The 134,150-nt window shown below is 39.2% G+C and overlaps 12 protein-coding genes and 1 pseudogene across 22 annotated transcripts; 11 read left to right on the top strand and 2 right to left on the bottom strand.

Moving 5' to 3' along the window:
• The first annotated feature begins 1,787 nt into the window (after window positions 1-1,787).
• On the top strand, window positions 1,788-3,458 carry LOC108070259 (uncharacterized). The gene has a single exon (XM_017160657.3). It carries the CDS (start codon window positions 1,961-1,963, stop codon window positions 3,362-3,364), a length of 1,404 nt encoding a protein of 467 aa, XP_017016146.2. The 5' UTR covers window positions 1,788-1,960; the 3' UTR covers window positions 3,365-3,458.
• Window positions 3,459-28,905: 25,447 nt separating this feature from the next.
• LOC108070266 (uncharacterized) lies at window positions 28,906-29,569 on the bottom strand. Its single transcript, XM_017160666.3, has one exon. The coding sequence runs from the start codon at window positions 29,463-29,465 to the stop codon at window positions 29,133-29,135; it is 333 nt and encodes a 110-aa protein (XP_017016155.2). The 5' UTR covers window positions 29,466-29,569; the 3' UTR covers window positions 28,906-29,132.
• Window positions 29,570-35,589: 6,020 nt separating this feature from the next.
• LOC108070286 (probable serine hydrolase) lies at window positions 35,590-39,252 on the top strand. The gene is made up of 2 exons (XM_017160707.3): window positions 35,590-35,832; window positions 37,917-39,252. Exons 1-2 carry the CDS (start codon window positions 35,779-35,781, stop codon window positions 38,946-38,948), a joined length of 1,086 nt encoding a protein of 361 aa, XP_017016196.1. The 5' UTR covers window positions 35,590-35,778; the 3' UTR covers window positions 38,949-39,252.
• A 2,735-nt stretch (window positions 39,253-41,987) lies between these two features.
• LOC108070256 (uncharacterized) lies at window positions 41,988-44,269 on the bottom strand. Its single transcript, XM_017160654.3, has 3 exons — window positions 44,031-44,269; window positions 43,707-43,952; window positions 41,988-43,198 (listed from the first exon to the last, which is right to left on the bottom strand). The coding sequence occupies exons 1-3, from the start codon at window positions 44,101-44,103 to the stop codon at window positions 42,042-42,044; spliced, it is 1,476 nt and encodes a 491-aa protein (XP_017016143.2). The 5' UTR covers window positions 44,104-44,269; the 3' UTR covers window positions 41,988-42,041.
• A 14,458-nt stretch (window positions 44,270-58,727) lies between these two features.
• Window positions 58,728-60,664, top strand: LOC108070264 (probable serine hydrolase). Of its 3 annotated transcripts, XM_070215236.1 has the most exons (3): window positions 58,728-58,908; window positions 58,966-58,994; window positions 59,647-60,664. In XM_070215236.1, the coding sequence occupies exons 2-3, from the start codon at window positions 58,971-58,973 to the stop codon at window positions 60,565-60,567; spliced, it is 945 nt and encodes a 314-aa protein (XP_070071337.1). In that variant the 5' UTR covers window positions 58,728-58,908; window positions 58,966-58,970; the 3' UTR covers window positions 60,568-60,664. The 3 variants fall into 3 exon arrangements, with proteins under 3 accessions (XP_070071337.1, XP_017016153.2, XP_017016152.2); XM_017160664.3 differs by having other exon boundaries at window positions 58,728-58,994; XM_017160663.3 differs by lacking the exons at window positions 58,728-58,908; window positions 58,966-58,994 and adding an exon at window positions 59,500-59,595.
• Window positions 60,665-60,914: 250 nt separating this feature from the next.
• Window positions 60,915-62,051, top strand: LOC108070265 (probable serine hydrolase). The gene is made up of 2 exons (XM_017160665.3): window positions 60,915-60,990; window positions 61,053-62,051. Exons 1-2 carry the CDS (start codon window positions 60,967-60,969, stop codon window positions 61,986-61,988), a joined length of 960 nt encoding a protein of 319 aa, XP_017016154.2. The 5' UTR covers window positions 60,915-60,966; the 3' UTR covers window positions 61,989-62,051.
• Window positions 62,052-62,278: 227 nt separating this feature from the next.
• On the top strand, window positions 62,279-68,195 carry LOC108070250 (uncharacterized). Its single transcript, XM_017160647.3, has 4 exons — window positions 62,279-62,350; window positions 62,406-63,331; window positions 63,420-63,423; window positions 67,006-68,195. The coding sequence occupies exons 1-4, from the start codon at window positions 62,327-62,329 to the stop codon at window positions 67,969-67,971; spliced, it is 1,920 nt and encodes a 639-aa protein (XP_017016136.3). The 5' UTR covers window positions 62,279-62,326; the 3' UTR covers window positions 67,972-68,195.
• Window positions 63,876-65,567, top strand: LOC108070257 (probable serine hydrolase). The gene is made up of 2 exons (XM_017160655.3): window positions 63,876-64,310; window positions 64,446-65,567. The coding sequence occupies exons 1-2, from the start codon at window positions 64,287-64,289 to the stop codon at window positions 65,433-65,435; spliced, it is 1,014 nt and encodes a 337-aa protein (XP_017016144.2). The 5' UTR covers window positions 63,876-64,286; the 3' UTR covers window positions 65,436-65,567.
• Window positions 68,196-68,208: 13 nt separating the features above from the next.
• Window positions 68,209-69,571, top strand: LOC108070249 (probable serine hydrolase). The gene is made up of 2 exons (XM_044394578.2): window positions 68,209-68,400; window positions 68,506-69,571. Exons 1-2 carry the CDS (start codon window positions 68,377-68,379, stop codon window positions 69,517-69,519), a joined length of 1,038 nt encoding a protein of 345 aa, XP_044250513.1. The 5' UTR covers window positions 68,209-68,376; the 3' UTR covers window positions 69,520-69,571.
• A 512-nt stretch (window positions 69,572-70,083) lies between these two features.
• LOC108070248 (probable serine hydrolase) lies at window positions 70,084-71,377 on the top strand. The gene is made up of 2 exons (XM_044394611.1): window positions 70,084-70,107; window positions 70,382-71,377. Exons 1-2 carry the CDS (start codon window positions 70,084-70,086, stop codon window positions 71,375-71,377), a joined length of 1,020 nt encoding a protein of 339 aa, XP_044250546.1.
• Window positions 71,378-71,713: 336 nt separating this feature from the next.
• On the top strand, window positions 71,714-73,180 carry LOC108070260 (probable serine hydrolase; annotated as a pseudogene).
• A 4,081-nt stretch (window positions 73,181-77,261) lies between these two features.
• LOC123002347 (SEC14 domain and spectrin repeat-containing protein 1-B) lies at window positions 77,262-90,678 on the top strand. 3 transcript variants are annotated; one of them, XM_044394484.2, is made up of 10 exons: window positions 77,262-77,376; window positions 79,926-80,191; window positions 81,272-81,467; window positions 82,834-82,947; window positions 83,004-83,178; window positions 84,459-85,223; window positions 85,867-86,231; window positions 86,832-87,340; window positions 89,227-89,527; window positions 89,807-90,678. In XM_044394484.2, the coding sequence occupies exons 2-10, from the start codon at window positions 80,025-80,027 to the stop codon at window positions 90,416-90,418; spliced, it is 3,204 nt and encodes a 1,067-aa protein (XP_044250419.1). In that variant the 5' UTR covers window positions 77,262-77,376; window positions 79,926-80,024; the 3' UTR covers window positions 90,419-90,678. The 3 variants fall into 3 exon arrangements, with proteins under 3 accessions (XP_044250419.1, XP_070072043.1, XP_017016174.2); XM_070215942.1 differs by lacking the exons at window positions 89,227-89,527; window positions 89,807-90,678 and adding an exon at window positions 87,390-87,696; XM_017160685.3 differs by lacking the exon at window positions 77,262-77,376 and having other exon boundaries at window positions 79,877-80,191; window positions 88,612-89,527.
• A 1,803-nt stretch (window positions 90,679-92,481) lies between these two features.
• On the top strand, window positions 92,482-126,637 carry zormin. 7 transcript variants are annotated; one of them, XM_017160679.2, is made up of 19 exons: window positions 92,482-92,587; window positions 93,845-94,357; window positions 104,084-104,206; window positions 104,270-105,577; window positions 106,095-106,436; window positions 107,786-107,962; window positions 108,434-109,198; window positions 112,130-112,324; window positions 112,724-114,149; window positions 114,324-114,484; window positions 116,015-117,806; window positions 118,943-119,149; window positions 119,541-119,716; window positions 120,008-121,660; window positions 122,042-123,506; window positions 124,104-124,535; window positions 125,268-125,350; window positions 125,447-125,627; window positions 126,314-126,637. In XM_017160679.2, the coding sequence occupies exons 2-19, from the start codon at window positions 94,013-94,015 to the stop codon at window positions 126,415-126,417; spliced, it is 10,935 nt and encodes a 3,644-aa protein (XP_017016168.2). In that variant the 5' UTR covers window positions 92,482-92,587; window positions 93,845-94,012; the 3' UTR covers window positions 126,418-126,637. The 7 variants fall into 7 exon arrangements, with proteins under 7 accessions (XP_017016168.2, XP_070072036.1, XP_070072040.1 ...); XM_070215935.1 differs by having other exon boundaries at window positions 120,005-121,660; XM_070215936.1 differs by having other exon boundaries at window positions 92,488-92,609; window positions 120,005-121,660.
• The last annotated feature ends 7,513 nt before the right edge of the window (window positions 126,638-134,150 follow it).

The raw sequence follows: 134,150 nt of genomic DNA, 5'->3' as shown, positions 1-134,150 counted from the left end.
CGACAAATGGGCGTGGCATGTCGACATCTCGGAGTCAAATCGATGCTATATTTGCCGGCACATTTGCATGGCAACGAAAGTGAAAGCGAAAACTGGGCGAGCTGAGCTGCAAAAAGTGAAAGCCCGAGGTGAAGCTTAAACTAATAAAGCAGGCACTGGCACAAAATCAACGTTGACTAAAGGTCACTTGACCTGAAAGCATAAAAAAATATTTATCTAATATTTTCTGGGTCAGGTATAAAGGATAATATTGTCTTTAATCCTTACAGCTTGGGGGAAAAGTTATTAAAGCCTTGATAAATATTTGCAACATTTTAATTAAAGTAGCTGAGGTATTTTAAATGAATATGAATGAATTTGATGTATTTAAAATAAATATGAAAATTAACTTTGGAATCAACAAGTCATAAACGTTAAAAATATATTTAGTATTTAATTTTGAAATCATACAAAAAATTATTGTTAAAATTTATACACATAGATTACAATTATAATCTTAAAACGCTGTATATAAAATAATACTTCAATAAAAGTATTAAATATATTTGCTATAGTTTCTAAAAAAAATTATCATATAAATTCCAAAATTTCAGCTAAATTCAAGCACATAAAAACCGAAAATTCTAGAACAATTACTGAACTTCTTAACACACTTAAAACCCCACCTTATTAGCCGAAGAAAATGGAGCCACTTGGTTATTAAAACATTGCGGCAAATTGCTACGCAACTTTTGCGTCAATAAACTAAACGGCCAAAACGGTCGAGGCCACTCAGGCGAATCCTGGCGGATAAGGATAATCAGCCCCGCATCCAGACATCCTTTGAAGCCAGCTGAAGCCAGGTGAAACTGAAACAGAGCAGGAGAAACAGAAACACCTGGGGAGCGAGTCAAAAAACAATTTCGCCTCATTATCATTTCAACATATTGTATGCCCAAGTGTTTCAAATTGTTCAAAGAGAGTAGGGAAGCTCGAAGGACGAGAGTTTGGCTCCTGATGAAGAAGTTTTCCCTTTACGTCCTTGTCGAGCTTGTTGGATGTCGGATGTGGCTGGGTGGGATCTCTGGGTGGGTTTGTAGGTGCTGGCTGAAATCACTATGCTCATAAATGCGCCATGAATAAATTAACTCGCTGAAAAGCAAAAGCCAAGCCAAACTAAAAGCCGAGCAAAAACAAAGGCGAAATGGGGTGGTGAGGTAAGGAGAGGAGAGAGCCTTAGATTTCAAACGAATGATAATAATAATTGAGGCAGCGACCCAAGTACTTGTACATTGGTTAGATAATAACACTGTACACGTACAAGCAAAAGTGTTTGTGTATGTGCTGGCACTGGGAGAAAAGTGGTGTTCTTAGAAATGGTTTTGAAGTTATCAGGGATCTACAAAATTAAATTATACATTAAATTATACATCTAGATTTTTACATTTAAAAACAATTTACTCTTGGTAGTATTGGAATTTATCAATTAAAAAGTATAAATAAATATTATTCTTGTTAACTAAAAATGTATGTTCCAAATGGTTTAAATTCCAATTTATTTAAAGTAAAACCTCTAAGTGTTTGTTTTTAAATATATTGTTAGCCATGTTTAATGAACATGGAACATATAAAATCCATGTTAACCAATTTAGGCATAAAGTAAAAACTCACATATAAAGAATTATTCAATAGCAAATAGCAATTCTAAATGCTTAAATTCCAATTAATTCAAAGTCAAATGCTTGAGCTTGTTTATTTTAAATAATTTTGTTAGACATGTTTATTGATTTCCCCATTGATTTCGGAGCAAGAGAAGCAACACAACAATCTAAGCAACCGCTTAGTTGCTAGACAACATCAAAATTCCCCGAAACAAAGGGGTCTCGCTAACAGCTTTATCGATACTCCAGGTAAACCCAGGTGACCCTGGGAGTTGGCTTTCGTTACCCGACAGGAGAAGACCATAAATTTCACCTTCAAGATGTCCGTCCACCGCATTAATCCCCGCCACCACTCCCTTGCCGCCCGGCAGAGGCAATCGCGGACCACCCGGATGACACGTCACACCATCTTCAGCTTGAAGAGACCCATCACCTTTCAGGTGCGCAAATCCTTGGTGGAATATGTGAACATGGAGCTGGCTGATATGGACACCTCGGTTTTCTATCAGCGGATTTTTATACTGGCCAAAAACTGTCATTTGACGCCCGTGGAATCCGAGGAAGAGCTGCCCGCCGAAGGGGTTCCTGTTCAAGCGGATCAGTTGGAACCGGAACCTCCAGCTGAAGGAGAGCACCTGCATTTCACAGAGGATGCCATCCTGGAGAACGATGAGAATGATTCACCCACCACCACGGTGACGGAATCTGCACGCCTTCCTCCGGCGCCCGATGAAGTTGCTCAGGAGGCGGCAGCGGGAACAGGACAGGAAGTGGTGACCCACACCTTTCGTTTCAGCGAGGAGGATCACGGCGGGGAAGAGGACTCCCTCGGCGAGGAGGAGGAACTGGAATTGGAGGCCCAGGCACCCGGTCAGCCCAAGGATTTCTTTGCCATCTTCAGCGAGCGACTGCAGGAGCTGCACAAGCAATGCAAAGAGGTGGCCATCACCACGGATCCCATTTGTGGTTTGTATCTCCACATGGGTGAGTACAGTATGCTGATGCTGGAGGCCTCTGAGGATATGATAGGCTGCTTCACCCGGGAACTGGCCAGCTGCGCCGAGAACTTTTGGCAAATGAACCGCGTCTTTCATATAGAGGATCATATACAAGAACTCTACACCAAGGATTTCATATTTCGCAGGATTCCCTCGGTATTTCTAAATGAAAAGTTCCCCACTTCCACGCCCACAGATGAGTATTTGATGGGCAAACAGCATTTGATCATCAAGGACAAACTATTGACTGTATGTCGCCTGATCTCCGAGGGCCATGGAGGTCAATTAGATCCAGATGCGGTTTCTATGAGGGAGAGCGATTTCGAGGAGGACTTGCTCAAGTCCAAGTCCAAAAGTTCCATTCAAAGCGATCATTTACCTGTGGATATTTACAGAAAACACCTACCCGAAATTCAACGCATCGAATTGGTTTTGGCCTCCACTCGGTTCTATTATGATCTAGATGAGTTTTCCAAGATTTACGGACGGGTGCCTTTTTCACCCGACGAGGACGGATTGTTTTGGCCCATTCAGAACAATTACACCCCACCGAACATCTTCCGGCGCACTCCTTATGATATTAATCTCACTTTCGGGGAATATGCCGCTGTGGCTGGGAAAAGGAGAACCCATGAGAGTCTGGTCGGGAGTTTCGAAGCCGAGGAGGAGTCTCCTGCAAAAACAGAGACTGCAGAGACTGGAGAGACTCCACCGAAAGCTGAATGAACTGTTCTGCTACTTTGTTTTAATGTGGTTTGAATGTTTTGTCTTTCAGCATTAAATAATATATATGAAAGAAAATATTATAAGATCTAAAGAATTCGCGTCTTCATTTTTCCTTCTGTTTAACCTTATGTTTAGTTTTTTACGAGGGAGAAAATAGGGATAAACAATAAACAATAAATAATAGTTGCTAAAGAATTCGCGGATTTAATTAAAGACAGCGAGAGAAAAGACAAAGAATTCGCGTTTTAATATTTTTTGTTAAGGTATTTGGCCAACTAAAGAGGATAAGTTTTATAGATTTATTTTTGTTCATCAAATTAGATCCTAAAGAATTCGCGTTTTCAAATGTAGGGGTTTCTTAAGGCATCTCTTTTTAGGTACATTACATTTTTAAAAGATACCTACATAAATGTTTTTTAAACGTTTTTTTTGAGTGTGCTGCCATCATCGTCATCAAGAAGGAGCGGCAGTTGTCGCTGTTATCTCTGAAACTCGCGCTCGGTTACAATGTTTTCGGCATTGTGCACATGACTGCATCTCATCCGGGGGCAGGTGGCTACTGGATACTGGATCTCTACATAGACATAGGTGTGGGGCTTTTGGTGTGGTTTTAGCCCATTCGAGGTTGTCTTGTTTTGGCTTGCCACTTGAATGGCTCGACTTTGTTAACATAAACATAAATTCGCGGTGTGAGTGCGCACATGTGTGTGGGTTGGCTGGCTGACTGCCTGAATGGTGAGCCTTTTAACATAAACCGCATCAGACGCCAGCTGTCAGTTGTAATACCGCTCGGGAGCTCTGAAGCTTGCAGCTGTCAAAAGCCGCTGCTGCCATTTAAAGTCACTTGACAGTGGGCCCGAAAAGAGGAAACACACAACAGCTTAGTGGGGATTGTTAAGGGTTGCCGAAATCGAATGGGGTTAAGCAGAGGTTGGCTCTAGAAAAGTTGCCTAATAAAGTTGAATATTTACTCACGATTAATCATTCCCCGAGGGGGCGAAGGCGAAAAGGCGTTAAATCGTGAATTTGTTCTGCAAATCGAATACAAGTTGTGTTGGTTTTTGTGTTTCGTTGAGATTTTATTTAACTTTTCTTTAAGGGGTGATAACAGGCTACAGGAAATGTCAACAAAATGTGTAAGATTTGATTTTTCCGTGTTTAATTAAAAAATGTTCCAAATAATTATTTTTTATTTTTAATCTAATAAATAAACTAAATCATTAGGATTTAATAAAAACACTTTTTAAATACAAAATGCTTAATTAATTTTGATGTTCATTTTTACCATTATCTTGATGAGATTCCCCTAAATTAAATTACCCCTTGTGGCTTAAAAAGGAGCGTTTGCCGCGACACCGTGTTTAGAAATTGAGCTGAAAAAGTTAATTAAACTTTGGACTTTGGACTTTGGGCTTTGGGCTTTTCACCTCGGCTCCACGATCCGCCTGCTGTTTTTGGGAGGAAGGTGGAGGACATGCCATGACAAGGACACAATTCAATCAAGCGCCACAGGAGCCGCTGCAGATACACAGACAGCGAGTGTCAGCGCATAAACAAGGACATTGCACTCCTGGGTGCCTCTGCACAGCCGGCAGGTGGGTTTCCTTTTTCTGCCCCGGGTTTTCCCAACGAGGGAGAAAGAGGAAAAGCCAAACATTTGCCGCTGCAGTTTTCATAAACTGCCAGACAGCAGAGGCAGCTGGAAAGGCGAGGAAAAAGAGGAAAAACAACCACATCAAGGTTGGCCGAGACAATGGCGATAAGCCGCTGCAGCAGTGTTTTCGATTCCGGAATTTTTACCCCTTTACCCAGGGAGACTACGTAGTACGTACTCCAAACTGCAGACTCCAAACTACGTAGTACTCCTCTGGCCGAGAATATTTCGCTTACGTGTGGCCCACAACTTGAGGCGCAAACTCATAAATTACACAGGCGAGCGAGAGGGCCAAAAAAAAGCAGCTAACATGACTTTTGGCTGCTGTTGCTGCCGCTGTGTTCTTGGCCCATCAAAAGTGAAACTGTTTGCTGCAGTCGCCAAAGGGGCGTTTGGGCGTGGCCTTAGCCTCCGCTTTACTCGGTCTGGGGCGCCAAAAGACCAGGCATAATTTAAGCCAAACTCAATTTTCGCATACCCTCGCCAAAGGAGTGCTATAAAAATAAAGGTATGGAGAAATCATTAAACTAGAAATATCTATTTAGAATTTAACTAAACATAGAGTAGGACTTAAAGTCTATAGTAGATTTCACATTATAACACTTTTAACTATAAGATAATAGCATTGAAAAAAGAAAATAATTTAATTATTAGGATATTCTATTATTGTATGATATTTCTTTTATTTATTTAATCAGAATTCAATTAAAGGAACAGTTAGAAAGTCTGTTAATTAATATTGAGTATTATAAATAAGAAACTCTGACCTAAAAATAACATTTAACTTATCAAAATACTAAAAATGTACTTATTTAAATTTATAGTTATTTAAATGGATTTAATTTTTGTTTCTTCTCTTGGTTTTTTTTCTAAAATAAAATAAATATACATTTTCTAGCACCTTATTATATTATTAAATTTATTTTAACTTGGTAAATTAATAAACGGCAGTAAATTTACAATAAATAAACTTCATACTTTTAGCATTTCTTGGTGGAAATTTTATTTTTCTTTTTTAGAGCAATCATAAAATCGGTTTTCTAAACTCTTGAACTTCTTCGTTTGCTTACAACACTTTAAAATAGCAGAAAAAAGAGGCTGGGAAATAGAGAGTGCAAACTAACTAAAATATATATTATGTGCTGTGTATACTATAAAAACGAAAACAATTTTGCGGCGCGATAAACGAATTTCCCGACTTTTGTTTTTGCTTGCTGCCTGCTAGCCAGCTTCTTCCGCCCTTTTGGCACGAATAGAAATTTTTGGCAGCAAAAGGCGAGTCAAGGATAAACATGGCAACGTTTCGCAGATTTGCAGGCAACAACAGAGGGGCTGGCCTAAAACGAGGAGGCAGTTTTCCCCGCCGACACGGGTCCAGATTGCATTTCCCGGACAAACGATTTTGGCAACTAAGTGCCGCCGAAAAAGAAGGGAAAGTTTCAAAAGGAGGAGAACTTTAGTCAGGATAAGATCTGAAATCCAATGGAGAAAACTGCAATTAGTCAAATGAGCAGGACGTGAACCATATTTCATTGGGATAAGACAACTTTTGACTTACGACTGGGAAGCAAGTCAACAAACAAACTTTTCCACAATTTATGCCTGCCGCAGTTATTGACTTTTGACTAAGAAGAAATTGCGTGGGCATCGTTCTGAACATTCACATTCATCATACGCCTAGTTGTGCACGCTTTAAATCAAATTAAATGCCTGGAGTTTAATTCCCAAAACAATCACAAACTTTCGCCATAAAAGGGACGCACGTCCTTAAACCAAAAAAAAAACGACTGCGGAAAATATGAAAGAAATTAAAAATAATAGCGCACATAAAACCACAAGCTGCCTGGGGATTCGGGGAAATTAAGCGTGAAAAAATCAGTGAAAATGCCTGGAAAATAGAGCGAAACCCATGCTGACTGACTGACTGGATGTCTGCCTGAATGGTTGACAGCCGCGTCTGGCCTTGGAAATCCAACCGTTCAGGCGCGTTTAATTTCGAGCATTATGGATATCTCAGTCCGAGGCTGTTTACATGCGTGTGTGTTAAAGCCTAATGTGCACTGGAAAAAAAGACCGCAAAGTAAGAGACAGACAGAGACGAATATTTATAAATTTAAAATCACCTGCAAATGTTTCTAAAATAAAGAACTATAATAAAATTAATAACTACTACGATTTTTGTAACGAATCTCTAGAAATTTGTTGTTTAAAATGGAGTTTCTCATACTTTTACACACCTTTTTAAATGATTTTTAAAATGGAGCTATATTTTTAGCTCTAATTACAGAATTAGTAGAAATAAAGTCCGGAAAAAGTATCCTAAACAAATTTTAGTCTTTAAAAATTTTAAATTTTAAATTAAGATTGTCTGTTTAATTATTTTCCCAGTGCAAATATGCATATTTGTCTGTTCGCGCTTTTGTTTATCTTGAATTTGCCTGTCGCCTTTTTACTTTTTACACACTTTTTCCCACATATTTATTATCATGTCGGTTTCGGTTTGCGTTTCCGTTTCCGCTGTTTTCCCGCTCTAATGAAAACCTCCAACTGTCCCTTTTTTTGGGGGCAGGCATGGCAAATGTTTATTATGTGATTATGCTCAAGTTTAGCGCCCGTAGCGCCGAGGTCTATCCCAGGAATTCCTGTCCTGTCCGGGGCTTTTCCTTTCCTCTACCCATTTTCCATTTTCCATTGACCGGCGGCAGGATTTGGCCTTTTGCCTGAATTTGTTTGTTGTTTTTGTTAAGGCTTCCTTTTTGCCTTCCTTTTTTTGATGCTTTAAAGCTTTTGTCATCCCTTATGGGCTGGATGCCTTTGGATTGTCGGGGTCCCTGCGTTGTCGTTTTAAATTACATTGTTACAAGTGTTTCGCTACTGTGTCTGTCAGTGTTTCTTCCCAGAATGACTAAAAACGATGATTTATAGGAGGCTGAGACTAAGCCAGCTCTAAAGGTTAAAGTTCAGGCATTAGATCAGGTTCTTTCTTATTTTTTTTCTTATAATTGGATGGCTTGGCCACCCCAGGGGTCACTCATTAAGCTGGAGTTCCTTAAGAAGTCCTTCTTAAAATTCTGTAAACAACACTCATTCCAATAAATACTCGACCGCCCCTTAAGTTAAGTAAAGTTTATTTTATTTATTTCATAAATATATTTTTAGCTTCCACTTCAAGTAGATGGATTTAATTATATATCTGTATAAGAAAGAGCTGGGCAAACACATCACACACTGCGAAACATTTGCCAAAGTAAACACACTGCGTTGCCATTAAAAAGCATTTCCAAGTTTTCGGGGGCTGCGGGCGCTCAGCGGGTGTCGGAAAATGGGAAATGTAAGCGGAAAATTAGGGGGAAATTCAGTGGCATTGTGCGAACAGTAGAAACACTGTTGTTCGTTACGCAGTAATTAACTGGTCTGTCACATAAGTCGCATTAACACAATGTTATAAATGTTCTTGCAGCTGCTTCTTCTGCTTCTTCTAGTGCCAAACATTGCATGTCAGGCACATTAAGTATACGCCACATGCGGCGCATTTACATAGATTTGCAATGTTCGTGGCATACGAAATGGCAGCCAGCTTATTAATTCCTCTTTCAGTGTGCGTGTGGGAAAAGTTTTTTCTTTTCCCTCTTTTTTCCCTCCCTAACTTTTGTCTTGAACTTGGCCCAATCTTTTCTGCTTCCATGCTAATTAATTAAAGCCTTATCCTGTTAAAGGATCATTCGGTTCTGCGTTCAGTTAATTAAATTGCCATGTGAGCGGCCATGAATTGAGTTAATTTGCGCAAATCCAATGCACAATCAAAAGCCGCAAATTATCTTCAATATTTTTCCTGCTGGCCGTTTCTGCAATTTTTCCCAGCGCAAATTGAGCGGGTAAAAATGCAAAAAAAAAAAGGCGGAAAAAATAATTCAGGTTGTCTTTTGATTTAATTTTGCGGCTGTTGGCCGTGACAAACCGGAATGCAACAGCCGGTGCAGAAAAACATTAATTTTAAATTAATGATTGCAGTTTATAAGTGTCATGTCACCTGATTCACTTGTTAAATTGATGCATCTCGTACAATATATTTAATTTCAGGAATTTTGCCGGCAAAAATCAACCTTTATCTTTGTCAGATTATCAATTTTTGCGATTGCCACAACATGTTCTCCCAGTTGGTTAAATAAAACCCAAAACACGCACACAATTATCGCCTCAAAATATTGATTATTAAGCGCATTTCGAATGCCATTTAAGTGAGTGCCACGCCCACACTCACAGACCGCCTCCTTTTTCCTAGTTTCCCTTTGTTGCTGTATTGTTTTTCCGTGTGACCCCGTGTGGGTGTTTGGCGAATTTTTTGCTCTGCTGCTTTGCATAAAAAGTGACAATCATTGTGTCTGTGTGGCTTTTCCCCCTTTTCCCTCGATTATTTTCCGCTTTCCCATTTTCCGCCCCGCTTTCCTGCACACTTGTTTAGAATGCAGAGCGCCATTTGCGGCTGCTAATGAAGTAATTTCCAGGCATATCACGCATAATCCAGGGCACGTGAGCTACTTACAATGTAATTCGTTGTCTATTTGTCTGATATTGAAAAACGTTCCTCACGACACTGCTCACGGCGAAAAAGGGGCGCTAAGCCACGCCCTCTTATCAAACCCCGCCCCCTTTTTTCTTGCCAACACACTTCTAATCAGTGGTGTTAGCTAGGGATTATTAAAAGTAGCTAGAATAGAAAGCAGTCCTAAGAAAGCTAGGTTTAAAGCTAAGCTTTTGAAAATTAGATAAATAATAATTAAATAATTACTTAAATTAAAGATATTTCAGAATACAAATACCAAAATTTTATTTATTTTTAAAAGAAATACTTATGACAGCATATAAATTTTAAAATCTCGACAGGAATTTGAATATTTATTAAATAAGATACTGTTAATTCTTAAACAATAAATTATAACCGATAATCCTAAAAACATTTTATAAATATTAGAAAATAAAAATAAAATTGTAATTGAAAAATTCTGTGTTGAGTATTTTCTCCTAAAATTTAAAGTATTGCCCGAAAATGTAGCCATTTTACCAACTCTATTTCTAGTGCCATGGAATGCTGCATACTTTCAGGCGCTCACCCAGGGTCGTCGGTTTGGTCTGTTCAAGTGCAATTCATTGTGATTATTACGTGCCATGGCATTGAAAACGCTTACTTGCACACATCGATAGAATAGCTCTGAATGGGCAAGTGAATGCCATCGTTTCGATCTCTGTGGCCCACAGAATGTTGGCCAAAATGGGCGGGAGTGGTGTTATTAATTGCTTACAGCATATTTCAATATGCCGATGTAAGCCTGTGCCAACCAACACAGAGAGCTTGACCATCATGAACAGCCGAACAGCTTAATAACTTAATGCCCGGAAAGGTTTCACACCCCAGGAATAATGGTGGCCAGGCAATACGGCCAATAAGTAACGATTACAATCTCAATTACTTCGACCTTCTGCGGCTGCCACGCCCCTCTTATCGAGGGGGCGGGCGGTGAAAATTAACTAGAATGGATATAGATTCCATGGCCCGGATCAATAAGCAAACACCAACTAATCTCTGGGGTCGAACTTACTCTAATTATACGCAACATAAAACTCACTTCCAAACAGAACTTGTTTCCTCTTTGGGTCCAATATTTATTGACTTGACTTGTCAGGGGGATTCGACGATTGCCTTAGTTTCCACTGGATTTTGTCATTAAAACTTGGTTTTAGTTTTTCCCGGACGCTGTAAAAACAAAATTAAATGGTGGAAAAATATTTGAGATTTTTATTTTAGGGCGTAACTTGTGAAATAAATATTTGTTCTACTCAATTAGCCATCTTTCTTTGGCACAATAAACTTTTGTAAAAATAAAATAAATTGTGACAGCATAATTGAAATATGTATATTTGAATAGAATTTACGTATGGCAAACATTTTAAGTGAGACAGTTAAAGGCAATTGAAAAGGTGTGGAGCTAACGCAAGAAACCAAAGAAATTTGAAACACTTTATGCCAATTTGAGCCGGTATAATTGATGTGGCAATTGAGACAGACATTTAAATAGCTATAGTCTGCTTCGAATGCAATTAGGAAATTTAGTTTAAAGTGACTGCAGATGTTTGACAAATTCGTTAAAAGAAGAATAGAAATCATTGCGTAAATATCTTGACAAAATGACTATAAATCATTGCCTCCTTAACAACCCCAATGATATTACGTATAAGCCGCGAGTGCCCTGCTAGCTTTTTATACTGCTTAAGCTCTCGCCTTTCTCCCCCAGTTATTTTCGGGGTGTTCTTTTTTTGTAAGCTGCACTACTTGCAGCGTAAAAAAGTGCAGAGGGTTAAGGCTATCTTTCCGCCGTCTGCTGAAGCATACCACATGGCGTATGCGCAATTTATGACACGAACAGACCCGGGAACTATGTGTTTATTGGGTACTGTCGGGAAAGGGAAGGGGTGTTGGGAGGGGGAGAGATTGTAAGGCCAGTGCGGAACATAAAAGTTGTGCGATAATAACGAGAGCTAATGCCGCACTCTAAACACTTTCCAAACTGCTTTACAGTTTTCCACTGCACTTGAAACTTTTGTCTAGTCAGCCAATGTTTTTTAAATTATATGTAGGTATGATGTTTGGGCGGTTAATGTATAGAAATGGTGTTGAATGATCAATTTTAAAAATTTAAAAAGTTTATTATAAGGCGTATAAAAACCTAATTTATTTTTTAAAAAATATTTATATTAAATTGTAGTCGAAATTTAATTAATTTAAATTTTTTCCCAGTGCCGCCTCATAAACTGACCCTGCATAATCTGTGCCTGCATTTTCCCGGTATTTTCCCAAGCAACTTAATTTCAGGGCTGTGAAGCTGACTAAAAATGTGTTCCACATAAAGCACTGCAGTCCTTAAATTTTCCCTGTCTTTTTCCTGGGCACCAGAAGCTGAGTCTCTGGCTCTGACAGCAGCAGCCAAGTTGTCAACAATGTTCTAGGGGGTATCTCAACTTTGTTGTGCGGGTTAATCATATGCAGAGGAGCCACCGAGATGGGGGCCACATGCATCACTCTGATTGTCCGAGCGTGTGCTGCTGGAAAACAAAAAAGTGCATTCAATCTTCGTCTATGTGGGTTTTGGCTTCCTCGAATGTGCCACAGATTGTTAAGGGGGTATGGGGATATTGTGCCCGGAAAATATTTGCAATGTGTGCCAGGCATTTGTCGTTCATTTTGTAACGAATTTCTCGGCTTAGATGAAGATGGAAGAGTTCAGGACGCACGCGCTAAGGTCCAGCTTGCTCCTTGTCGGTTGGTGGGGTGGTGATCTTGTCCTTAATTCTTCAGCCTCTATTCATTTTCAAAGAAATATATCAACTGCGTGCTACGACAAGAATTGGATAGCGGGAGAACAATCGTATACAGACAAACAGACAGACAAAAATAGGTAGAAGCTCCTCGAATATCCCTAGTAGTCCTCAGATGTTCTTAGAGGAATTGCGGATGCCCTCCCTGCCTTGGCCATTCTGCACCTGATCTCAACTTATTTATCGAATGGCCCCTTTTGGGATCGCTGAAAGGTTTTTACAAGGGAATCATCCTAATCTTAGGCAAACAAAGGGTTTTTCTAATACATTATAAAATATATTTTAAATCCTAATAAAACAACTTAATACTAACAGGCATAATGAAACAGATATAAATATAAATGCATGCAAATATCTTCGCTAGCGAGCGGGATTATATATAGGAATAACTGGCAATTATAAAAAGAATAAAATAAAAAATTTCTTTTCTAGATTAGAATATTTCTACCGAAAATAAAATAGACTCGAACATGAATAAAATTTAAATAGCTCGATTAACTAAAAATAAAATAACCAAAAAGAAACCTCGGAGAATTCAAAGGAAATGGGATATCGTTCAGCAGCCAAAATAATGCATTAACAATCAAAGAAAACAAGAGTCTGCGAATTCGCCGCAAAGACACTGACCCACATTTTAAATTGCCCTTGAATTTCAATTCCGCTGTTCCGGTAAGGGAGAGAGAGCTTGCCCTTGAAATTGCACGTATGCCATTCCCCGTTTATCCGTTATAGAGATGGCCGAGAAATTCTAATTCTTTTTACTTTCGCATTCGCTTAAAGGGACTTGGGACAGTGGGGCAAATATCGATCTTTTGGGCTTTGGTTTATAGAATGTATTTCTTTACTCGTGAAACTTCACTCACCAGAACTCGGGGGTTCCATCGACGAAAGCGCTTCCGTGAGGTTTTCCGATTGCTGTGAACATAAAAAAAACCAAAAAAATATACACTATTCTACCCACTGTACCCGATCAAGCACATCTCTGCAACTGCTTTTTTCACGGCACACTCTTCTCTTATCTCTCTTTCCTTTTTTTTCACTTCTTTTGGGCCTTTCGGGTTTTATCTATTGACTTTTGACTTTAACTTACATTTCCCGATTCTCCGCCTTTTCTTCGGGCCTTTTTTCCACTCTTGATGGGGTTTTCGTACACTAACACCACTAACACTAGTACAAAAAAAAACTTAATTTATTAATCCGACGACACGCATCCAGCCGGACATTTTCACTGCTTTTCTTAGATTTTTCCCGGCGTTTCCACTCCTTTTCCCGGTTCTTTTACGGCCACTCGGAGATCTTGCGACCGATGTCACGCACTGGCCAAGGAAAACTACTCTCTCATAATTCCACTCAAGCCCACCACACTGGAAGCTTTGCGAATTAGGGGAGAGAGACGAAGCGGGATTGACTGATATTTCGGCGAATTCAAACTCTGGTTGACTGAAGTTGAATCGACCAACTTTCTGGAGACTTGGCGGTTCGATTCGCAAAATACACCGGATTTGCCTACGCTCCTGAGATAGAAATTTGACAAATATGCCTTTCTCTTAGCGTTAAATAACGATAATTAAAATCAATAATGTTCCCTTTGGGGAGATGGGGGGTCGTCGTTTCGCTTGCAGCGGCTCGCTCCCGATCATGGGTGTATAATTTATTCAGCATTAAGCGCCAAACCTGAGTAATACAAAAATTCTAGATGGCTGCTACTTGTAAGTCCCTGACTGGTTGTAAGCTTACCCTAATTTTAGGATTCAGCGCAGATTTTTGGTTTCCAGATTGAATACCTTTCGAGATTTTCCGTTTAGTGTTTCTGGGCCGTTTAAACTGTTGCACACACTGAAATTTACTATCACGTTTAGCTACCGATTCGACTTAACATTTTTCTCGTGGGAACTTACTTAAACCCAACTGCACTCTGCGACTGCCAAAAACGGAAAGAATCACTGTGGCGCGCGGATCCAGGTTGGAGTCACCACCGCTCTCCCAGACTATGACTTCGCCATTTTGGCAACCTTGACAATTGGCTCTGTTGCCTCTTTGTCTCCGAATTCTATCCCCTCCAGAGTTTCCTCCTCTGCCCCACTGGTAATACCCCAGCCGAAAAGTAGATGGCGGCACCACCACCGTTTGACCCCTAGGTGGCTCTGCTAGCCCCTTTTATCTGCCACAAGCGTTACAAATCACCCCCTCCACAAGATCAGTGTTGGGGATGATACCCCCAAGACTGATACCAACACGCTGGAGGCAGTTGATTATTGCCTCATATCCTTTGCATGATACCTTCCAACAAAGTGGCCTTGTAGATCCTCCAAATCATAATACGAATTTCCCACCTTTTTGCGCACCCTAGCCTTGACATAACTTGGGCCCAGCTTGGCATTATATCCCGCTTGGAAATTGCTTTGTTTATAATTTTTACGAAACACTTCTTGGCCAACACTATAGGAAATTTCTCTAGAGCGGAGATTGTAAAGTCGCTCATTTTTGGCGTTCTGTTTTTTCATTATTTCAACGGCTTTCCCCCGTACCAATTCCAGAGAATCTTCCTTAGAGAAAGCCACAGAACGATCCTGCAACAATCCCAACGCCCTCAGCAACTTATAAGTTGACCCAGACCCAACAAACTGTTGCCCAAATACCATATAGTAGGGACTTGTACCCAAGCTAGAATGTACGGCCGATCTCAACGCACAACAAATGCTGCTCAGTTCTTCGTCCCAGTTCTTTTGGTCGGGCCTAACGTACGATCGAATAGCCGCTATGACCGATCTGTTTACCCGCTCAGACGCATTAGATTGCGGCGAGTACACTGCCGTAAAAGTGTGACCCACTTTATAGCTACGTAAAAACTTTTGAAATGCGTCAGATTTGAATTGGGACCCATTATCAGAAACTATCGTTTCGGGTACTCCAAAGGTGTGAAACAATTCCTGTTGCAGATCTTTAATAATCACATCAGCCGTTAATTTTTTTACGGCCTTTAAGAAGACGAATTTGGAATAGTGATCCAATACGATAAAAATGCCAATATTACCGCTTTTGGAACGTGGATACGGCCCCAAAAAGTCCATATATATTCTTTGAAAGAATCTCTCCGACTCTGGAGGTACACCCATGGGCGGTCTTTGCACGGAATTTGGTGCTTTGGTCATCTTGCACGTATCACAGGCTAACACATAAGATTTCACATCTTTAATCAATCCAGGCCAATAATAATACCTTCGCACTCGCTCTAGTGTTTTGTGAATTCCACCGTGTGAAGCCATGGGGTGATCATGTGCATTCTTTAGGACCTCCTGAATTAAGCCTTTTGGAATCCAAAGTTTCCAGATAAACTGATCGTGCAAAGCATCACCCGTAGAAAATTCCGTCTTCTTGTACACTAAGCCATCGACTACTTTAATATCTGGCAATTTATCGTTGTTAGATTTCACCCCGTCAGCAAAGTCTTTATATTCTGCCGAGTTAAACTCTGCTGAGTCCAAATCGACCAGTAATCCTTGATTTGCATCTAGCGATGCCATCTCTTCGTTCACTCGCGATAGTGCATCCGGCACAACGTTCAGTCTACCGCTACGATGCTCGATCTTGAACTTGAAGGCTTGTAACTTCAGCGACCAACGAGCCAATCGCGAGTGTAAGTCCGTCTGCGTCATAAGCCATTTTAACGAGGCATGATCCGTGATAACAGTAAATTCGTGGCCCTCCACGTAAGCCCTGAACCTATTGATACAAACTATTGCCGCCAGACATTCTTGTTCCGTGACGGAATAATTCCGTTGAGCCTTGTTTAACTTTTTCGAAACGAATGCTATTGGGTATTCATCGCCCTCGCTAGTTTTTTGTACCAATACTCCCCCGACACCGGATTTGCTGGCGTCACACTGCACGAAGAATGGCTTCCCAAAATCAGGACTTCGGAGAACAGGTGCTGAACATAATCTACCTTTTAGTTCTTCAAATGCTTGTTTTCCTTCGGGGGTCATCACGAACTTCCGTCTCGGCTTTAATAGATCTGTCAGGGGCGCTGCTACCGACGCAAAGTTCTTGATGAACTTGCGATACCATCCGACCATTCCTAAAAATCGTCGGAGGCTTTTCAATGATGTTGGCAGTGGAAACTCGGTCATCGCGGATATCTTATCCGGGTCAGTTTTTATAACGCCCTCTCCTACGATGTGGCCCAGGTATCTCACCGAACGCATGCAAAATTTACTTTTCTCAACATTAAGCGTGAGACCTGCTGCCTTGATGTGGCCAGCAACTATCCCCAATACCCTTAAATGTGACTCAAAACCATCAGAAACGATTAACAAGTCGTCGAGATAAACGAAAACTTCATTTCTTAATTCTGCCGGGATGACTTTATCCATCAGACGTGTCATGGTTTGCGAAGCATTTGTCAGACCAAAAGGCATGACTTTGTATTGGTAAAGCGGCTTTCCGGGTATGGTAAAGGCCGTCTTGTCACGAGAATCTGGGTCAAGGGGTACCTGCCAATATGCGTCTTTTAAGTCCAAACTAGATATATACATGGCCTTCGGTAAGCGCCCTAGAATACCGTCTATTTGTGGAAGAGGATAAGCATCTTTTCTGGTAACCGCATTAACCTTTCTACTGTCTAAACAAAGTCGAACCTTCCCCGGTTTTTGAACCAAAACCACTGGTGACGACCACGGGCTATCTGATTCTTCAATCACTCCCAGCTTAAGCATCCGATCCACTTCTGCATATAAAAGTTTTTCCACAGCTGGTGACACTGGGAAATGACGCTGCTTCACGGGCTTAGCATCCCCAACATCAATTGAATGAGACAGGACGGAAGTTTTCCCTAAACCAGATACGGAAAATGAAGGAAACTTGCTAATGACTTTTTTCAAATCCTCGTCTTGCTGAGCTGAAAGATCATGGGTTGAAGATACTATTTCGGAAATTTCCATTTCTGGTGGTAGCAACTGGAATTTGGACCAAAAATCAATACCCAAATATAAATCTTGGCTAAGGGATGGAATCAAATGCAGATCCAGTGTCTCTTCTTGATCTCTATATCGGACAGGGGTATTAATTCGTCCCACTACTTCTTGTTTTTTTCCATCTGCAGTATTTACTGAAGACAGCCCTCGTTTGAACGGTATTCGACTTCTTAATATTTGCTGAGCCAGATTTCCACCTATAACGCTTACCGCAGCTCCAGTATCTAATAGACCCAAAACTATCCGATCTAAGACACGCACTTCGGCATAGGGACGTTTATCTTTTTCCTTAAAACGAATTGCATTAATTGTTTTTATAGCTGCCCAATAATTTCTCATTCGTTGCGCATTTCTTGAATGTGATTTCTGCAATTTTATATGGTGTTGAATTTTTAAAGAGTTTGAGTTTGATTTAACTAAGCTTGGCCATACAGATGTAGGACTAAGATCTTCTACTTTTGCGACTGACTTTGGAAAAACTATTGATTCGCTTCGGGATTCGTCGACCGTTGACGCTGAACACACTGCGGCTGACGAGGCTGTGTGTTCGTTCTCTCGTTTTTTTGACATTTGGCACAAGATGTCCTATAAGTATTTGGCTTGCCACAGCCCCAGCAAAAGAGTTTGCGTTTCGCTGTGCAATCTTGGTAACGATGACCCTCTTGGCGGCAATTCCAGCAGAATATAGCCATCGCTCCAACTTCTACTTCTAATTCAGATTCGGAAAATTCAGAAGCGTCATCGGACATAAGCTCTTCTACAAGTTCAGAAACTTGTTTCCGAAACGGTGTAGCTTTTTGATAAGATCCATTTCGCCTTACCTCCTCCAAAAAACTCTCCCGTCGCCTACAAATTTCCCTTAACTGATCGACTGATTGTACCTGAATGTTTAAAAGTTCGTGTCGTATTTCTGGTCGTAGATTCCTACTCAGAGTTTCCACAATTGATTTTTCTGAGAGAGGCGTTTCCAAACTGTCCATTAGAGCGACGATCGCATCATAGAAACAGTCGAAGCTTTCCCTTTCTTTCTGCTTCCTATCGCGTATTGCTTCCCTAATGTCGACATCTGTTCTCGTGTCTCGAAATTGCTTCCTCATAGCCTGACAAAGAAGATCCCAACAAAGTTCTTTGGTGGCTTTGTGAAATCGCCAGTAAAACTCTCGAGCTTTGCCATCAAATAGCAGACTGGCATTCCCACACAAAACATCAAAATTTCCTTCTAAAGTCTGATGGGTTAAGGCTTCCACCCGATAAATAAAATTGTCCACACTTATGCCCTCAGAACTACCATTAAAACGAATTTTCCAACTGTTCATGATATGACCCACCTTGTCTGGCCTACTGAACAAATCGGAACCTACGCTACCAGGAGTAAATCTTGAATGAGAAGCGAAGTTAGCTGAGTTTTGGCTATTGGGCCTTCCAGACTCCTGCCAATTAACGCTCAAATTCTCGACATCCGGAATTTGGTTATTGCGATTAACGAGTACTGAGATGTTTCTCTCAATTAGTTGAGCCATTTGCTGCGTCAGCTGGGTCAGCAATTCGTTCTTCATGCTCTGCACTGCCTGATTGACTAGATTTCCTACATCTGGTTCAGTACGATTCTCACTAGGTTTTCCCGCTTGCGCTGGTAAATTTTCAGGTGGTTTGTTGTTGGTTTGACCTTGGAAACACGAGACCCCACAGATTGGACATTCTCGGTGAATTTTTGAATGAGCTGTTATACACGACTTGTGGAACTCATGACCACATTTCGTTTTGTATGTTGTGGCCGTTGACAAATCTTTATCGCACAGTGTACACTTTGGTTTGCTTACCCCCGGCACCTCCTCTTCGTCCGCCATTTTTCTTTTGGATTTTTTTTTTTTTCTTTCGACCTGAGGTTAAGCTAATCAACAACCGATCTGAAACAAATCTGTCTTTTGTGCTTAATCCCAATAAGAATCAATGTAAATAATTAAATATATTAAAATGAAATAATTTGAAGAGAATTTGATCTCTTGCTTTGATATGATAATAAACAATGAAAAAGTAATAAATCAATAAATTCATAAAAATAGTTTGCCTTTTGACGTAGGTTCTTTCCCTGCCAAAATACTAAACAGCGATTTTCTTTGGAGTTTCTGGAGTAAAAAGAAGATGAAAAATAAATTTTTAATTGTTGCTTATGCAGAGCTAATTTCCAAGTCAGCAGAAAATGCTTTGACAAAATACCAAGTCAAAACAGCAATTAAACAAATGTTGTTTGCTTTGCCAGCTCAGAATCAAAAATCAACAATATGCCCTATTTTCCCGAATGGTCTATCAATTTCATTGTGAGGCGTGGTCAGAAGATTTCTTATTGAAGAAAATTCATCTGTAGATCCAATGCGCTTCAACAGCGTGATGCCAACCGGTTTATTAAAAAGATGGGGTCTTTAGCGCCGTCTAACTATCCGTGGCCAGTGCAGAATTAATGATAATTCTTCCCATCTGTTAATCCAAGCGTCTAGCTCTACTTTGCTATTGATCCCTAAACTAAAGTAAATAGAAAAGATTTTTCTCACCCTTTTTTCCTATCTCAGCCGTGGCTAGCTGTTCACTTGCGGACAAGTGGTTCAACTATAGATCCTATGCACCTGATTTAGAAATTAAAATGAGAATGAAAGATGGATGCTTTGCTGAGTATCGCGGCAACCGTGGCTAAAATGTAAACACATTTTCTTTTAGCCCGCCTTGAAACTGCCAAAGCCGACAAAAGATATAGAGAAAGTGTTTGTCTGATTGCGTCTGTGTTTTCTTGCATAATTTTTCAATTTTTTTAAAACGATTTTCGCCACCACTTTGGGCGCCAGATTATTTATGAAAAGAATAATTATTATTGTAACGAATTTCTCGGCTTAGATGAAGATGGAAGAGTTCAGGACGCACGCGCTAAGGTCCAGCTTGCTCCTTGTCGGTTGGTGGGGTGGTGATCTTGTCCTTAATTCTTCAGCCTCTATTCATTTTCAAAGAAATATATCAACTGCGTGCTACGACAAGAATTGGATAGCGGGAGAACAATCGTATACAGACAAACAGACAGACAAAAATAGGTAGAAGCTCCTCGAATATCCCTAGTAGTCCTCAGATGTTCTTAGAGGAATTGCGGATGCCCTCCCTGCCTTGGCCATTCTGCACCTGATCTCAACTTATTTATCGAATGGCCCCTTTTGGGATCGCTGAAAGGTTTTTACAGGGGAATCATCCTAATCTTAGGCAAACAAAGGGTTTTTCTAATACATTATAAAATATATTTTAAATCCTAATAAAACAACTTAATACTAACAGGCATAATGAAACAGATATAAATATAAATGCATGCAAATATCTTCGCTAGCGAGCGGGATTATATATAGGAATAACTGGCAATTATAAAAAGAATAAAATAAAAAATTTCTTTTCTAGATTAGAATATTTCTACCGAAAATAAAATAGACTCGAACATGAATAAAATTTAAATAGCTCGATTAACTAAAAATAAAATAACCAAAAAGAAACCTCGGAGAATTCAAAGGAAATGGGATATCGTTCAGCAGCCAAAATAATGCATTAACAATCAAAGAAAACAAGAGTCTGCGAATTCGCCGCAAAGACACTGACCCACATTTTAAATTGCCCTTGAATTTCAATTCCGCTGTTCCGGTAAGGGAGAGAGAGCTTGCCCTTGAAATTGCACGTATGCCATTCCCCGTTTATCCGTTATAGAGATGGCCGAGAAATTCTAATTCTTTTTACTTTCGCATTCGCTTAAAGGGACTTGGGACAGTGGGGCAAATATCGATCTTTTGGGCTTTGGTTTATAGAATGTATTTCTTTACTCGTGAAACTTCACTCACCAGAACTCGGGGGTTCCATCGACGAAAGCGCTTCCGTGAGGTTTTCCGATTGCTGTGAACATAAAAAAAACCAAAAAAATATACACTATTCTACCCACTGTACCCGATCAAGCACATCTCTGCAACTGCTTTTTTCACGGCACACTCTTCTCTTATCTCTCTTTCCTTTTTTTTCACTTCTTTTGGGCCTTTCGGGTTTTATCTATTGACTTTTGACTTTAACTTACATTTCCCGATTCTCCGCCTTTTCTTCGGGCCTTTTTTCCACTCTTGATGGGGTTTTCGTACACTAACACCACTAACACTAGTACAAAAAAAAACTTAATTTATTAATCCGACGACACGCATCCAGCCGGACATTTTCACTGCTTTTCTTAGATTTTTCCCGGCGTTTCCACTCCTTTTCCCGGTTCTTTTACGGCCACTCGGAGATCTTGCGACCGATGTCACGCGCTGGCCAAGGAAAACTACTCTCTCATAATTCCACTCAAGCCCACCACACTGGAAGCTTTGCGAATTAGGGGAGAGAGACGAAGCGGGATTGACTGATATTTCGGCGAATTCAAACTCTGGTTGACTGAAGTTGAATCGACCAACTTTCTGGAGACTTGGCGGTTCGATTCGCAAAATACACCGGATTTGCCTACGCTCCTGAGATAGAAATTTGACAAATATGCCTTTCTCTTAGCGTTAAATAACGATAATTAAAATCAATAATGTTCCCTTTGGGGAGATGGGGGGTCGTCGTTTCGCTTGCAGCGGCTCGCTCCCGATCATGGGTGTATAATTTATTCAGCATTAAGCGCCAAACCTGAGTAATACAAAAATTCTAGATGGCTGCTACTTGTAAGTCCCTGACTGGTTGTAAGCTTACCCTAATTTTAGGATTCAGCGCAGATTTTTGGTTTCCAGATTGAATACCTTTCGAGATTTTCCGTTTAGTGTTTCTGGGCCGTTTAAACTGTTGCACACACTGAAATTTACTATCACGTTTAGCTACCGATTCGACTTAACATTTTTCTCGTGGGAACTTACTTAAACCCAACTGCACTCTGCGACTGCCAAAAACGGAAAGAATCACTGTGGCGCGCGGATCCAGGTTGGAGTCACCACCGCTCTCCCAGACTATGACTTCGCCATTTTGGCAACCTTGACAATTGGCTCTGTTGCCTCTTTGTCTCCGAATTCTATCCCCTCCAGAGTTTCCTCCTCTGCCCCACTGGTAATACCCCAGCCGAAAAGTAGATGGCGGCACCACCACCGTTTGACCCCTAGGTGGCTCTGCTAGCCCCTTTTATCTGCCACAAGCGTTACAATTTTGATTGCGCATTGTGTGTGCAGCCGGAGCAGCAGCTTTGTTTTGAATTTTTATTCGACATTTAATGCCATTTCTGGCATTTTTTGAGAGCTCTGCTTTATGCGATTTATTGCATTTCATTGCTGACGTCTGAAAAGCAACAGTTGCTTGCCTTGATTTTCCCGCTGATTTCCCACTGATATTTAAATATAACCACGGCGCCGCCTTGAACTTGTGAAGCGAGGAAAACGGCGTGAAAGGAAAAGCGCATTAAAATGCATTTTTAATTAAAATGAAAGCAAAGTTGAAGGCTTAAGGGAAATGCGTCTGCGGTTTACGTTCCTTCAGCGCAACGATGAAGATTTAAGCTGGCCGCAGAAAATTAATTAAAATTATATAAACATTTCCAGGGAATGTTAAGTATAAAGAGTGGAATAAACATCGCCAGCCAGCCAGCCGTTTGGTAATGATGATGCGGATGAGGAAGAGGATAGGGATGCGAATGCGAATGCAGATGGATGCTGGCAACGACTGCGGGCAATATCAGCAAATAATTCGCATGCATTTCGTCCGAAATTCACGCTGTTTGAATTGTGCAAATCGGATTTGTACGTGCCTACAAGCCAGAGGGATTGGGTTTGGGTTCGGAGTAAACTGGACAAATGTTTGGCCAAGCGGTTCGCCTCGGTGTGTGCTCATATGTGTGGTTCTCTGAGCCAACATTTGAGCCCCTGTCCCTCTGCCCACCGCCCCCCGTGACCCCTGACCCTGCGTCTTCCCATTTGCCTTTGGCTCCACGCAGTCGCTCCGCTTTATTTACTTGCATTTTTTGTGTTTGATTTCGAATTTAGCGCGCACAATTTCGCTCTCCACCAGCTTTTTGTGTTGCATACTTTGCCGCTGTGCACTGGGAATAAAACATTTGTATTATTAAATTTAAAAATAGTTTTAAATCACTTGTAAAAGTGTCTAGAATTATGATACAAAATAGTCCCAATTTAAAAATCTTATTCAGAAAAAATGTAGTTTATTATTCAAAAGTCTTTTGAGTTTTGAAATCATTTATTAAGGTGTCTAAAAGTATACTACATTAAATTCTTTGTCCAAAAGTCAATTTTTGGATAGCATACTTTTACACACCCTTACAGTTTTATAATCATTTATAAGAACGTCTGAAAGTATGCTGTACAAATTTTAAAAATATATATTTACACCACAAATTTAAGGTTAACTTGCTTTAATTATTTAAAAATATGTTTCGAGTGCAGCTTGAGTATGTGTGCGAAAATGTGTGATGGCATTGGGTTTGGCAAACGGTTTGGCCGCCTGGCTGACTGCCACTTTGACCCATTTGGCAGCAGGAGCCAGCCAAGTCAGCGCGGCAGTCACAACGAATACGAGAATCCGTATCCTCACGGTTTCTATATTCCCATATTCCGATTTCTAGACCTTCCTTTCCTACCATTTGCATGCAGCGAAACGAGTCGAGTCGAAACGAATTGAAAGTTGCCCAGCCAAGCGAACATGACAGTGCCAGCCGAAAGTTGGCAGTCAAAGTATCAACCCATGTGTGCTGTGTGCATACTTTCGTTACCCACTGTCCAGCGGCTATATGTGATCATATTATCGGTAGGGAAATTTATAGGCCTTTGATACTTTATTGAGTGGCTTGTAATAAACATTTCTGGTTTGGCCTCCGACTACCGGAATATACTACCGACCACACGGCGTATGCGCAATGTCCATATCCATACATGTGTTTATGGCGGCGCCACTAAGACGACAATTGAGTTGACTAAGCCAAAGACCACAAAACATTTGCTGGAAAGTCAAGAAACATTATTTTTTTTAAACTTAAACTTAATTGAGATTTAATATTTAATTCGGCTGCCATATCATATGTGTCTTTTGGCTTTTATTGACACACGATGCCGACGATTGACTGATGTTTTTGTGGTTTATTTAATTTAATTACTTTATTTATGAGCCCCAACCATTGGGGCTTGGTTTTTGTGTGTGTCTTTTTGTGGCCACACATTTATCGACTTGGAAAGCCGCTTAAAATATAAACAGTTGTGGGCAAAATAATAGGGAAAATCTTTGTTAATTTAATTACTGGAAAAATATTAAGAAAATCCCAAACAGCTCTTACAATTTTTTGTTAATATAATACAAATATTTTTTGTAATAAATGGTTTACCAATATTATTTTTTGAAACACCGCTGTACATATGCATATTCCATAGCATTTTAAATATACATATTTTTATTGTATTTACTGGCTCTGGTAATTTCATCGAATTTCATTTTAATTTACTTTCCGTTGTTGCATATTGTTTTGCTCCATTTTGGTTGATTTAAAATCGAATATTTATTTATTATGCCATGGCTACCGGTTCTTTTTTGCCTTCGCCCCGCTTGGTTTGGCAATTTGATTAAAGTTTATTCCGGTTTTATTTTTTTGTTCTGTTTGCATTTGTCCATTTGCAGTTGGCAGTTGCAGTTTCATATTTTTTTTTTGGATTTCTGTGCATTTAAAATGCTATGTGAATTTTGTGGCAGTCGCTTCATTAGCGCCGCTTAATTGCCTCATTCGTAGCTGAACGGTTTTCAAATGGTTTCCTTTGTTTTTCCGCCGCCGCCTCAAGCAATTTTCCGAAGGGAAATGGAAAATGGAAGGAAGGAAGGAAGGATGGAAGGCAATTTGCTGTCATTTTGTAAATCATTTACATGACTTCCCCCTTCCGCTGTTTTGTTTGCTAATTATCCTTGCAATGTGTGTGCAGGAATTCGGTGGAATTTCCACACAGAGCCGTTGTTACTATTGTTTGGCCATGTGCAAATGTGCAATCCCAGCACTCGGCATTCAATGCATGGCATCAATTAAAGACCCAATAAAATTCAATCGAAAGCGCTGTTTTTCCCTCCATTGGGCCACTAATTGAGCGTCCATAAAAGTCGATGCGGTTTAACTAGCATTGAGCCAGTGACTGTCAAACTGTTTGGCAGTCTGCTAAATTGGCAATTTGTTTCGGGAAAAGTCGAAAGAGCGGAAAAAATGCCAGTACTGTATGAGATTTTTAAAGGATGGTGCGGCGAAAGCAAATGGAGAGTTTCCTGACAAATTAAATTTTAATATAAGCTGAAGTAGAACTAACTAGTCAACATTAGAAATCGTTTTGTTGCCAAAATTTAATTTAATATAATGAATGTTTGTAGATGAAATAAAAAAAACGTAAAATAAATAAATAATTAATAAATAATATTTATTTGTAATGTTTTCATTTTTCATATTTATTATTATTTTTTAAAATGTCAACAAAAGGACATTTTAATTTAAATAAACAAATATTTTCCAATCCTTTATAACCCATTTAAAGCAAAAGCTACCGTTTTCAATTTATCAACTATCTAGAGAGCTCTTATTTCTGAAACAACACAAATAAAATAAAAAAGCATGTGAAAACATTAAGGAAAGCGCCAAATGAAAACGAAGGAAAACTGCGGCAAGCGCAACGACAATAGAGTCCCCCATTTTCGGTATCATTGCGCAGAGCAAAATGCTTGGGCAATTAATACAAATGACGCTGATGAGCGGGATGATGCTGATGCCGAAGGAACTCTGCGAGGATGTGGATGAATCCCCAATGGGCGAGATGCCGAGGAGCAGCTAAAAGCCAGGCCAAAATGAAATGAGCAAGTCGCGATGAGGAGAAAGTAGGAGAAAGCAGCTGCAATCTCAACTTCACATGCATGAAAAATGCAGCTCATCTTCTTAATGCGCGCGACGTGCCAGTGGAGCAGTTAGGCGGCAGAAGGGGATGGTGATGGGAATCGGGGTTGGGGAACAGGAAAAGAGGGGATTCCGGCAATGAAAGCTGCTTACTCACACTCATCCCCTTTTACCCCACGCCCCTGACTTGTTTGTTTGGCTGGATTTTGCTATAGCTGTTGCTGAACATGCTCTTTTGGCTGCCTTGGCAAATTACCGTCAATGGATATTGTACACTGGGAAAAATAAAAGGAACACTTAGGTTAGGAAAATTGGATTTAAAACTTTTTTTTCATAAATATTATACATTTTGAAAAATACTAATTAATAAAAATACTATTTTATTTATTAATTAAACTCAAATGGCTATCCGAAAAAATTCCTAAAAATATTTCCCTGACGGATTGTTAGAGGATTTCTTAAAATCATTCCAAATTATTAAAAAACTAAAATAACTTATTTCTTTAAAAAATTAATTTCATTTGAATTTATTGATTGTTGACTGGACGCGATTTTATATACTACAGAAATAGGTTGCAAGAATTGTTTAAAGTGTAAAACAGCCAAGTTTGTGTTGGTGAACCAAACAGAGTTTTTGGTGTAAGTGTATGTGGATTAACGCTTTATAAATTGTTAATTATAATGAGTCCAGCAGCGAACAAAACTACGAGAGTAACAATAGCGACATGATTTACATGAGAGCTTAACGTTTTATGCGGGCAAAGGCAGAAAAGTGTGGAGAAAAAAACTAGCGCATGCCGAGGGTTATGGGGGGGGGGAAAGAGTCCGGCTATATGGGTTATCCTCTTCTGGATCCTGGCCACCACCTCCTCATTATGACCAGGATGCCTGTGGGCGCTTATCCGACTGACATTTCATTTTTACACATCAACAGCTGCCGACGACGAGCAGCGCACACGATCCACAGGGCGTATGGGCAATGCCGCCGCATGGCCACATGGCGTATGGATAATGCCCAGAGCCACATAGTTATGGAATTAGAATTACAGCAATAACAATCACGATTATAATGAAGGGCTGGATTGTGGGTGGGATGAATGCTTTATTTGGCGGTATAATTTATATGCAGCTCGAGGGCTGATGATGCAGCTTACAACTAAAAATTTCCCTTCATTTATAATGCAATGCAGAGAATGTTGCACGCTCACACATTGTCTCTGCTTCTTCCATCAGCTTAGCTGGAAGACAGAGACGGGGATAAACGGCAGGAAAGAGACGGAGATAAGAGGCAGAGAGAGACAGGCAGAGACACACACACGCATTACAGACACGTGCTTAACCAGATGATGATGATAGATTTGCTAACAATTGCTGTGCTCAAGCCGAGTCCTTCTGCTCTTCCTCGTGCCATCTCCGTCTTTCTTATCTTGGCCAATGCCGAACAATGGAAGTGGGTGGCCCACTAAACGACGACCTGGAAATGCCCTGACAAAGGGGAAAGGATTAGAAACCCTTCAAAAGTTTGTAGGGATTGAGGTAATACCGAAGAAATATTGGTAACAGCAACAGTAAATAAAATCCTCAAAAAAAAAAATGTTTATAAATATTATAGGAATTTAAACAATGTTCTATATTTATATTTAATCTTAAATTCATAAGCTAAACTTTATAATTAATAGCCTTTCTTGTTTCCTATTGTAATTAAAATCGTTTAAATAACGAGAATGCAAATTGTAGGTGTATATGAACATCAATTAAAAATCAAATTTAAAGTAAATTATTTAATAATAATTAGCATTCTATTAGTCACGCACATTAATAAATTCAGTGAGAAATATAGAAAGTGAAAAAGAAATCTATAATAACCAATTAATGACATTTGACTTGTTTGTTTGTTGTTGATAAATCGTTTAGCATTATTTAATGCATTTTTAAATGAATACTTTTCATGAGATGGAAATCATTTAATTACTACAAGTTATTTCATTAATTAATCTTTAGAATTTATGAATGCATGAATAAATAAAAATCAATGTACCCAAAATTCCTCCTTTTTGGGCTAGAGTATTTGCAAATTACTTCAGCATATTGCCAGACATTGTTGTTGCCGCCGCCTGGCACTCAGGCCCATCTTCCTGCTCTTGTCTACCCCAATCATTCCAGTCCTTCCCTGATTTCCTCAGCTTCCCATGTGCCTGCTGCTGCTACTTTGTGATAAATTTGGCGCCATTTAATGTTGCTGCAACACCCACGCGATCAGAGAAACCGCCCCCTCCGCAGGATATATAATTTTTCAAGTGGCATGAAATCCGTTTCAGCCTCCCGAGAAATTCACGTCCAAGTGGAAATCCAAGTAAGCAGAAAAGTTGCAGATCACCCAAAATGCTCATGGCCACAAAAATATGGAACAATCAATCAAAACCGCCTTCGTTATTTGTGTAAATGGCAAATACTGTGCTTTTGTTGAAAAAGAGAGAATTTGTTGTCATGAATACAATAACTGATTGAATAATATTTTTTTTAACTCCAGAAATATTTTGAATACTCAATACTATTTTTGAATATTTTAAACCTTTTTATAAGAGCTTTAGAAAGGAACATTAATTCCCGTTTTTCACCGACTACCATTTTAATACCAAAATATCGACACCTATTTTTTATATTTTTTATTAATGGCCAAGAATGCGCTATGATGTTTATAAAAAATAAATGTTCGCTACATGCATTTAATTGGTAATATTTTTTAAAGACTATTGAAGAAGACATGGATGTATGGGGATTTTTTTTATCGGGGATTGGGTATTTTTTTGCTGGCTCATTTGGCACATTGTCTTTGACACGCGGAGATGTCAGTGTTTTCTTAGGGTCTCGAAAGACCAACTAATTGGGATTCAGCTTGACTTCGGCTGAGGCCGCATTGAGGCGCGATTTGGTGGGAAGATTTCGCTCCTTCTTCTCCACGAAGATCTGGTAGTGACCCTCGCCGTAGCCAAAACCGTGCATGCTCTGGTGCATTGCATCCGGGATGATCTTGAAGCCACCGCGACGCTTCTGGAGGATCTCCCTTTCCGGTAGCTCGACCTTATCCTCATCTTGGACTCCGCGGTTCTCGATGATGCAGAAGAGCTGCAGGCACTTTCGCATCACATAGATCATCAGCAGGATGATCAGGTTGGTGGCAAACAGATGTTTGCGCGGCGCTAGGAATAACATCCTGAGCCCTTTTCACTGGGTCTAACTATCACAGACTCAACAACAACTCACACTCTCAACGGACGACGATTCGGGGCTGACTATCGCTGTGGAAGGACATCGACGGAATGAAGGATCCGGTATTCAGATATCACTATATATACCCATAAGTTTACTCCTACCTAAGTACCTTTTGATGGATAGGTAGGTAGGTCTCAACCTTTACGTACCTCTGGTTTTTCTTGGGTTATAGTTAGAAGACTGTACCTTTGGGAACTACCAGGTAATTTGGTTACTGGGTACCAAATAACATGCCTAGTCCTTCAGATTAGGTAATCAGCCAGCAGAGCAAATGTGTTTATGATTTTGCGGAAAATGTACCCAGTGCGGAATCGACCTTATCGACAGGCAGCAAAAGTAACAGACGGACCAGCAGCCATAGTAAATGCATCAGTGACCGTAAATACAGCATTAAGTTTCCTTCCACCGAACGGCAAGTCTGAGCAAGTTGGTAACAAAGGTTCCCTTGGGTACTGAAATAAATGTGTAGTTACAAATGGAGTCCCAAAATCCAGGAGACCATATACAGAATTTTATATGTTAAAAGGATGTACTGAAAATTTCAGGTAATGTATGCATAATTTTTTTTTAAAATAATTTTCGTGTTTCTTTCTAATATTTATAAATGGGTATATGATTTTACTGTATGGCAAAAATGTTCCTATTCTGAATTTTTTGTGGTACCACTATTCTTATTGTATTTCAATCAGTTATACCCTAAATCATAGAAACTCATTATAATTATAAAAGGTTTTTTTGTGAATAAAAATAATATTTTTAACAATTTTAGGGAGCTCTAAAATCGTTTAAACATAACAAATAAAATATACCAAAAAATCGAATTGCGTTCCAATAAAGTTTAGTCAAGCAATAACCAAAATAATTTAAGACATGTATATTTATATGTTCAATAGAGCAATCCTCTTCTTTCTTTCGTTCAATATTTTATTGGCATTATACTAAGTAAATCATCCTTATTTTATTTTTCAACAATCTCTTTCTCAAGATCTCTTAGCAATCCTCTTATGGAAAATATCCAGTCGCTTAGCTTGCCGTAAGCCCATCAATATTTCCCCCTAAAGTCGAATGCCTAATACCACATCCCCTTCACATTTTCGCCTAGTGCATGTCCTCCATCCTTTTGCACCATCGATGCATCTGCAGCAAACTGAATTTCCCCCGGCATTGTCGCCGCTATTTCTGGGCCCCAAAAAAAACTGGCATAAATTCACAAATTGAATATAAATAAATTTCCTGCCAGGCAATCGCACCCCGAAAAAAGGGGAATAAATATGCTCGAAGGAGGAAGCCACACACTCAACCGTAGATATAGATAGAGATATATGTAGCACGTGCCACGCCCAGTCAATTGAATTTGAATGTGGACCAGAAAGGGCACAAAAATGGTAAAAATATGTTGGCTAGAAGGAAAAGTCTAACCGCAACCTCGATTTAATCAATAGCCAAAAGTACCACACTCATTAGGAAAACTGCAAGTTTTTTGTGCTTTTTCACCTGCTTAAAATGCGCTATACTGTCACAAAAAATACAAAAAAACGAGGAATCCCCGGAGAAAAAGTTAACCAAAGTTTTGAGGAAGACCTCGGCTGAAACAACCTTATTGGCCGCCACGGCGACTTTTTACTTCTTTGGCTTTGCCTTTAGCTTCGATTTTCCGCACACAGTGCATCCCAAAAGTCCAGCACCAACCGACGGCAGCTGCGGCCCCAGCAATTTGCCTTCATTTGTTGACTTAATCATTTGATTGCGTTTTTCTGCACGCGCTGATTGAATTTTCCATCGCAACCGCAAACCCCCAAAAAAAAAACCAAAAAAGGAAGAAAGTCAAGGCGAAAGTTTTGGGCGTGTCCCTTTTGGTTGCGCAACTCTGCTGGGAAATCAAGCTAATTAGTTTAATTGATAGTTGTGACTCGGATCGGGCGATTTGGTTTTGCAATTTCACTCTACGCCAGCGAAACACGCAAACAAATCTAAAAAGTTTTGCCAGCAAAAGGGAGAGCCAAATGGTTGGACAGTTGCAGACAGATGGCACAGATATGATTTGGTTAATGAAACTATATATCTTTCTACTTCTTTTACATAAAATGACTTGATTGTTAAAGTTTTGACAGGGAACATTATAGAAAATTATTCTAGAATTTCGCAAAAAATCTAAATATAAATTAAAATCCTTAAATTATTTCTTGTAAAAATATAACATCCTCTTATCAAATATTATACGACTAAAACATAGGAGCTTGTATTTTTAATACGGAACATAAATATCCGATTTATTTTATCCGCCCTTAGCCTTATATTTTATTTTCCTTATGCCCCGAAATAAACCAGCAATCAATTGAAAATAAATATTCCGGCTCAATATTTATATGTGCCGCATGTGCTGGCATTAAAGATGAGTTTTTCGCCAAGGAGCCCAATAAATTGCTCGGCCATTCGCCGGTGTTTTCTACTACATGAGGTGCTTTCGTTGGCGGTACGTGACCCACCAGACATTTCATAAATATTTATGATGCGCCACAGATCTGCATCCCAGCCAACCATCCAACCAAACTCATTGTTCTAACTGATTTTTCGCGCTGCGCATAAAACATAAAAAATACAAAATAAAATCAACAAAAAGTGTGGCTGGCTTTAACCTGCGCCCTTTTGGCTTTTTGTTTCTCAGTTCTCAGTTAACCGGGGCCAAGTCAGTCGACAATAAATTATGCATTAAAAAGTTCAGCATGCTTTTGATTGTGTTGGGGCATCAACAGCGAGGTCCACGCTCCCTCAACCTAATGATGCTATTCGCGGAGTTTTTACACTGAAAAAATAAATATTAAAATTACTTAATGTTTATATAAAGGATATATTTGATTTCCTAAAAGTGTTAAAGAAATAGAACAAAAAGATGGGAAAATAGTTAAATCTACAAAGTTAATTTGTCTATGGAATTTTTTTTAACGTCTTTGTGTAGATACATAATTCACACCCTTACCTACTGATAAATCCAGAATCGGATTTTTCCTTGCCATTTTTCCCAAAGTGTTTATATATATTTCTTATGCACTATCTGTGCTACCTGTCGCCAAAGTTTGCTGCCCGAGGAGCCTCGTCTGGTTGGCCATTTTAAGGACATTATTCTGCAGTTGCAGTCACGCTGCCAGAAAGCAAAAGAAAAGCAGCCAGCCAAAATTTATTCTAATGCGATTTGCATTTATTTCGCTTGGCGTAATTCTGGGCGCTTCCTTCTCCTCCAAAGCGACGGCAAGAATCAGGCTTAAATTCTATTGAAATTGCCATTTTCATTCGGTTAGACAACACTCTGCTGCTGAACAGGCCCAGTTTATGGCCTTTCAACTGACCATAATGCTAAAAACTGTCTGCTTACTTAGCTGAAGGATTGACACAGCCCAGAAAAGAGGAGGAGGAGCAGCTGGGAGGTGGAATGAGGCCATTAGCCAAAGGTACACAGCAACAAAACTAGCAGAAGGATCGGATTGAGGTGCATCTGCATCCATCAGACCAAACAATTTCCGTCAAATTTCCATGCGCCGACAAAAGCTTTTCACTTGAGTGCCAGACAAAAGGCCAGACTAAACCAGAAAACAGAAAACAGAAGCTCGGAAAACTGGTTGGCAGGATGGCAGGATGAACGACGTTTATATTCTCTATTTACAGCCAATTAGTAGGATTTCAAAACTGTAGATTTATAGCACACCTAATTGGTAACTTAAGGTAGGTTTTTCTTACCTAGTTAATTTAGTTAGATTTTTAGTAAATTTATAAGCCAATCAAAGAGTATCTTCATTTTCAACAGGCTTCTTATTTTGGCCTCCTTGGCATCAGGCATATTCAAAGCCCATTACTTTGCATTTTTCACCTAGCTGGAAGTATTAGGGCGTAGCACGTCGCTAATGGGCGTGGCAGGCGGCACGTCAACGCCTCTTACTTTGGCATAAATCCAAAGAAAATATCAAGTGTAAATCTGTGGCCAAGCGAGGCGTGCAAATGATTTTGTAACGAACGCTGTCACCGCACCTTTCATTCCGCTCGGCCAATTTCGACCTGATTTAGGATTTTAAGTAGTCATTATAGAGATATTTTTTATTTGAACAAAGTAAAAAAGTACCTAATTATTTTAGGAAAATTTATTTAGAATTAGGAATTTAAAAAAATCCCTAAAATTATGCAATAAAATATTTTTAAAGCTTAAGTTCTTCTTTTCACTGCATACTTTTAGACACCTTTATAAAAGGCTTTCAAAGTGCACTTCATGATATTTGTAAGTCATAAATGTTTCTCGATGTTCTTTTTAACCCTGTTCAAGCTTTAGCGCACGTTTTAATTTCTAAAACCACATGTACATGTGGCCACATTGAAGGCAATACCGGCTGAGAGGGGAACTGGAGTCATTAGCCAGGTTCGGTTGACTGGGCGGCTGCATCCGGCAATGTCATTCGAATGTCATTAGTGGCACAAGGGGGCGGCGGAATGGCAGGTGAACTTTGAACCGGCCTGCATGCAGCGTAATTTGATTTCGCTGCGAGCAACGAAATTCCGAATGGTTCGAGGTCGGTAAGGTGCTAACAGGATTCGGGATTCCGCCACTTGGTCAGCAGCAGATGCATTTGATTAAATGCCACCCCATCACCAGCGGGGTTTCCTTTCTTGGCCTCTCTGATCCGGGACCCTGAATTCTGAATCCTGGCCTTTGCCGTTTTAATTGCATTGGAAATTAAAAAAGCTGTGCATACTTTTCAGCGCCAGATTTATGATTCCAATTCGTTATTTATGGCACTCGGCGAAACCAAAACCGTCGCTGGCCACTCGCAGAAACACATTCAATTTGCACTCCATGAAGATTTATGATTTGAACCACAGCCCCGGGCGACTGCAATAGGATTTTTCAAATGGTTTCCCATTTAGCAAAAACTAAACACATTTATTGTGTAAACTCTTGTCGAAAGCGGCGGCGAATGGTTTTTTAAATATGTTTCGTCTGTTATCCTTACCAAAAAATAGAGGCCGAGTGACCTCCCACTTTTTATCTTTTTTCCCCTGAGAGCTAAATAAATATTTATTGATTTGCTCGTTTATTAATTTTTTGAACCGATTGCTGGCTGCATAAAAAAGATGCCATAAAGAACGCACACAAAACGCATTCATTTCCATTTTATTGCAAAATCGGAGTGCTCTTTTTGTTGCGAATTTCATAAAAATTAATAATAAAATATGGGAAGTTTAACATTTTTTCTCTGGTTCTTTGGGAGTTTGATCAAAAAGCAATATTCTGAAGTGTATTTTATTTTCTGGTTTGGCATTATGAGGTTTGCCATGTTTGCATCAATTATTTGATGGTCACTTTTGGAAAATGAAATCTATAAATATTTATGTTTATCTGCGTAAATATGCGATTTTGTATGGGTGAATACATAATAATTTTGTGTTGTCGCCGTGATATTTTTGTGAGCATTGTAATTTCAATGTTTTCCATGGGTCTTGTTTGTTTGCGAACGCAATAATGTGATTTAATTGGGGGGTCATTGGGAGAATTTTGTTTATATTTATACTGAGTATGGGGATTTTCCCAAGTTATTGGGTGCTTTAGCGAAGTAATTATCAGTATCTATTATTTTTATATATTCCTACTATTAAAATACATTTTTTTAGTTTATCTGTACTAATATTTATATTAATATTATTTTCTTATGTATTTTGGTGTCTCTTATATTTTATATTTATTTCTTTTTATTTTATTCTTTTTTAAATAGAACATTTTAACCTTTGATCCCCAAATGTTTTGTTTGTTGGTTTCTTTCGAACCCATTATTCTATCGGAACATCGGAAAGCTTAATTCTCTCTCCCCCTTTGTCGTTCCATATGACTAAGCATTTAGATAACCCTAAAAAGCTCTCGCCCGATCGGTTTTATGTTAGCTCTCTGTATATAGTCTCTTTATCAGCTGCGCGTCAATTCTCTTACCTCAGTTTTTTCTCCCGATTTTCGCTTTGGAAACCCCGCCGATTAAAGTTCAGACTCAGTTCAGTTAGGATTTAATCGACTTCTCTGGCGAAACACAATTTAGTTTTGTTTACGCCCTGCTGGCGGGCACTTCTCTTCGCCGTGTTCTCTCTAGTATTCAACTAATTTAGTTAATATAATACATATAAAAATAGAAAAGTTTCCCCAAACATATATATTATTTTTTCCGACACGGCGGCGTGTGTCGGGATTTAGTTGGGACTGAGATTGTGTCATTAGCGACGGAAAATGACATCGAAATCTGAAGGTGGAGGTGGCGTTCACATTGAACAACATGAACAGGTAATTATATATGTGAAGTCTATGGGGCGTCTGTCATAAACAGTTATTAGACGTTATACCGTTATATGACCCCCGTTATCGCGCCGCTAAATAGATTCCCATGAAAATCCAACGATCAAACACGTTTTAGCTGCCCCTTTGCCTTTTATATAGAACTTATTTTACCTTTGAACGGAATTGCATTCTTATCGCCTTGGACTCTTTCTGAACTGATAAGATTCGCAGCGTTAATGCGGAATCAAAGTCAATGTCTACTCGGAGCCATCAGCTACCGGTGGAATGTTGTTTTCAGTCAAGTTAAGTGCTTATGGTAGCAAAAACTTTGGCATAAACCACTTAAAATGACCCAGAAAAAAAGTGTTGATAATTGCTTATTATCACAAAGATATTGATCTTGGCTTGTAAACATTAAGTGCTGATACAGGGGAAAAATAAAAAACCTTTGTTCTCTTTAAAGCTATAGGATAATTGTTGTATGATATAAAATTTAAAAAATTAACTAAGATTAACTAAGGGACTAAATGTAAATTTTTAAATATATTTTTATTAAATTAAAATTTTTGAAATATGGAAAAATTAATTTTTGTAATATGAATTGAAATGTATCGACTTTAAAAATTTAGAAAATTAAATTTTTTAATTGAAATTTAAATATATCGACACTAACTTTTCTCTGTGCACACTAATGGGATGAAATTTGGTATTCTTCGATTATCTAGCTCATTAGGAGTTCATCAAACTGTCGGCTGGGTGTTGTAAAAGTTATCCGTTCACTCTTATCCCCCCTCTTTACCCACCCAATCCAAAAAAGAGAGAATTTCGTCACACTTCAAAAGTCCTCAGTGCTAATTTTCAAGTTGGGCGACCGTACTAAAGCGGAAAAACTTTTTCCTGCGGTGGCAAACTACGAAAATCCATTTGTTTCGAACTTTGTGGAGTTTGCATGTGCAGCAGCATCAGTCAATTGCAGTGGATACAGTGGATACACAATCGTTTATCGATTGGAACCTGAAAACAAAGGAAAAACTAGATGATAAATTGTCGACCAGGCAGCTCGTGGCACTGCGGGGCCTCCTGTCCATCAATTGACACCTCCACCTGGTCCGGGTCCAAAAAACTCGCCCAGTTGTCAACCACTTCAACTTTTTCGACCAAACCAATTGATCAAATCGCTGGAGGTTCTGTGAAAGTACGCACCAGTACGCATCGGAGGAGATAAATGATATGGCCATATGACAGGGGTATCCAAAAGGGGAATATAATATGCACTCAGTGGAGAATAATGAGCAATACGTTGTGTGAGAAGTATTACCTATGAATTTAATATTTACAACTTTTTTTTAAAGAGATTGGTAAATATTTAGGGAAATAAACGTGACCGAAATGGACTTTGGGAAATGCCGTTCGCCATGGGCCAATCCTCATCCCCTGCTAACCCGAAAACCCAACTAAGCCAACTGGTTGACAGCAGGCCGAAAGCAGCTACCAACTTGCCCACTGGCAATTAACAGCTAACAAGCAGGACAAACCCTCGCCCTTTTCATTCCCTCGCCATTTTGCTACCAACTTTGTCGTACTCCTGCAACTCTTTTCGACTTTTTGCACAGAGAAAAAATATATGTTTTGGAACCTTTTCAAGGGTTAGAAATGTATTACTATTGTTTATACATTTTTTAATTTGTAGGTAACCAATTGTTCTATTTCTGATAAATGGAAATATATAAAATATTTAACTTAAGAACAGTTCGAAAAATATTACACAAATTTTCCTGCTATTTTTAAAGTTATAGAATATTTTAATTAGTTTAAAAAATTAATTAGTTTAAAGAATATACATATGACAATTAACCAATTCATAATATTTTTAATAACAAGAATTTTATCTTATTGGTCACTATACAATGTGAACTCAAATTAGGGGATTATAATTTTTTTAGCTTGGTAATTTATCTAAATATTATTTTAGTGCAGTTTATAAATTTTAATTTAAAAATTTGTGTGAGAAATGTGTTTAGTTTAGTAAGTATTCTAAAAATATTTTGAACTTATTAATTAATCTATAAATTGTTTTCCGTGCATTCCAGGAGCCCATGGACGTCCGCATCGACATGCCGTGGGGCTACGTGGTGGGCAGGTGGTACGGCAACCGGCAGGTGCGACCCATCCTCGCTCTCCACGGCTGGCTGGACAACCTGGGCACGTGGGACAAATTGCTGCCCCTGCTGCCGAAGCACCTGGGCGTCCTCTGCATCGACCTGCCCGGCCATGGATACTCCTCGAAGTTGCCGGAGGGCATAGCCTACCATTTCGTGGACTACCTGTGCGTCATTCTTCGCATCATGGAGGAATATGGCTGGCAGAAGGTCTCCCTGATGGCCCACTCGATGAGCGCCATGCTGTGCTTTATATTCGCCTCGCTATATCCACATCGCACCGACCTGCTGGTCAGCATAGATATAGTGAAGACCCGCTATAGGAAACCCGCCTCGCAGATCGACTACCTGCGCACCAATATCGAGGGTTATATGGTGGAGGATGAGCGATTCGCAAATGCCAAAAGACAGGAGCCGCCAGCGTATACTTACTCAGAGTTGGAACAGGTCCTTCATAAAGGATCTGAGTACTCGGTGGAACTGGAGAACTGCCATCACATCCTGGAGCGCAATATCAGTCGATCCACCAAGTTTCCAGCCAAGTTCTTCTTCTCTCGCGATGGTCGCTGTAAATACTATACAGAATTCCATACGAGTCCTCCATTTGCGGCTGAACTAGCAAGGACTATAAAGAATGTGCCCTATTGCGTGATCAAGGGTTCCGAATCGAACTTCATAGACGAGCAGAGCGACGAGGTCATCGGGATACTCAGGGAGAATAATCCGCACTTTGAGCTCCACGAAGTTCAGGGCACCCATCACGTTCATCTCAACAATGCCGATGGAGTGGCGGCCATCATCAATCCTTTCATTATGAGACATAGACCTCCACATCTGGAGAACTGGACGGTGGACGAAACGGATGGGGATGGTTCAGATCTACCAGAGGCTGTCAAGGAATTCAAGCTGGCCGTGGAGGATTCAGAGAATGTGAAGCGGAGAAAGAGAAAAAGTAACCTCTAGCTGCTGCCAGCATCTCTGAGGTTCAGTCATTCAGACTTTTAGACATTCAGACAGCAGCGCGATGAGAAAACACATTTCCCTTGCGAAAATTAGATATTGATTTCATTATGCCCATGTGATGCTTATTTAAAGCCGTCGAGTTTTTAGAAAATAAATTTAATAGATAATTTTTTACGATTTTATAGGTATTTTTAAAGATGGAGAAAGATAGAAAAAATTTGAGTAAAAAAGAAATTTAATAGGAAATAATTTTCTTTGATTTAAAACTAATACAATTATGTTGTATATCTAAAACGTATTTTAATAAAAATGTTGAACACAGTTAAGGAGCCTTTTATGTTACTTTTATTTTAAAACGAAAAATAATACATAAATTAATTTAATAGTAATATTATTTAGAGAAAATAGAAATGAATTAATTTTTTTATAGATGGAATTTAACAGTTTAACAACTATGCAACTACAATCACAAAAAGTGTTGTATTAAAAAAAGTTTCTGTCATCTGTATTAAATTTATTCCATATTATAAACCAATTTAAAATTTAATTTCTTTCGAGAGGTTGGTAAAATACACCTTTTTATCTCTCTTAACCCCTGACCGCACAACATATTCGAGTGCTTCGAAAACCGCAACCACCTAAATCGGTTTAAATAATTTTTCTCATTTATTTTCTCTCTCTTGTCGGTTTTTGTGTGTGTTCGTGTGTTCCTATTTGGGTTGTGCGCACCTTTTTCGATCAATCAATTTTCGGTTAGCCATTTAATTTCGCTTTAATCTTTTGGGGCTACAGTTCATTGGCCACTTCATTAGTGATAAGGGGATCGGAACTGGGCTTCCATGCCCCCATTCAACCCCCCAGTCGATGCACTATGGGGCATTTGACTACATTGGTTGGCCAAAACCCATTTTTTAAAAGTCGTTAAAACAAAAAATGTTGTTTGAGGATGTGTTAACAGAAGACCATTTAACAATGTTGCGTTTACAGAAATCCGATAGAGGTCGCCTCTGTTAAGTTAGAAGCTGTTAAATCAGCTGTTCGAAATTCAATTATCGGGCTGTTGTATTTCGACTTTTGGCTTGCAGTTTTAAAGTGCTTTAAATTTGAGTTTCTAAGCAATCTAAGTAAACTTTTTGGTACTAAGTAGTTGTGTGGTTAGACGACAAAAATCGGACGGATTTTTCTTATAAATGAGTGTTAAAGGGAGTGGTCTAACAAGTACATTTTCGTAAGAAAACTAAATTTCAAATGGAGCAACAAAGTGAGTCCAGCGGAGTCCACTTCTGGAACCTATTGGGATTTGTAGATTATTTAATTGTTGCTAAAATGTATATAGTCAGAATCGCCACTTATTGCCACTTTTTCTGTAATTTAATTTTTTAGACCATAACCTCAAATTTCACACACTCCTGTCGTTTGCACTGGCGTCTAAGAAAGTAAGGACTTTTCTGGCTTTAAATTATTATCAAAATAGAGTAGAAATTCTTAGCTTTGTAATTGACTAACTTAAGTGGACTTTAGGGGCTTTAAAACGAAAGTTCCTCTACAACTTGAACAAAAAGTCGTACAAATGTAGAGTAAATTCTTTCCTTTGCCCTTCTTTTTGAGAAATTTAGGATATAGTCGTCCGACTTGAACGAAACTTTTAATATTGTTTTATAAACTGACATAATTGCTATTTCTAAAGTTATGTGCATTTATCTCCAAAAGCAGCAAAGTTAATTTGATCGTTTCTATGGCAGCTATATGATATAGTTGTCCGATCCGGATGATTCTCATGTATAACATGCGTAGGGATAAAATATGGCGACTGGTAAAGTTTCAAGTCAATATCTTTTGAATTGACCGAGTTATTAATTTCGGCCAAGAAAAGTGGTTAAATGCCCCATAGTGCGATGCAGCAAAAACAAAGGAGGTGCCGGCATCCACTTAAAAACAATGGTAAGGCAAAAACAAAGGAATGGTTTGGACGGATGGTGGAAAGCCCGGAGCGGAGGCTATATATGTGGGGTATATTGTGGGGCCGGAAGGTATGTGGCACTCTAAACAGGAGAGCGGATGGAAAAACACTGAAATCGAACTGAAAATCGAATGGAACCCCAAAGGGGAAGTCCTGCGGGGAAGGCGGTTTCGGGATCCCCTGCGGACCGGCGAGGCTTGAAAAAATAAACAAATTTAACGCTTTTATTGCCATTGCACGTTGCTCCATCGGCATCGGCGGATGCTCCGGCTTTTGGGTTCCTCGCTTCTCTACGTAAATTAAATTAGGTAGAACCGGGGAACATTTTCAACCCAGCCAACGCAACACGATTACGCTCTTTCCGTCGTTACGAAATTGATAGCGGATATAAATGTTTAATGCTTTGGCAATAAAAATTCAGACTAAAGGAGAAGAAGAAGCCGACTGATAAAGCGACTTTATGATAAATTCAGTTTGCGGTTTACGCACAATTTAATTTGCTTAAAAATCAATAAAAATCATTAACGTTGCCTGGCGGCTCAACTTTGTGCTGTGTTGCGAAGCCTTTTTTCTTCCCGGGGAGATTTTATTTCTTTTGAGCCGTGGAAATCATAATGCCGGGCTCATAAATAATTAATAATCTCCGAGAAAGGCTTATTACACGAGCAACGGATTTATCAGCACCTGCAGCTTATGGAAAAAAGCTAAAAAAGCCTTTGTGGCGAAATTAGTAGAGGCATTTTTATTTGTTGGGAATTTTATTAAAGGCATTTCTTAAATGGAAAAGGAATTGAGTGCACTGGTGTTTTTCATTTAAAATCTTCTAGAAATTCTTAAATTGTTAATTTATAAAATTTAGTTTGATTTAATTTTAAACTTGTAAATATTGACTTATTGTCATTTTATCGTTTTCATATCCTTGAATTAAAAATACAGCTGTCTGATTAATTATACAAATTTTAAAAAGTGTACAAAATGTTAGGCATAAAACCTCAACCATATTTTCTCTGCATTTTTTCCCAAAATAAAAATAAATAGCACAGAAAACCCTTTGACGCCTTAGATTGAGTAATGATTGGGATATACGAAACACAAAACAAGTGGTTGGCAGTATAAAGTGCAGCACTTTATTATCAGAACTTGTCGCCTTTGTGGTTGTCGGTGGTGATGTCACTCCCGCTGATGGGATATTGCTGGAAGATGCGACTTCTGCCCAGTTGGACGGACTCCAGCTGATTGGCGGGCTTGTTGTGGGCCAAAAAGTGGTTGGTGTGCCAAAATTGGGTTTGTTCCGGGGGCAGAGACTTTCTCCTGATGCCCAGCAGGCGGTTCCTCACATCAACAAGACTGGCGGAACTCGGTTGGAGCCACTGGACCACAGGAATGGCCAGTGAAGTTAGAACCAGTATGATGATACTAACTATGAGTAGGGCAATCCAAGTATTGCTGGCAAAGGTTTCGTATTTGGAACCCTCGAGAACGGCAAGTTGAAGAATAAAACCCAAAGCCAGGGACATTTCTGTGTACAGAAAGGGTGAGCACTCCAGTAACCAATGGATTCCTTGACTCGAGAGCACTCCCAAAGTCAAATATATCAGACAGAGGAACAGAAAACAATGTTCCGACTGCTCATCGGTGTAAATGCACAGCAGAGCCACAATCAAAGTCATTTGAATAAGACCAAAGAGTAAGTAAACCAGTTTAGGGGTATATCTCATGAGGAGGAGAGCACCAAAACTTGTACCCCCGGAATACAGAACAAAGGGTATATAAAGCTGGGTCCTCTGCAGATAGCCCACTGTACTGCTCCACATGAGTTGCATATAAGTGGGTGAGAATAGCAGACAACTCTTCTGTAAGTAAACCAGAGATCCTCCCAGGATCAGGACCAACCACTGCCTGCTGTCCTTCAGCTGGTAATCCCTTCGGTCCACAAACTGAGCCAGAATCGCCTGACGCGGCAGGAAGACCATCTTCTCTTCGTTCAGCAGATTAAACACCAAATCCCTGGATTCCTTGTAGTTAATGCAGCCCGTGTGATGCAGCAGCTCGTTTAGACACACAAGGCAAAGTAAGAGTAGGTTGATGCCCAAAGCAATTAATCCACAACGTTGTGGTTCCATCTCGTTGAACACCACAAATCCCGTGGTCATTCCTCCGGCATATAATGAGTTGGCCAGGGCAATTCGCGATGGCCTCGATCCCGAGGCATCGCATCGCAGGCTCACGTAACTGAATCCGGCTAGATATTGTACACTCAGTCCCACGAAGATGAAGTAATAGCTAACAGCTGGTAAATGAAATAGAAATGTGTTTTATAAAATTATTAATTAAAATGTATTTATTTCATGTCTACTTTTATTTTATTTGGATGGAAATATAACACACTGGTAATCAAAATGTTTAAAATTATTATAAATGTCTTAATAAATTATAAAAAAAACGTATATTGAAATATAATGGTCTGTGGTTTTCAACTGTTAATCAAAGGCTTAAATTGATCTGGGAATTTCCACTATTAATCAAAACTTTAAATTAATAATAAATGTCACAATGATTTAAAGGGGAACAAAAAGAAAAATAATGAGCTGCTGCTTTTACAGTTAACCAGAAATTTTAAAATAATAATAAATTATTATAATTGTCTCTATAAATTAATATAAAAGAAATTTTAGTATTTTAGGCTGTGCTAATGTGTCTCTTTTTTTCATAAGCGATCTTTTACACATTCATGTTATTCTTAAACAACGCACCTTTTTTTTATCAGTCACTGAATTCCATTGATATTGATTACTCACCCAACTGTTTAGTCAGCATGAAGCAGCTTCCCATCAGTGAACAGAGCAGTCCGTAGAAAATGATATAGTAATGATCGTAGCTGTACTGCTGCTTCTTGTGCTTCCTGAGGGTCCATCCGAGGGTCAAGGCCAAGGCCACGACCCCGCCCACTAAAGCATACCAATGGGGCCAAAGGTTATCGTACACATAAGCCGATTTGGCATAGTAACCCAGGGAAAATCCACTGGCCCACAAGCAACCGAGAACTGGAAAATGGAAAATCAAAAGGGAAAATAAGAGCTGAAATAAATTGAAGCTTAGAACTTAGAACTTAAAGAACTCACCCAACAAATCCGGCAGCGACAACATGGCCAAGAAACGCTTCCACACGTTAGCCACCTTCGATGGCAGCTTCATTCGGTTGGAAATTTACGCCACATCTACTCTTAATGGGAATCGAAGACGAAATGGAGATGCATTCGAGGCTCTTGACTCTTTGCCACAGGTGGTTATCATCACTCGATACCCGATAGCACATCTTGTTGCGAATGTCTTCAATAGAGTGGATAAGATAAGAGGCTCTGGGAACAAGCGACAGCCTAATTAAACTCGGAAGATGATGATGATGCCGAAAAAATCATAGAAAAAACTGGGACAGAGCATCTCTGTGATAATAAAGTTTCAGAAGATAGTTAGAACTGGGGAAATCAACTTATTTATAGTTTTTAGCTTGAAAAGAAGAGCTATATTTGGATTTCTGAGATAAATTAACTGCTGTGAGGGGACCAAAATGTAATTCACTAGCAACAGTGATAACTACTTTGATAATATTATAATAAATCATGATAGCTACAAATAATATCATATGTTCTCTGATTAATTCAAGCACTGCACACATGTTTGTTTAATAATTTCCCTATCACTTTGACACTATTTCTCATTTCTATTTATTGACGTAATTTATAACATCCAATGTTTCAAGAGGGGAAATCGTATATTCTATATACTATATATTTCTGCGTCATAATGATTTGGGGGAGTTGTAGATGGTGTTATAAAAATACTTATTTGATTTATGATAATGTTGATAGCTTCATAATTAATTGCTTTTCATCACTTTTTTTTAAATCTATCTATTATGGATAAATAATATCATTTTGTAAGTGCAAGAACGATACAATTATGCTTTTATTTGGTTTATCTCTTCGTCTACTCACCCAATTACATAGTATTCCCTGTTGGCCACAACTAACCCAAATTAACCTCACCCATCCTGACATACTTTCTACCTTTCCACCTTGTAAAAGTCAGGTATTCCCTCCCCTAGAGAAAACCCCATTCCATCCTATCCACACCCCTCTATTTGCCACACTCTCTCTCTATGCATCCTCATCCAAAACCCGACGTTAAGTGCATTCTTATTTACCGCAAGCCCAAAAGCATGCTACACATTTTTGTGTGTTTTGCTGGATCCCCGGGGGGTTTTATATATAGAGAGTGAGTATCCTCTCAACCTCTTCACCTGGGGCAGCATCACGCTAATTAGTTGAAGTTGTGTTGCAAGTGTTGCAGTTAATTGACTTTTGACGACCTGCTGCCGCTGTCCTCTTCGGAGGTTGGGAAAAAATCCTCGACAAGGAAAATCCTCGGTTTACCCGCATAGCTTTTTATGTGGGGAGGAGGATTTTTTCCAGCTGCAGTTTTTCCACTATCCTTCTAGCCCAGCAAAGGATTTTCACTAAAGTTCACTGGGATTTAGTTTTCGAGACGCTTATGAATTCAATGAAGCAAACACTAAGCTGCCTCTCAGCACTGCTGCTCCTTTGGCCCTCGGAAAAGTGTTGCCTTTTGCTGAGAATGCTCAGGACTCGGGGCCAACAGCTATCTTGCTTTTCCGCTTTTCCATCTTTCAGTTTCAGCTTTCAGCTTCTTCGACTGCTTAACAAGATTTGCGCTGTAATTACGCATTAAATAAGTCCGGGGAATGGAATGCAGTCTGCTACGCTGCTACTCCTTATAAACACTTCACGTCTTGGGCCATAAAACTAAACACATTGTGCGGCCATAATAATAAATTCTGTTCTGTTCAGCGGCAGCTGCAAGCTGCAGCCAGCGTAAATAATAGCAAATGAAATTATTTTCTAATGGCCGAGAATCGACCGTTTGATGGCTAGTAATATAATTTAAGCACCGCCATGGGAGATAGTGATGGGGCAGGGATTGATTTCAGCCGTTTAGTACTGTGGAATTGGTGGGAATCAGCGATTAAATAGTGAAAGTTCGTTGAAGCATTGAAACTAATGAAGACCAATTTTCCTGTTCATTAATTTCATTAAGTTAAGCTCATGAAAATGTTCGAAGTTGCAGTCAGAAAGTCTGGTTCAAAATAACAATCATCAGTTTTAGTTATATCATTCTAAAAGCTAGAGATATTACAAGAGTTTTAAACTACTTGAAACAAGAAAGGAAGCTAGCTTCGGCCAGCCGAAGCTTATATACCCTTGCAGATCATTCCTATTAATTAACAAATCGCAAAAATGTTCAATTTTCTAATATTTCTCATTAATTTTCCGATCGTTCCTATGGCAGCTATATGATATAGTCGTCCGATTTTGATCAAATTAAAATTGAAATTTGGAAATATTTAAAAAGAGTCATATCCTAGAGTAGAAGATAATACAATAAAAACCAAAGAAGTTAGAATTTATTTCCTATTACTTTTCCATTAATTTTCCGATCGTTCCTATGGCAGCTATATGATATAGTCGTCCGATTTTGATTAAATTAAAATTGAAATTCGGAAATATTTAAAAAGAGTCATATCCTAGAGTAGAAGATAGTACAATAAAAACCAAAGAAGCTAGAATTTATTTCCTATTACTTTTCCATTAATTTTCCGATCGTTCCTATGGCAGCTATATGATATAGTAGACCGATTTTTTAAATAATTAATTCGAAATTCAGAAATAATTAAAAAATAACATCCCCAAAAGTAGAAGGTAATATTTCAAAAAACACCGAAGCTAGAATTTTTTAAAGTTTTTTTTTCCGATTGTTCCTATGGGAGCTATAAGATATAGTTGTCCGATCCGGTCGGCTCCGACATATATACTACCTGCAATAGAAAGAAGACTTTTGGGAAAGTTTTATCCCGATAGCTCAAAAACTGAGAGACTAGTTTGCGTAGAAACAGACAGACGGACAGACGGACAGACGGACAGACGGACAGACGGTCAGACGGACAGACGGACAGACGGACATGGCTAGATCGACTCGTCTTGTGATGCTGATCAAAAATATATATACTTTATGGGGTCGGAAACGTCTCCTTCACTGCGTTGCAAACTTCTGACTGAAATCATAATACCCTCTGCAAGGGTATAAAAAGTGTTGCATACTTTTAGACACCTTTAAAAGAGATTGAAGAATCCTTGATTTTTAAAAATATTTATTTTTCCTTTATTTAAATCTATATAAAGCGCATAGCTGCCTCTAACCTACCTTTCGTAATATTTTAAATAAATATTTACTCGATCTGACATACCCTGCGCTACCCCGTGGCCATCGCTTGCAACAACTGCGATGACGACGACAACAACCGGGGAAAGTGCATTTAATTTCGCTGAAGCGGCCACTTAGTGGCCCTCGACAAGGCGAAGGAGGCGAAGTTGCCTCCTTCCGTTGCATAAATTAAATTAAAGCTGCGCCAGTGAGCCACGGAACCGCCGCACAACAATTACTCAGCGGGCAAACGCCTAAATCATGTTGCACAGCCCGCTGGTTGGCCCCTGCTTTCTCCGCCCGTGCTTTCTCTCCACCCCTGACCTTCAGACATTTGCAAATGTGTAAACATTTTTCAGAGGCACCCCCACCCCGTATAAAATACAACGCCACCCACTTTCACCCACTGACCAGGCCAAAAGGCGGCCACCTACGAGGCGTGCTCTCCATGTGTCACAGATACTTTGCACTGATTTATGCAAATTGCCTGCGGGCGGAGCGGTTGTTTCGGGGGATTGGGTGGGAAATCATGAAAAATCGTTAATTGTGCAAAGTGCTGGACGTTTTTCATTAAAGTTTTCCCCACCCTCCAACCAGCTTTCCACCCATTGCACACATGCGGAAAAAGGAAGGAGGAAATAGGGGGTCGGAAAAGGCGCCTCTCGCCTGACTTTCAGCAATTATGTAAATTTTTCAGAGCGCAGCAAAAGTTAATGCTGCTTGCTGCATATTTGCATTAAAATTGATGCACTTTAAAGCATTCGGCTGCAAGTCAAGGAAAATGCATTATCCCAATACCCTTTTTTCCAGAGGGAGTATGAGGTTTTCTTTTTAAAGTTAAGGTGAAAAATAAATAATATAAACTAAACACTGGAATGCATACATTTTTTATTGATTTTGATTCTAAATTAATTTTAACATATTCTAAAATATGGTTTCGTATAAAGTAAACATAAACTAAACAGACAAATAAATGAAAATTAAAATTTAAAATTTTCTGGTGTGGAAATACATTTTAAGAAATATATAGCTCTCATTATCCTTTAAAGTAAAGTATCCCTAGTCGTTTATTTTTCAAAATTTTTAATTTCATTTCCCAGTTGCAGTTGGTTTTGCTGGTCTTATCGCTGGCCATTTTTGTTTCTGCAATAATTTTATGCAATGCAGCTGCAACAAAGTGCATTTTAAATGTATGCCTCATGCGATTTGTGTGTTAATTTTTCATGAGTCAGCAGCTGAAGTTGATGGCTAACTAGGGGGTCCAAATTAAAGGGAACATGAAGCTGAATAAGCCAACCCTTTGATCCAGCTGACGATTGAGAAAACTGAGCCAAAATTCCCTTTTTGGTATTAGCTTTCAATTAAAATTTAGCTTCAGCAAGTCAGTAAAGAAAAGAACAAACAAGAAAGTTCAGTTCCGCGACATGACCTCATCTATTATTAACCGGGAAAATATATTTTTATCGCTCCTCCTTTGTTATCCCCGCTTTTATTTTCTTCATTTTTCCGCTGCTGCTGGTTAGCCTTTAATCAAACAACAGGCTATGAATAATTTCATGACTGAAAATTATTTTTATCTAAACAATGTCAGTCTAAGAAGCGAGTGGCAAGTCAGCGCAATTACTCAAGTTCAACGAGTTCCATGAAAGTTATTAGCCAATTCGAGGCAATCATAAAGCAGCAGGCAGCCAGAGGGAGACAGACAGATAAGAGGGAGAGAGAGGGAGGCATATACAAAAGGAGAGAGAGATAGACTTAGGGAAGGAGACAGAGACAGCGATAACGACTGGCTGCAGCTTTTATTTGCTAACAGATAAGATTTATGCATCCATCACAAGCGATAGGTAGTTTTTTTACTCCCGTGTTTCCTTCTTTGTACACAGAAAAAAATTTTAAGAATTATGTACCACAAAAAATATATAAAAAATTGAGCAATATCCTAACAATTAAAACAAATATATATTATAATATTGGTGTTTTAAGACAGGAAAAATACAAACATTAAGCCACTATTCTGTTGTGATTATGAGAGTATTTAATTTTTGTAAATTTGATTATACAATTTTTTAAAATATTTTTAAAATGTATTAATTAATATTTAAATATTATTTTGAATATAGGTACCAATATACCTACAATATTGCTTTTCCTGCGTATAAATTGGTAGTGGTTTATACCTTTTTTTTCTCTCAGTGCATTATCGTGTGTGACAGTTGAAGTTTAATAAACAAGAGCGGCTGTAAAAAAAGTGACATAAGGTATACATATGATGGCACAAAAAACCGAACTACAGGCCATCCACGTGGGCATACAAAAGGCTATGAAGCAAGGGGGCCAAGGAAAACCTATGTTAGATATACGGGTATCCGCCGAATACTATCTTCAAATTTTCCTATTTTTTTCTGGACTTTTTATGCAGCTCTATAAATAAAGCAATAACATCATTTTGAAGTATCTCATTAGGGGTTACGGCACTGCCGCTTTTTTACGACTCGAAACCATTCTCACTTGCGTACTTTTCTGGTCGAAAGGAAGGAGATGAAAGCCAAGACGACCTGCCATTTATGCAAAACTTTCTCCTTCAGTCACTTTCCGGCAATTAGTTTTTTTCTCCTCTTCTTCTCCTCTCAGAGACCGCACGCATTAGAGATATCCGCAGGGCCCAAATTCCCATTTTCCCTCGCCTTTTTGGGCCATCAAAATGATGGTCAACTATCAAATGGCCAGGCACACATTTGCACAGCTGCCGCAATTAGCACGTTTCACACATTGATTTCTGGCCAAGAGAAGCCCAGGGAAACCACTGCCATGTGCCAGTTGTGGAAACCAAGTGGAAACTTGAGTGGGCCAAGTGATGTGATGGGTTATTAAAATACTTTGCCCCCTTCTCCTCCTCCTGAATCTCCCTTATAATTATTAATTATGTAATAAGTCGAATGGATGGACATTTGCTGAGCCCGGATTCTATTTGGCTTTGGGATTCCGATTCCACTCGGCCACTCCAGTTACGGCCAAGAAAATCTTGGTAAGGAGATGGGACTTGCCTCTGGCCCCAACGGAAGCTCATTTTGCATTTAAAGTAACGTTGATGGGAAGGCAAAGGAAATTCGAGCGCCAAAGAAACGATGATTTTCTTGGACCGGAAATGAACATTTAAAGTTGTGTATTATTCAGGATTAAATTAAAAGCAAATTGAGGGGAAACTGGGAATATTTGTGGTTTGACTTTGGGGTTTGAGGAAGAGTTGTATTTAATATATTAAAGTTTATGATTTTTCTTGGTTATAACGCATCCAAACTTATTAAATCTTTAATCATACAATACCATTTATTTAAAAGTGCGGATAATGTAAAAATCTGTTTTATGAAAATCTGCTCGATAAGAACGTTTTATTTCATCCTTTTTGTATTTATGATTTAATTGAGAATTACAGGTAGGTTTACTTTCAAGTCCAAATCGCATTCACTAAAAAAATCCGATTTATTTAAAAATCTCTTCAAAATTGATACCATTTTTATGAAAATCTGTTCAACAAAATTGTCTCACTTCCTATGTCCTATCTCTCTTGTATTTTTTGTTCATTTACCAGACCGCCCCAAGGACTTTTTACCACTCCCCAAATGAACTTCTTGTCTCAACTCAAACATATTCCTTTCGCTTCCGCTTCCCATCCTCGTGTCGCCTTCCTGACATTATTATTGTCATTCGGCTTTGCTGCCATCCACATAGTCGTCTAACATCTCTGGGTAATTTGCATAAAATTTCAATTTTATTTATTTTATAGCCCCCGGAACAATAATGTCCAAAGTGATGTGCCGATAGGAACAATGCTTATTTAAGTTTTTGTCAGCAGAAAATTTTTTCATTTCGCATTATTTGCTAAATTTAAAATTTAATCATGGGCGGCGACAATTTGGAAGTGCATTTATTGAGGGAAATTTCCTAAGAAATGGTTGATTTTCAGTAGCAATATAGCGCGGGGCTTCTCACTTACACTGTGGGGTGCTGTCTAGACTGGGCAAGGAAACCCTTGGACAGGACCTCAGTTCTGCTCAGTTACACACATGAAGTATGGATACACGTGCCTGACAGCAGCCAGATTCCAGATCCCGATGATGACGACGACCTCCTGCCTGTCATCGTCACTTTTGCAACTGTCGCCAAGGAGAAGTCGTCCAACTGGCACAATGGCACTGAGAAAAATTTAGGAGTGCAATTAGAAAACATTCTCCAATGATACAATTACATATATCACATCAGATATTCACATAAAAATGTGAAATATTAAGAAACGTTTTAAAGTCGTCTTTCTTTATTAAAATAAATGTATTTAAAATTTGGTTAAAATTTTATAACCTACGGGTAATTTTTTTAATGCAGTTAAATTTGATATGTTGAGTTCAGAAAATGAATAGCCTTATTTTATTTATTTCCTTTTCCCTCAGTGACCGGAGCCCCTCGGTTAAAATTAAGAAAAAATGTTTAAAAGAGCCTCGCTGTCAGGACCTTCCGAGGCGAAAACGCTTGAGGAGTGACAGGACATCAGCGATGAGAGGGGTTCTAAGGACTGGTTGTGGCATGCGTGCAAATGCCTTGCCACTTACTTAGTTGCGATCAAGTTTGGGGCCAAAAACTTTACATTCTGCACTTAAATGTGCGCCGACAATCAAAAGTGAAACAAGTTTTTTTCTTGGGGAAGAGTGTAAGTTCATGAATTTGTTGCATGTTCACATGTTCTTTTATATAAGTACATATATGTATGTGTTGAGGAAGGAAGTCCTGCCGTTACGCCTTTTGGTTTAGTTCAGTTTAAAAACTTTTCCCACAAGGAATAAAAAAGCTGACTTGAAAGTTGAACCTTGATCGAAAGTTAAATATCCTGAAAAAATAGGGTTGGCTTAGGTGAAGCTTAGATTGTATTTGAAACTTAAAGCATACCAAGAAAAATCTTCTATGGATTTTTTAAACTAAAAAAATATTTTTAAATATTTAATATTATTAAACATACTCCAATATTACTATTTCCATGACTCTTTCTTCTTTCTAGGGTATTCTTTACACTTCAGTTGGCAAATTCAGTTTGGCTTTCTCTTATTTTTCCCCAGAATTTCCCCCGCAGCAATTTGCCACATGCTTTGCAGGCAAATTAGCGAGAAGCATCTTTTTTTTGAGAGTCCTGGGCACATTCAGTGTTTCACTTGCTACACACGCCGCTTGAGTAACAAAATATTTGCGAAACAAATTAAAATTTACATTGATACGGAAAATAAACAAACGGGCGAGTAGAACAGTCGAAATAAAAAGCTGAGAAAAAATGGGTAAAGAAAAAACAAAGTTCTCGTTGCCGCGCTGCACTTGATGTTGATGTTTTTGAGTGAAATTACACGGCCATCGCCATTGGCAAACAGAGCGCAACGAGCCAAGAATCGGGGAAGGAAGACGGAGCTATATAGCCAAGGAGCCAGAAAGTGGAATAAAAGTAAATGCAAATGCAAACACAAATAAACAATCCGAAGGATGCAGCGAACGTGCAGTAACTTTTGCCCGCCACTGTGGCACGTTTTTCGATTCGCTGGCAAAATACTTGCGGCGTCGTTCATTTCGCTCATTTATTCACTACAGTTTACTCTTCTTTTCCTTATACTTTTCTTTGTCCAAAAATGTATCCAAAAACTCTTCTTAGATATAATCTTGATTGATAATCTTGAATCACATGCGATGGAACAACAGTGCGTATGCTTAATTTCTAGACCCTACTGTTAAGATCCAAGTCCAGAGATAAAAAGTTTAATTGAATTTCATGCAAATTGCATTCATGAATTTGTTTTTAATTAGAAAACTTGCCAGATCTTCAGGCTGCTTTGCCAGGAGACCATGAATATGGAAGGGGTACAGACAAAATATTTGCATGGCTAAGTGACTTGATGCAATTTTACAGATGAAATGCTAGAGATTTATGGTTTCCTTTCCCTCAGTTTGTCGACACACACACAACTTCGACCCCAATTAAAACCGAAATAGAGCCCCCTGAAAAATGTTTGGGGAGTATTCAGCAAAGACAATGAACCAATGACAGATTGTAATTAGAAGGAAAGTTGAGCTGTGTCTGTGACATTTTGTCGAGTTCAATTACTGGTCAAAATGTTAAAAGTTGTCCAGCCCAAAACAAACATGGTCTACACACCCAGAAAATTTCTTTACATATATAAACGCAGACGGATAAATTTGCAAATGCCAGGCTCTGCAAAACTGCATCAAAAAGTAAACTTTGAATGGCCAACTTTTTCCCAACTGCAATCTCCAATTACAAACGGGGGATCAACGAAATGTGCAGAGGCCAGTATAATTTCTCGAAAGCCCAACGGGCAATCGAATTCTCCAGGGAACGAGCCCCTTCTCCCCAGGAATTCTTCTCCGGAATTTCTCACTGGATTCAGATTCCGATTCAGGGTAGCAGCAAAGCCACCTACGGAAGTTGGAAGTTGGTAGTGGTAGCACTGCCAGCAGTTGCAGGAGTTAACCAAAAACGGAAATTTATGACCAGACAAGATCCGATATACGGTAACAACACAGTCGACGGGGGCAGTAGTCGCATTGGGAGCTGGGAATTATGGGTGCCTACTGCATTTTGGATAGCGAAAGCACTTGGGGAAAATTCCGTAAATACTCGTAGTTTATAATCCCTAACAAATATTTATAAATACTTTTATTCTTCAATGTTAATTTTTTTAAGCCAAAATTGTTCTAAAATAATTCTAAAAATAAAATACAATACAAACCCAAAAATCAATTAATCATATCATATTTAGCTAAGTGCTAAAAAGTATGCAGTGAAAAAAGGAAACTTTGTTTTTCAGAATGAATTCATCCGAATTCCGTACTAAAAATAAATTTTGGCATTATTTTAGACACCTTAAAAATTAATCTCATTTATTTAGAATTTCCTTTCACTTACTATTTCCGTAAACGTTTTTTCTTTCACTTTCCTTTCGTTTATTTTTCATGAATATTTTCTGAATTTAGTTTCTTTTGTTCTCAGTGCCCCTGCAGTTTGTGCACACAATTGTCTTGGCATTACGCACAAGTGAAGTGCGTTTTTGGGTTGCTCCCGTCGTAAATTACGATTGCCAGGGAGTTGGCTCAAGTGCGAAATGTTTGCCGGGCTTCGACTCGGAGCCTTCGAGGATTCGATAAAACCCGGAGGACACTATACACACCAGCTGGCCATAAATTTGAAGAATTTGAATTATGAAATCTTCCTTTCTGCCGCCCTTGCAAATTGAGTGCCAGGCAATTGAGTTTTCGAAGCGAATGGCAAGTAAACAATCGGTTTATTCCGGCTGTCAAGTGCCACGCCCCCTCCGCTTTCCACTCGCTGCCCATTAGTCAGTGTATGACAATGCATAAATTGTGGGAATTATTTATGAAACGCCAATCGCAAAATTTGGCCACAATAAATAAATAAACAAAGCCGAAAGTAAAACAAAGCTAAAACCAAAAGCCATAAGAAAAGGCGCCAGAAAAATAGCGAACTCATTGCGGCAATAATCATAAATTTTGTGTGGTTAATTAATTTATTGGGATTGAGTAGGGAAACGTGCCATTTGACTCTGGTGATTGTGGCTCTTGCGGACACTTGATTAACTAAATATCAACATAAGCAATTGCATACTTAGGTGAGCACACGGGAAAATCTGAATGATAATGGGGTGGGGGATAGGAAAAGTGGGTGAAATTCATAAATCATAGCAGCCTTTGGGGGGTGACCTTGGCAATCAAGTGGATTAATGAGCTCTTGAACTAATAACATCAGGAAGTGTAACATTTTCTGGTTGACTGGTTATGAATTAGTGTTACTTTTGGGTTTATTATGTGCTTCATGTGTTGATTAAGTTAATTAAATGTGATAAATGGCATTGAAAGCTTATACAATATTTATATATTATTTGCTTAAATATGAAGAATTATTTTCATTTTGTTTAGAATGAATCATATTTTTGATTTTACAAAAGAAATATGCATCCCTAAAACTGAAGTATAAAAAATGGTTAAAATAAATTATTCTATGTTTTTTTTGTTTCAATCAATTTTACAAATAAAATGTATGGAGCTTTAAAAACTAAATCTCGTATATAAATCTCATATTACTTTCTGCCAAATTATGCCATACAATTTAATCAAATTTAGAGAACTTGCCAACTGCAAACTCTGCGTACCTTTCAATTAATAGACCCAAGCCTTGGGATTCCAAAATGCAGCATCAAATTTCATGCCACAAAGCTCTGGTTTACATTCGTAATTCTTTGGAATTTTTAATTGTAACGTGCAACGTGAGTTTGTGTGTACTCTTAGGTTGGTTTTCCCTGGAAAACTGCATGTATAAATGTATTCAAATGCAAATTTTCAGCTCTGCTGTATAATTAGAGGAAATACAATTATTTATACACACATGCAAATGCAAACACATTCGCTCGTACCTGCTGATATAATAGTCAAATTCATTAGCCAAAGAAATGCTGTTAAAACCGCACACCCAGAAAAATGCAACGGGTGAAACTTTCGGGCTCCAAAAAATAATTCATTTGAATTAGACTTGCAGAGCCGTGAAAAAGCTGTGTGAGTAAAATCCCGGGAAAAACCTCCATGGAAACAGCCACAAAACGAAAATGATTTCTTAATGCAATTTCTTACACACTCTAGTATTTTTCTATTTTTATTCCATCCATTGTTCGGGCTTAAATCTCACTCGCACTTTGGGTCTAAAGAATTCCGGCTAAAAAAAGCAAAATAGCAACACATAAAGCATAATAGCATAGGGAGGCCGACTTTCCCCCACCGCTTTTCCTGCCATTTTCCCTGGGTTTTCCTCTATATTTTTTGGGAGTTGCATGCGTATCAGCTCGAGACTTCCGGCGGTGTCTTTGTGAAGCTGATCCCCGGCTCAAGGATTTTCTGCAGGAGCTGTGCTGACAGGTTGAAAGCATCATATATAGTGCTTTACAAAACACTAAGAAAAACAGCTGTTTGTAACGAATTTTTGTTGAAAAACTATTTATTTATTTACATTGAAATATTTTTAGAATGTTTTTAGTACTTTAGTACCTTTTAAAAAAAAACAAATATTTTTTTAATACTCTTCCTTGTTTATAGACATTATTTTTAATTTAATTTATTTAATTTTAACATATTTTAAAATTTTTAACTTAAATTTATTCTTAAAGAACCTTTTATCTTTTATATTGATTTGTAAATATTTTTTAATTTTCCATTATTTTCGTAAATTAATTTTAAAGTTTGGAAAATATTTTTCCTTCGTTTCTCCTTCTTTTCCCAGTGCATGTTTTATTTATTTACCTTTTTTGGGAACAAGAAAAATAAAGGAGAAATGGGAAACCCTTTCACCTTATTCAGGCACAACTATCATTGGGTATCATAAATATTTATCAAACCGAAGGTGAGCTGCTTGCCCACTTAAGGTGACCCGAAAAAACCGACAGAGATCCGGTTGAGAGAAAAAGAATTAAATTTAATTTGCATACGTTAAGTGGCAGAGGCAATTAAAGCCACCAAGGAGAGAAAGTTGAAAGGACAAAGGACTTGGTGCGCGGCCCTTTTGATTGAGATGTGAAAGGAGCCAAAGGAGCCGCGGCGAGGGACAAAAGAAAATTGGGTGAAAAGTGGGAAATCATAATTTGCTTCCAAATGCTTGAACTCAATTATGTGCGCACAACATTTTTCGGGGCCACGACAACGACGACATTGCTTTGCTGCCGTTGACAGGCAAATTATGGATTCAAGGCCAATACACACGCACAAATTTCGCCAGTGAAATGGCACTTTCACTTTGGGGAAAGCTCAAGACAATTTGCATAGCGCCCTGCCTGGGGAAAATTACACAGCAAAAAGGAGGAGGAGGCGGAGGAGGTGACGTCATGACCCCAGCAGACATGATAAATTACTCGAACATAAATTTAAGATAAATCATGGGCCACTGCAGCTTCTTGCATACACACGATTGAAATGCACAAGGAAATTTAGCTAAAATGCAAATTGGGGTTTTGGTTTTAGGCAGGGCTATCAGATGTAACTATAGCTATATAGAATCCATATCCAGTCGAGGGGAAAGACAGCGGAAGGTAATCACACTTGGCAGACAGACAGTTGAGCAGGAAGCTGCCTGAAGTAAGCCTGAAAAGGAAAGTCGAACTAATAGTATTTAACTTAAATTCATGAAAGATTGTGCTCTTTTAAAATTAAAAAGAATTTGTAATGTTGGGCAATAAGAATTAAAAAAAAGTTTGACATGTTTGTGTTCCTAAAAAATGTAAACAATTGTGTAATTAATAAGAATACTTCACTTTCATTTTGTAGGCTTTCAATAATAAAATAGTAACTTAAATTTAATTAATTTTAATGCATTAAAAAATCCAAAGTTAGGTCCTAACAATTTTTAATAAAATGAAAAATATTTAATTAAACTTTCATGAGACAGTAATAAACCAATGGTGGGAATTTCATACACCCATGCGTTTCTATTCACCTGCCATGAATTTTTCCAGGTAAACGTCGCCAAACGCTTTACAGAAAAATGGAAAAACGTGTCTCGATGCAGTGTACAAAAAAAGTGATGGCAGAAAAACCAGGACTACGAACGGAAACATGACCACTCCCGGTCAGCACAGCGTAACCGAGTGCATCGATGTGGACACGGCAAGTGGAAAACTCAATTCGACGAGAGAGTCACGTAGTAATCGACACATTCCCAAAATCCCACGGCAGTTTATTGAGACCCGGACATCGATGAGTTGACTGAACCATCAAGATGTCTGAACTCGATTTGGTCCTAGCTGAAAAACCAACTTGCAACTGATAAGAAAGTGAGGTGATCATCGCCAACCGTCCAAATAAAACGTGAACCTTGAAGCTGTTTGTTTACCTAAATCGTCCCAAAATTGTTCACTACTCTTAAAAGCTTATAATGAGATTATCAAGTGCGTTGAGTGCGTCGTTCACCTAAATTTGCCAGATTTCACATCCGCTCTTTGGGCTTAACCCATTTGTTTTCAGGGACAAATGTACCTAAAAAGGTGCCGTTTTATAATTTGTAAGACAACCTACAAATTGTGATATAATTTAAAAACTCAAACATTTTTTAAAGCAATATTAAACAATATTATTATTATTTTAAAATATTATTTGGTGTTTATCTTTTGCCATTAAGAGCCTTGAAATATTATAAGTAACTTTAAAAAAAATTAGGAATGAAACTACCTTAAAACTTAGTAAATTCTCAATTCCAATTTTAATTTTATTGTAATATTTAATTTATTTTATTATTTTTTTTACCTTTTTAAATATTTAGAATATTTTTTGAATTTTAGTTGCTGGGTTTCAAAATGGGTTAATCACACTTTTTCTTTTTTGCTTTAATGTCATCCGCCTGACTGCTGCCTACTATCTCATTTTTGGGCATTAACCTTATACGAATCCCAGCTTTCATATTATTGTCGTGATGATCGCCGGGAACACAAATTAGTTGATGCAAAGCAGCCTTAGTTGCAAGTCGTTGCTTCCCTTAAAAACTTTTGGCAACTTTTATGATATTTTGGTCTGGCGACTGAGTGCAAAAGATATAGAGATAATAAACGGCGAAAAAAAGTGGAACAAATCTTCAGGTTCAAGGCTGTCTGAGACGTCAGAAGACTTTGTTTGGATAAGAAAGTAATTAAGTATCGAAAATCTCTTTTTTACCTGATCTCAATTGTGGAAATTCAACAGACACAATGGAAAGCTTATCACCAAACGATGTGAGTAATACAAACAAAAAGTGAAAAATCCGAAGATTTTATGCTCTTGCACTTACTACCAAACTATGTGCTACATCCGACTTTTAATCTTTATAATAAAATGTTTATATACTTAAGTGATGTGTAAATAAATAAAACCAAGTGATCTTAAGCTGCTCGAAGATCTTATACTCTTCCATTCATAATAAAATGTTTATCTTTATATTTTACACTCTGGCACTCATAGAAGAAACTATTATCTTGATGATTAGGTGAAAAAAGATTGTAAAAGTTTTAACATATTAAAATATATTAGCTAAGCAACCAAATATAAAATGATAGAACAAGCCTCAATCAACTCTTATCAAAATATATACTCTATTAAGTAAGACAACGGATTTTTTTTGGAGGTACAGAGCATGACATTGAAATTTGGCTTTTATTGGGTCACTTTTGCGAATTCCTAATCACGAGATGTTATTTTAAAAGCTTGAAGTCCAAAAATAATATACCGTTTGTTATCAGCTTTCGGCACTCGTCAAATTAAAAATAGTATTTTTCCATGACAAATCTTTAGGTGCCGTTGTTATTTATGAACTGTACTTATCATGCACCTAATTATGTAAGAAAAAAGCGGAAAATAAATTTAAAATAAAATATTTTATATTTTTAGATCCGTCTGCAGTACGAAGATGTGACAATTCCGGCTCCTTGGGGTTTCATATCGGGTCGTTGGTATGGCAATCGTACAGAGCGACCGATTTTGGCAATCCACGGCTGGCTGGACAATCTGGGAACCTACGATCGACTGATTCCGATGTTACCCGATTATATAGGAGTGCTCTGCATCGATCTTCCCGGACATGGTAGATCCTCTCGACTTCCATCTGGAATTCATTACAATGTCTACGACTATGTGTTCATCATTCCGCGGGTAATGAAGGAGTTTGGTTGGTCAAAGGTCTCTCTGATGGGTCATTCCCTCGGCGGAGTGATGAGCTTTATGTACGCGGCAATGGCTCCTGGTTCAGTGGATATGATCATATCACTGGATGTACTGCTCCCCAGAAGGGTTGAGGATCCCAGCAAACTTACTAAAGATATAGAGGGATATTTAATCGAAGAGAAACGGCAGGCGGATGGCACGGAACATGAGCCACCCTCCTTTACCCTGAGTTCAATGCGAAAAGTTCTGGCCAGAAATAGTAATAATTCGGTGCCGGAAGACATGGCCAATCACATGCTCCATCGCCAGGTGGCCAAGTCCCAGATGTATCCGGAAAAGGTCTTCTTTTCGAGGGATAATCGGGTGAAGTTCTATCATATATTCGATATTGAAGAAGGCCTGGCTGCCGAGATGGCCAGGCGTATCAAGAAAAAACCCTATCTGGTAATCAAGGGGGGACTATCGCCATTTGTGGGTCCCCGTTGCGATGAAACAATGTCCATTCTATCGGAAGATAATCCCCACTTTGAGTTCTACGAGGTAAAGGGCGCCAAGCACCATGTTCATCTTCAAGCCGCCGAGGAATGTGCCCGCTATATAGTGCCCTTTATCCGGAATCACAGACCTTCGAAAATTAGCAAGCTCTAAAAAAGGTTTAGAAATTAGGACTTACATTATTTTTAGAATATATTAAAAGTTATTTGTAAATAGTTGTATTTTAAGCATAATAAATAATTTAAAATTATACACTGCACTTTACAAAATACTAACTCAAAAAAATATCCTCTCCGATTTCAAATATCTCCTTGATGGGTCATTCTCTCGGTGAAGTAAAAGTTTTAAAAGTTGTAGTTAATATTAGTACCAAAAGCTACATACTTCTATAAATGTGAACATAGCTGTATATTAATTATCAGGGAAGATTTCTTACATAGTTAAAAGCTAATATGGTGGAGATAAACAAACCAAAAAAGCTCTTTCCACAAATCAGTAGCCAAAAAGTGTTTCAGACGAAAATACCAAAAAAAGTAAAACTAAGCGCAGGCCATGGGCACCTTATTATTAGAAGAAGTACGGTTTTTCTAAAATCGAATTAAAATATGAATATAGAAACCAATTCTGATTGATTGCAGTACAAAGATGTAAGAATAGAAGTTCCCTGGGGCCATATCTCCGGTCGTTGGTATGGAAATCGAAGGGAAAGACCAATCCTAGCCATTCATGGCTGGGTAGACAACTTGGGAACCTTCGATCCACTGATTCCGATGTTACCCGATGACCTAGGAGTGCTCTGCATTGATTTACCTGGCCATGGAAGATCAACGCACTATCCGGCGGGAATTCGTTATAGTGCCGAGGAATATGTGCAGATAATTCCGTGGATTATGAAGAAATACGACTGGAAGAAAGTCTCCCTAATGGGTTACTCACTTGGCGGATTTCTCAGTTTTTATTACGCCTCTATCGCTACGGAAAAAGTGGATTTGATCATCTCCCTAGACTTGTTGCTACCTAAATTTATGAAACCCGATGAAACCATCAAGTGGATAAGGTTAAGTCAGGAAAAACACCTCGAGGAGGATGAGATAATCGGACAGAAGAATCCTGAACGTTCCATGGAAGATCTAATCAAATTGGTGGTAAAGGAATCTTCTAGATCCGTTTCCCCATCTTTGGCACATCATCTGCTGCATCGCGTTGTTAAAAAATCGGTATCTTTAAGTGATAGATTTGTATCCACCAGAGATGAAAGGGTCAAGTACATGACCAAAATGTATCTCTCAAACCCAGAATTGGCTGCAGAAATGGCGAAAAGGATTAAACCCATGCCGTACCTTATTTTAAAAGGTAGCAGATCCAATTTTCTTGGTCCACAGATGTCCGAGGTAATTGACCTTCTGAGTCGCAATAATCCCGATTTTGAATTTCACGAAATTGAGGGCACTCATCACTTTCATTTGCAAGCTGCCAAGGAGTGTGCTAGATATATTGTGCCCTTTATAAGGCGATACCATCCTCCTGGCAAAGAACATGCAAAAGAGATATCGATTGAATGGAGCAAACTGTAAGCAGCTAAATATTATCAGAAAATTATTTTAATTTTTTAGTAAAATATGTAATAAATAAAGAAAAAACTATTGCTTAATTGTACATAATTATTCCTAATAGGCCTACATTTTAAAGCTAATGAGTTCTGATTTGTAATCAAAAAAGCTTTTATGTGGAAACCAAGCTTTTAAATCTTTATCTTAATGGCTGATATTTTGAATATTAACAGAGGACCGACATAAAAATGGAAATAAGACGTTGACTGATTGTTAAGACAGACAGACGTAAATTGGCTTTAAAACTGCTTTAAAAACTTAGCAAAAAATTTAAAAATTAAATAATAAATTAAAAGTCAATAATGAACCATCTTTCAGTAAGTGATGTAGGTAAATGTAATAATATTACCTACCGTATAATAACTTACTTTGTTTTTTTAGTACGAAGAGTTGAAAATTCCTGTCCCCTGGGGATTTATTTCGGGTCGATGGTATGGCAATCGAATGGAACGACCCATTCTGGCACTTCATGGATTTTTGGACAACCTGGGGACCTTCGATCGACTGATTCCCCTGCTTCCCGATCACGTGGGAGTGCTCTGTATCGATTTTCCAGGACACGGAAGATCCTCGCATCTGCCACTAGGAATTCGCTATGATGTGTACAACGATGTCTTCCTTATTCCCCGGGTCATGAAGCATTTTGGCTGGAAGAAGGTTTCCCTTTTGGGTCACTCACTTGGTGCCTTCTATGGATTTATTTACTCCACCATGGCTCCCGATACCGTGGACATGATTATTTGTTTGGATTGTGTGCTAATGCCCAGATTTGATAGTGATACTGCCTTAAAAGGCTTTCGCATGTGTTTTGATCAGCACATGATTCAGGATGAGATGCTGGCCAAGGGTAATTTGCAGGAGCCACCTTGTTACACACTTCCAGAATTGGGGGATCTCTTCGCCAATGGACTAATGAGTTCGGTGACCCCTGAATTGGCCCAGCACTTACTCCACCGTCAGGTGAAGGAATCGGGACTCAATCCGGAATCCTTTTACTTCACCAGAGATCGAAGGGCCAAGTTCTACAATTACTGGGACATCGATGAGGAACTTGCTAGCGAAATGGCCAGGAGAGTGGGAAAGAAACCCTTCCTCATACTCAAAGGATCCATGTCGCCCTTTTTGAGTCCCCGAAGTGATGGGGCCATTTCCATTTTGGCCCAGGATAATCCACACTTTGAGTTCTACGAAGTGGATAATGGTACCCATCACATTCATCTCCAATTTCCCGAGGAGTGCGCCCAGTACATAGTTCCCTTCATCCAATACCATCGACCACCGGGAGGAGGTGAAATACCTTTGGGAAAGTTATAATTAAACCAAGAATGTTACAAATTAATTCTATCGATAAGAAGTGTAAGAATTTTATCACGATCAATAGTCTTCATAATCTAGGAACGTGTACTAATCAATGTTAAGATTAAAACAATTATGTTTGATTACTTATTACCGTCTTTGCTTACTAACGAGTCATAAAACTCTGGCCACGAGCCGTCGACGTATAAAAATAGGGTGTATATTATGGTATTATGGTAAACACTAATCTTCATAATCACTTAACGCTCTGTTATGTGTTTTGATTCAAAACTTTTGAAACCTAAGAAGTCCTGCGGTTTTTTCATGAAAAATAGAGATGTTGAGGTCAAGGAAGGGCATTTTAAAATGTATTTTTGCTTTCAATTAAATATTTAAAAATTATCTAAATTAGTAAGGTATAATTTACAAATCATTTTTGAATTAAACGGCATTATTAATACCATTCGCCCCGAGGTTAACAAAAGCTTTTTTCTTTTATCAGAAGCTTTATTATTGTTTTGATTTTGTGACCTAGTCACAAATTCTTTAAGCAGTCAAGCTAAACGCACGTGAATTTGTAGTTCAGTATTAATTAATATATTTACTTATTAAATTAAATTAAATTAAGTTCAATAACGATTATTTCGTGCCAGCATCGATAAAAAACGCTGAATTGTGTTACAATTAATACAATTTTCCAACAAATTCGACGGCATGGCGATCTCATAAGGCTCTCTTAATGCATAGCGAAAGCTTACTAAAACAGATATTATTCTCTTACGGAACGGAACTCTCTTCGAAAGTTAGATCTCTTATTCGGTCCGATTTCTTAGTAACCCAATGAAATTCAAGATAATAAATTAGTGTGTGCATAGATGTTAATGCAGAAGGACGCATGAAAAATTAAAAAATAAATCGAGAGAAGTTTTAAAAGATAATCCCTGTCTGATACAAACTTTGGAAGAAATGGGAACATTATCATTGACTGATGTAAGTAATATATGAAGTGTGAAGACTGATATATCTGCGACCTTTGCTCGCCAGTTATTAATTTGTAATCTTAAATAATTATTGAACTATTAGTAATTGGTATTAAAGTTGAATTATCAATCCTAATTTTTTCAGTTTGAGGCGGTGAAGATTCCAGTGCCTTGGGGTCACATCTCAGGTCGTTGGTACGGCAATCGAAAGGAGCGACCCATCCTGGCAATCCACGGATGGTTGGATAACCTGGGAACCTTTGATCGACTGATTCCCCTGCTTCCCGACTACGTAGGAGTACTCTGCATCGATCTGCCAGGACATGGAAGATCCTCGCACCTTCAGCCGGGAATGTACTACAGTGTCTACGATTATGTGTTCATAATTCCACTGGTGATGAAGGAGTACGGCTGGTCAAAGGTCTCATTGATAGGTCACTCATTGGGCGGAGTGCTGTGCTTCGTTTACGCCTCACTGGCTCCTCACACCGTGGATATGATAGTCTCCTTGGATATTTTACTACCGTTAAGAAACGATATAGACTATATGGCCTTGAGCATTGAGAAGCAACTTTTGGATGTTGAGCGGCAGAAGCAGGGAAATTACAATGAGCCACCCTCCTACACTCACGATCAGCTGGGAAAAGTCCTGGCCAAAGGAAGCTATAATTCCGTATCGCCCAAACTGGCTAAGCACCTCCTCCACCGTCAGTTAACCAAGTCCAAATTATATCCAGAGAGGTTCTACTTCTCCAGGGATATTCGGGTTAAGTACTACCACTATATGGATATAGACGATGGTCTTGGCGCTGAAATGGCGAGGCAGATTCGCAAGAAACCCTACTTGATCATCAAGGGCTCCCTGTCGCCGTATCTTTCGCCCCGCAGCAATGAGGCCATATCCATTTTGGCCCAGGATAATCCACACTTTGAGTTCTACGAGGTGGAGGGGGGCACCCACCATCTTCATCTTCATGCTGCCGAGGAATGTGCCAGTTATATTGTGCCCTTTATCCAGCATCATCGACCTCCTGCCTTAACTTCCTGGACTTTAAACGGAAAAGAGGAAAACCTTGGTTTGAGAAATCGAAGGGGATTCTTTAATTGGTCTAAGAAAAAGCGCAGCAAGTTGTGAAATACAGATAGTACAAAGTCTAGTTCAGTTTAGAAATATAACTTGTGTATTCCATATCTTTTAAATGAATATTAAAAATTATTTTAATATATTTATAAGAACTGTATTTTTTTTTGAAGATTTTTCGAGTATTACTTTCCAATTAGTTTTGTTAAAAATAAAGGTAATTCTGTTTTCAAATCATGATATTCTGTTTATTCCGTGTTTCAATTTCAATAACTGAACTTTTTTAAGAGAACTAATAGTTTTTCTCTTTATATTTTTAATTTTTTCTAACCCTATGTAAAGCTTTTTTCCCACAATCTCTTTTTTTAGCGCCCTAAAATGCCAACCTCTCTTATAATCTGAATCAGTCATCGAACAGCTGTTACACTTGTAGGAAGGAAAATTCTTAGATAGCAATTCCGGATTGCTAATCGTGGACGTTCCAACCAGATACTCAAGATAATACTGGAAGTGGAAGTCCACAATTACTGGACCGAGTCTAAAGGTCAAAGTACAAAGGGCTGTCGCTTAAGATGGGAACTTTGTCACTGAGCGAGGTGAGTAAGCAAATAAATAAAATCATAAACCACAAAAAGTGATAAGCACAATTCTCATACATTTACATTCACAGCGAAATTCGTATAATTGGCAAATCAATGGATTGAACTAATTGGCAGATCAGTGAAGAAAAACAAAAATAATTCGAATCAAATCATCATAATTGGATAAATAAACAAGTTCCTAATCAAAATCTTGTTATACCCTTGCAGAGGGTATTATGATTTCAGTCAGAAGTTTGCAACGCAGTGAAGGAGACGTTTCCGACCCCATAAAGTATATATATTCTTGATCAGCATCACTAGACGAGTCGATCTAGCCATGTCCGTCTGTCCGTCTGTCCGTCTGTCTGTTTCTACGCAAACTAGTCTCTCAGTTTTTGAGCTATCGGGATGAAACTTTCCCAAAAGTCTTCTTTCTATTGCAGGTAGTATATATGTCGGAGCCGACCGGATCGGACAACTATATCTTATAGCTCCCATAGGAACAATCGGAAAAAAAAAACTTTAAAAAATTCTAGCTTCGGTGTTTTTTGAAATATCACCTTCTACTTTTGGGGATGTTATTTTTTAAATATATTTGAATTTCGAATTAATTATTTAAAAAATCGGACTACTATATCATATAGCTGCCATAGGAACGATCGAAAAATTAATGGAAAAGTAATAGGAAATAAATTCTAGCTTCTTTGGTTTTTATTGTATTATCTTCTACTCTAGGATATGACTCTTTTTAAATATTTCCGAATTTCAATTTTAATTTAATCAAAATCGGACGACTATATCATATAGCTGCCATAGGAACGATCGGAAAATTAATGAGAAATATTAGAAAATTGAACATTTTTGCGATTTGTTAATTAATAAGAATGATCTGCAAGGGTATATAAGCTTCGGCTGGCCGAAGCTAGCTTCCTTTCTTGTTCTATATGAATTTGAGTAAGTGCTAATTCTAAAAAGTTTCATGTTGATTATCTCAAATAATTATCTTAACAGAATGGTATTAAGTATGTGTATTCCTCACTTAGTTTAAAGACGTGAGAATCCCAGCACCTTGGGGTCACATCGCAGGACGTTGGTATGGCAATCAAGAGGATCGACCGATCCTTGCAATCCACGGATGGTTGGACAATCTGGGAACCTTCGATCGACTGATTCCCCTACTCCCTGATTATATAGGAGTGCTCTGCATTGATCTTCCCGGACATGGAAGATCCTCCAGCATTCAGCCGAGGATGCATTATTCGGTCTACGATTACGTCTACATTATTCCCCGAGTGATGAGAGAGTATGGATGGTCGAGGGTTTCCCTAATGGGTCACTCGCTAGGTGGCTTTATTAGCTTCGTTTACACTTCACTGGCTCCACAGACAGTGGATATGGTCATATCCTTGGATATATTACTGCCTAGGACAGTGGTTCCCAAGAAAGCTGTAGATGTGGTGGCCCAGAGCATGGAGAAGCATCTGGTGGAGGAGGAACGTCGGGAGAAAAGTCATCTCACAGAACCCACCTCCTACACTATCTCCCAGCTGACCAAAACCCTAGTGAAGAGGAACTCCAATTCTATTACACCTGAGCTAACTAAGCACCTTCTTCATCGCCAGGTGGAAAAATCAAAACTTTTTCCAAACAGTTTCTACTTGGCCGGGGATGGCCGGGTAAAGTTCTACCATCTATCGCAAATGGAACCTGGACTCGGTGAGGAGATGACGAGAAGGATCCTTAAGAATCCCTTTCTATTAATAATGGCGGAAATGTCATCGTTTGTGGGAGCCCAATGTGAGGTGCCCATATCTATTCTGCGCCAATACAACCCACACTTTGAGTGCTACGAAGTAGAAGGTGGTACCCATCATATCCATCTTAAATTCCCTGAGCAGTGCGCTCGTTACATAGTGCCCTTCATAAGGCGTTATAGACCTCCTACTCCAATCTCTGAAGAAGGAGAAATACTCACTGAAAGGACCAATAACAAACAAAGTAAACTGTGAATTAATAAATAAAGTGCTACTATTTTTAAAAGAATTAATGAAAAATATATATAAAATATTTATATATTAGTATAATAACAATAAGTTTATTAATATAATATGCATACATAAAACTTGATCATAGAATGTGATTCAGATTACTCTCTTTTGTGTAGGTAGTTTTCCCTTTCTCTTTAAAAGCACTTCACTCTCTTATCGATTGGTTATCATACGTCATTATTAAGTTTCTCTTTTTAGTTACCTGCCTAAAACCAAAAAATCAATATTGCAAATTAGTCGGAGAACAGCTGTTGAACTCTAAAGAGGTTCCAATTTTGATAAAGCCAACGTGGTGCCACCAATTTGAGTTCCAAATCTTTGCCAAACTTTACCGACGTGCAAAGTTCAGAAGACCGTTCGATCGGGATGGGAACTTTGTCTTTAAGCGATGTGAGTAAGCAAAAAATTAAATCATAAACAAAACTGAAAGATAAGCTGAATTTGCCGGTACCGCCAAAATTTGTTTACTAAGAAAAAAATGTATTTCTTTTCCAGTTCAAAGAAGTGAGAATCCCAGCACCTTGGGGTCACATTTCTGGACGTTGGTATGGAAATCGAACGGAGCGACCGATCTTGGCCATCCACGGATGGTTGGACAACCTGGGAACCTTTGATCGGCTGATTCCCCTACTTCCCGATTATATAGGAGTGCTCTGCATCGATCTTCCCGGACATGGAAGATCCTCTCGCCTTCCGCCGGGAATGCACTACGGCGTCGATGATTATGTGCTGATTATTCCCCGTGTGATGAAGGAGTACGGCTGGTCGAAGGTTTCCCTAATGGGTCACTCACTAGGTGGCATCATAAGCTTCATGTACACCTCTCTGGCTCCACATACAGTGGATATGGTCATCTCCTTGGACATTTTACTTCCCTCGAATATGGTTCCCCAGAAGGCAGTTGGGTTTGTGGCCCAGAGAATGGAGAAGCATTTGGTGGAAGAGGATCGTCAGGAGAAGGGTAATTTCCATGAGCCTCCATCCTACACGCTCTCTCAGTTGACCAAAGTTCTGGCCAAGGGAAGCTTAAATTCTGTAACCCCTGAATTCGCTAAGCACCTGCTCCACCGGCAGGTGTCAAAGTCGCAACTATACCCAGATAGATTCTATTTCTCAAGGGATGGTCGAGTGAAGTTCTATCACCTCACACAAATGGAAGCTGGACTCGCCGAGGAAATGACAAAACGGATACGAAGAAAGCCCTACTTGGTCATTAAGGGATCATTGTCTCCATTCGTGGGAAAGCATTGCGAAAAGCCCATTGAAATCTTACGCCAAAATAACCCCCATTTCGAGTTCTATGAGGTTGAGGGTGGTACTCATCACGTTCATCTTCATGCCGCCGAGGAGTGCGCCCGTTATGTAGTGCCCTTTATAAGGCATCATCGACCTCCTGCTCTGACTTCTTGGTCTTTAAATGGAAAGGAGCAGCAACTGAGTGCCGAGGAAAAGCGACGACAACGAGAAAAATTCTTCGAAATAAGCAAAAACAAACGCAGCAAGCTGTAAAGTACTTAATTTATATGGACATAAAAAGTATTGATGTTGTGGTTTATCATTATATTAGTTTAATTTAAAATGCATAAATAAAACTTTATTAAAGCTAAGAATTTTGCCTATTTTTATTTAAAATAAAGGCACTTGGTTTAAACTTGCTGTTCACCTCAGTTTATGAGGAAGTAACAATCAGGCAACTCTTTCATAAGGACCGACCTGGCATCTCTGTTTTCTTTATCACCCCACTTTGTTGATTTCCTACAGTGTGCTTTTGTCTGTCATTCACTTCAAGTTTCCCGGTTGAGAAGAAACGCCGCAGTTTTTAAATAAACTTATTATTTACCAACATAAAGTTTTTGTAATTATTCTGATCTCCTGCATCTGGATTCTTGGCAAATCCCAACACACTTTCACTCACTCATCGGTTTATTATCATAAAAAACAATATTGGAAATTAGTCCGAGAATAGCCGTTGATCTCTAAATAGACGTTCCTATTCTGATAGCGCCAACTCTGAATTTAAAATCTCGGCTAAAATCTACACACGTGCAAAGTAAAACAAAACGTTCGATCGGAATGGGAACTTTGTCTTTGAGCAATGTGAGTAAGCAAACAAATTAAATCACGAACCCTAACAAAAGTATAGAGATAAGCAGCATGTGCCGGTACCCTAAAATTTTTTACGACAAGATTAAAGTAATGTACACTCAAAAAAAAGGAAAAAATATTTCTTAAATCAAGAAATAATAGATTTCAGTTTAATATGTTTAAGAAAAATTATTTTTTTGAAATTTTTTATCAAGAAAAGATTTCTAGTGTAGTCTAAATAATATTTAATAAATATTAATGGGTACCTCCTTTATTCCTTTTACAGTTCAAGGAGGTGAAAGTCCCAGCACCATGGGGTCACATCTCTGGACGTTGGTATGGAAATCGAACGGAGCGACCGATCTTGGCCATCCACGGATTTTTGGACAATCTGGGAACCTTCGATTGTTTGATTCCCCTGCTTCCCGATTATATAGGAGTGCTTTGTATTGATCTGCCTGGACATGGAAGATCCTCCCGTCTTCCACCGGGAATGCTCTATGCGGTCGACGTTCATATGCTGGTCATTCCCCGAGTGATGAAGGCGTACGGCTGGTCGAAGGTTTCGCTAATGGGTCACTCCTTGGGTGGCATGATAAGCTTCCTTTACACCGCTCTGGCTCCTCATTCAGTAGATATGGTCATCTCCTTGGACATTGTGTTACCTTTGAATCGAGTTCCGAAAAAGGCAGTGGGCCTGGTGGGCCAGAGATTGGAGAAGAATTTGGTGGAGGAGGATCGTCAGGAACCCGAGCCGCCTTCCTACACGCTCTCTCAGTTGACTAAAGACGTCGCCAAAGGAAGCATTAATTCTGTTACCCCTGAATTCGCTAAACACCTGCTCCACCGGCAGGTGTTGCAGTCGCAACTTTATCCAGATAGATTCTATTTCTCAAGGGATGAACGAGTGAAGTACACCAACATAATGCAATTTGAATCTGGACTCGCCGAGGAAATGACCAAACGTATACGAAGAAAGCCATATTTGATCATCAAAGGATCTTCGTCTCCATTCGTGGGAAAACACTGCGAAAAGCCAATTCAAATCTTACGCCAAAATAATCCACATTTTGAGTTTTACGAGGTGGAGGGTGGTACACATCACGTTCATATCCATGCCGCTGAGGAGTGTGCCCGTTATATAGTGCCCTTTATAAGGCATCATCGACCTCCTGTATTAACTTCTGGGGGTTTAGATGGAAAGGAGCAGCAACTGAAGGCCGAGGAAGAACGAGGGCGACAAGAAAGATTTTTCCAAAGAACCAAAAACAGCAAACTGTAAAGTACATATGTATGATATATGGAGATACAAAATAAACCTCTAAAACTCAAAATATTTTATCAAACTGTTAATAGAAAGTTAGCATTATTAACTGCATAATATTTTTTATTGACGTTTAAAAATGCTAAAAGATGTATTTATAAACCACAATATTTAAAATTCAGTTTAAAACTGTTCCCATGATTTTTATTTTTAGCAATGTTTATATTTTCTCTTTTTACAAACTCTTTTAAAAAGCTCTCTTAGTTTCTTATCTGCTAATTCTCTTTCAGTCTCTTTGGTTAGCCATTTAAAGCGAAAAAAATCGATATGGCGAATTAGTTGACGAACAGCTGTTGCCGGCGAAAGAAGTACAACATTTTCGAAATATATTATTTTAATCGAAACTTTTGCATTTCGGCTAGATACTTAAGATAATACTGGTCGTGGTACTATATTTACTGGATCTGTTTTAAAAGTTCCCGACGTGCAAAGTTCAGAAGGCCGTCGGTCGAGATGGGAACTTTGTCTTTGAGCGATGTGAGTAAGCAAAACAATAAAAATATTAAGCTAAGAGAGAAGATAAGGAGACCTTGCACGCACTAGAAAAACTTAATTCACATACTTTTTGGAACTGTTGAACTAGAATTATTATATTACGGTTATTAAATGTTTTAACATAAAATCATAAAATATAAAAAATAAATTCAAATACTGCAAATATTCTTTTAAGTTAAATTTCTTCCTTTCTTAGTAATAAAGTATTTTTTTATTTTCTAGTACAAGGAAGTGAGAATCCCAGCACCTTGGGGTCACATCTCAGGTCGATGGTATGGCAATCGTACTGAACGACCGATCTTGGCAATCCACGGATGGTTGGACAATCTGGGAACCTTCGATCGTTTGATTCCCCTACTTCCCGACTATATAGGAGTGCTATGCATAGATCTTCCCGGACATGGAAGATCCTCCCGTCTTCAGCCGGGAATGCATTACAACATGTACGATTATGTTTATATTATTCCCCGTGTGATGAAGGAGTATGGTTGGACAAAGGTCTCCCTAATGGGTCATTCCCTAGGTGGCATAATGAGCTTCATTTACGCCTCCTTGGCTCCTCACACGGTGGACATGGTCATCTCTCTGGATATTTTGTTGCCCAAGCCATTGGGAGATCCTAGAGAGGCACTTGCTCAAGTTGCCCAGGATATGGAGAAGCATTTGGTAGAAGAAGGTCGTCAGGATGAGGCAAATCTGCATGAACCCCCCTCTTACACCCTCTCTCAGTTGACCAAAGTGCTCGCCAAAGGGAGTTTCAACTCTGTAACCCCTGAATTCGCTAAACACCTGCTCTATCGCCAGGTGGGCAAGTCTCAGCTGTTTCCAGACAAATTCTATTTCTCCCGAGATGGAAGGGTCAAATTCTATTTCTCCAGCCCTTTAGAACCAGGACTTGCTTGAGATGGCGAGGAGGATCGGAAGAAAGCCCTATCTTATAATAAAAGGATCAAAATCACCGTATGTGGGATATCAATGCGACGAACCCATGTCCATCCTGCGCCAAAATAATCCCCATTTTGAGTTCTACGAGGTGGAGGGTGGTACCCATCACGTTCATCTTCATGCCGCCGAGGAGTGCGCCCGTTATATAGTGCCCTTTATAAGGCATCATAGACCTCCAATTTTGACCTCTTGGTCTTTAAATGGACAGGAACAGCAGCTAAGCTCAAAGGAAAAACGCAGGGTTCAGGAGAAATTCTTTGAAAGGAGTAAAATTAAACTCAGCAAACTGTGAAATAATACAAATTACAAAAATATTATTAATTACAAATATGTGTATTTTGGTAGAACTAAGCTTTACATTTTAAAAATCAAAATAATAATGCTAGATCTTTAAAAGTTAACAAGCATTTTATTTCTTTTGTCTCTAGTAAATTTTTAGCATACTCCCTTTTTATTGGAGCTTTAAAATAATATCAAGAATTTATCACAATTTAAAACGTTCCTTAGCTTCAGTAATTTTCTAATCTGATTTGTAATTATAGATTATTGCCTTAGTGATGTCGATGCCCCAGCAGGCAGTCCCAATACCAATAGATATATTACCTCCCCTTCTACATTAGAGCTCTTGTCTGAGAATTTCCTGCTTCCCCACTGTTATTCCACTTGCAATTTAAGCAATTTTAAGCAGCTTACAGCTTGAGCGCATTAGAACAATTAGCGCAGCTTTGATGCCATAGATTTCGATCCGTTAGAGCGTAAAAAGTTAAGCAGCAGGCAACCAAGTTAAGGGAAAATATATGAAATGTCCTTGAAAGGAAACTCAAAATTTTCCTCACATCAAAAAGGGGAAAATGCGAATAGTTGCGAAACCGAAATTTGGCAAGTAATCAGCTAACCAAATGAATGCAAATTAAATACTCGAAATTCCAGCCAAACTTTTCTGTCCTCGCAAAAGTAGACTGCTTCATTGAAAATTTATTTTACCGCAAGCGCAAGAGATTTTCATTGCCTATCTTTAGGCGGAAGAAATGGGGAAATGGAACTCCCCAATTTATTAATTTAAACACTTTGTTGTTAGCCGAAGAAATTGTTGAATTTTAAACATTTGTATCGCATAATTTTCTTGTCATTTATTTTGATTGGCCAAAATTAATATTTATGGATCTGTATTTTCGTTCCCTTTTTTGGCTGGTTAATTCAATCAATTAACGTTTTGAGTGGAAAGTCAAGAAAATACAGGAAAATTCCCATTATTCCACTATCGATTTTGCCATTTTAGAGGGCAAAAATTGTGTACTTATATGTGTATACACGTGGCATATTTCGGTTGTAATCAGAGACGCCCCAGGGTTTTCCTCCTTTTCCCATTCATTTTTTGGCATTTCGAAGGTGGAAACCATAAAGCCTTGACGATTGATATGCTAGATGCCTAGATTTGCAAATTAAAGTGGGTTCGGGCTTTGGGTTTTTGGGGCTGAGAAGGCGATTCCCGGCTCGTGTGCACTTAAATTCCCTTTGAATGGCTGAGAAACTTGAACGCCTTCCGCCTCCGTTTTCAGCAACAATTTCTTTTGGTGTGATATTGGGTTAAGCAGCCTTTAAAGAGGTGAAGGAAAATCGTATTTGGGTTTCGGGTTTCCCTTAGCTAATGGCCAGGAAAGTTGATGAATTCGCGGGAGCCCGGGCACTTAATGAAAGTGAAGGAAAGCCATCATTTTCACTAGATGAACGCTTCCGCGAAATAAAGATTTATGGGAATTTAGTCAAGAAACTTGAGCAAACCTTAAATCAAGTGTAGGCGTTAATTGGAAAAAGTTCAAAGAAATATTTGAAGGGGAATTTAAAACTAACTTTTATGAAATAGTTGCATAACACATCATATAAAAAAATTGTATAAAAAAAGGAAAGTGATAAATAAAATGTTTAAAAATATTAAATTAAATAAAGATTTATGTGGATTTATTCAAAGAAAGAAATTAAATTCTAAATTATTCCCAAGGGTCAAATGAAACCTCATACACGAAAGCGCAACTAAAATATAAGTCAACCTAAAACTTGTGAGAAAATTAAAAACCTCTAAGATTTATGTGGATTTCCGAATAGAAAATTTAAGAAAAAATTAGAGCAGAAACTTGAGCAGACGTCGCCCAGCTTAATAACTTTTAGCCGCTATAAACTTTTACCTCAAATGAGAAAAAGTTCAAGGTTAAGTCCGTAAATTTTGCACGAGGGGGTAGAAAACTTTAAAGCGATTCTGGAGCACTTTCGATGCGGCATGCATACGTCCAATAAACATCACCTGGCACTCCTTTAGTCGGGCCCATAAAACGGCCAAAACTACCGCATTAAATGATTTAAAACGAGCCACACGATTCTCTTGGCCTGATTGAAATGAATTGGTGGTGGCGGTGGAAAAGGGAAAACTGGAAGACCTTAAACCGAATGAATTATGCAGAGGCCCAGCAGCGTGGGGCTTAATAAACCAAACTTAACGAAAAGCTGTTTAAAATGCGAGCCGGCCATCTCGAATATTTCCCAGCTCGGTGCAATAAATCTGAGGCCACAAACTGCACTCGATTGCCCTTCCGCATGCAACGCTTTCCCAGAAGCGGGAAAAAAAGGAAAACAACTTTTCACGTCCGATGATGCTCCGTTGCATGACTTTTTGTTTTCAAGTCGAGCGGAAGTGCTTTCGACGCCATTTTGCGGCCGGCGATTGCAATTGAGTGCAGCCCCGACTTCATCAGCTTCCAGTTCCGCTCTCCCTTTCTCTCTTGCAGCCCTCAAGGATCCTTGGAGGGGCTCAAGGATACGTGCCCGAGCCCACTGGCACGCACTTTAAGTTTCATTAAACAAAACCATCGCGCCTAGGCCTCCGAAGATTGCCTATAAATTCATGGAAGCCAGTCAAATGGAAAGCAAAATCTATGACAGGACTCTGGGCTCTAGATATTTGGTACAGTAAAGTGTCGACAGAAGAAACAGAAATCCTTTTAGAATATATAAAGAGAAAGAAAATAATGAAATAAAAACTAAATGCAGTGAAATATTAAATCAAATATTCTCAGCGTTGTTAAAAAATTATATAAAATATATTATTATAATAATAAAAATAAAATAAGAAATATTTACATTTCTGAAATAAAGAAATTGTTTGATAAAAAGGGCTCACAATTTGTATTTTCTTAACCACTAAAAAACAAATGTTTATCCTAATTTGTTTATGCCAATCAACTTTCGAGTGTTTACTGTATCTATCGACATTTTCCGGCTCTGCTGACGCAGCAGTGAAAATCCGTTTGCATTTCAGTGAGTTTGGCCTGTCGAGGCGGAGATTTCTATTGCCAGACCCACATTCTTTGGACGACCATTAAATCTGCAACAATTTACTTGTGATTGACATGTTTATAAGGGTCGTAACCCACAGACCCCCTTCTCTAGCCACCCTTTTATTCCGAGGGAGTGACCCTTTTTCGGCTGGAGATATTTGTTTTTGTCCCCTTTCATAAACAAGTGAAGCCTAAAACGTTTCTGGACTGCTACTGCTCTCTCTCTCTTTTTATTTCATTTACCCCGCAAAAAAATAAATCTTTGATATTTGTGCTGTCAGAGGAGCATACTAAATATCCTTTTGCATTTTCAAGTACTTTTCTTTTGCGAGGCGGAAGACGGTGAAGTGGACAACAATTCCTGGTATTGTCTGAAATCCCAGGCACGCACAATTAAAAGTTCCCACGTCAAGCTATACATGAATAAAACAACAAAGTCGAGTGCGTGAGGAAGGGAAAATCAATTAATCGAATTAATGATGGCCTGGAAAAAAGACTATTTATGAAGAAAAAAAATTAATATATAAATATTTCAGAGGGTGAAAAAAATCAAATTAGGTAAAAAATGGTGAACTTAAATTTTTGATTTATCTAAAAAAAGAACTGCAAAAATTACTTATACATTCCTTACCCGTCGATCTCGTAATTAAATTAATTTTCTAAATGTGTTTCCATTTGAATAAGTTCCCACATAAAAAACTTTCTTGGCAGGTTCATCATACCCATAAAAAGCCGATGAAAGAGGTGGAAAAAAGAAAATAAGAGAGTGCTTGCACAGAATCTCCGATATCTCCATTGGCAGACAAAACGCATGTTTTGTTTTAATTTTGCACTCGCCAGAGAAAAAAATACAACCGGTTTTCAACAGGCGCCCCACAAAAACAAAGGGCAACAAATGGAAATAAATAAAAAATACTACAACGATCAATTGAAATGCAACAAAAAACAGCTGACACGCAAGCGACTGCAACTCGAACGCACTTCGAACGGCAACTCGAACTAAAAACCGGGTTCGCAGCGATCATGGTTAAGATCGAAATTAAAGGTAACTTGGGAAAACTTTCAGTTGAGCGCGAGAATTCCACGCGGGCGGACGGGGCGGATGAACGATATTCCGGTATATCATATCATTTCGGTTTAATTTCGGTATTTGCGATAAGAACTCCCTTTGTTTCGAAATCCTCAAAAGTATGATTGCATATCAAACGAAGTCAAATTACCCAACATTAAACAACACACAAAATGAACTGAAAAACTCATTTCGAAACAGGCGAAAACATTTGTCAGCTGTTAAAACAAATTTTGTGTGGAGAAATGCTAATGACTTTTGTTGTTTTTGTTGCTACCGCTGAACTTTTCAATTAATTTAACAGCCCGTCGACGTCGTTGGCATAGATCTTATCGTCATATCATAAAACAAAATAAAAGTCGAGGCCCTGAAAAACAAAAAACCCGAAAAAAGTTCTCAAGAAAGTTTAACGAAATTGAAAGAAAACAAAACAGCAACTCAAACGGTGGTTGTTGTTGTCTATTTTGGAAGTGATTTTTTTAGGCCGAAAGGTGTGCCCGATTCCAAAGATTCGAGGCATTAAGAGTTCCCCCGCGGGGTTCTCCACATTCAGCTACCCTTTTCATGATTTTTTTCGCCGAGTTTTCGCTGAGCTCAGTGGGATATAAAAATATAGACATAACTCCGTTCATATTTTGTACTGACATTTGAAACCTGAAATACCGAAGTTGCTGCACAGCAAGGTTGTTTTTTACCTGTCCTCTGCCATTAATTGAAATTCAATGCGGAAGGGGCGGTGGGCTAGTGCAGTGAGGGGGGTTTTTTGGTGGGAAGGGGGGAAAACCGCTAGGCTATGACAATTATTACAGCTTCCCAAAAGCAGCCAAAGGAACAGGTTGCTCCATCAAAACCCGGAGTCAAGCCAAGTAGTGCAAATTGCTTTGCCAACATAGAACATAAAAAACGGGAAAGGAAGTTGGGACCGAAAAGCCGATATTAAAATACCCTAATAGGAAGAAATATTATAAAATTTTTGTAAATTATAAATAAATAAATTTTTTATTGTTGTCTCAATAGTATTTTTGTTTGAATATTATTATTAATTTTGAATGGGTCATAATTATATTTACAATAAGCTAGAATAGGATTCAGAAACTTTCAAATTTCTGAAAAGTAATAGATTCCGTTAAATAGAACGTATAAAAAAAACTTCCAATAATATAAAGGAGATTTTTAAATTATAACAAAATTATTTCACCAAGATAATCAATTTCAATTAGATCTGTAAAATCTAGTAAATTTCAAATATCCCATAAAAAGATGTGAAAAAACGGAGCCAGATATGTAATCTATAAAAATCAGGGACCGTAAATAATCATTATTTGAGATTTTTATTTTAAAAGGCCTACTGAGGTTTTTACAAGTTTTAATCAACAATTTAACTGGTTTTTATGCACTTTATAGAGATGAACAAATAACAGTTAATTTGCTTTCCAGATTTGTTAAAACGCATATACTTTGTGGACAAGAGTAAAAAGAACGTTATTTTTGACGTTTAAAACAAAATATCACAGTAGTCTTTTCAAAATAAAAATCTCAAATAATGATTATTTACGGTCCCTGATAAAAATATTTTGAAAAAGTCTTATAAATAAAAGTGATAAACACAATTAATTGATAACAATTTTGTGATAATGCTATAATCAAGATAAACAATTTCAACAAAATCTCCAAAATCTATGGGATATCCAAGTACCCTCTGAAAGAGTATAGAAAAAAACGGAGCAAGATTGGCAGCGGAATGGCCAGAGTGAGAGGCAGGAAAAGAGGCATCGACCACTTACGCATAACTGTAAGATAGACTGCCAGCAAACAGGATTTTTTGCACGTACTTTTCTTGCTCACAAGTGAAAGAATTACTTGGCTCTTTTTCTTCTGCTCCTCTATGTACTATATAGTGTTTGAGATTGCCGCGCCCCTTATCAACCGACAAATTAAGTTCAAACTGCTGCTGTTACTCGGCAGGGTAAAGAGCTAAAACTTCAATTTGTGTCAAAATACTCATGCGCAAAAATGGAATTTTTCCATTAGGCCCCAGAGATAGAGAGACTCCAAACAGAAAAAACTAAAGAAAAACAACCAACAAAAAAGACTTAAACTAACATGAAAATAGTGAAAATCATGTGGAGAGACTGGCAAGGCACTGGGAAAAAATTATGTTGTATGGAATAAAATTTATATTATATTAAAGAATTCATTTTAAAAATGATTAAATTGATAATAAAATATTTTTGTAAGATGAAGGATTAATGAATAATACAGTTAATATGGTTTTCTAGGAAATTTAATATGCTTTGGTAGAATACAAAATATTATAACTAAAGAAAATATTTGGGAATATTTTTTAAAATTCAATTAAATTTTTGTGATATGTAAATGACATTTAAAAATGGTTCTTACACATTTAACAATTTTTCCCGGTGCATTGGAGTAAAGTAAAGTAAAGGCAGCCGAAGTTTCAGGCTGCAACTTGTCAAACGTGTTCCCCAACAAAGTCTCGCGGCATTTGGAAATGTGCAGCATTGTGCAGCAGCGGCAAGAAAAACAGCAGCAGCAGCAAAAGCAACGAAAACAACTCGCATAACTGTGACTTGTATTAATTTTCAAGCTTTTCCAAAGCAGCAAACAAAAAGAAAATCCTAATCCCGCCTTGTTGTTGTCTCGGCAGAAAAACAACAAAAATAATGTGTGCGGCGACAAAAGCTTCAATTAGCATTTAGAAAAGCCGCATCATCATCGCGATCCCATCATTAAAATCCCTTTACCGATGGAGGAGGACGTGCTGAATGCCCTGCAGACGCGAAGTGTCTATCTATCCGGGGGATTCGATCGCCAGAAGCGCATCATCTTCGTTGTCAACGCATTCAACGATCTGCAGCTGTGGAATCGCCGCTATCTGCAGGTGACTCTGGACTATCTGAAGCGTTCGCTCAGGTGAGAATCGGGAATTAAGTGGTCTTACGTTGGGGTATTAGAAACGGAAAAACAAAAAATGCCGACGACTCATTAGCATATGGCCGAAATATGCAAATAGCCCGCAGATGATGAAGGCCCATTTTTTGTGTTGTCGTCTTTTAATGCATTACTTTTCATTAGACACGGCTTTCGGCTGAGGGAGGGGTCTGAAAACGGGTCTCGAAAGGGGGGCTATGACTGCAGATAGGCCTCACAAAATCTGGTTATTTATTAGCAAAGTGTCAGAGTTCTCAGGCAAATTAAATGCTTAAACGTGTTGTTGAATGAGAAGGAGTGCTAATATCCCATAATAAAAATTAAAAAAAATATATGTTGCATATTTAGAAAGATTAATTTATTTAAAAAACTCTTAAAAATGTTGCATAATATTTTAAGTATGCAAATAAGTTAGAAATATAATGAAACAAATAAAAACAGGAAATGGTAGTTATTTTAAACACAAATATAAATGTTGGTATCGCTCAAAACATAATTTATGAAAATTAAAATTTAGTTTTATTTGAGTTCTAAGAAAATATTTCTTAATAAATGTTTATGATAATTAGTATGCATTTAACTTTCATTTTAGTTATGTTTAAAAACAAATGTTGGTAATTTTACACCTGAACATAAATGTAAATAAGAGCCCATTGCCATCAATGTTCCTCATGAAAATAACACTCTAAAATTAATTTATGAAAATCAAATACCACTCGTACCCTACTTAAAGGTCGAACAACACAGCCTATGGGCCTTTCAGAAACGCCCTTCTTTTGTTGTTTCCCCATTTTAGTTTCGTTTGTTTATTGGCACAACAGGCAAATTGTTTAATTTTACGAGGTAGCCATCAAACACACTTTTATAAGACAGGGAAAAGGCCACATGAATTATGGATATATTGATTGTGATCAATCAACTGGCAATGGGTCAACAACAAGCGATGGTGGTTAATTAAAGCCAAATCTTAACTGGCGGGCTAATGAAGCGTTTAAAAGCGCTTTTCTCTCTTTTCTCTCGAAAACCCAACCGATTAACCATCTTGGCATCAATCTCTTTCAGCGCTTCGGTTCTGCAGAATGGCGTGAGTGTGGTGGTCAATGCCCAGGAGAGCAGCTCACGGATCTCGAGGCAGCAGGTGCGCCAGATATACGCCCTCTTCGGGGGCGACATCAATGTGGATCTGTATCTAGTCAGGGCGGAGGGCTTCTGGGAGAAGCATGTGGAGCCGTGCACCAAGTCCCAGGTCAAGGGAGAGGTGAGTCAGTGACCTAGATTTGTTTACTGTAAGGGATGCACTTCAAAATAAGTTAGAAGTATGAAAAAGTTTGTGGAAAATATATATAGTTAGTACGCATCTCCAAATTAATACAGAATTTATTTTATTTTTTAAGATTTTTATGTCAATCCCTTGTGGGTGATTTTGGCTACTTCCCGTTTTTTTTAGTCCAGACTTTTATACAGTAGTTTTATGTTTCTGACGAAAATCCTTTCATATAAAATGTCTTATAATTAGTTAACCTTTTTATACCCTTGCAGAGGGTATTATGATTTCAGTCAGAAGTTTGCAACGCAGTGAAGGAGACGTTTCCGACCCCATAAAGTATATATATTCTTGATCAGCATCACAAGACGAGTCGATCTAGCCATGTCCGTCTGTCCGTCTGTCCGTCTGTCCGTCTGTCCGTCCGTCTGTCCGTCTGTCCGTCTGTCTGTTTCTACGCAAACTAGTCTCTCAGTTTTTGAGCTATCGGGATGAAACTTTCCCAAAAGTCTTCTTTCTATTGCAGGTAGTATATATGTCGGAGCCGACCGGATCGGACAACTATATCTTATAGCTCCCATAAGAACAATCGGAAAAAAAAAACTTTAAAAAATTCTAGCTTCGGTGTTTTTTGAAATATTACCTTCTACTTTTGGGGATGTTATTTTTTAAATATTTCTGAATTTCGAATTAATTTTTTAAAAAATCGGACTACTATATCATATAGCTGCCATAGGAACGATCGGAAAATTAATGGAAAAGTAATAGGAAATAAATTCAAGCTTCTTTGGTTTTTATTGTATTATCTTCTACTCTAGGATATGACTCTTTTTAAATATTTCCGAATTTCAATTTTAATTTAATCAAAATCGGACGACTATATCATATAGCTGCCATAGGAACGATCGGAAAATTAATGGAAAAGTAATAGGAAATAAATTCTAGCTGCCATAGGAACGATCGGAAAATTAATGAGAAATATTAGAAAATTGAACATTTTTGCGATTTGTTAATTAATAGGAATGATCTGCAAGGGTATATAAGCTTCGGCTGGCCGAAGCTAGCTTCCTTTCTTGTTTTATATTTACCTTATCATAAATTATATATTTAGTAAATATTATTTACAATTATTTTGTTGAAGGTATTTTTTTTTTGAACTTGGTTGAAAAGAGTATAATTAATTGTGTTAATGTGGACCTAAAGAAATGGATAATTTTTTTTTGTAAAGGAACCTAAAAAGCCAAATTATTTATTTATTTAAAAAAACGATGCTATAAATCCAAATATCAGCATAAAATATATGATAATCTATATTTATTTCCCAATTTTTATCATTTTTTCCCTGTGTATTTCTAAATAGCCCCTGGTGCTGTCGAAGGCTCGGCTGTTCAAGTTCATAGAGCCGCAGAACCTGCCTGAGGAGCTGGGCGGCACCTTGCAGTTCAACTACGATCTGTGGCTGCAGCAGCGCAAGGTAAGAGCCCCAATTTCCATTCGAACGGCAAATAATGTCTACAAATATATTCACAGTCCATCGACGAGTTTACCAAATCGCATGTGCAGACTTTGGGATCGATGGAAAGGCTGTTGGCTCTGCTGAGAGAGCACAAATCTCTGCGGCCGGCGGAAGCGGATGTGGAGCTGAAGAAGTGCGCCCAGCTGCATGCCGGTGTCCAAAACGACATAGAAACGGCCATCGACATGGGTGAGTCGAGTTCGTGGCTCGAGTCTTTTGTTTTTTGAGTCGTTTTTGCTGTTTGGCTGCCCCAAGCAATTAACATAATTCGTTTTGCCCTCGAAGCAAACGAGTTGTCGGGAAAAAGACAGACAAACACACATGTGACAAGTAAATCATTGAATTTTGTGTGTGGTTTTCAATTAGAAATGCGCCACGTTTGGCAAACTCGTTTTTCGCGCGCCGTTTGTTGTCGTTTTTATTGTGGGTTGATTTTAACGGCACTGAATTTGATTGAAATAAAGGCCTACAGAAGGTCTTTTGGGTAGAAAAAACCGTTTTGATAAGTTTATATACAAATTTATAATGTTGAATAGGTTTTGTTTAGGCTAGATTTTACAATTGAGAATTGTTAGCAAAATATTGATTGATTGGAAAAGAACAAACTTTTCATTAACAGGTTTTTAAAAAATTACTAAAAAATGTTTATAAAAACCTGTTTTTGATAAGTAAAGAGTCAAAACCTTTTCTGGCTTCATTAAGTTATTTTCGAGAATCATTTGCGGTTTGAGATGATCATCGTGCCCTGGGCAAACCGTGTTTACAGAACTCACTGTTCACACTTCAATTCCCGAAAAACGACTTCAAATTCGACCGAATTCTCATTCGATTGCGTGGGTTTGGCAACACAAAAACGACAAACGTGACCTTTCACTTAAAGCCACAAAAGTCGGTGATGCGCAACGAAATGGTGGCACATGCCACAGTCCAAAGAGCCAGGCACAGACTCGGATTTTAAAGCCTCTCCGGGAATGAGGTTTCACTTTTGTGGATGTGTGAATAGCGATAGATCTGATTCCCCCGCAATGAAAGGCCTAAGTACACTGTAAGAAATAAAAACTTAAGTGATTTCAAGTTATAAATTAAATTGTTTGTTTTTGAAACATTTTAAAGAAAAATTGTGAATTAAATCTAAATAAAATAGAGAATAGAGAATAATAGAAATGAGTAATTCAAAAATAAAATAGAGAATAATTCGCGAATTTTTCTAAATTTTGGAATATTTAGTTTTGGCAATATATTTTTTTTATTTTGCGTCACAGTTTTCCAAAATATGTTTTAAATTTCGAAAATACAACATTATCTTCCAATCAATGCGGAATTTTTAAAAATGTATGATGAATATTTCCATTGGGAGCATTATTTCAAACATGTTAAATAATTTCAAGGCCCAATATATTTTTCTCACTGCACATTTCTCAACCCCTTTCCCTTTTCTCTTCTCTCTTCGACTCTATTGCATTGTGCAGGTAACGCGATCTTGGCCCGCTTCAACGAGGTCTACGAGACGCATTCACCGCCGCCACAAGCGGTCGCACCTGCCTCGGAGTCGCCAGTGAACGCCCACCCCCCGCCAATGCCGGCACACTCCGCCACTGGAATTCCCCCGCAGCAGCAGCTGAAACCCCTTTTGCCACCCGATCTCGTCTGTGAACGTGCCCGCATCGAGTTGCGATTGAATGAGATCGAGAAGAAACAAACGGCCATTCGAACGGCCTGGCTGGAATTGCTGAGATCTCTGAGGGAGGCACGCGAACTCGGCACCCTGGAGGAGGGGGTGTCCTTCGTCACCAACTGGATCCTGCAGCAGGCGGAGCAGCTGCTGAGCCGCCAAAGGAGCATTGCCGGCGATGTGAGGGGCTGTGAGGCCCTGCGATCTGCCCATGATCAACTGGAACTGGAGTGCCGGGAAACCTATGGTTGCTATGCGGAGTTGCTATATAAAATCGAAAGATTCGCCGGAGAGAGGCAAGCATCTCCAAAGGACAAGGATCTTTGCCAGGATCTCCTTTCGCAGAGGGATTTCATGCAATTTGTGTGTCGTTCCTTTGCGAAGAGATTGGAGAGAAGGAGGAACGTCCTCATGACCGCCTTGAGGTTCCACCGACTCCTCGAGCAATTCGAGGAGCTCCTGACCACTGGGAATCATGTGGTAGAGGTGGACAGTCGATCACTCGATTGGCCCGAGGCAGAACAGCTACTCATGCAGCTAAAGGAGAACCAGGAAATGTTGGGTAAGTCTGGAAATATTAAAATTATATTTTTAATGATTTTATTTTAAAAGAAATTATTGGATAAAATATCACGATTTCAAAATTAACAATAATGTTATTCATACAACCTTGCTAACCCAACCTAAACTTTAGCCATCGAACCCTGACAAAAATATGCTAAAATTGCTCTGATAATTATCATAGGAATGACAAAATAAAGTACAGCAAACTGACAACTTTTAACAAATATATTACCCAATTGTCACGCTTTCAAATTTCAATGATAGTACGAGAAAAAAACACATTTAAGATCTACTTCAACTCAAACTGAATATATACAATACTGTGATGGAGATTACTAACATCGAAGCGATATATTTTTCTTTACAAATTTTATTTTAGCATTTTTATAAAACTACAGGCTTTCTATAGCTATTCGATTAGTACAAAAATATTTCATTTCAACATTCCACAAATCTCTAAAATACAAGTACATATTTCTTTCAACTTTTTTTTCATATCCTAATAATATTTCTAGTAGCAATATCAATAAAAATATGTTCCAACTCAAACTGTAAATATAGCATCGAACCGATCTCTGTTCGCGCTATATGCAACATCCAACCGATTTCTAAGTTTTCTGTCCAACATCCACAATCCACAGGCCACGTCGAGCGCGAACTTGTGCGTGAAGGTGAAAAGCTGAGCGACATGCTGGCGATGCCGGTGAAAGACGCTCTGGGCCGTGACCTCCAGCTGGACTACAGCCCCGAGATCGCCCAGCTGCGGCGGCAGATCGACGAGAGCAGGCGGCGGCGTCAGGTGTGCTGGAGTCGGCTGGCGCTGCAGCGGCTCACCTTGGAGCAGGTGACCCACATCCATGCCTACGAGGAGGACGCGCGGAGGGCGAGGGACTGGCTGCAGGAGCTTTATGCCGTCTTGCTCAGATGCCACTCCCATGTCGGCTGCAACATCCACGAGATCCAGCTGCAGAAGGACGAGCTGCAGGGGTTCGAGGAAACCGGCCGGGTGAGTTTTCCCCTCTTTATTTTGGTCTTTTATTTTTTGGGGGAACTAAGTTGGAGAGACAGAGAAAGGGAGAGCCTGTTTGGCTAACGGCAGAGTGACCGATAAAACATTAAGTGCCAGTCGAATTTTCTGGCGGAAAACCAAGGCCTCAGTGCGTTGATACAAGGTTGCCCATCTGGATTTCCATCTGGCCCATTACCATTAAATGTTTTATTCTGTATCAAAGCAATGAAATATATTTTATTTTCGAAGGGCTCTTAAAGTACTTGGAAATATTAATAAAGAAAAATCTTAATTACTTCAGTTATCTATTCTTCTTATGATTGAATGTTTTATTCAATATCAAAGCACTGAAAATATAATTTTAATGAAATGTTGATTTTTTAAAAATATTTTCTCAAAATTTTTATATTTCGGGAATATATTTTACATCTAATAAAACAATTAAAATGTAAATACAATAGTCAATAGTTTACATTTTGTTTAAATATATTGCATTATACACATTTTTAAAAAGTTTTTTAATATATCATTTACTAAATATTTATCAATAAAAATTAATATTTTAAAATTTATTTTTCTACAATCTTGCTGCTCTAGAGCATCTACCACTATGGCTGCCAGTTGCTGGAGGCTTCCCAAACCCTGCGGCTCTGTTGCAAGTTGGATCCCGCAGCATCCAGGTCACAATCCAATCTCGGCCAGAGTTTGATAAGTGATGAACTGCAGCTTACTTGGCACAGTCTGCAAGCTGTGGCCCAGGAGCAGATGACCAGACTGCGAGTCTCGGCCGTTTTTCATCGCAGTGTAGAGGCCTATTATCGACAGCTGAGGGAACTGCGTCCACTTTTGACCCAGGAATTATCCGCCCAATTGCAACAGCAACAAAGACAGCAGCACAATCGCAGTAGCAGTGGAATAAGTAGCGATGCCGAAGGAGAAATCGAATCTGAGCTATCTCCACTGGGAGAAATGCCTCCGCGTTTGCAGCGCCACCTGGTGGCCAGGGAGCAACTGCTGGTCGAAGTGGGAAGAATGGTCAGATTGGGAAGACTGCTGAAGAAGCGTCTCAAAGAGCCCTTCGTCTTGGATGCACTGACAGGAAAGAGGTGAGTGAAGTTCAAGTGAATTATAATCGTTAATAGGTTGCAGTGGCAGTTGCGTGAGTGCCTTGGACTTCAACCCTACAAATCGGCGGCTACTTCATTATGCTCAACGCATAGAACTCGGTGAAAAAATAACAGCAAAACGTTCTGCATATCAACTAAAACATGAGAAAGATTTTCACTCAAATCCCACGAGTTCGCGGCAAATTAACTAGAGGCAAAACAAAAACGAAAAAAACAAGGAACTAACAAGTTGCTAGAAATAAAACTAAAAGAAATGATAAATGGGAATTGAAATGTATGAAAAATCAAACTAACTTGAAAATACGCTTTACAAAAAATAAGGAAAATTTAAATAGGCAGAAATATAAAAGGAAAAACCTTAGAATATATAAAAAAACATGTTCATATATTTTAGAAAATATATTTTCGAAATTAATTAACGTTCAAAAATCATTTTCATATTTTTATAAATAATACGATGATAGGGAAAAATTCTGTTTATATTATTTTAAACACGTGTACAACACCTACTAAATGTCTCCATAAAATTGAACATAATTAAACCAATTTGTAGACATAAAAAGGCCCATCAAACCCCTCAATAATTCCCAAGTAACCGCAAACTAGACGGCCAAAAATAATTTTTGACAGAATGAAACAAATGTCAAGCGGCCGCCACGCACTCAAAAAGTTCCACCACCCAAAAGTCGAAAAAAAGGCTAACAAAAATATTGAAATAAAATAAAAGAAGAAAATATAGAAGATCATTCGGCGTCCAAATCCAAGTAGTCTATTTCAGTGCGTGGTCCAGTGCGGTTCGTCGTTCGGTCCCCTTCCGATTTCTCAGTCTTTCGGTTTCTCGGTTCGGAGCGGGAGATTTCAAGACAACTCAACTGTCAGTTTGTCAAATTAATGGAACACTCGGAAAGAAAATATATATTTAGTGTATACTATATGAGATAAAGAGTGAATTTCCTGGAGAACATTCGTGACAAGTGGGTCAAAGTGGGGAGCATTGTGATAGGAAGGTGTTAAATATAGAAGTGTCGTCTGCATAGTAGCCCACTCTCGATTTCTTTTCGCTAATCCCCGCGCAAAGTGAATAATTGAATCCACAATTATCAGAGAGACATAGCTCCCTTCAACTGGCCACTAGCCAAAAGCGTGTTGAAGCGTCTTACGTCAAACTAATTGTTCCCAGACCCCAGTCCCCAGAAAAACCAGCAAAAAAAGGAGGCGCCAGCTTGAAAAAGCTCGAAAATGTTTGCCAGATTTCGTAATTTGTTTGCCAAATCAAAGGGCGATGAGGAAGTAACCCCCGAAAGGCCGGAAGTGCCCAGCATTGTGGTGGATGAGCCACCCAATGAGGTCGAGGAAAGTGAAAGTAAATCCCCAAATGTGGCCGTAGAAAATCAGGCTAATACCTCTGCTCCTTTGGCCAGCGAAGAGGAGGATTTGGCCCGGAAGCCCCATGAGATCCTAAGTGATTCCTCTAGCGATCTAAGTAGACTTTTGGAGGCCATAAATGAGGCCAGCAAACTGCCGGAAGTGAGTAGTGAAGATACGCAGGGTGAAGATGAGGATTACGAGGACGATGATGATACGGCCAGCACTTCGAGTGTCAAGACCAAGATAGCCAAGGCCTCGATAGAAAGGGATATTATACTAGAGGAAACCCTAGAGGAAGATGAGGAGGAGGATGGGGTGGATGAGGTGGACGCGGGGCCACCCCTCAAAAGTCTGGATAAGATCAAAGCCCTCATACGAAATGATAGTGAAACATATCCGCAGAGCGACTATACCGATAATGAAACCCCTTCGCATTCACGCACTGCCTCTGTGGACTCCGGAGCCCCCGATAATCCCCGTCTTTCTGGTGATTTCAGTGTCGTGGCCGATGAATTGCCCTTGGATAGCAGTCCAAGTCCGTTGCATGATAGTGGAAGGACTAGTAGTGCTGGAAGTGAGGTGCCTGGAGAGGCTCCCCCACAAACTGTACAGGTTGTGCCCACTGGAAGCAACGAACTTGCCTGCGCTGCCATTTCCCATAAGTTGGGCGCCATTGCCGAGGTGGCCGAATCTTTGGATGCTGTCATCCGGGATGTCCAGCAGCAGGAGAAAGCAGCCAGCAATGGAATAACAAATGGCACTACGAGTCATGGTATCAAGAAACTGGGAAGCATCGAGGTAAGCTTAAATATGTTATATGGGTTAAGGTATCAGAACAATAAAGCAATTATATTTTATTTTTACACACACTAAAATGTTTAAAAAAATCGAAATGATGTAGATTTACCTATTATTCTTCTTTTATTTTCCAACCCGATTTTATGACTGCTTTTTTGTAATACTAAAATCTTTAAAAGCAATCAATTAAATTATGAAATAAATCAAATAATCAATTAAATTAAAAATAATATATAATATTAAATAAATAAAATAATATGATATTTATCTTTACCTTAGGACTGGCACTCCCGATCCACCGAGGACGAGTCCTTCGCCACCGCCTCCGAGGGCAACTTCACGCCCAACTCGCACTCCTCCTCCTTCCAAACGGCCTCGGGAAGGACTAGCTCCTACATAGGATCCGCTAAGAACTCCTTCGACGAGGCGGATGACTCCACATTGAGCACCTTTGAGATACCCGAACTGCCACAATCCCCGGTCAACATGTCCTTCGACAGCTCCGAACTGAGTTACTTTTCGGCGCGACAGCAGAGGATGAAAAGTGAGGATCAGGATAGTGTGGTGGGCGTGGCAGAGTTGCATAGTCAGAGTGTGACGCCCACGCCGGATGATGAGGAGCAGCAGCATTTACTACTGCCACTTCCCCTGCCACAGGCCATCGAATCGGATTCAGAGGTGGAGGGATTCAATTTGGCCACTGGGATTACGACGGAGACAGGACCAAGGATCTCGAATGCCCACACGCCGGAGGTGAGCTACCGATCTGGTGATACCGCTAATACCGCTCCGACTTCAACTAACCCCAACGAATCGAAACCGCCGACGTCCTGGCGACGCAGTAAATACTACGAGAATATAACGAAACAAACGATCAAGGGATTTTTGTAGATCCGGACCACCTGTCCCACCTGAAAGAATGATTTCCCGCCCAATTAACCCGCGCCATTTGCTTCTCTGCCGCTGCTCGACATTCTTGCCATTAATTAGTTGGCATATTATTTTTGATGTTTTCCCCACAACTTATTTTAGCCTATGAGCTAAAGGTTTTTTCTCTGTTTTGTTTTGTTTGCTAATTTACTTTGCATGATTGTTCACTGTTTTATTTTGGCTTTAAAAATAATATTCTTATTTTATAATTATTTTTCAAATTTGTTTCGTGTTTACTTTAGTTTTTCTCCTGCTTTATAACTATTTAGTAACTTTAATATTTATTTTGTTAGTTGAAATTTATTTAGTTTAAGGCTTGCAAAATTAGAGAATTCCAAAATGCTTACATGAAATATAATTTATATATCAAATATGTAATATAAGAAATTTTAATTCAGTCACAGCCAGTCGAAATTTTTGCCATTAATTGTATGTTTAATATTTATTTTTAACTATTTCTCCCCACACAGTCACAAAAAATATAGTGCAATTAATATTGGAAAATGTTTTACCCCAAAAATAAAGCTAATCATTCAAAAATTCTCTCCATAACTTATTAACTTTTCAGATATTTTATTTTTAAGTTAACAAGTAAGTAAAGGGGAAAATGCCTGAAAAAACATTGCATAACTTTAGGCTGGAGTCGAAAAAAATCATTGCCATCATCTGCACTTAACCCTTGAGTGCTCTTTGGGACTCTTTTCACCCTAAATAATTTTTGTTGAATATTTTTCTCCGTGGGTGGCCCTTTTCTAAACATTTAACAAGTGGTCCTCAAGTGATTTCAATTATCTGAAATGTGAACTGTCAGTGGGTGAAGCGGGGAAAATGGGGTTAAGAGGGGCTGGTTGCTCACTGAAGTGGCTCATTAATCTCAATTAAAAACATATAAATAAAATGTTCCCAGTGTGATGAGTGAGTGAAAAGAATTTATTCTCAACGAGCTGATCATCCAGAAAGGCGAACCGAATATCTATGAGATTCTTTTCATGCCATTCGAACAGATTTCGTGACTTAATGGCGCTGAAAGAATAATTTGATAAGTTCCACAACGATGATAGCGAAAAATAATAACTTGCAAGTGGAAGGTATTGATTGCATGCGATGGATATTTTGCACGAAATGGCAAACCAGAGTTAAAGTCAAGCTTCAAGACACGCATTTTGGGTGAAAAATACTCCATAAATTGAGGGATATAGTTTCATATCATGGGAGGTGAGGTTGGGGGCTTGAAATGCGGGCGGTCAGTTTGCTTTCTATTAAGACACGATACCGTCTGGTTTCCCTTGCTGTTCTGGTGTTGTAATTTTGCTCTTCCTCTCTTCACTCTGTTATTAAAGTACCAAAGCTGCACTTGAATATATTGTGGTTTGGAGTACCCTTTCTTATAAGAGGTGTATAGGACCAAAGAAGAAAAATTTAAAGTATCAGTAAAATAAGAAATATTGTAAAAAAATAAAATAAATTCAATTATGTTAGATTAGAATGTTAAAATAAGATTCTTTCGTGCATTTTTTTTTATCATTTTCTGTATCTTTTAACTTTGTTTCATTATTCCTAAAAATCATATTTGTTTTGCTGAGTTTAAATGGGCTGCCAATCACAGGGTATGTACTCCTCTATTCCTTTTTTCCTTCATAAAAATCCCCTTTATACCGCCCCATACCTTTTGTTGGTATTGTAATTGCTGAAAAGCCGGGCGCAGGGCATTAAAAATTGAAATCATGAATTAACGACGCCGCGAATGCCAAGAGCACTTGTTTATTTATGTCGTCTCCAAAGCCCCTCTTCTGCCCTCTCTTTCTACCGAACACTCTCTTTCTCTGTCACACACTCTCTGCTCAAAATTAAAGCCGGCTTTTTGCAAAACTGAGCTTAATGAGAGTCAAGAGATCAGCAAAACAAGAGAACTTAACTCTATAAACTGAGCGAATCGGTTAAAATCTTCTGTTTCTCTTTCTCATCTCTGCTGCTGCCCGTAGAATCTGCTCAGTCTTCGGTCTGCGGTCTTCAGTCTTCGGAACTTTGGTCAGTCTTGTTCGAAGTTCGCGGCGTTCGGTTGTTTGGCTGCTTTTTAAAGAGCGGCGCGCGCGTTTTAATTTTCCACTACTTCTCCTCCGCTCGAATAATGTGCGAATAAAAACATATCTATGTAAATTAAGTTAGGCAAAAAAAGAAAAACGAGGAAGAAACAATAAATTTGGCACTTCAAAAGCGAGGAAAAAAACGAAAGCTAATCAGCCATAATTTAGCCAGAACATTTTTGACATTCAAAAACGCTTGGCGCTAGTTTTTTTGTGCTCTCCTCGTCTGAAGATGAAATCAACAAAGTGTGCTAAATTTATTGTTGTTGTCAAATATTCTATACTGTGGCGACCCTCAAAATACAAAACAAAATGTTTAACAAATAGAAATCGACACAAAATGCCCGCATATTTTTTTAAAAATATTCGCTGAGTTGATGCATTGAAAAGCGTATTTGTTTTGAGTCATGTGCATTTTTCGTTTGGCTTTTCAATATACTAAAAGGTCCACGCCCCAGAAAATTTCAATCATCGTCTTTCTTTTCTTTTTTTTTGGACAACAACATATGGAAGCCAAGCATTTCCTCAATTGTGCTACTGTAAACTTTTATAAAAGGGAACTTGCTCTTCCCAATTTATTTCTGTTTTATTTTTAGCCAGCGCCAAAGTACAATTAAAATAGTTTACATTACGCCAGCAATGGCGGCGACTATTAAAAATTGGGAGAAACGCCGAAAAATTACCTAATAGAGGCAGCTGGGTGCACACGACGTATGCGTAATGTGTTCAAAAATATACATAATGTATTGAAAAGTCCATGAAAGCTGACAGACTCCTGCCAAAATGCAATTGGCACATGTTGCAGATCTGACGTACATCCGTCTGATTTATCTTTTCCTATATGCTGTAGTATCTGTATCTGAAGCATCTGAGTATCTGGGCTAGAACAACAGTTTAGCTTGGCAAAAAAAATTACTCAATAGTTTGTTGTTTTAAAAATAAACGCGAATCGAGCATTGTCTTTGGGTTCGTTATTTTTTGTGTTTTTCTACAACGAGACTAGCACACGCATCAAAGGCAATTTTCTCAGGCTCAATATGCAAAAAGTACACACGATTCTCTCGGACTATATAGCTGCGTATATATAGACACTATGCCATAATAAACAGGCACTAGAGCGACAGGGAGAGCGCGAGTATGAAGTCATAGCAAAATAAGAATTCTCCGTTTCGAAAACCAACCGATTCGCAGAGGTTCTCAGACGATCGCCGGCGTTGATAGCGATCGCAACGAAATCGAAACGATCCCCAATAAATTTTTAACGCGAGTGACTCAATTTAATAGTTCTTTACATTCGAAACAGAGTTCAAAATGCAAAACACGCGAAATAAGCAGGGGAAATAATAGAAACCAATAAAAAACTACGAGAAAAACTAAACGACAGAGATTAAAAACGCCCACGCAAAATAGCACACAAAAATACAACAAGCACTCAAGCTCAATTCTCGAAAGTTAGTGGGAAAAAGCCACCATGGAACGCCGCCAAGCCCTAGACTCATCGATGTCTTCGCTCTACTCGGTCGCCTCCTCCTCGAACCCAAATGCGAACCCGAATCCCAATCCCCGTCTTCAACTTCAAACGCAGCAATCTCAGCAGTCGCAGCTAGACGCCTTCAATTATTCAGCAACAATGTCATCATCGTCGCCGACTCCGAGTCAGGCCATGTCCACAGCCATGTCCACGGGAACGGGAACGGGCACCACCCACATCACTCCACCAACCTCCTCGACCACCTCCTCATCCCTCAGAGCCACCACCATCGGCACCGTTGTCGTCCGCTGCGGACCCATCCAGCTGGTGATAGCGCTCCTACAAGTGAGTTGTACTCTTGTATTCGAGTAAACAAAAAAAGATACAAAAAAATAGTAAAACTAAAACAGGGAAAAAAGTCCAAGAAATGGGAAACAAACATGAAGAAACATTTATCTAGATACGCCAAGGAGAAGTGTTCGCAGAACGGAGAAAGCTCTCTTGAAGTGCGCGAAAATTTATGCGGAAAGCGATCTGGGAGGACTTGGGAAGAGATTTGGGACATGGCATCGGGAGATCTTGAATAAATCATAAAGCTAAGAAAAACTAGGAAGCACTTCGTTAGGTGGTAGATTGACCAAAAGAAATGGCTTTGGCTGACATTTATATTGGTTAGAAAATTAAATATTTACATAGGTGAAGGAACCCCAACTGAAAAACCACTAATAGTGATATATCCTTAGGAAGTTCTGTAAAGCAATTTAAATATATAGCAATAGAAGGACTTAAATAAATACTTATATTGTAACACTAAATCAGGTATAAACTTAAAGGTTTATATTCTCTTTACCTATTTTTAAATATCTAGATTCGACCTTTACCATTAAAATGATTGTCATATATAATTATAATCCAATTCTACTATGGATTACTCTATAGAAAATCTCTACATCAATTATGCCTGTCAAACAAAAACATGACCTTTCTCCAATACAAATGAGATAATCATTTGAGTGACGACATAATCTTCTCCGTAATAAATATTGATGAAACGTTTTAATGGAGCTATATATTTTTGTATACCTATGTATATACTTCAACTTGTCTGGGCTGTTAAAAAAGTTGTTCTGAAACACCAAAAAATCATTACACGAGATATTTTATCTCAATTTCTTATCAAAAGAACGACTAATCAATTGACTTAAAATCAACAGACGACCATTCTATAATTTTCCAGTCTCTAACCTATCATTAATATATTATTGATCTGTAATGTCCTACCTTAATTGATAAATTCCTATAATAATAATTATAATTACAATTATCCAATCCCATTACCTCCATCAAGTGATGTGGTCGCGACCCACCCCCTCGAGGTCTAGAGCAGAAAACTATGTGACTTTAGCACTGAAAAATTCATGAACTTCTAATGCCCAAAACTGGTTTACTGTTTTCGATTGTTTAAACTTTAAACCGGCTTCCCTCGATTTCCGCGCCAATTAGCACTCCAAAACAACGAAAGCAAAAGTCGTTGATAGCGGGTTTAAATATTTGAAAAGCGGCAGCAAACGCCACAAAAAAGGTTCAAGGTTGTCTGACATCAGAACACAAGAGATACAAGATATAAGACACACAAAAAGCCAACTAAACGTGACAAAAAGAAATGTATCTGCCAGATACTTTCGACAATTAGGCGCAGCTGCTACCTGTCTGGGTTTCATTTCTGTTTCTTAAGAGAGAAACTTTATTTGGGTCTTCTCTGCAGAATGGAACCCCCTTTTATACCTCCCCCTTTTCATCTCATCCGAACTTGAAGCTGCGACTTGAACTTGAGATTGAGAAACATTTCTGATGAAGCGCTACAAGTTTTATGCCCCGAAACGAAAAAAAAAACAAAGCAAAGGCGAACATTCAATAATTATAGGCAGAGCATCGGTTTATATGGTTTTTACCCCTTTTTTTGCGGCCCCAACTTTTCTGTTCATTCAACCAGCGGGCCATTGAAATTTCAGTGTGCCAATTTTTTTTTTTTTCTCTCTATACAGAATAATAATTTTATGAAACTCACGGGGCTCCATGTGTTAAACATTTAATTTGATTTACCACTTTTTTTCCTCTCCCCTGAGTTTTTGATTCTGGAAATTATGCAAAAACATTTCACTTGGCGAGCCTTTCAACACGTTTTTCCGATTTTAATACATGCTCGCACTCGTCTTTCCTTGAATTGAAAATAAAAACTCAGCGACCCCAAAAATATACTGATTTCTTTAAATTTCCGCTGGCCTGCTTGGATACAAAATTCAATTTGATTTTTCGGGATCGAAAAACTAAAATGTTGCTTACCTGTCGTTGTTGTTTTTGTTGTTGTTGTTATACTCGAACTGGTCCCAAAAAATGCTGTTGAAAATAAACAAGAGCGTCGATTTCTCTCACAGGTTCTCTCTCAGGTAAACAAATTAGCAACGAAACAGAGCCAAAAAAAAACTGAAATAAGAACAACAAAAGAGTACAAATAAATACACAATATTCCACAATAAAAGCCAGCAGATGTACAACAAAAACACAAAAGGAAAAAAAGAATGAAACAAATGTATGAGCTAAAAAAATGTTCGATGAGCTCAGCACGGTATTATTGTTATAAATTCCACGTGGGCGGTGGGCGATTTTTTCTTAAAGGGGGTAGGGAATAAGGCAGCGGAAGTTCCTTAAACTTTATGCTTTAGCATGAGATTAAAGAAACAATAAGTTGGAGGAACCGAAACCCCCTTCATCCCTCGGCTGTATGCTGAAACTATGCAAATATGTCAAAAGTTTCCTTCCTTTCTGGGTTTATTTTTCCGAAACAGGCAACAGACAATTTTTTCGGTTAGTTTTCTTATACAGAAAAAAAACTAGAGAAATAATAATAACAAGTTTGCAAAATTTATTTTTACTGCTTGATAAGAAAGATGTATGTTAGGATTGGATTTTAATTTTATTTTTAAAGAATTTTGTAAAATATTTTATCAAAAATATTTTACTTCTAATTCTCTAATATTTTAATATATTTTTTCTGTGTACCAACCCAACTGCAAAACAAAGTTGAGTTATTAAGATTTTGAATGTTAAGTGCTGGCTGAAAATATGAATATCTGCAAAGTTTTGCGTGGCACAATGCGATTTTGTGGTGACTACTTGAATGACATTTATTTGCCTGTGAAAAATGGTTGAGAGCTATTTCGTTGAAAGCAAAGTTTAAAACATGTGGTAAGTTCCACAAAATCTAAGAAACTCCCTAAGAATACCCAACATACCCAAAACACATTGTCTGTCAGCAAAGCGTTTAATTGGAACTTTATCTCCATGGGCAACCTAACTCATCTTGTATTAAAATCGCCCTGACATGATTTACATATAAACTCTTTGGTATTTCGGCCCCACCCAGAGGTAATTATCCAAAAAGCAGCAAACCAGACCATATACCATTCAACTTCTTGGCCATCCGGGCATCAATCTCAATGGATGATTCGTCTTTTGGCTCTGACGCAAATTTCGATTACAATGTTTGTTGGTTGATGCAACACGAAAATATTTACAAGTGTTTGAAAAGGGGAAATGAATGTTTTCTGGGCCTGGTTACAAAACGTCTCTCGTTTTATGTGTATGTTCTGCTGGCACTGAAAATGAAAAATTAACTTCAAGGCAATTAAAAGGCTGAAATAAACTGGAATGGAGAAACTTCAAAGGCAGAGGATTTACATATTTGTTTAGCCAGAGTCTCCGCTCTCTAAATAAATAGATTTTCCGTGTAAATGTGAAGCGTGCTGAAGATCTCTGTAGATCTCTTTTAATTGAATCTAATGCGCGAAACTAATTTGGATTTTTTTTGTTGGTTCGGAAGTAATTGGGGCGCGACTGTCGACCTGGATTTTGGTTTTTAGGATTTTAGATCTTGGATCTCCGATCGAGATTTGCTCTGATTTGCACACACGAAAAGGCGCCAGCCGCAGAAAACTCTAATTGAATTTATGGCCAGTTTCGTTTGTAAAAGTCGCAGCTTTTCACTCATAAATTGGCCAGACATATGAGCATGTACTTATGCCCGGCACTATACGAGTTATGTGCCATTGCCTACGGGCCTTTTGGCGTGGGTGAAACGCTGCAGCTGCGCACTGAAAAAGATGGCATTAGGTGTAATGAAAGAGACGAGCGATAGAAAGCAAGCCGCACCAAGGCTCAAACTCAAAAGAAAGAAATGTTTACGACGCTTGGCAGGCACATAAATTTACGCATGAAAAGCTTGAGCATTCCGCCCGCTTGAAGAAAGAGCAAGTCTCTTCGCATTTTGCAAGAAACTGTGACTTTGGTTCAGATCTGCCATGCAGTCACGTGATAGTGATTTGTCACTGTGACTTATGGGTTTTGGTTCGAGGGAAAAGGTTAGGTTTTGTCAAGTTAAAAAAATAGTTCAAAGTTAATCAAAGTTGGGGATGACTCACTTGCACATTAGTAAAGATGTCGTGACTTTAAATTGAAATTTAATTACCCAATTATTCCTTACTTATATATTAGTTTTAATGTCATTACTAAAATACAAAATAATTGTTGTAGATTTTTTATTTGTTTTTAGTTTTATTTAAAAACATTTAAAAAACTGTTACCTTTTTCTCCACAATTTCATCCCCAGTTAAATTTCAAAATTATAAGCCATCCCACATATTCCAAGTCTCTGAATACAATACCATTATACTCCCTTATTTTATGCCAGCTCCATTCATTATTTTTATAGGCCACTAACTTTTATAAGATGTTTTGATCTAAGTAAATACAGCCATAAAAAGAAGACTTAAATCCACGCCCAAAGCTGGCATACGCAAATAATTTCGACGAGGCCACTTCTTCATCCATCGACCATCGGCGATGGCGTGTCACGGGGAATAGGCCGTAAATCTTATCAGTAATTGAAAAATTCCAGCCCTAACTGACAGTATCCAACACTTGGAGCTGGCTAGTGTGAGCTGGTGAGTGTCGTCAGCGTTTTTCGAGCGCTAAAAATAATGTATTCTATGCGCAGACGCAGTCGCCTGTCTCTTTGCCTTTTGAGTTCGGTCTTTGGGTTCGGGATTCAGATATGGTTAGGATATGGAGGATCGGATTGGAGTAGAGGGGACTGCGGACTGAGATCCACTCGAAAGCCGACTGGGGATATGCTGTCTATCGGTGGATATAATGCAGCTGCTACTTAGCGCAACTGACAAAACAGTTTGGCACGCACTGATTGATAAGCAAGGAAAGCGGTCTTGGAAAAATAAGTGGGAAAAAGGGGATTTTCGGGGAAAAAAAGATGAGGAGCAGCGACCAGTCGGGCATAAATTTGCCACGCCAAAAAATACAGTGACCTCTCGTTAAAATTAAAATATCTTTTAATTTTATAAATATTTTGTATTTACAGATTTTTAATTTTTAAAATTTTGATTTTTAAAAGAATTGTAAACAGAATTTTTTTCCATCTAGGAACAGCTTAAAATTTCATATTAGGGACTAAAAAAGATCATTTAAATATTAATAAAATATATTTTAATGTAAAAACAAATATGATGACAATAATAATAATAAATGTTTTGCAGTTAATGTTGAGTAGATTTAAGTTTAAGTTGGTTTCTTTCAATAAACTATTAAATAAACCTGCTAGGATCAACCAAAAGTAAACAATAAAAATTCGTTTAAGTGCCCTCTTTCAAACCATTTATTAACCCATTAACGTATTTAATCGCCATGTTAAATGGGAAATTCTTGCATACACCCAATCTCAACAAACTGGCTGAACAAATACCCAGCAATTTCCGCTTTCCGGGGGTCCACTGTAGCACTGTGGAGCATCGCTGCATCGCAGCTGCTGTAATTACCGGAGTGGAAGCGACGGCTCGGCGGTTTTCGAGTTAGAGACGCGAAATATATTGCATGTTTACATGGCAACTGATAGTCGCCGATAAACGTTCAATGAAAGTTGCGCATTGCAGGCGGCGACTCCTGCTGATGTTGCTGCTGGGATGTTGCTGCTGCAACAGAAACAGTAGATGTTGCTGCTGCAGATGTTGCAGATGCGATCCACGAGTCGTGGCCAACAATTTGTAGAAACAATTATAGAAATTATCTTTTTGTTGGCTGCGAATTAAATTGAAATTTAAATTGCATTCGATGGCCGCAACAAGATTGCCCAATACGTGTACTCATAATTTTTTGTTTTTTCTCGGCTGGCCTGGGAAAGTGCGACCTACAAACAAAAACCTGAAAATTGTTTTATGTTTCGACGATGGATGGGTATTTATAGAACCCCAAAGTCTGACATCACTTGAGCGAACCGCTGATGATCGAGGCGAAAAAAGCACAAAACCCCAGCTAAATGAACAATAACAAAATATCAGAATGCTTTTTGCTGCTTTTTGTTTTATGACAAAATCGAGTTAAGTTTAATGGAGGCACAGAGCAAGCGCGTTAGAGCGTGCTATCCACACACACGGGAAAAAAGGTAAAAAAAGGTAAATTCAGTAAATTCATTTGCATATCGGTATATTTGTACAATACGTTAATGCTGTTTGCTCTCTATCAAATGGCTCACACACACGAATATTGATGCGGTTGCTTTTTTATTAGTCTGTTTATACAAACAACTTTTTATGGCCCCTGTGGCCTATGTTTGATCAGGAGCAAAACATACATATATGTAGTATACACGAGCATTTGATTTATGTCGCTTTAATTAGCCAATTTCAATTTGTATTCAATTAGCTCACCTTTATTGGAGCACTCGCAGCAGTCACAGCCACAGCCACAAAATGAAATTGTCGCAAAAAGACACACATGTGATCCGAAAATGTACCTAAATTGCATATTAATGAGTAGATGAGTGTGCCATTGGATTTTGGGTCAAGGTTGAATGATGAACTTTTAAGAGAAAAATAAACCACATTTTAATTTTCACAAAATGATTCACTATGTTGGGGGTTTTAAACTAATTATAAAGAAAAGATAAAATTGCAAGGAGGATAACAAAACGTTTTAAAATAAAACAGATTTTGTAAAGGTGTAAATGCCATTTTGTTGTGCTTGTAATACCTATCGAAGTGTAGAAGAAAATTTTAAAATCGGACCATTCATTAAAAAGTTATGAGCAAATAATGGAATACAAGCAGTCGATTTATTACTTGCATATCTTTATCTCCCTCGCACTCCCTTTAGCTTAGGCTCTCGGCTATAGCGTTCTCTCTTGTTTTTCTGGTACAATTTATTCTTATTCTTATAATTAAGTTGTCATCCTAGAACAAAGTTATAAAGATCTTAACCCATTTGTTAGATAACTCCAATATATTTATGTAATTTATCTTGAAAAGGATGCCATAACAACACCTTTCATAAAGTAATCTTTGCAAAATAAATCAGGTAAAACAAGCCAACGCCTCCGCAAATTGTGATTCCCAATTAAATCGGCGATCGGCATTCGGGATTACGTATACGTAGCCAATGGCCGTAATGAAAGAGCGGCTCAGAGTCCGGCGCTCTATAAAAATGCGCAATGATTTCACACAAAACGATAACAGCAGCGAACAAAAACAACAAGAACAACAGCATCGAGGTAATTTCATATCGAAATCGTGTTCTATCCGCTGCCGCAAAGTATTAATTTAAAAGCCAAAAACGTGTTTCACGCTAAGCGCCTCAAAGTGGACGATTGTAGCCCCCCATTGCCATCCTTCTCATCTGGATTATTCTATTCGATTTTGGTAGAAGTTTTGTATACCCTATAAGTTGCTAAATTACAGGATTAGAAGTAAAGAAGAAGATCATTATTATGTAGAATTTTGTTTAAAAAACGCAATAAAATAATCCTTCAAAAAACCATAGTTGATATTTAAGATCTATATTTATTATAATCATATAACCTAGTATCTTAAATTAAATAAAATCTGCTTTTTAATTCATGGAAAGTGGAGATATTCTGAAGAAAAGTCGAAGATTACCATTGTGATATGAGGTTTGGTATCATCAATATTTATTTTAACGCTCTCTAAAAAAGTTTATACTTTTTTTTACCTAATATTAATCTTATAGTTATTGTATGATCAAGCTTATTAGTATTAGATAGACAAGAGTACTTCAATCTTCGACTTTCCCACCTTACATTCCTTTCCTGGGTGTTATTGTTTTTGAACCGCCGATGGGGCTTTTGGCATTATATCATCGCCGTCTCTGCCGGGTCTCTTGCTTTCTTGGAGTGGGGTATAAAGCGAACACAAATCCTCCCACTCCCACTTGGCCACGATCTTTGGATTGGAGTACTTCCGCCATTCGGACCTGCAAACGAGTGCCAAACGAAGACGCTTCTAAATGTCCAAATGCATATTACGAATCTTAACGGCTCGGTGCGTGTTGGTGCGCCACTTGAAATACGATTCAATTTCGCAATGAGTGACGTATGTTTAGTGGGGGTGGGGGGAGGTTGGGGAGGCGCCCGTCGCCATATGCATAATGGTTTTGTTTTATGCTATATACGTACATAAAGGCTTAGTTATGGTCGGCCTGTTTATAGTGATGTCATGCCATTTATGGTTCATATTTCAGTTACTCGACGTGATTATTCCCCTCACTCCGCTGCCCCGTTACACTTGAAAATTTATTCAGATTTTCGAGAATTATTGGTAGATGCATATGTATCTGTGTATTGAAAACTCACTCACGTCGCATTGAGTCAGTGACTTCGACTGGTTTGCTTTTTTTATCGCTTTACATCGCTGCCAGTGGGGCACACAATTTATTTTAATAGCCGGGTTATTAATTTGTATTGTAATTGATTAATGGCAGTCGCAGATCAAGCTAGGAACCCTTGGAGCAACTAAATTGGATAGATACAGTAAAGCTTATATTAAAAGAACGGATTTGGGGATCATACAAAAATATTAGATGCCAAATAAGAATATTTGAGATACAATTTCTTAACTAAATTCTGCAAAAATAAATTCTTTAAAAATTCGTAGACATTATTCTTCGGTTTTCCTTTCAATAACTTTATACTTAGGCCATTTTCTTTTACCCAGGTTTGACTGTTTTTTACCTAAAACATTTTCGTTGAACAAATTAACGCCCACGCAGCTTTCCCTTCACATAAAAAACCCAAAAACCAGTGGCAAACCCAAAGAAGCAGTTTGTGAGCCATCTATCTGACTTTAGAGTTCGTTCTCCATGGTTCGCCATGGCATGTGGCACTTTTCCTCGACTTTTCCAGCTCCATCGACACATGCTCATCCTCATCCCAACAGGAAAAGCTAACGGATGCCATTACCATAAACAGCCGATGCTGACCTTCATTGCAATCAAACAGAGCTGAGGTTGTGGTGCCACTTCTGCTGTTTCTGTTTCTGCAGCCTCTTTAGATGCAGCTTCTGGTGGTGCTACCAAAATTAGAAGCTAGATATTGTGGTTCGGGAGCAGGTTTGGTCTTTCCCCCCGCGGCACGAGATCATCTCTCCTGGCCTCCGATGTCAAATGCGAACTGCGAGCCGCATGAATGGGAATGCAGACAGCTGCTGGGATCCCAGGAACTGGGGAACTTGGGAACTTAGGAACTTAGGAGGAACCCAGGAGGAACGTGACTGAAACGGATTTGGGGACAGGCCGAAGAATGCCGCAGAACCTTGTGGGAGAAACTCTTTGAATTGCTGGGGTCCTATGCGATATCGATAGGAAATGCGAAAATAAACAAACGGAATGTAGGTGATTTAGAAATATTGAACAATCGATTTTGTTGATAAAACTCACAAGCAAATTTACTGAAAAAGAATTGAAGGTAAAGAAAAATTAACCCTATTTATGAAAGCTATTAATTTTTCTTTTCATAGGGCTTTTTCATAAATAGGGCTATAAATTGGCAATAAGTTTTTTTTGTATTCTATGAATGTTATATTTTACGACCCGATGTATAAAAATAAAATATATTTTATTAAATATACGAAACTTTTAAATATTACACCATCATATCATCATATTTTAAAAGCAAAACCATCCATCATCTTATAATAAATTTCCTAAATCTTCCAGAGTCCTGAAAAGATCTACATCAAAGTGGTGGAACTGGAGCCAAAAATCACAGCTCTTGGCGAGAATCTGGATGAATCGGTGCGCATGCAAAGGGAGCACGATGAGACGCTCCGCAATTTACAGGTGAGTGAAGGCTACACCTCAGAAAAATACCTTTGTAATACCCTTTAAAAATCCATATTATAGAGCCTCCCCGGACCCATGGACGAGTTCGTCCAGAAGGCAGACAAACTGCTGGCCAGCAAGAGGATTAGTTCGGAACTCGTCAACGCCATGGCGGATACACTCAACATCATTTGGCAGGATATCCTGAATCTCCTGCAGGATCGTCAGCATCTACTGATACTCTGCACACAGTTTCACGACAAGATGACGCAGTGCTTTAGGAAGATGGATCAACTGGAATTGGCCTGCGAGGAGATCCTACATCCTCCTGATGTTCCTCGTGTTCAGGAGTTCCTAAACAGATTCAAGCAACTCAGGATAGATATGCTAACTGGAGTGATGGCTGCTTTGAAAGATGGTAATGAGCTGCTGGCTCAACTGGAGGAGTTGGAAAAGCTGGAGACCCTCGATACAAGACCAGAACACATTAAACGCGATGCCACGAGGGCGGTTCATCAGGTTCAGCAGTGGTTGGAGGCCCTGCATGATAGGAGGAATTCTTTAGAACTCGCCTGGCAGACGAGGAAGACCCAAATGGAACAGTGCCTGGCATTGGCTTTGCTGGGCAGGGAACTAGTCGATCTGGAGGCAGCCCTTCAACAGGCCCGAATGGAACTGAATACGATGTACAGTTTGGGTGAATGTGAGCACACTGCCAATGAAATGCTGACCAAGTACAGGGAATGGAAACAACAGGCCTTAGTCCTGCGAGATCGAGCTCTCAAGATCACGAGGGCTAAAGAAAAAGTGCAATCCGCTGGTCATTTCACCGAGGATGAGGCATGTGCTCGTGCCTACGCCGTTTTAAGTGGCTGCACGGAGCACTTGGATCTGGTGGATCAGCGGGAACACTGGCTTCATCAATCCAGGGAGTTCTTTGCCAAGGCCGAGCACACTTTGAGTGTCCTTGAGAAACTGGAATTGGAGCTTACGAGCGTTAAACTGCCACCTCATTCCCCCGAGAGCTATGCCATGTACTCCAAAGTGGACAGAGATGTTCGCCAGTTCACCGAGGAACCTTTGCGTTTGGGGTATGGCATCCTCGACGAAGTGGGAAGGACTCAATCGGAGACTCAGGGAGTGAAGAGAGTTCTGGATGAACTGGAGAACCGAAAGGTTTATATCCAGGGTATATGCGCTCACAGCAGCGAGGATCAGCAGAAGGTTCAGCGTGCTTTGAGTGAATTCCTCACCCATCACAACGAGCTTTTGGCCTGGCTAAGAGCCTCGGGCCAACTGCAATTGCAGCAGAGCGTGGATATGGGCAGAAATCTACAGCAGGCCAAGCAGTTCCTTCTCCAGCACCACGAACTCATGCAGGATCTAGAGGTGTGTGATTTAGGATTAAAATTTAGAAATTTAAACAAAAACTTAAGAAAAAAATGTTATTAAAAAGTGTTTTAAGAGAGATTTATATATATTTTTGTGGCAAACTTGACCGATACTTAACCTCGAGCTAGCTAAAATCATCCCACAAAGTAGATTGGTCTCCACAAATTAAGCAGATATTTTATAGTCAAAAGTCAGTTGTGTTAGGATTCCCTTTTTTGTATTTTGTATTGAAAAAGTGTCTTAAATCAAACTACCTATGAAATGAAAATCTGTATACAAAAATGATTGGAAACAAATTTTATGACCGAAATGCTTTATATAGAATTTCTTTACATATGTTGCTTAATTGAGGTGAGTTTTATCATTCCATTATAAAAATGTTGATATAATGGCTTTCATAATTCTTTAAAAGTGTAAGAAAATTTTTAAAATTATTGCACCATTTAGAAATATTTGCAAAAATCAAAAATAAATCTCAAAATTAATGACAAAAATCCCCTTGCTACCCCTTTAGATAAAAGGCGAACTGATCAACCTGCTGCTGGAATCCATCAAGGTTCATCTGGAGTCCCTGAGTCCACAGGAGCGCTACGATGTGGACTCCAAGGCGGAATCCCTGCACAAGCACTGGATCGAACTAAAGGATCTGGTACTGAAGCGAGTGGACTACGTTTCCCTGCTGATAGATTTCTTCGAGCTGGCCAACGAGCTCTCCAGCCAACTGGACAACATGCAGCGCCAATTGCAGCAGACTCCCGATGAACACAAACTGCAGTTCCTTCAGGCCACTTGGACGGGAATTGCAACCACCTTTGGCGAACTGAAGTCCCGCGGACAGCGATTCATCAACTTGAAAGTCGGTATCGGGGGAAGGGAAAATACCACACCATACATAAGTTATTTAATCTAAGTTCGAAGTTTTGAGGAATTCTCTAATGTCAGGGCGGCGCGCTGTTTGGTTATGCATGCTGCACTCTGTTTATGCTTCATCTGTTCTATGCTCGCAAACTTTGCTTTCGGAACAACTAACTGCTGACAGCTGGCGCATTTGCACGATGTCCATCAGCTTCTAGCTTCTAGCATCCAGCTCCCAGAAGCATTCTGCTGACGCTGCACAAACAATCGCGAAAAAGTTGGCCAAGATAGGGCATTCTGGGTAGGAAAGGGAGCTGCAGATGTGGGATATACACTTAGGAACATTTTGTATATACATTTTAAATTTAATCAGACGTTTAAATGGTAATTAAGAAAAAAAAAAAGGAAAAATGCCACAAAAAAAAAATTGCTGTGGTTTTTAGATTACCTAAAAAGTCTCTCAAAGTATGCAACAATATAGTTTTTATTTCTGTTTGAAATTTAATCAGACAGAAATCACATTTAAAAGTGTCCAAAAGTATTCAACACTATTTTTTGAGTACAAAAATACCATAAATTCATTCTTAAATACGACGTTCATTTTCGACTGCATACTTTGGGGCACCTTTAAAATTTCTCATAGTTGACAGGCTTTATCAAAGTTTTTTGGAAAAAACAATATAAATCCGCGAGTGTATTCCAGTTTGCAACTCCCCAGCTGTCCTCTATTTAAAAATTTTCGCATTTCGCCAGCCCGCTCGGGGCCTATAAATTATAAAGAATATGATTTGCTTGGCCATAAACATGTATTCAAAACGACAACGTCATTTCGCCCCATACGTGAACATAAAACCGGGAAGATGCGGCCGCAAACAGGCGCAGAAAAAAAAGAAAATTTTTGAAATTAGAAATTTTTGCTCTTCGCGGAGATTCTGCCTCGAGAGTTTTGTGCGTCGAGAGTTGGCTCGATTCTCGAGTCGACTCAACTCGATTCGAGTCCATAAATAAAGAAAGCAATTTGCGCTGCCGGGCTATAGATAGGTTGTATGAGGCTGGTTGGGTCGGATGGTCGGTTCTGAATCTGAACTGGCCTGGACTCGAATAGAAGTGGCAGAAAGCAGAAGCAGAAGGCAGCAGACCCTGGCCACAGTCAGTCAGTTTCATTCGTTGTCCACAGAAGCGTGCCACGCGTGCCGCCTTTTTCTCGGAAAAATAATTCCCTTCTTTTTCTTGGCTCGCGCGACAAATACTACAAAAAAAACTAATACAAAACACGACCAAAATCAAATAGGAAATAAAAATAAAAATCATCTCTTTTCCATATGCTATTTTTAACGACGCGCTGCGCAGATTGTGGATCCATATCTCGAGACCAAATCCTCGGCACAGGCGGTGCAAGAGACGCTGAACGACTTCAGTAAGCGGCAGGTCGACGTGACGAGCAGTTTGGAGAATTGGACAACGAGCATTGCGGAGAAGCGAGAAGTCGAATATCTACTCGAGAAAGTCATGAGCGACAACGAGGAGGTGAGTCTTCCACAGGGGAAATCAGAGAATTTAATTACGTCTAGTCGCGATTTTATAGAGTAAAATATATATATTTAGATTGGCGCATTTCCTTGAAGAAGTTGTTTTCATTTCGTAGGCAATTTCAAGTACAGACATATGCCAATTATGAAAGATTTTAATTTATAGATGGTCTCTGCTGTAAAGATTCAAAGAAGTTTTTAATTAAATAGTAATATGTTTGAGAAATAATTTAAACAAAATCCTTAATGGATTGAGAAGTAGGTTTTTCTGGCAAGTAATCAAATTTAGAAAATATATTTTATTCCAAAAATATATTTTAAAAATATTACTTTCATTTTTCCTGACAGTCAATATTTCTGTATTTCTATTTACTGTGTAAATAAAGAATTAATATTAATATTTTTTTATTTTAACTATATTTTACCCCATAATTTCTATTTAAATCTGATTTTTTTACCCCTTTTTTAGACCGTGGCCAAGAGCACCCAGGTGGACACCCAGTTGTATCCCGTCTTCACCTCGCAGAGCGTGGACTCCAAACAACTCCTGATCAGCACCCGCGAGAAGCTGACCCACGTGACCCAGGACATCGAGAGGGCCCAGGATGAGATACAGCAGCGCATTCAGACGACCCTCAGCATCCAAACTAAAGATCAACCATCGCTGGCCAAGATCGAGCAGGTGATCAACAACCTGCGCATGCTGAAGGCCAAACTAGATGGCATCAAGTACGATTACCGCACTTTGGTCGAGAGTGTGGTGCAATTTCTGGAGAATATAGTGCAGCTGCGACGCGAAATCGACGACTACTTCGCCAGGCAGCAGAAGGAACCACAACCCTCTTCCGGTGGTGCAGATCGCAGCATTGCAGAGCACGAGAAATTCCGCGATCAGTGCATGGATAAATTTAGATCGTTAATCACACAATCCGAACTGCTGATCGATCGGGTGAGAGTACTGGAACCGCCGGGAGCCCGCGAAATCGACACCGATCGCATCCTAAAGTTGCTTGAGAACCTGCGCCTTCACTTCGAATCGAACAGCAGTGCCCGCATGTCCACGCTGGAGCGTCTGGAGAAGATCGAGCAGTTCCGCTCCGATCTGGAGGACATCGATCGCAGCCTGGACAGCGTTAGTCAGCAGCTCCACGAGATCAACAACCAGAGCGTCGATAGTCTGGCGGCCGCAAAAACCACGTCGCTGGCGTTCGAGTATTTTGAACGGACCATAGAGGTGAGTGAACTCCCGTCGGTTCATTGAGGTGGGTTAGGATCGTTCGGATCGGGCGAACTATTTATTTAAATTGGGTAAACATTTGGATACAAAGTGATGCAAAGTAAGGAATCTGTAGATTGTCGATTGCAGGTGACTGTAAAGCGGAATTTTATTGTTAACAAAAAATAGGTGTAAAATCAGGATTTTTAATAATTTTTAATTTTAAAAAATTATAAATATTAACTTTATGACTTTAGAAATTTTTACCATGTCAAAAAAAAGTTCTTAAATATTAAACTTGGTTACAAAAATATTTCCTGATATATTGATAACATCCGGCACAACTACAATATTTTCATAAAATAATCATTTATTTCACACAACCAAAATAATTTATTTGAGCACAAACTTTACATATTTTCTTTAATGATGACACCACACGACGCTGAACAGATCTCTCCTGATAGATTTCGTGTCGATTTTTGATGGGTTTAAAATTATTGAATGATCTAATCCCATTCTAGTGTTCAATGCCCAGGCAATTGAAATCAACGCGCCATCAGCGACGCTGGGGCCAAACAGCCCACACGATCGAGGTAGCCACAGTCTCTGGATATAAAGACTATATAGATATATAGAATAGATATATAGACACAGAACGGATCGATCCCTGCATGCACTCAGAAAAAAAAAATTCCTAGATTTAAGGAAACATGGACTACATTGCCTAAAATGGTGATTTAAGGCCATTGTGGACTTAAAAATAGTAAAAATGGCCATAAATGTTCAATTTTAGGCCATAGATTTTAAGGAATTAAAATCGTGAAATATAGTCCACTACCTAAAAAATAGCACATGCCCATAAACAACACAAAAAAACTTTTTTTTTAACGAAAAATAAAAACAAATAATTTTTTATTATTCGGAAGGAAATTACGATCTTGGTACTTATCAAAATTTTACCCATATATGAGTATATTTAAAAAAATAGTCTATAAACAATAATATATGTATTTGTTTTTATATTTTCAAGAAAATGTTTAATTAATTTTATTATGCTGATTTTTTATATAGCGAAAACGTATAAAACTATACATTTAGTTTTTTTTTGCCATACAGTAATCATTTGCTAATTACTTAATGTATGGACAGCCACAAGTTTGATGATTTGGCTTCAATGTATTTTTAGGAAAAGTATCCCTAAAAGGAAAATAATATGCAATTAAAGACGCTCTAAATCCTTCGTTCAAGGACTAGCTATTGTTATAATAAATAAGTGGTCAATTTTGTGTCGATCGGATTAATAGTTTTATAGTAATCGTGTCCACCGCAAAGGTAATTTCGAAAAAACAAGATTCTGAGATAATCGCGTTTAAAGTTTCAAGTTTGTAACGGCCGATGTGCAGGTAGTGGTAGTGCGCTATAAATAGCTACAACTTCGGTTCTAATGCTCCGATCGTTCTGAATTTTTGTAAGAGTATTCTCAACAGTATATATCAGTATATTTTCATCTATCACAACTGTATATAAAAAATAGTCATAAATATGTTAGCTATGCTGTTAAATTAACAATGTTTATCTTATCCATATGAGATGTTAGCTTAGTAAGAGAGTGCGGCGTACACATAATATTTTAATAATTTTTATCTAATAAAAAATTTTAAAAATGACTTTATGTGTCGCTTAGACACATGTACTTAACAGTGTCTGATGGTGTGACTGGTAAGGTGTCTGCCCCTGAAGCGAGAGGACCCCGGTTCGAATCCCACTGGTGCAAATGAGTTGAAAGTTTTTTTCAGTTGTAAAATTCATTTACTAATAACAATAAAAAATAAATACAACAATAAAATTAAAAAATAAATGTAAAAAAAAAAAATAAAACATGTCTTGTACTGGACTCGAACCCGGTTCAAAATAACCGGGAACTGGCATAGTTTCCTCTGGGCTACGCCCTTATTAAATTTTCGAGTGGCTAACTGCTTTTGTAAGTTTAGATGAATATCTAAATGCTTAAATTTTTGGGTAATATGGGCTTTTTTTAAGACCATCATGGCCTTAAAACAAGTCAGTGTGTTAGGACTTAAAACAAGTCTAAGATTCCTTAGGTCCAAAATTAGTCCATATTACCTTAGTTTAAGTCCATTTTTTGGGTTTTAAGTCCATATTTTTTTCTGGGTGTGGTCTTTATATTTTTGCATCACTTCCCGCTTCTTACCCTTTTGGGTGGTCATATTCTATGTGCCATAGAACACATCCCCACATCCAACTGGCAGCCCCACAACATTCATCAAATTTCCAAATGGGAAAGGAAACGAAACGAACTGCCGGGATGACATTTCGAAAATATCGCAACTTTCAAAATGTTGTCGCTGTCAACGGCGGACGATGGGCGATTTAGACAGGCAGCGGCAGCTGTCGTTAGTTTGTAATTAAAAACTCTGGGCCAAATACATGAAATACAACACAGAGATACCAAGAGATACGGATACAGAAAACCGAAACACATTCAGACCACTTTTTAATGCACTTCTATTTGCTGTTGGGCATTTGCTGTTATAAATTGCTTCTGGCGTTCCGATTTTTATGACCAGCTAAGCCAAAAAGCGGGTGGAGATGGAAGTGCACGGAGAAAAAAAAAGAAATCAAAGAAATTTAAGATCATTTTCTTAGCTATAGTTTTCCAAAAAAATAAGAAAAATCATTTATAAGCTAGTTCTAGTTATCCCTAATTTTTCCATTTCATAAATATATTTTATAGAATTTTTTATAGTATCTCCATAATTTTCTCTCACTGTAAAAGAATATATTCCCGCTTGGCTGCATTTCGCCTAGACACACTGCGTTTTAGTTGCTGCCTAATGGGTTAATTTGCTGGCGATTTATACATATATTTTTTGGCTGTCTCTAAAGATTACCATGTCACTCTCCTCTTCCACCCACATCGTATAGCTCCTAGAGAAGCGGATCGAGAAGTTTACGGAGTCCACGAGCCAGCAGCTTTTGATTAGCAATCCCGAGAGCGAGCGGTACGTCAAGGACGAACTGCGCAAACTCAACGACAAATGGCAGGGCTTCAAGGATCAGGTGAAGCAGAAACGAAAGAGCCTCAACCAGGCAACCGAATTCTTCGAGGTGGTCGAAAAGGTGGGTCATTAAAGTCTCCATAAATTATAAAACAGAGACCGTAAATGATTGGGTTTTTATTCTTAAAACTTTTACGACATTAGTCGATAATAATTCAATTTTCAGTATATAATCCAGTAACGAATTTATTACGTTATTAGTGGATCCTAAAATAATTTGTAATATCTGAAAAATCATGACATAAAGTTATAACACAATTTCTTAAAATATTCCTCAATATTAATATTATCAATATTAATTAGTAAATCTAATCTTCTCCAGATAAATTAATTTTCTATATTTATTATTTATGTTTAAAAGAGTCGAATACCCAATATTAATTAGTAAATAGTTAAAAATACCTTAAAATTTAATATTATTGAGTTCTAACCTATTATATAATCTATTTTTAATCCCCAGATCGACGCAGAGTACCGAGAGATAAGCTACTTCTACACCAGCGTCTCCAACAAGGTTCCCTATCTCCGTGATTCCGTGGAGGCAGGAAATCTGGTCAACGATATCGAGAACTATGTGACCAGTCGGGAAGCTGCACTCAGATCCAAGTTGGACAGTGCCTCGCAATGTGCCCATGATATGAACAAGGTCTCCACCCTCTACAACGACGTGATGAACATCTTCCAGTCCTTCATCAAGCTCAAGATGGACATAAATGTGGTGGCGGAGAGGCTGAAGCAGGAGCAGCGCCAAAAGGAGCAAAGGGAGAGGGAGGCTCGCGATCAGGCGGAAAGGGAGAAGACTTTGCGGGAGGCGGAGGCCAAGGAAAGGTTGTTCCGGGAGGAGCAATCCCGCCTGGAGAACCAGCGACAGCAGGCGGCCATCGAGCAGGCTCAAAGGGAACTGGCTGCCAGGGAGTTGGCTCTCAGGGAGCAGGCTGTCCGGGAAGAGGAGGCCAGGCTGCAATCCATCAGAGAACAGGCCACGCGGGAGCAGCTGGCCAGGGAACAGGCGGCCAGGGAGGAGGAGCTGCGCATTCAATCCCTCAGAGAAATTGCACGCCGGGAAGAGGAAGTGCGTCTGCAGAGCAAGAGGGATGAGGAGATTCGCATTCGCCGCGAGGAGGAGGAGCGATTCCGCAGGGAAAATGAATCCCGATCCAAGCGAGAAGAGGAGGCACGCATCCAGAGGGAGGAGATCACCCGCCTGCAAACCCTTCGCGATCAGGTGGATCAACAGCGTTTGGTCACCGAAAACATCCGCAAGGACATCCAAGTCAACTCCATTTTTACTGAACTGCGCTACGCTTCTCCCCTTTTCATTCGTCCTTTAAAGGATGCAGTGGCTCGGGAAGGAGATCGCTTTGTCTTCGAATGCGAAGTTACTGGCACCCCAGAACCCGCAGTCGAGTGGTTCAAGGATGGCATCAGCATCCAGAATAATTCCGATTATAAAACCACTTTCGACAAGGGAATCTGTAGACTGGTGATTGAGGAAACCTTTACCGCAGATTCAGCGAGATTCAGTTGTCGTGCCTCGAATTTGGTTGGTACTTGCGATACAAATGCCACTTTATCAGTAAGGGAAAATGCCGCCGAAGTCCAGTTGGTTCCACCTAAGATCCTGAGATTCCTGGAGAGCGGCAAGGCCACCGAGGGCAGTTCCTTCCAGTTCGCTTGTGTAGTTGCCGGAGTTCCTCTACCCACCGTTCAGTGGTTCAAGAACGACAAGTGCATCGATGATTCGCCTGATTATGTGATCAGCTACAATAATGGTGAAGCTACTTTGAAGTTCGAGGAGGTTTTCTTGGAGGACGATGCTGTCTACACCTGCAGTGCTTCGAATCCCGCGGGAATTGAACATTGTTCGGCCTCGCTGATTGTGGAACGTAAGTGGAACATATTTTTCAATTATTTGATTTTTAAGAAATACAGAAAATATTATTTTTTTAATTTTTTCAATTCTATTTAACCTATTAATTAAATTTAACTTAATCTATTTTTTCAATTCTAAAAACATTTAACATTAATTAATAATATTTTGTTTATTTCCTCTATTTTAGCTTTGGAGCCAACTGAATTGCCCAGCTTCAAGGTTCCCCTCTCGAATGCCATGGCTCGAGTGGGTCAGAAAATCAAGCTGGAGGCCATCGTGAGTGGAATTCCCAGGCCAGAAGTCTATTGGCTGCACAACGGCAAACCCTTCCAGCCGCGCGATTCCAAGGTGAGTTCGATGTCTGCTTTATTAGAAGGGGAAAGACACCGTAAAATATACTTTTTACTGGAAATATTTTTCATACCATATATTTTAACATTTCTGATACATCGTAATTTTCGCAATTTATTTATATACTTTTCTGGGAATAATTTGGTTTCTTTATCTTTTTTGGCCAATATTGTGTCCCCTTTTGGGATGCATAAATTATAAAGAAAAGACAAAGTGTTGACATAATGTTTTTAAGGAATTTGCAAGTCGTTTAAGCAGACAACTGAATTCTTTTGACCAGATTAATACATTGATTCCGAAATATTTAAATATTTTGCAAAAACATATTTCCACTTTAAAACTCACCATTGAGAAATCAGCATAAATAAGTGAATTTAATTAGAATTTGAAAGGAAACCCCCGAAGATTTCCGCCGACTATTTTCCCCCCGACAAAGGGTAAACAAATGGAAGGCAGACCACCTAGTACAATTCCCCCAACTGTCTGGCGATTGACCATCTCCATATATACACAGCAACTTTGTATATACCCCATGAAAATCAAATCTTTGGCTGGAAAAAGCCAGAGGGAATTTTCTATATTTTTTGCGGTGGGCGTTGCATGTGCGGTTTGGACTCACCAAACTCGTAGTTCCATAATTCGAAAAGAAATGATCTGACTGACGTCAGTCACGCATCTTTTCACTCTTTCCCCGCGTTTTCCCCAAAAAAACGATGATCGTTGGTCAAACTGAATTCAAGGCGATCGTTTTGAAAACACGCCAACGCACTTTACGGACAGATAGTGCGATGCATAAGTTGGCCAGACAGCATATAGCCCATATAGCCATAAAATAATATCTAATAGCTGCAATTTTTGGCAGCTCCCCCGTGCAACGAGCCATGCGAGCGTTTCGAATCCAATTCACCACAGTCAGGCCAGGCAATTTGTTTATTGTGGGCGCCAACATTGTGTATACAAATCGGCTTTTATATGTATATTTGCAGATTTTCCTTTTCATTTGGCCAAATAAAATGATAGAAATTCTGAAAGAAATGATTTCATTGGCCGCACTTTTAATTGCCGCCGTCGCCGCTTGTTTGACAAAACATGATCTCACTTTTATTTGATTGATCAAAATGAAATGAAACCAATTCAATTAGAGAAGAAAAACCTCTGATTGTTTTCCATTCAAGCGTTGAACACCTGAACTCAGGTGCTTCCTGCAATTTGGGGCAAAACAAAGATCATTTGTTGTGGCAAAATAAACAAAGTGTTTTTCAATTTACCCCTTTCCAAAAATCCAAAAAAAAAAAAGCCAACGGATGTGCCTCATCCGCAGACAAATTCGTACATAAGATTTAAATCGGTGTAAAAAAAAGAAGGAAAATTTAATTGCAAAAAAAGAAAACACAAAACTAGAACGAACAAGAGCCGAAGAATGAGCATTCAAAATCCACCATCGTTTTTCGGGGTGTGGTGAATATACCCGAGTACCGAATCCCCAACTGACTAGACTTTTCCGTGATTTTCTCTCTGCACTTTCAGTACGAATACGGCCGCGTAACGCTGATAATACCGCAGGCTTATCCCAACGACGCCGGATCCTACGTCCTGAGCGCCAAGAATCTAGCTGGCGAGGCCTATACCAGTTGCAACGTGATAGTGAAGGGTCGCCTGCCCAACGAGACCTCAGATTCCGAGATGGCCAGCGATATAGAGCCCATCAAGCCCACGGTTCATCTGCCCCTGAAGGATGTCTCCATTTTCGAGGGTAAACCCGTGAGGTTGGACTGTGTAATTGTGGGTCAACCCGAACCCGAGGTCATTTGGTATCACAACGACCGACCTGTCAAGGAATCCGCCGATGTTCAGTTGCTTTTCCAAGGTGATAGATGCTCGCTGATTATCCAAGAGGTCTACCAGGAAGACGCAGGTCACTACAAAGTGGTGGCCATCAATTCGGCGGGCGAGGCTTCTAGTAACTGTGAACTCAAGGTCACTCCTTTGAATCAGGCGGAACCTGCCACTCGTGCCCAGGCGGAAAGGCAATCCCTGCCAAAGGATACGCAGCCCAAATTCGAAAGGCTACTCTCGGATGTCCTAGCAGACGAAGGTGAGCAGGTGGTCCTCGAAGTCCAGGCCAGTGGAGATCAACCCCTGACCGCCCAGTGGTTCCTGACCAACAAGGAACTGCAGCTGGACCAAAGGATCACTACACAATCCGACTCTGAGCTGGGAATCTTCAAGCTCATCCTGAACAATGTGAGTGGCGATGACAAGGGCGTTTACACCGTCAAGGTCACCAATCCAGCCGGAGATGCCAAGTGCTTCTCCCATTTGATAGTGAAGTCCGTGAATGCTCCTGAGAATCGTAGAAGCAGTCAGTCGTCTGTGGAAATTCTAGACCGTCATCAGTGTCCCGAATTCAAAGAACTCTTCAGTGACAAACAAGGGGAAATCGATGAGGTGATCAAGTTCGAGTGCATTGTCAAGGGCAAACCCACACCAAAGGTCCATTGGTTCTTCAACGATCAACCCGTTCATGGTCACAACTTCCTGGTCTCGACAAGTGGAGAACGACAGGTGTTGACCATCCAAAAGTTAACCCATGACGCCGTGGGCAAAATCAGTTGTGTGGCGGAGAATGAGGCAGGAAAGGCGACCTGTGTGGCCTTCTTAAACATCCTGGGAAATGGACTGCCCGCCTCTAGTGATGTTCAAACTATGAGCCAGGAACACAATACGGAATCTTCGAGGGTGACGATTAAAAAGCAAACCTTTACTACCACCTCCACCTCGCAGGTTAATTCCTATGAGGGAAACGCCCCACAAACCGAGGTTCATCACTCCTCCGCTCACATCGATCAATCGCTGAAGCAACTGGGCCAGCAAAGACCCGAGATTGTGGAGAGTCATCACTACCAGGAGTTGCACAAATCCAAGGAGATGAGCAGTCCCACCGTGCAGCAAAAGTCCTTTAACTTTATCCAGTCCAGTTCAGCCAATGGACAATCCACCGTGGCCATACCAGATTCACCCACTCGACTGAGAAGGGAAATTGCCCCAAGGTTCACCACTCCTCTGAGCGGAAAGATCGTGGATCAGGGAGCCGATGTCAGCATGGAGGCCATTTACGATGGCTTCCCTTCGCCCGAGATCAAGGTGGAGAAGAACGGAGGTCAGCTGTTCGAGGATGCCCATACGAAGATCTCCAACAAGTGCAATCGCGTGACCATCGAACTCAAACAGGTGGGCGTGGCCGATGCGGGACGATATGCGGTGACCGCCTCCAATACAGTGGGTCAGTCCACCAGCACAGCGGATTTGGTTGTTAAAAGTGAGTATTGGGGAATATTATTTATAAGGGGATATTAAAAAAAAAAACAAAATATAAAAAAAAAAATTAAAATAAAAAATTTGTAATTGGATTTTAGCAATTTGTTATTTTTATTTTTCTTTTAAAACAATTATTAAAAAAAGAAATTAAACCAAAAAAATAATTTAAATTTAGAATTAGGAATTTACAAAATATTTTTTTTTTTAAAACCTTGATCCGTTTATTCAAAATATTTATTAGTGTTATTTGTAGGAAACACATAAAACCTAGCGTAAAAGGAAATTTTAATTATTTAATGGCGCCCAACGTTAGACCGCCTGTGACCTAATTTAACCTATCCAATTACGACCACCCCCAGTCATTTGCTAGAGAAATCAATTTCCCAGAATTAAATAAACTAAAAAAGCTGGCGAAAAGTGTTCACAAGAACTAAAAAACCGCATACACATGTTCCCCCAGGCAATAGAGGCCCTATATCATATGTTATGGCGTTTGTTCTGACCACATCAATCAGCGGAGAGCATTAAAGTGTCATTGTCGAGGGAAGAGGGGAACAGAACCGCCAATAGATCTTCAAACGTCAATGCCTTGAATGCTCCCCAGAATATTGATGAGTTTTTAGTGGTCGCCGACGGGGTTGTTGGAGGATGATGAGGATGATTCTCGGCTATATTGTTTTTGTTTATATTTCAATCTTTTCTGTTGGCTGTGGCTCGCCCGGGTGAGGGAGCATCTCATTTCTTGGCCAATGCAAAAGATTTTCTTACAGAAAATTTATAAATACTCTCTGGCAGCCGTGGGGTTAGTGGGTGGTGGTTCAACGGATATGGTTGTGGATTGGGGTTGGGGCTGTGGGATAATGTCTGCAATTATTATTATGTAAATCGCGTTGAAGACCCGAGAGATCGTTTATTTACTCGGGCTGTTTGCAGATTTGTCGCTGCTGCCTGCAATGTGTGTTTGAGATTATTTTTACTGCCTGTCGGATGTCTAAACGAATTATTCATTATGGCCGATTATTGGGACGGCTGTTCAAGTAAATTATTCGGCAACGAATGTGTTGCAATGACACACAAAGGCACGCTACATATGTTAATGCTCATTGTTTTTTGGTTGCTTTTCCCCGAATTATATAGAGACCATTTTCCCGCCCGTCTTTGGCCGACGTCTGCAGGCTCAAGTCAGCAAAAAGGGCGAAAAGTTGATCATGGAGGTGGAGGTCACTGGGTTACCCGAACCCACGGTCACCTGGCTGAAGGATGAGAAGCCTTTGAAGGATGCTGGAATCTCTGAGCATCGCCTGCTGGCCCAAGGAAACTCTTACAGGCTAATAATCGAAAAGGGTAAGTAAGCATTTCCTTTCCTTTAAGTTTCCGTTTTAGTATCTATATAAGTTTGGTGTCTAAAAATTTTCCTTTCGAATTTTCTTTCGAAATTAGGGAAATAGAAAGGAAATGACAGCCAAATGGCGAAAGCAAGCAATTTGTTTATTTAACCCACATTTTTGCTATGTTTAATTTATCGAACATTCAACACTGAAATGTTTTTGCAAACATCTCAGGCAAAGTCTTTGGGTCTTAAATCATGTTTATATAAGTTTTAATTGCTTGTGTTATTTTCATTGTGCAAATCTGTGCACTGCAGTCATATACAAGTAAATGAAATATCGCCCATCCTAACTAGCTCTTCATAAATAAATATGATAATAAATAAAAATTGTTCTACTATTTTTAGCGCAAACCTCGGATTCCGGCAAGTACATGGTGCGTGCCACAAATGCAGGCGGTGAGGCCAAGAGCATCGCAGATTGTGCCATTCTGGAACCTTCACCGGAACGCATGCAGGAGGTGGTCAAGACCATTGTCTATGAGACGGGTCCTTTGGCCCCGGCCAGCGATTTCAAAACCGAAGTAAGTGTGCATGTGCTCAATATCTAACCACCGACTACTATGCATTATCCTCCACGATTCACCTATCTACTCCGATCTATTCTATCTATCTCTTCTTTTTTCGACTCTGTTAACTTATATACTTTAATGCCGATCAATATAATAAACCAAACTTTTGTGAATTTTCTCCTCTCATGATGTCAACGTCGTTCGTTCTTTCGTTTTGCTTTGCTCATTCCACGGGTTTACCACACACTACCTACTGCTACTCCATCATCATACAAAAATACACTGAAACTGAAACTGAAGCAGGTGCAGAATCAAAATCAAAGTCAAAACAGCGAACAGTCGTACAAGACTAGTCAGACCGATGTGACCAGTGCCAATGATCTGCACGGTTTGTCCGAGTCGAAAGTGATCACTGAGCATCGTTGCACCACCGAGGCAACCATGCGTCTAGAGCACAAATCGAACTATTTGGATCTGCCCGAGCTGACTTCGCGTCCCAAGACACCGACCACAAACGATACCATCACCATTACCTCGAACACTGCCACAGATAGCTTGGATCAGCCAGATCAGACATCGACCATCAACACCACCAAAGTCCCACCGCCAGTGCCACCCAAACCCTGTACTCCAGTGGTGGCCACCACCTTTGGCCAACAGCAACAGCCACAGCAACCACCGCAGACGCTGACCAGCACCAGATACGAGCAGAGCGAGCACAAGTCGAGCACCACCTCCTCCTCGTTTGACTACTTCAAGAAGATCGATGAGGAGACCGTCATCCAGCGACCCAATCCACTGACCTTCAAGCCCCTGGAGACTGTGGTGCGACAACCGCAGGCGCAATCTCTTGCCGAGGAACTGAGGAGTCTCAACCTGATACCAGGAGATGCCCCCGAGTTCCTGTACTCACCGAAAACCGAAAAAAGCGAACCTAAGATACCACTAATCACCGAAAAGATCAAGATACTTTCCGAGGTCCAACCCAAGGAACCACCACCACAGGGTGGTGTACCCGTCTTCCCACCACCTCTGGGTCTCCAGACAGTGCAACACGAAACCACAATGACTAAAGAGGTCAAAGTGGAGTATGGACAACCTATTGTAAGACCTGCAGCAGTGCTAGCCACTCCTGCCCAGCAGAATCCACGTTCACCCTCACCCAAACCCTCCGCCGAAGGAGTGGCCATGTCAAGGTTATGGACACCCACTGGAGTGACTGGTTACTCGAGTGATGTGGAGCAGAAATCCTCAGAGAAGACAGTGATCTCCAAGCTAGCCACACCAACGCCCACAAAGGAGCTAAATGCACCCTTCCTGGTAAATCAGATAGTGAAGAGCATTCCCCCAGCGACAACAACAGCTCCTGTAACGCACTTGGTGAATGTGCAACTGGAACCGGGGACTCCACCAGAGATTTGCTTTGCTCCCAAGGTGGAGGAGACACGTCGTCGTTCCTTGGTGGAGAGCATGGAGCAGAAGCTAGAACAGAACTTGATCCAGGGACCCAGTAAAGTGTTGCCCCACTCGGTGCCCACACTAACACCAACCACTGTACCAACGGTGCAAACAAAACCATTGGGCAACACCACCTATAGACCACCACCACCAGTTCTGCCCAACCGATTGGGACTCTACGAAAGCGATTACGAGAGTGATCGGTACAAGTACAGTGGCAGTGAGTCGGATGTGGAGCCCGGAAATCGCAATCAGCCACAGCAGACCACCATGGAGACCTCCTTCAAGTCAAGTGGCTATACAGCCGATACAGAGGAGCATTCGAGCTATAAGAAATCGGAGTCGAGTTATTACGAAACCAAGTCATCATCGACGACAGGGGGTAATGCCTTCCCCAAGTTGCAACCCGAACCACCGGCAGCGGTTTATTTCACCCCAAAGGTGCCACAACCTCAGGTGGCACCACCTCAATCGAATTTTAGCAGCCAGGAGGCGAAGGTTCGCATTAGATCTTTCTCTCTGTGTGTGTCTATCTGTGTTGTCGTTCATTGTCGTTGTTGCTAGCACTACGGAGCTCAAAAAGAAAGCTCCCATTTACACCAGCAAAAAGCCTCTGTGTCGTTGTTGTTCTTACTAGCTAACTAAGTCCCGAGTAAAACACACCAATTAATCACTAAGCTCCTTGATTAGCATCCACATATTGCATTTGATTAGATTTCCCGTTCGTTCATTTGATTGATGCTTCATTTACCCAACTCTAACCTATCAACCTAATCGAGTTTGCCTGATATCTAAACCCGTTCTTTAACTCACATTACCCTTTGTGTCTAACCTACTTCAGAGTGATATCATTATTAACACCAAGTATTATCTCCTTAGGACTACAAGTACACCTCCTCGAGTATGACCAGTAACTACTCCCACAACATGCAGAGCAGCAGCAGTTCCTCCCATCAGGAGACCAAGTTCTCCTCGACGTCGGGAGCACCAGCAGTACCACCGGTGGTCACCTATCCCAGTCCCATTCCCGCCCAGCGGAAAACACCGGCGGCGGAGTTCAGTGACTACAGCAGTGAGATCGATGAGCGATTCCGTTCCGTGTCTCGTGCCAATGAATCCGATGCAGAGATCAAGGGCTATCGAGTGGTCTTCCCACCCACACCAACTCCACGCACAAACCTGGCAACCAATGGTCACAAGTCACCGGTGGTGGTGATTACTCCCTCACCCATGGAATTTGAACCTACTCCACAGGACTTGGGAGCTAGCCAGTATAACAGGCCCAAGTTCGAACCGATTGGCAAGGAGATACGCCATGAGATCAAGACGGAGAGTAGTTCGAAGCAGTCCAAGTTTGTCCAGCAGCAGAGTCAGCCTGTCTTTAAACCCAAACCGGTGGCAGCCAAGTTTATAGCGGCAACCCAACAGCAGCAGCAACCACAGGCCACCGCCCGTCCGACCATGTACTACAATGCTGTTGCTGGAGCTCCGATGCACCTGGCCAAGGTGGCCACGGAAACCAAGAATGTTATGCAGATGCACGAGTCCACGGAGAGTTCACAGCGCGTGGTGAATATGCAGCAGACCAAGAGGATAATACACTTTGATAGTCCGCAGGAGCAGAGGGATCAGCAGATTGTCCTGGAACCCTTTCCCTATAGTCCAGCCACAAGTCGTACTCCCTCGAGGCAATCCCATCTGCCACCTCCAGCCACTCCAACGAAATTTGTGCCTGGGGAATTCAGGGAGAGTGACTATGAGAGTGAGATTGAAGGAGGTCGCATCCAACCGCTGTGGTCACCCTATGGCGATGGTTTGACCAAGGGTTTCAGGCGAGTGGCGCCACCTCAAGGAGGCAGTCGTTCCTGCAGTCTTCCTCGAACCTACGAGAGGGTACTATCACCCATGGAATTCGATCGGGGTCCCGAGATGCCCAGCAAAATCCACGTGGATATCAATACCCTGAAGAAGGAGCAGCGAGGTGGCAGTACAGTGACCACCCAGCATCGCACTCAATCTCTGAACAGGAACTCCACGATGAGACAACAGCAGAGGGAACAGCCACAGCAACAGCAACAGCAGTCCATGGATCAGATTGATAGGGCCGGAACTCTGCCCCGATATGGTTATAGTAGCCTTCAACAGCAGGCCGAGAATCAGGGTCGTCGAATGGGTTCGACCTTCCTACAGAAATCCCATCAGTTTGTGGATGACGTAAGCAGGGAAGTAAGGAGTTCGAATTCGAATGGTATATCAATCCGACCGGGTTTCAAGAGGGCTCCCAGCGAAGGCAGCAGCCAGCAACCTCAGGCCTTCCGGGATGAATCGCGCATCTCTCAATATGGTAAGTTTTTAACTTTCGTTTGAACCCTGATTATTCCTACTTAAGCCGCAGTAGAGATTTGGAGCCAGCTCCCCTCATTTGAATTGGTATTTTGAGATTTTAAATTTGAAAATTGAGAATTCGGTTGAATTGGTTTGAGAAATTTGCATTCGTTTTTGACATACCGGACATACCCAGTACTAATCCGTTATCATCTTGAGATCATTTTTATCAGGTTGAAGTTTAATATACCATTTTTTTTCGTTTGTCCTATTTTATTGAACAGTTTGATATTTTATTCAAGACTAATCCGTTATTATTATTTTAATAACCATTCAATGAACATATTTATTGTTTGTACATATTTATAATTTGTTTAAACTTATGAGTTATACTTTTAAATAGGAAGCCATATTTATTTTTATATGTTTAGTTGTAAGAGTTTTATTTGTTCATATACTCGGTCATCAAGAATCGTTACTTATATCATAAAAATGCCTTCATAAGCTCTTTATAAACATGTTGTCAGCTTTCATTTCGAATTGCTTACAATATCCAACCATCTACTCACCAAGATAAACTCTTTATCGTATATGTTTGTCTGCAAACCGTAATCAGGAACCAAATGCGTCGACCCCAATACCGGTTTAATATATTTCAAATACGATTTCGGCTATGAGTTTGGCATCCTTTTTCCCGGCGAGGGTCACAAGTTCGTCAGTAGCCAGTGGAACAGCAGTGGTAAGAGTAATGCCCAGCCCATCCAAAACGGACGTCACTCCCCATATCCCCTGAAATTGCCACCCGGAAATGAGCTGGTGATTCCGGTTCAGCACGAGAGATCCTCCTCGCAAGGATATAGTTCCGATAACGAGGTGCAGCGAAGGAGTCAGGCCAGGAATTGGTCGGCTTCAAGGCCAACGGCCCCGAGAACTGTAGTTAATAGTCAGAAGCGCTACAGTCTGCCCAGCTGTCATAGCCTCGATATCCACCTGGATCGCCTCCATGCCCAGGCACCTCGACTGCCTCCGGATCAGATGATCCGCACAGGTATTGATGCACTCAAGCACTCAAAATTCAGAAGGCTGTCGTCAGCAGATGAAAGCCATCAATCAGAACGGCTTAACGCTATCACAATCGCTATCGATGTTGTCAATTAGTCTAGGACAAGTTAATGTTTTGATCACGATTGTAGAAAAAAAGTTACAAAAAGATATAAACATAAAAATCACGAGGTTAAGTTCGAGAGAACTAGTGACATTCTAAGAGCAGTTTTTTCGTCTTTATGGTAAATTAAAAGTAGGTTTTAAACCTAGAAAACATATGGCAATTTATGTCTTAAAACCTACTTATAAATTAGCAATTCAAGTTTAAAACCTACGGTTAGTTTAACCTGAGGTCGAGAAATCGGAACTAAGTAAAGTTTATATCCTTATAACTTTTTATCCAAGAAAGTGTCAATCGTGATCTTTTGCCCTTGTGATTAACCCCCAAAATCGCCATCGCCAGTATCTTTAAGTGTGTAAATAAGCAGGTCCTGTTGTTGTAACCCAAAAGTCGAAAAGCATGCTAACCCGAAAAAACCCAGCTCGCTGCCTTGTTTTTGCATGAACCGTTTTCATTGTTTGCTGTTTGCGTTCTTCGTGTTTAAACTTTAAAGTGAAACGTACTTCTAAGTGTTTGTGTTCCGTGCCTGCCGCGTGCTAATCCCACTAATGGATGCGCTTTGAAAACGCTGAGCCAGAGATTCTAATGGTTTTTCGCCCACCCACACCACTCCAGTGCCGGAACTGCCCAATACGGAACCCGTCAATGCGCATCTGAGTCGCGATGAGCTGGCACAAAGGCAGCCATTATTCATAACGGTAAGCGTAGGAGCCATTAACCCAAGACCCGCGAATACTGATGGCCGTATCTCTCTCCTATCCATTTTCCCTGTACCAACTGGACCACCTGGATAGCCGCTGAAAGACATCGCAGTCGGAGTCGGAGGAACGGCGCGATTCGAGTGCATTGTGCAGGCGCATCCGCAGCCGCAGGTCAACTGGACGCACAACGGCGGTCACCTGGAGTCGGGGAGCCGGCACTGCATCGAGTACCGGAACGGCGTGTGCCGGCTGACACTGCCGCAGGCCTATCCGGGTAAGTACTGCGGACAAGCAGGTCAACCGAGCAGGCACAGAGCGAAAATGAAGGAACTTTCATTACTAGAACATATTCATTAAAAACTTAGATTACAATTTTAAAATATTTCCACAAGATAAAATATCCTAAAATGCTGATCTGCATTAGAGAAAATATAAAATATGTAAATTTAAATATGAATCCTTGTGTTCTAAGGACTAATATATCATACAAAGCATGATTTGATATTATAAAAAAACAAAAGTTAAACAAATTAAACAAGGTTTTTCAAGTTAATATTAATCACAAGAAAAAATCACAAAATATATTATTAAAGTAAAAATTTAAATTATTTGATGACTTGCAATTACAATATTTAAAATCGAAGTATGAAAGTTATATTAAAATAATTTTTTTAAAGAAGCGTTTTGAATTTTTGATGTCTTTAAATTGTAAATGTTAAATTTACCAATAAAATTAAAAATATTTTGGAATTCTTTAAAACTATGCAGCTTAGCTTTTAGCAATATTATCGACCTGGATAATTATTATCCCTTACAATGAGTACCCCCAAATTTCGCTCTGTGTACAATCAAATCGGGGCAGCTCATTAATCGTTTTACCTTCTCTCTTCCTCGTTTCCTCCCGGAATGCCTGGCATCCTTCGGATTCTGAATGGTTCTGAATGGATCGCAATCCGGCAGATGACAACGGCAACTACGCCTGCACCGCCATGAATCCTTTGGGAGCGGCAACCACCAGCGGAAATTTGACCGTTTCGAGCACAAACCGCGGATTTAGATACTAAGCTTGTTTAAATGCAACTATTATTATAATTTGCTTTATGATTTGTTCAATGCCAAAGTTTCGCCTTATTGTGTGTGTGTGTATTTACTGTGCCCCATTGTTTTCTGGGCTGATTTTAAAGAAACATTCAGCCAAAATACCCATTATACATGCATACAACAGAGGAATATAGTATTACTTGTGTTTTTGTCGAAAATGAAATAAACCAATAATGAAACGAAGGAGGAATTTGTGTTTTGTGGGGTACATAATGATTTTTCCGGCTTTTCCTCACACAGCTGATCGTGAAAAGCTATTAGAGTGGCGCTCTCTAGGTTGAAAAATGTAGCATTTTGTTCGAAAAAGCTAAAATCGTTTGTTCGAAAAAGCTTTCTAGCTCTCTAGTCAATAGATGGCGCCAAGTGATCCCCGATCTTGGAATTTTCAAAAATATAGGTTTCGAAAATATATATAAAAGCCATATGGTTAAGATTTTGTAAGAAGAAAATATGAACAAAATAAGATTTATTATTCACGTTGTGTACGCAGAATGTTTACATTATTATCGATCCCTCAGATCTTTGGAAATTAATTTCCCGCATTGGTTTTGACATTAACTTTGTTTATCTTTGATCTCAAGATTAATTACTCTTTTCGCAAACATTTTCTTTCATTTAAAATTTAAATTTCTGAATGAATTACAGAATTTTAAAGTCCCATATCTCTCGCTAAGCACTTAGTCCATCAATTAATTTCAGTCATTTGCTTTCCATTACTCATTGCCGTATAAATATTTTAACTAGGCCGAAAAAACTACTTTCGAAAATCAGGTCAAAAGATGATTCAAAAAATTCGAGGGGCGGCAGCTAAACAAATGTTTGGATTTGTGTGAAATAAAATGCTGTGGGTGGGCGAAAGACGGCTGACGGTTCGACTAAGTTTCGCTCTGCTGCTCATAAATGATTTATTTGCCTTTCGGCAATGTTTATTTATCTAATTTTCGTGGCATTTTCTTTTTGTCGCGATCGCTTGCCAAGATTTCAGCGGCGGGTAAAACGCGCAAAATGCGAAAAATGTTCAAGCAACAAAGGGGCAGCGGTGAAACTCGGACAGGCCAGACATAAACACTCTCGGCTGTCAAGGCAATGAGTACACATGGGCCCAGTATGTAGGCCTCAGCGAGTCCTTGACACTGACACCGAACCCAAATCACCGGCAGTGTTGCCAAACTACTAGAATTTATTACCGAAAGTAGTCAAAAATTGTTGTACGAAAGTCAATTAAAATAAAGTGTTTTTGAGGAACTTATATATATTTACTTTGATGTTGAAATATAATTTAAGTGTTTATAGTTTTGTTCACACTTGGTAAATCTCCGCAGTCAAAACAACTCATGTGGGATTTATAGGAAATTAAAAATTAATATATTTTGATATTCGTAAAAATAGTATATAAAATTTTAAAATTTTAGTGAAAATTATATTTTTATACTTTTATCTAGAAATAAAAACTTATTCACACTTTCTAAATCAAAATTTTTTTATTGTAGAAAATTAAATTTTTATTAAAGATCTCAAAGTATATAATAAAACGAAAAACTAAATATATACCTACTTATAAAATTTATTATTTAAAAATGCAAATAATTAGGTAATTAAAAATCTTTAGTTTTGGGTGTAACGAATTTCTCGGCTTAGATGGTGATGGAAGGGTTCAGGACGCACGCGCAAAGGTCCAGCTAGCTCCATGTCGGGTGTATGGGGTGGTGATCTTGTCCTTTAACCTTCAGCCTTCATTCACTTCCAAAAAATATATCAATTTTGCGTGCTACGACAAGAATTTACAGAGGGCGAATAGTCGTACACAGATACGCAGACAGACAAAACAGATAGAAATTCCTTAAAGATCCCTACTTGTCCTCAGATGTTCTGGAGGAACTCCGATTGCCCTCCCTTCCTTGGCCATTCCATACCTGGACTCATGTTATTGTGTTCAGCCCCTTCTGGGGATCGCTGATAAGTCCCTACAGGGGAGTCATCCTAGTCATAGGCAAACAAAGCGGTTTTCTAACACATTATAAAATATATTTAAATCCTAATAAAATAACTTATTACTAACAGGCATAATAAAACGGATCGATAAATAAAATACAGGCAAATACCTTCGCCAACGAGTGGGATTAAAAATATGAATAATCGGCAATAATAAAAAAAAAAAATTACTTTTCTAGATTAGGATATTTTTACCGAACATAACTAAAATAAACCCGAACATAAATAAAATTTGAATAGCACGATTAACTAAAAATAAAGTAACCAAAAAGAAACTTCGGAGAATTCAAAGGAAATATGAGATCGTTCAGCAGCCAAAAATAATGCATTAAAAATCAAAGTAAATAAGAGTCTGCGAATTCGCCGCAAATACACTCTCACACATTTTTAAGTTGCCCTTGAATTCCGATTCCACTGTTCCATAAATGGAGAGAGAGCTTGCCCTTGAAATTACACGTTTGCCATTCCCCGTTTATCCGTGATAGCTACGGCCGTGAAATTCTGATTCTTTTTACATTCGCATTCGCTTAGCGGGGACTTGGGACAGTGGGGCAAATAACGATCTTTTGGGCTTTTGCTTCATAACATATAATTTTAATTGTGAAATATCACTTACCAAAACTCGGGGGATCCATCGACGAAAGCGCTTCCGTGAGGTTTTGCTGCGAAACTTGAAAAAAAACCAAAAAAAAATATTCACTATTCTACCCACTGTACCGACTTTAGTGCATTTCTGCCACTGCCCTTTCCTCTGCTTATTCTTTTCTTTTTTTTTTTTTTACTTCTTCTCGGGCAATCGGGGTTTGATTTTCTTTCGATTCTCCGATTTTTCTCCTAGCTTTTTTCTCACTCTTGGCATGGTTTTTATACACTATCACTAATAAGAAAAACTGCTTAAACTTAATTGTTCGCCGACACGCGTTCACCCGGATATCTTTCACCGAATTATTTTACGATTTTTCCGCCGTTTTATATTCCTTTTTACGCTGTTTTAATGCAAATTGGCGATCCTGCGTCCGACGTTACGCGCTGGCCAAGAAAACTGCTCGCTCAGAACTCCACTCCAGTCCACCACACTCGAAGCTTGGTGAGTTAGGGGAGAGAGAGGAAATGGGATTGAGCGATACTCTCGGCGAATTCAATCCCTTATTGGAATTGATTGAGGTTGCATCGAACCACTTTTGGGAAACTTGGCGGTTCGATTCTCTTACAAAAAAATAATTGATTTGCCCACGCCCTTGAGATAAAAGTAATAAAAATATGCCTTTCTTTTGGCTCAAAAATCCCCACGGTTCCCTTTTGGGGTGGATGGAGGTCGTATCTTCGTCTCCAGCGATTCGCTCCAGGGTTTCTGCTTCGATTGGGGGATTTTTAGCAATTCTGCATTAAGCGCCAAACCTAAATGATTGCGAAAATTCTAGATTCTGCTGCATATGTCCCTGACTGTTTATGAGCTTACCCTAATTTTTGGACTCAGCGCAGATTTCAGTTTTCCAAATGGAATGATTCAAATTTTTTCCGCTTTTAGGCTTCTGGTTGGAGTTACCACCGCTCTCCCAGACCATGACGTCGCCATATTTGCGAGATTGACAATTATCTCTGTTGCCTCTTTGTCTCCGAAAACCTTCCCCTCCAGAATTCTTTCTCTGGCCTATTGATAATACCAACACCGACAAGTAGATGGCGGCACCATCACCATTTGACCCCTAGGTGGCTCTACTAATTTATTTACCTGCGTTACATGGGTTATAATGTTACATAGAAACCCCACAGATTCTAGATATATTTTGATATTCTTACAAATAATAATGATCATAAAACATTGAAAAAAAAAATTAATATCTCATTATTAAAAGTTTCAAATACTTAGTTAATTAAAAATCGTAAGCTTTGGGTTTATTATAATATAGCTATACTTCACTATACTTAAATTTTTATGACACCCCGGATTGGCATTCTCATCTAGCCTGATTTTCCCACCTACTTTGGGACATATGACACACTTCTGTCGATGATTAGTCGCTGCTGGTGGGTGGATGGTCAGATAATCGAATGGTTGGCTGTGGGTTTTTGGGTGGTTCAAGGTCCTTGCCCCGCCTATGTGCCCATCTGCCAATCTGCCAATCTGCCAATTCTAATTGTGTGTGCTTAGTGCCTGGCCAAAGTGTTCGAGTCATTAGGCAGCGGTCCAAGAAACAAATTAGATCCTACTCACAGGCCAAATGCAAGCACTCTGAGTCATTTGCAGCATCATTGCCATTGGCCAGAGCTTAGTGCATCGTTTGCGAGTTTAATAATGGCGTGGTAATTTCATTGAAAACGGATTTTGATTTTGAATGCGAACATATGGCCGAATATTGCACCTTAATGATTCATAAAATTGCTTCCCGCACCGATAAAACGTTGCCGTATATATTATGAAACTATGTCAAAATATAAATTCAATGCGAAAATATGAAAAACATTTCGCGTGTGGCGTTCTTCAATGCGAATCTGAAATAATCGGGCCGTGTCCGTTTTGTTTAGTATATATTTCTTTTTTCTTTCTCGCAGAACATCTATCTTTCTTTTTTTTTATTTGGCACATTTGCAAAATTTCACTCGCTTAGAGCAAACACAATATCTGTGTTTTGCCACAGCGAAATGGTAAATGTTATTTCACCAGATTTTCCAATACCCAAAAGGCAAACATTACCAATAGGATTTAGATTTTCGGATTCTGGATTTTCCGGCGAACAGAGAGTGCCAAAATATGTGCTACATTCTGACCACCAAAGTGTCCCATCTACACATTTTTTAGCAATGAGTCTTCTTTTCCGTCAGCTATACAAACATTTTGGTTTTTTCCCTGCTACCAGTGTTTTTCTAAATTAATTGGGTAATTTTCTTAAAATAGCGAATGAACTCAGCGCAACAAGTCACAAACCACACACCACTTTGAATATTCGTTCATATTTTCTAAGATTTTCTCTTTGTTTTCTTCTCGATTCTGTGGATGAGGAAACAATTTGGTGATCCATTAGATGGGATCCAGTTGAGTGGTTTATTATGATATTAGATTGGATGTGTGGTCAACATGGCAAAGGCGTGGTCGCACTTCTATTATATTCCAAATAATTTAGGATCTTTAGTATCAGAGGAGACTTTATGAGCTATTTACTGAGTGAATCCCTAAAGCTAACTACGTCGTACTGCCGAAATATAGATATTTGCTTTATATAATTAATATTTTCTGGCAAATAATTCTGCACTTGCCGCATATAAATTTTAATAAGACTATTTCCGCTTTGGTTTCAGTCGCGACAATCTATAGATATTTAACCGAACATATATAGGTTTATAAACTGGATAAGAGCCAAAGGCATGCGAATCCGATACTATAAAGTAGTTTGGGGAGGAGGCTCGTAAAATTGTTTTCCTCACACCCACACTGTAATAAACCAGCAGCAGTTCGGAAAAACTAAGGGAATTGGCCCAGAACTGCGCAGATGTTTGGCTAGCAAAGAACCATTTAGCACTTCAGTTCGCCTAACAAACATGAAAATATTTCTAATGTCTATATGCATAGATTTAATTTAATTGGGCGCAACAAACTGAAAGACTGGCGCCTTGAAAGACCCGCGAAATTCAGTTGCATAATCCCCGATGACAGGCAGCCTCAACTGAGGAATGAGAATGGTTTTCGGTTCTCGGTTTTCGCTACTCAGGAATGGGATCCCATCCCAAAACATCCGTGCTGTGCTGCTGCCACGCGTTGATGACCCTGCCCGAGTCAGTCACTCTTTTCTTGGCAACTTGATTATTTATACGCACGCTGTAAATTAGCAAACAAAATAGCGAACAAATATATAAATCGCAGACAATAGACAATTTGGTGTGTGCGTTGAAAATATACAGCATACAGTATACAGTGTGCAGTGATTTCTTTTCTATTCCGTTGGAAATCGGGGCCAAGTTTTAGCATAAACACGAATTGCGCTAATTGCCAGAAAGGCGCAGAATTTAATTGTTTTCAGCTAATTGAGCAGGAATATAAAAACGCAGCAGTGCAGCCATAAAAGCCGAAGATTCCAATCATTTCCGCGTTTCTAATTCGCCAAAACTCTCTGTCCTCGGTGCACAGGAAAAAATAAAGTATTACTAAAAGTCTTCAATTGTAACGTTATATTTAACAAAATACCTTTAAAAATAAATAATCAAAATCTGAAAAAATATTTCGGAATGTAAATATATGAATACCAAAATTTTTTATTAACATACTTTTTTATAATTTTTAATAATTAATTTTTATTGGGTTTACTTTAACAATCTATAATTTTAAAGATTCATTAAACAATACATTAAAAACGAAATATTTAATATAGTTTTACAGACATTAAATGTTAAGTTTAAATAAATTAATAGAGATTTTAAAAACAGTAGTATAAATTTTGTTTAGAACATAATTAAGGTATGGGTGGTAAGAGTTGCTATGTGAAACAATGAAATTAAACCTACTAATTCAAATAATTTCTCCCTGTGTACATTTCTGCAGATCAAGGCACTCAAACGGATAGCCTGCTAATAACCGAAGAGGAACCAGCGGCGCCGGAGGCTATGGAACAGCCCCTGGATAATGGCGTCAATAAAACGCCTTTGCGCAAATCGGCCTCCTTCTCCTCCACATCGACCAGTTCGCCGGCGAGTTCCTCCTTGGGTTCGGCCACATCGACCATGTCGCTGCGCTCCTCGACGCCGCTGAGGAACCACAGCAGTAGTAATCACCATCATTCCCAGTCGAGTCGAGCTCTCAGGAGCGACACCATCAACACGTTCCAGAAGTGGGAGACCACCATCGAGTCCATCAGCTATGTGAGCACAAAGACCGTGTCCATTTCGGACTTCAGCCAGGAGCCGCAGCTACGTGAGCAAACAGGTAAACAAATTCCTCAATTTTATTGCTTTACATTGAATGTTGTTGCCATAAAAACAAAACCATAATTAATCATCGGCTAAATCCTCAAGCGATCTGGAAAATTGCTAACTACAAAATGGGCATTCGCGATCTCTCAATCTCTCATGTCACGCAATCCATACACACATATTTCGAATATCTTTGAGGTACCGCATGTAAAATCACTAAATATAGATTACAGCCACCGCTGCTCCTCTGCACCACATTGCAACTTTCATTTACCAGAAAGGGAGGTTCGCTGGGAGGCGGAGGTGGAGACTTTGACTGCGACTCGTGTGTCTAATTGTATAAACAATTGATATGAAAAGACTGAAGAAAAATTAGAAAATCAATATGGAGAGTCGATTGGGGAATGCTCTTTCGTTTATTTAAATGAGGGATTATAAATATACTTTTAAAGCGACCTATAAAAAATGCTTGGGCAAAAGATTGGATTCTGTTCTAAGAACACTAAAAAAAATGTTATAAATATTTCAAATTATTATGTTTCTTTTTAAAAGCTTTAAAATATTTTTACTAAATATTTGTAATCCTAATTTAAATATTAATTTAATCTACTAAGAAAATCATCTAGGTCCAAAATATCCGTTCATAGTTTTCTTTTCCCGGTTTTAAGAATTTTTAAATATGTTGAATAAATATTTTGTTATAAAAAAAGTAATATAATAAAGCCAATAAAATATTAAAAAAATTTAAAATATTTATTTATTTTTGAAAATATTAATATGGTTCTGAAAAACAAGAAAGAAT

The sequence above is a fragment of the Drosophila takahashii genome, chromosome 3L (genome assembly GCF_030179915.1).
Source record: "Drosophila takahashii strain IR98-3 E-12201 chromosome 3L, DtakHiC1v2, whole genome shotgun sequence".
In the NCBI taxonomy this organism is placed as follows: domain Eukaryota; kingdom Metazoa; phylum Arthropoda; class Insecta; order Diptera; family Drosophilidae; genus Drosophila; species Drosophila takahashii.
The sequence above is the reverse complement of the archived record's forward strand: the minus strand, read 5'-3'. Positions and strand labels throughout refer to the sequence as shown.

Bases quoted from the DNA above. Each gene is read 5' to 3' on its own strand.
- LOC108070259 (XM_017160657.3), top strand. From the start codon at position 1,961: ATGTCCGTCCACCGCATTAATCCCCGCCACCACTCCCTTGCCGCCCGG.
- LOC108070266 (XM_017160666.3), bottom strand. From the start codon at position 29,465: ATGTTATTCCTAGCGCCGCGCAAACATCTGTTTGCCACCAACCTGATC.
- LOC108070286 (XM_017160707.3), top strand. From the start codon at position 35,779: ATGACATCGAAATCTGAAGGTGGAGGTGGCGTTCACATTGAACAACAT. The intron at 35,833-37,916 runs GTAATTATATAT...CGTGCATTCCAG, and splicing joins ACATTGAACAACATGAACAG to GAGCCCATGGACGTCCGCAT.
- LOC108070256 (XM_017160654.3), bottom strand. From the start codon at position 44,103: ATGAAGCTGCCATCGAAGGTGGCTAACGTGTGGAAGCGTTTCTTGGCC. The intron at 43,953-44,030 runs GTGAGTTCTTTA...TCCATTTTCCAG, and splicing joins GTCGCTGCCGGATTTGTTGG to TTCTCGGTTGCTTGTGGGCC. The intron at 43,199-43,706 runs GTGAGTAATCAA...TTCATTTACCAG, and splicing joins CATGCTGACTAAACAGTTGG to CTGTTAGCTATTACTTCATC.
- LOC108070264 (XM_017160663.3), top strand. From the start codon at position 59,566: ATGAACTGTACTTATCATGCACCTAATTAT. The intron at 59,596-59,646 runs GTAAGAAAAAAG...TTATATTTTTAG, and splicing joins CTTATCATGCACCTAATTAT to ATCCGTCTGCAGTACGAAGA.
- LOC108070265 (XM_017160665.3), top strand. From the start codon at position 60,967: ATGGGCACCTTATTATTAGAAGAA. The intron at 60,991-61,052 runs GTACGGTTTTTC...GATTGATTGCAG, and splicing joins GCACCTTATTATTAGAAGAA to TACAAAGATGTAAGAATAGA.
- LOC108070250 (XM_017160647.3), top strand. From the start codon at position 62,327: ATGAACCATCTTTCAGTAAGTGAT. The intron at 62,351-62,405 runs GTAGGTAAATGT...TTGTTTTTTTAG, and splicing joins ACCATCTTTCAGTAAGTGAT to TACGAAGAGTTGAAAATTCC.
- LOC108070257 (XM_017160655.3), top strand. From the start codon at position 64,287: ATGGGAACATTATCATTGACTGAT. The intron at 64,311-64,445 runs GTAAGTAATATA...TAATTTTTTCAG, and splicing joins GAACATTATCATTGACTGAT to TTTGAGGCGGTGAAGATTCC.
- LOC108070249 (XM_044394578.2), top strand. From the start codon at position 68,377: ATGGGAACTTTGTCTTTAAGCGAT. The intron at 68,401-68,505 runs GTGAGTAAGCAA...TTTCTTTTCCAG, and splicing joins GAACTTTGTCTTTAAGCGAT to TTCAAAGAAGTGAGAATCCC.
- LOC108070248 (XM_044394611.1), top strand. From the start codon at position 70,084: ATGGGAACTTTGTCTTTGAGCAAT. The intron at 70,108-70,381 runs GTGAGTAAGCAA...TTCCTTTTACAG, and splicing joins GAACTTTGTCTTTGAGCAAT to TTCAAGGAGGTGAAAGTCCC.
- LOC123002347 (XM_017160685.3), top strand. From the start codon at position 80,025: ATGGAGGAGGACGTGCTGAATGCCCTGCAGACGCGAAGTGTCTATCTA. The intron at 82,948-83,003 runs GTAAGAGCCCCA...ATATATTCACAG, and splicing joins TGTGGCTGCAGCAGCGCAAG to TCCATCGACGAGTTTACCAA. The intron at 86,232-86,831 runs GTGAGTTTTCCC...TTGCTGCTCTAG, and splicing joins GGTTCGAGGAAACCGGCCGG to AGCATCTACCACTATGGCTG.
- zormin (XM_070215935.1), top strand. From the start codon at position 94,013: ATGGAACGCCGCCAAGCCCTAGACTCATCGATGTCTTCGCTCTACTCG. The intron at 117,807-118,942 runs GTGAGTATTGGG...CGAATTATATAG, and splicing joins AGCGGATTTGGTTGTTAAAA to AGACCATTTTCCCGCCCGTC. The intron at 119,150-119,540 runs GTAAGTAAGCAT...TACTATTTTTAG, and splicing joins CAGGCTAATAATCGAAAAGG to CGCAAACCTCGGATTCCGGC.